At 49.0% G+C, this 142293-nt stretch overlaps 4 protein-coding genes across 6 annotated transcripts; 3 read left to right on the top strand and 1 right to left on the bottom strand.

Moving 5' to 3' along the window:
- The first annotated feature begins 14156 nt into the window (after nt 1–14156).
- XPNPEP2 (X-prolyl aminopeptidase 2) lies at nt 14157–43063 on the top strand. Of its 2 annotated transcripts, XM_047765219.1 has the most exons (22): nt 14157–14295; nt 15251–15482; nt 17994–18064; nt 20021–20131; nt 21293–21356; nt 22731–22835; nt 23046–23132; nt 24512–24658; nt 28321–28422; nt 29085–29166; nt 29442–29637; nt 30399–30488; nt 31678–31787; nt 32470–32547; nt 33845–33916; nt 35838–35898; nt 37182–37251; nt 37765–37869; nt 38291–38350; nt 38870–38946; nt 41093–41182; nt 41695–43063. In XM_047765219.1, the coding sequence occupies exons 2-22, from the start codon at nt 15434–15436 to the stop codon at nt 41887–41889; spliced, it is 2022 nt and encodes a 673-aa protein (XP_047621175.1). In that variant the 5' UTR covers nt 14157–14295; nt 15251–15433; the 3' UTR covers nt 41890–43063. The 2 variants fall into 2 exon arrangements, with proteins under 2 accessions (XP_047621175.1, XP_047621174.1); XM_047765218.1 differs by lacking the exon at nt 14157–14295 and having other exon boundaries at nt 15114–15482.
- An 11960-nt stretch (nt 43064–55023) lies between these two features.
- On the top strand, nt 55024–70331 carry SASH3 (SAM and SH3 domain containing 3). The gene is made up of 8 exons (XM_047764932.1): nt 55024–55261; nt 63543–63638; nt 64089–64235; nt 66308–66449; nt 67610–67758; nt 67866–68075; nt 68214–68364; nt 68881–70331. The coding sequence occupies exons 1-8, from the start codon at nt 55205–55207 to the stop codon at nt 69069–69071; spliced, it is 1143 nt and encodes a 380-aa protein (XP_047620888.1). The 5' UTR covers nt 55024–55204; the 3' UTR covers nt 69072–70331.
- An 11735-nt stretch (nt 70332–82066) lies between these two features.
- Nucleotides 82067–117657, bottom strand: ZDHHC9 (zinc finger DHHC-type palmitoyltransferase 9). Of its 2 annotated transcripts, XM_047765002.1 has the most exons (11): nt 117448–117657; nt 117028–117098; nt 115551–115852; nt 104459–104619; nt 97454–97612; nt 89694–89831; nt 88688–88736; nt 87404–87506; nt 86280–86383; nt 85790–85886; nt 82067–83632 (listed from the first exon to the last, which is right to left on the bottom strand). In XM_047765002.1, exons 3-11 carry the CDS (start codon nt 115715–115717, stop codon nt 83516–83518), a joined length of 1095 nt encoding a protein of 364 aa, XP_047620958.1. In that variant the 5' UTR covers nt 115718–115852; nt 117028–117098; nt 117448–117657; the 3' UTR covers nt 82067–83515. The 2 variants fall into 2 exon arrangements, with proteins under 2 accessions (XP_047620958.1, XP_047620959.1); XM_047765003.1 differs by lacking the exon at nt 117028–117098.
- Nucleotides 117658–139006: 21349 nt separating this feature from the next.
- Nucleotides 139007–139651, top strand: CCDC169 (coiled-coil domain containing 169). The gene has a single exon (XM_047764309.1). The coding sequence runs from the start codon at nt 139007–139009 to the stop codon at nt 139649–139651; it is 645 nt and encodes a 214-aa protein (XP_047620265.1).
- Nucleotides 139652–142293: the final 2642 nt, after the last annotated feature.

The following is a 142293-nucleotide window of genomic DNA, read 5'->3' on the forward strand; positions in this document are numbered from 1 at the left end:
GAAATAAGAAGAGGGAAGGGGGGATAGGGCAGGATGGGCTCGTGGAATCACTTGACTCTGGCCAGATGGTGAAGGAATTTGGACCCCGTTTGGCAGGAAATGGGGAGTCATTGAAAGATTTTTGAGCAGGTTGAGCAGGGGAAGGATGTGACATGTTGAAAGGGATGTTTTCAAAGGTGGAGTCTGTCTGCTGATGTCTGCTCTGTGCAGGCTGGGGTGGGGGTTGGGAGGAGGCAGAGATGGCAGACCAGCTGCAGTGACCAAGGACGGGACAGATGGCAAGAGCTCAAGCTGAGGCAGTGGGGATGGAGAAGACAGGCAATGCCCTGTTCCAGTGAGGGGGCACTTTCTTCCCATCTAGACTCAAAATTCCAGAGTTCCCATCGTGGCTCAGTGGTTAACGAATCCGACTAGGAATCATGAGGTTGCAGGTTCGATCCCTGCCCTTGCTCAGTAGGTTAAGGATCCGGCGTTGCCATGAGCTGTGGGGTAGGTTGCAGACGTGGCTCGGATCCCACGTTGCTGTGGCTCTGGTGTAGGCCGGTGGCTGTAGCTCCGATGAGACCCCTAGCCTGGGAACCTCCATATGCCATGGGAGCGGCCCAAGAAATGGCAAAAAGACAAAAAAAAAAAAAATTCCGTGAAGCAGGACAATCTCATGTTGCTCATCACAGTACCCCCAGGATCTAGCATGGTGTGTGGCCCGTGGTAGGTGCTCAGTAACTGTTGAGTGAATGAATGAATGAATGCATGCATGCATGCATGTCTCCACACAGACAAATAGTGAGTAAGCATAAGAATGTTTGCTTGGGAGTTCCCGTTGTGGCTCAGTGGCTTAAGAATCTTACTCATATCCATGAGGATGCGTGTTCGATCCCTGGCTTTGCTCAGTGGGTTAAGGATCCGGCATTCCTACAAGGTGCAGCACAGGCCAGTAGCTGCAGCTCCCATTCAACCCCTAGCCCAGGTGCTTCTATATGCTGCAGGTAAGGCCCTAAAAAGAAAAAAAAAAAAGAAAGAAAGAAAGAAAAGGGGAAAAAAGAATGTTTGCTTGGCCCACACAAAATGTGTGTTGCCTTGGCACAAGGAAAACAAAATAGATAATCATCCAAAAAATGCCATTGCTTTAACTAAGTTTCTTTCCCTGTTCCTGGACCTACGTTGGCAGTTTGCTAAGAGAAAGCCAGAGCGGGCTGAGAAAGAAGCCATTTAAAGCACAACACGTATAGGCATTAATGCTCCGTAGGAAGCATACCAAATTCACATTCCCCAGACAGTTCACACAATACAGGGACATCACAGAACAGGTAAATTATAGATGAGAGGAGGTTTTTTGTTTTTTTAATGGGGGTATTTACTTTATAAAAGAATTTAACTGAAAATCCACTTAAAGTAGCAAACGGCCTTGTTATTATAATTAATTTAAGACCAGGATTTGACTTACTAAAATTGGATTTCCATTCAAGACAATGCAGAATAATAATATTAAAAAAGAATCCCTGATTTGAAGTCTGGAGACCTAACCCTTGGTCTAGGCAAGTGGTGCAATGAGGTGGCTAATAATAGCACGGATCCTAGAATCAGGCTGCCTGGGTTTACATTCTGGCTGCACCGTGGGCAAGTGCCTTAGCCTTTATGAGCTTCAGTTTCCTGAACCGTAAAACATCGGCTGGCCTCATCAGGCGACGGTGAGGGTTCGGTGAGCTAACAAATGTAATGTAATGTGTTCGGCAGCACCTCTAGGATCTCAGTGAGCTTGGACTTGTACTCTGAATCTTTACTGTATGACCTTAGGCAGGTCACTTCCCCTCTCTGGGCTCTGGTTTCCACGCGAGCCGGAGGCTTCTTCCATCCAAACTTTAGCACTGGTCCCTACCTGTACAACGAATTCATCATCGAACACATGTAAGGGTGTCTTCCCTTTCTAGGGTCCCCCGTTGGTAACTCTGCCCTTTGGAGACTCCAAGAAAAGTGAGAAGGCCCCAAGAGACAGAAGACTAGGAGAGATGCGTTTTCCTTAACACACTTTGTAAACATCCCAACGTCCTCACTTAGGTCCCACCCCTCAATTCTAACCCCTTCAGCCCCTTGCAAGCTGTCCTCCTTCCTTAAGCATCTTCATCCTAAACCCTAAGGGAGAGCGATCCCCAAGGGCACGGCTCTTCTCTGAACAGCTTCCCCAGCCCGCTTGCCTTTGGAATTGCGATCCGAGTTCTTTCTTTAGGTGTCTCTTCCCCACCCCCACTCCAACCCAGGGAACTGCAATAGAATCAACCTCTGCTGCCCTCTGCTGTCTGGCTCCGGACATCAGGCAGGTGAAGTCCGTTTCTCCAGCCTTGAGCTGCCACCCTGACCTCAGGAATGCAATGCTGCTGTCTTCTGCAACATCTGCACTCAATCCTATTCAACACAAATCCACACGTAGCATTTTCTAGTCAGACCCAATGACGTTCCCAGCTGGTGCAGTCCATGAGTGAGCAAAGAAGCTGAGCTGCTCGCACCAGCCATGTTCCCATCTAAGCCTCCTTCCTGAACATTGCACAATCATTTATTGGGCTCAAACATTCGCTGTGTGCAGGACACTCTGCTAAGCATGGTACATGCATTATCTTAATGACTCCTGGCAACAGCCTTGCACGTGGTTAAAATTATGACTAGCTCCATTTTATAGATGAAGAAACTGAGACTCAGAGAAATGAAGGCCTCGCCTAAGGTCCCAGAGCCAGGGAGTGGCAGAGATAGAACGATTGCCACAGACCCTACATGGTTTGTCTCCCTCGACTCTCTTCTCTCCAAAATAGCCTGCACATCACGGCCAGTGGTTGAGGACACAGACGTTGGAGCTGCCCTAAGTCTCACCTTCTTGGCTGAAGGAAACTGCTCCAAACGCATGGACGGCAGCAGCCGTGGCCTGGGCATGTCAGGCCCGAATACGAAAGGCTGTGTGTGTGTTTGTGTTGATTAGGGGAGAGTGCAGATGTTGCAGAAGACAACTACAAGGATCTCGAGATGTATTTATGGGGTGGGTTTGACGAAATGTGATGACCGATTGACTGTGAGGGTATTGGAGACAGAAGGGTCTGAAACGACGGTCAGCATCCTGCCTTGGGCAACTGAATCCTGAGGGATGCCGATCATTAGGGACAGTGGAGATGGCTGGCTGAGGAGCACTTTGGGGCATGAGAGAAACACAGAGACCCATTTTGGAAATGGTAAGTGTGAGATAGCCAGGAGGAGATGGTCAGTGGGCAATTGGTTTTGTACGCCTCGAGCTCAGAAAAGAGGTCCAAGGGAGTTCTCTGATGGCCTAGTGGGTTCAGGCTCTTGCGTTCTCACCGCTATGGCTCTGGTTGCTGCTGTGTGGCGTAGGGTTGATCCCTGGCCCAGGAACTTCCACATATTGCCTGTGTGGTAAGAAAGGAAAAAGAAGACCAAAAAAAAAAAAAAGCCAAGAGAGAACCTGAAATAAACATTGCAACTCTCTCATTTAAAAAAAAAAAAAAAAGAGTAGTTCCTGTCGTGGCTCAGTGGTTAACGAACCCTACTAGTATCCATGAGAACACGGGTTTGATCCCTGGCCTCGCTCAGAGGGTTAAGGATCTGGCATTGCCCTGAGCTGTGGTGTAGGTCGAAGATCTGGCGTTGCTGTGGCTGTGGCTGTGGCCGTGACATAGGCTGGCGGCTACAGCTCCGATTCAACCCCTAGCCTGGGAACCTGCATATGCCGCAGGAGAGGGCCTAAATAGACAAAAATAAAATAAAATAAAAAAATAAACGAGGTCTGGACTGGCATCCACTTGTAGGTAGTTTTGTGAGATTTTCCAGGGAGAGTGAGATACACAAGAACAGGGCGGAACAGAGCATCAGTAAGGAGAAGACTAAAAAGCAGTGGGAGTGGAAGTGGAAGACTAAGGAGCAAACATGGAAAACTAGGAAAAATTGTCAAGAACATCAAAGAAAGGAAATGTTTTGAGGAGGGAACAGTTCTACTAGATCAACTACCACAGAGAGGTCAGTTCCCTTAAAATGGCCTTTTAAATTTGGTCATTAGGAGGCTGTTCTGGTTATGTATTTTTTTTTGTCTTTTTTTGGGGGGGCCACACCCACGGCATATGGAGGTTCCCAGGCTAGGGGTCGAATTGGAGCTGTAGCTGCCAGCCTACACTACAGCCACAGCAACATGGGATCCGAGCTGCATCTGCAGCCTACACCACAGCTCACAGCAACGCCAGATCCCTAACCTCCCTAACCCACTGAGCAAGGCCAGGGATCAAACCTGCATCCTCATGGATGCTAGTCAGATTCATTTCTACTGAGCCACGACAGGAACTCCTGTTCTGGTTATCTATTGCTGTTAAAAAATGTCACTCTGGAGTCCCCGTCGAGGCACAGTGGAAACAAATCCGACTAGGAACCATGAGGTTCCGGGTTCGATGCCTGGCCTCGCTCAGTGGGTTAAGGATCGGGTGTTGCCGTGAGCTATGGTGTAGGTTGCAAATGCAGCTCAGATCTGGCATTGCTGTGGCTGTGGTGAAGGCCAGCAGCAACTGCTCCAATTAGACCCCTAGCCTGGGAACCTACATATGCCGTGATTGTGGCCCTCAAAAGACTAAAAAAAAAAGTCACTCTGAAGTTCCCTTGTGGCACAGCAGGTTAGGGATCCAGCATTGTCACTGCTGTGGCTTGGGTTTGATCCCTGGCCCTGGAACTTCCACATGCCACGGCACTGCCAAAAGAAAAAAAAAGTCACTCTATAACTTAGTGGCTTAAAACAACAAAAATCACTATGTTATCCTATTATCTCTTGTCGTTTCCATAGGTTAGGAATGTGGGGGGCTGAGTAGTCTGGTTCAGGGTCTCTCATACAGTTGCAGTGAGAGAGGGGCTGGAACTGGGTGAGGGAGGCAGTTGAAGCAGCTGGGGCCTAACCAGGCATCACTCTTTCTCAGGGCATCTCCAAACCACCACTCTGCATGGGCTACCTTGAGCTTCCACATAGACTGGAGGCCTCAGGATAGGGGACTGCTGACATGGCAGCTCAAGACCTCAAAAGTGAGAATTTCACTTTTTTTTTTTTTTGTCTTTTCAGGGCCACGCCCACGACATATGGAAGTTCCCAGGCTAGGGGTTGAATCAGAGCTGCTGCTGCTGGCCTACACCACAGCCATAGCAACACCAGATCTGAGCCACATTTTCGACCTATGCCGCAGCTCATGGCAACACCAGATCCTCAACCCAATGAGCAAGGCCAGGGATCAAATCCGCATCCTCATGGATATTAGTCGGGACCTTAACCTGCTGAGTCACGATGGGAACTCCAAGGATTTCAATAAATATGCCAGCAATAAACAATCCCAAAAGAACCTAAGAAAACAATTTCAGTTATAACAGTATGCAAAGGCCTATCAGTAACTATAACCAGAAGTGAACGACCTGTATACTGAAAAGTATAAAACACTGCTTACAGAAATTAAAGAAGATCTAAATAAATGGAAAGGTAGTCTATGTTCATGGATTAAAAGACTGAACATTGTTGAGGAGTTCCCCTCATGGCTCAGTGGCAATGAATCTGACTAGTATCCATGAGGACACAGGTTCAATCCCTGGCCTCGCTCAGTGGGTTAAGGATGTGGCATTGCTGTGAGCTGTGGTGTAGGTTGCAGATGTGGCTTGAATCAGGTGTCGCTGTGGGTAGGGTGTAGGTCAGCGCCTATAGTTCTGATTTGACCCCCTAGGCTGGGAACCTCCTTATGCCACGGGTGTGGCTCTAAAAAACAACAAAAGACTTAACATTGCTAAATAGTGCCATTTGCAGCAACATGGATGGACCTAGAGCTGGTCACACTAAGTGAAGTAGGTTAATCAAAGACAGATATCATATGATATCACCTAAATGTGGAATAAAAAAAAACAGACACAAATGAACTTATTTATAAAACAGAAACAGACTCACAGACATTGCAAACAAACTTATATTTACCAAAGGAGACAGATGGGGGGAGGGAGGGATTAGGGTTTGAGATTGGTATATGCACACTGTGGCATACGGAATGACTGGCCAATGGGGACCTGCTCTATGGTACAGGGAACTCTACCCAATAGTCTGTGATAATCTATATGAGAAAAGAGTCTGAAAGATAATAGCTATGTGTATAACTGAATCACTTTGCTGTTCAGCAGATATTATCATAACATTGTAAATCAACTATACTTCAATAAAACTAAAAAAATGATAAAAATAGACTTAACATTAAGATGACAATTATCACTCAAAGTAATCTAAAGACTCAATGCAATCCCTGTCAAAATTTCAATAGCCTTTTTTTTTTTTTGGCAGAACTGGAAAAGCTGGGTGTCAAATTCATGTGGAATCATAAGTGGCCTCGACAGCCAAAACAAATTTGAAAAAGAATCAAGCTGAAGGACTCACACTTTCCACTTTCAAAACTTACTAGAAAGCCAAAGCAACCAAAACACTGTGATACTGTCATAAAGACACACATATAAGCCAATGGACTAGACTTAAGAGTGCGGAAATAAACCCTTTTATCTGTGGCAAATAGATTTTCTTTTCTTTTTTTTTCTTATTTTTTTTTTGTCTTTGTCTTTTTGCCTTTTCTAGGGCCTCACCCATGGCATATGGAGGTTCCCAGGCTAGGGGTCTAAGCAGAGCTGTAGCCACTGGCCTATGCCACAGCCACAGCAACTCGGGATCCAAGCCGAGTCTGCAACCTACACCACAGCTCGCAGCAACACCAGATCCTTAACCCACTGAGCAAGGCCAGAGATCAAACCTGCAACCTCATGGTTCCTTGTCGGATGCGTTAACCACTGAGCCACGATGGGAAGTCCTCTTTTTTTTTTTAATCACTCGATGAATTTTTTACATTTATAGTTGTACAATGATCATCACAATCCAATTTTATGGGATTTCCACCCCACAACCCCAGCGCATCCCTCCACCCCCTTCCCCTCCCCGAACAGTCTCCTTTGGGAACCATAAGTTTTTCGAAGTCTGTGAGTCAGGATCTGTTCTGCAAAGAAGTTCATTGTGTCCTCTTTTTCAGATTCCACATGTCAGTGGTAGCATTTGATGTTGGTGTCTCATTGTCTGACTGACTTCACTTAGCATGATAATTTCTAGGTCCATCCCTGTTGCTAAAAATGCCAGTATTTCATTCCTTTTAATGGCTGAGTAATATTCCATTGTGTATATGTACTACATCTTCTTTATCCACGCCTCTGTCAATGGACATTTAGGTTGTTTCCATGTCTTGGCTATTGCAAATAGTGCTGCAATGAACATTGGAGTACATGTGTCTTTGTGAGTCATGGTTTTCTCTGGATAGATGCCCAGGAGTGGGCAAATAGATTTTCAGTAAGGGTGCCAAGACCATTGTATAAAAATTAACTCAGGAGTTCCCGTCGTGGCGCAGTGGTTAACGAATCCGACTAGGAACCATGAGGTTGCAGGTTCGATCCCTGGCCTTGCTCAGTGGGTTAAGGATCCGGCGTTGCCTTGAGCTGTGGTGTAGGCTGCAGACGCGGCTTGGATCCCGCATTGCTGTGGCTGTGGTGTAGGCCGGCGGCTGTAGTTCTGATGAGACTCCTAGCCTGGGAACCTCCATATGCTGTGGGAGCGGCCCAAGAAATAGCAAAAAGACAAAAAAAAATGAACTCAAAGTGAATCAATGACCTAAAGATAAGAGAAATAATTATAAAACCCTTAGAAGAAAATGTGGAGGTAAATCTTCATGATCTTTGATTTGGATTCTTAACTATGACACCAAAAGCACAAGGGAAAAAATAGGTAAATTGGGTTTCATCAAAATCTAAAACTTTTGTTCATTAAAGGGCATATCAAGAAAGTGAATGGGAGGAGTTCCCATTGTGGCTTGACAGGTAATGAATCTGACTAGTATCCATGAGGATGCGGGTTCGATCTCTGGCCCTGCTAAGTGGGTTGAGGATCCAGCACTTCTGTGAGCTGTGGTGTAGGCTGCAGATGCAGCTCCGATCTGGTGTGGCTGTGGCTGTGGTGTAGGCCAGGAGCTGCAGCTCCGATTCGACCCCTGGCCTGGGAATTTCCACAGGTCGTGGGTATGGCCCTAAAAGAAAAAGGAAAGAAAGAAAGCGAAAGGGAGATCTCCTACAGAATGGGAGATAATATTTGCAAAGCATGTATCTGATAAGGGCTTAGTGTCCAGAATATATACAGAGCTCTCACAATTCAACAAACAAGCCAATTTTGAAATGAGCAAGGGACTTGAATAGGCATTTCTACAAAGCAGATATACAAATGGCCAATAGGTAATGCTCTGCATTACTACTCATTAGGAAAATGCAAATCAAAATCATGAGGTACCAATTTACACCTATTAGGATGGCAATAATTTTTTAAATGGAAAATAGTAAGTGTTGGCAAGACTGTGGAGAAATCGAAAATCTTGTACATAGTGGGAAAGAATGTAAAATAGTGTCAACTAAAAAGAAAACAACCTGAAAGTTGACAGTTAAGTTTTATTTGGGGTGCAATTGGGACTTAAGCCCTGGCATTTCAGGTAGCCCTGAAAAACCACTCCGAAGAATCAAAGCGCGAGCGCAGGGGGCGGGGGCTAGGATAGCTGAGTTTTTGCAACACAGGGAAGGTAGGAGGAACAAAAGATTTACAGATAACCAGATTTACAGAAGAAGATTTACAGAAAACCCATTTCTATGGGAAGATGGAAAGGTCTGGGCTTACAGGCATCACTTCTTGGATATGCACCTTAGCTGGAGGCCAGTCTTCTCTGTTTCTCCCCTGAGTTCCCTCAGGGCTCACTGACCCACCCTTGGGAGTGGCTGTTCTCACAGATGACCATGACCTCTTTTGTTTTGTCCACTAACTACAGCCCAGGAGGCAGTATTTCTTTTCTTTTTTTTTTTTCCGGTCTTTTTTCCTTTTCTAGGGCCACTCCCGCAGCATATGGAGGTTCCCAGGCTAGGGGTCTCATCGGAGCTGTAGCCGCCGGCCTACACCAGAGCCACAGCAACGCGGGATCCGAGCCGCGTCTGCAACCTACACCACAGCTCACGGCAACGCCGGATCCTTAACCCACTGAGCAAGGCCAGGGATCGAACCCGCAACCTCATGGTTCCTAGTCGGATTCGTTAACCACTGCGCCACGATGGGAACTCCCAGGAGGCAGTATTTCAGAGCTATCCCCCAAAGAGGAAAGGGAGAATATCCAGATAGAAGTCATAATGGGGGAGGGGGAGGTGCATGCAGCCAGGCACACGTTTTGCCGAGGTTTGCTCCTGGTCTCGTGAAGGTCACTGCTAGTCACAGACATTAGTCATCAATGATGGCTTCTAGATATGAGGAGATGCAAGAATGGTGCTCATAACATCTTCTCCTAAAAATATCTGACTATCTGAAGACCAGTTCTTCCAGTTTTCCCAGAGCACAGAGTACTTCCCTCCTGGTCTCCACCCTGAGCTCCACTCAGAGGGCCCTGTGGGTCAAAGACAGCGGCAGTGGCTCAAGTTTTACTCCGTGTAGAGGCTGATGGCAAGTGCCAAACAACAAAAGCCACGTAAAATACATAAAAGCATGCCCAACCTTTACTAGCAAGCAATCAGGTAAGCACAAATAAAAGACTACAAGGCCAATTTTCACCCATCAATTCAACAAAATTTTAAAACATGGATGCCATCCGGTGTTGATGAGGTTGTAGAAAGTGTTATTTTCATAGCCTCCTTGCTAGGAATGTGAACTGCCACCGCTTTTCTTGGAAGGGAATTCAGCAGAACCTACTAAAGTGAAAAACGAACACTTTTATACTTCTAGATATGGTAACAGGAAAGGGAGCTGACCCAGGACAAGTAAAAGGGTTGCCAGGCAGCATCAAGAGGCCTGCCGAAGTGGGACATTTGGAGAGGCTCCAACCGACAGAGCGGTGATATTTTCTCCTGTGGAGAAGTCAGACAGTTCAAATGCCCTGGGGTTCATTCAGTCATCCAACGAATATTTACAGTGCTTACTAAGTGCCAGGCAGCAAGCATTCTGGGCTCTGGGATACAGCAGTGAGCAAAATAAAGAGGATCCCTGCTGTCATGGAGCCTGCATACCAGAGAGAGAGAGAGAACAAATAAACAAATAGATACATAAATAATATGGGTAAATGCTCTGAAGACAAACATAATGAGGGGATAAATGAATGACAGAGGGAGTTCCCACTGTGGCTCAGTGGGTTAAGAACCGACTAGTAGCCATGAGCATGCGGGTTTGATCCCTGGCCTCACTCAGTGGGTTAAGGATCCCATGTCGCTCTAAGTTCCTAGCCTAGGAACTTCCATATGCAGCAGGTTCAGCCCTAGAAAAAAGGGGGCAAAAAGAATGACAGAGATGCCATTTAGATAATGACACGAGGGAAGTCCTCTCTACAAAAGCTGACATTTGAATGGAAGTCTGAAGGAAGTGGAGTGAGCCATGTTGATATCTGGGAAAAGAGCATTCCTGTTAATGGGAAGAGTGTGTGCAAAGGCCCTGGGGCGCAAGCTTTACTTGAGGATGGAGATTGGTGGCGGGGGGGGGGGGATGTAGTGGGAGGACAGAGGGACAGGAGAGTTAAATGTGCTGGTAAAAGGGAGGCTGGAGTGATGGGTTGTGTCATTTGAACCAAAGAGGGAAAAAAGGGAGATCAGGGGGTGCTGATATACGGAGAGGAAAAGCATAGGGCAAGTGACAGGAAGTTTCGGCGAAGTCAAAAAGCAGTTGTAATCCAAGTGATGTAGGGAGGACAAGTGCCAGAAGGATAAGAGGATATGGTCAGGGGAGTTCCCGTCGTGGCGCAGTGGTTAACGGATCCGACTAGGAACCATGAGGTTGCGGGTTCGGTCCCTGCCCTTGCTCAGTGGGTTAACGATCCGGCGTTGCCCTGAGCTGTGGTGTAGGTTGCAGACGCGGCTCGGATCCCGCGTTGCTGTGGCTCTGGCGTAGGCCGGCGGCTACAGCTCCGATTAGACCCCCAGCCTGGATATGGTCAGAAAATGGGAGATTGGAGTTGCTATCAGAGGACGACGATCCCAAGAAACACGGAGACCCAAGATGCTGCTTCTGGTGTGAGAAGTTGAAGAGGGGAGGACAAAGGGCATTGAACTTAAAGAACTAGTACATGAGGTGGGTCACTGACCAGAAGGAACCTTGATGTCACCCATGGTAATGGCAGACATGTAGGCGAGAGGCAGCCGGGAGCTGGTCGCCACCGTCCTCTTTGTGACTAAGGAGGTGTTGGGAGGCAAAGGGTAGGAACAGTGACAACAGCAGCAAGAGGACTAATGGGGGGGGCAGTTCTGATGCCGGAAAGATGTTACCAGAATCCAGATTCTTGTGCACGCAGCCAAAGAATGAACTTCGAGATCCCACAGACTGCAAGCAAGCAAAGTCTTCATTACAGGAAAGCAAATAGCTCCCAGGACAGCTGGGAGTGGGGAGAAGAGGCCCCCCTCTATTGTCCTATAGGGTTTTTTTATCCCTTAAAGATGGGGGTTACCAGTGTGGGGTCCAGAAAGATGTGGTTTTCTCCTATTGGCCTTGCTCAATTATCTATATCAGTCCTTATCCAATAGGGGTCTTAGGTGTGGAAACATCCCGTAAGCCTCATGGTTTCTTTGCCTTTCTCTTCCCATAGACGGAGTCACAGGGGCTTAGGGATTAAGGTCCATTTGGGACCCTACAGTAAACAAGGCCCGTGGGGATGTTACTCCCTGGAGCCCTTAAGCCACAAATGCTCATCAATAGCCACATCCAAGAACACATCGAAGCCACTGACCTGAGTTATTATTCTGCCTCAGTTCAATCTAGCCAGGGGGTCAAGGAAAGCTTCCTAGAAAGTGAGATGAGACCTGAAGGAGGAGTTCACAGGGCAAGAGAAGCAGGCAGAGCAATGGTCCAGGTGTGAGTCCCAGTTCTGCACTGCTCACCAGGCCACTCTCCTTCTCCAGCCTGCCTCCCCTTCTGCAGGGCAGGTGCGCTCTCAGGATGGCTGACCAACCTGATGGAAGGCTAGGAAGCCGCAGACATGATGTGTTCAGCCCACATGGCAAGAGGGGCCGGGCTCTCAGCCTCTGAGGCCACATCGACAGATCCTAGAATTCCTGAGTTGTGTCTCAGCAGAAACGAGCCTGACTAGTATCCATGAAGATGTGGGTTTGATCCCTGGTCTCGATCAGTGGGTTAACGATCCGGCGTTGCTGTGACCTGTGGCGTAGGTCGCAGATGTGGCTTGGATCCCGCATTGTTGTGGCATAGACCAGCAGCTATAGGTCCAATTCAACCCGTAGGCTGGGAATTTCCACATGCCACAGGCGTGGCCCTAAAAAAAAAAAAAAAAAAAAAACCCAGTTAGATCCAAAGTCCCTTCCTGCCTGCAGAACCAAAGGACCTCAGGCCCCCTTTGGAGGTTTCCTCCTCAGTGTCTTGGGACATCCCTAGAGCGGAGTTTCACAATGCTCCCAGCGCCCTTGAGTCTCTGACTTTCCTGCTGCCACAGGCTGCTCCAGGCCATGGTGCCACCTGCCCATGCTCTCTTGGGCTCCTGTTTATGTCATTGCCACCAATCTGCCCCCTGACCTACCCCACTACCTCTACCTGCAGTGCCATTTCTGTGCAGTTCCTGCCCACGTTTGCCCCACTGCTGCTCCCGGAGACTTCCAGCAAGCCCTCTGTGGCTCTGGCCTGCCGGCTCACACCTCGCCTTAATCGTGGTCAGACTGGTGACTCAGGACATCTATTGTCACCAAGTGGGAGAACATGCAAGGTGGCCAGGCACGTTCTGATGAAGCCAGGCTCTCTTGGGTACCCAGTGCGGGCAGAGCTAGGTCAGACGGCAGGGTGGCAAGCCTAAGGTGGGATCAGAGGGGCCAAAAGAGGTGTGGGCAGGAGGGCGCCTGAAGAACAACTTCTCCAACTTTAGGATTCAGCCTTTCGGCTGCCCTTGGAGAGACGAGCTGCCCGGGCAGCCACAGCAAGACTCCAGCGAGCAGTGGTTCTTCCAAACAACTTTGGTGCAAGACCTCTCGGCCATTCACCTTCTCGGCCCTGAATCATTCCTTTCCATGTTGAGACTATTGCCAACCTGGGGTCAGGTCCCCCAGAGTAATAAGTGAAGACATTGGTTCCAAGATAAGAGAGGAGCTGAGCATGAAAGGAGTTCAGGCTATCTTCACCACCAGGGCCAAGACAGGGACCCTGGGGACAGAACCAGAGGGCTGAGTCCTGTGTGCAGCCTTGGTAGTGTCTCAGTCCATCCCTGGGCAGAGTCCAGGGGATGGGGCAAGGAGGGCTGCTCAGGTTATTTTTTCCCAGGGTTGGCGCTTCAGCCCAGCTGATCTTTGCTACAACATTAACTGCCATTTCAGCAGGGTCAGGTGCCAGGGGCAGAAAAAACCAGGTACAGATGAGGATGGTTTTGCACTCTAGTTATACAGTTGACTTAACAAACACTTAGACAGCACTTGACGCCTTGTGGCAAGCACGTTCTGAGAGCTTCACAAACATTAACGCACTTAACCCTCATCGCACCCCTAGGAAGTTCGTCCAACTGTTACCCATTTCACCAGGGAGGAACCTGCGGGCTCAGAGAAGTGACGTCATGTGCCCAAGACCACACAGCTGGTGGGTGAGAGATTGAAGCCCTGCCAGTCTGGCTCCTGGGTCATCACTGGTCAAGGCAGGGCTGTTTGTCCCAGAAAGCTGTCTTCGGTGTCCCTCCCCTAGGTGACTTCAGCGAGTCTATCTGCTTGTCCTTGGGGATGGCTAATACATTGGAGGGAATGGGGCTTTTTTTTTTTGGTCTTTTTAGGGCCGCACCAGCAGCATAGGGAGGTTCCCAGGCTAGGGGTCCAATCGGAGCTGCAGCTGCCAGCCTACACCACAGCCACAGCAATGTGGGACCCCTAACCCACTGAGTGAGGCCAGGGGTCGAACCCGCAACCTCATAGGTACTAGTTGGATTTGTTTCCGCTGTGCCACAGTGGGAACTCCTGGGGGTGGGGCTTGGCGCAGGCATTTCCCCAGTCCTTTGGTCTCCAGGCAGCACTTCATTCCCCCTCCCAGTCTATCCTCAGGCTCTGGGCTCTGCCCTCTGCTTTTACTCCTGGAGGCGGAGTTCCCTGAACCGCTGCACTCATTTATGATATTCAGATGGCTTATTCGAAAGCTGCCTTCAACTCGTTATGGACGTAAGCAGAGTGTAAACACATTAAAAATAAGATCCAGGAGTTCCTGCTGTAGCGTCTCTGCAGTGCCAGAAGGTAGGTTCAATTCCCAGCTCAGCTTGGTGGGTTAAGGATGCAACGTTACTGCAGCTGCAGCAATCCTGGCCTGGAAACTTCCATATGCCGTGGAGGCGGCTGAAAAAAGAGGAAAAAAAGATCCAAAGGAATGGGTGGTTTGCTTCTGAGGTCCTCTAGGCTAGGCTGCACCTGTCCGTTGGGTCTGTTTGTCTCTCGGAAGTAGTGCTTTCTGGTCAAGGGGTGTTGAGGGCACTTAGTAGGCACTGCCCTCTGATGCGGTAGGTGGAGACAGGGCTGGCCTCAGTTTGCCCACTTCCCCCATGGGGAGTCACGCTAGTTGGGAGTGACCCGCACGGCAGAGGATTAAAGACGTGTTCTAGGCAGAAAGGGTAGTCCAGTTAACCAAATTTGTCTTCTGGGAGCCCCCAAACTCCCTTTTCTGGGTCTTCTTCCGTCTCCGGTGTCATCCCCGCATCCCTCCAGATAGTCCTTTGGGGGCCTTCCTTCCTTCGGACGCGAATGGCATTGACACCTGCCTGGGACCCCAGCGTCCCCATCATTCGGAGAGGAGGGCAGTCTCCCCCTCTGCCGGTGGCTCTTAACACTTTCACAGAGGGAACTTTCCTGGTGGGACTCGCCTCTCAGTTTAAAAGAAGTCACAGGCACGGGCTTTTTCTGACACGGGCCAGCTTGGAGGAAGAGGGAGGATAAACATCAATCTCGAAAGCAAAAGTGGGGCTGAAGCCAAAGCCCGGGGTGGAGGAGCTAATGGGAAACAGCTTGCTGGAGGGGAGGGGACAGAATTCAGGAATGACCGGGGCTGGCTGCAAAGGGGGGGCTGGGAGGAGCAGGCTGATGGAGACCAGCTGCTGCTCCTGTCTCCCGAGATCTTTGGACTCTGCCCGGGGAGGCCTCACACCCTATCTGGGCGCCTGGGGGCCAGCAGTCTTCTCCACCCAGACCCACTCTCCAGATCTTCAGAAACGAAAGAGCAGAGAAGGACTCCCATCCACCAGCTGGACGCCTTCCTCCCATCGCCAGCCCCCACAGCCTGGCTGCTCTTGCCCCGGAAAGGCCTGGAGGAAGAGGCCAGGGAAACAGCCCTGCCCACTCTCCCCTGACCCTCCATCCATCCAGCACCGCCGTCTGAAGATCCATGGCCCAGGCGTGCTGGGGCTGCTACCCCTGGCTTGTTCTCATCTGTGGTACGTGCATCCCCAACTTTCGCTTGCACGCTGGGAGGGCAGGTCCAGCTGGAGAGCAGCTCTGGCCTCTCCCCTCTGGGCTCAGAAAGGGTTGCTGTGAAGGCTGGACCCAGGGTGTCTCTCTTTTTTTTTTTTTTTTTTCCTTCTTGGTCCCCCTCTCTGTCTTGAGGAAGAGGAACCCCAGGGCCCAGAGTCTCCTGGGAGGCCTTGAGACTCATCTCGAGTGCAGTTTAGTCCCTTTCCACTCCCACCTGTTAAAGAAAAAAAACTGATTCTAGCCCGAGTAAGGAAGATTTTATTCAAGACTATTGCAATAGGGGCGCTGCCATAGGGGAGTGAGATCAGGCTCAACTCTGAACACTGCAAAATGGCTGAAGACTTCTTGTCAAGGAGCAGAGTGCGAGGGGATCAGTGGATGGAAAACAAGCAAGAGGGGAGACATCAAGGGTGGGGAGATTCTCGCTAAATTGATATAAGAGGATTCTTAATGAGGGCACGTCAAAGTGATAGGAGTCAAGATTGGGAGATAAGGAATTTGACAGATAGCAAGGTTCATGAGATAATAAGGGTGGGGGAATCTCTCTAAACTGACTTGGCAGGATTCCTGCTAAGACTGGCAATGCAGGCCGGGTAAGGAGAGGATGGGTAAGGACAGGGTGGACGAGGAAGTCAATGAATGCCTAATGGAGAAGAGGGCTTGGAGGAGTTAACCAAAGTTCAGTCTTTCTCACCCCTATGGTGTCGTTTGTCCTCTTTGGTCACGGCTAAGTGTCCAGCTCAGTATCCTCCACACCCACTCCCCGCTGGCCTTAGGAGGCCTCCTTTCCCTTTGTTCTGTGGCAGTAAGACCCTGCTGATTCCTTCAGTACCCAGTTCCTGACACCTCCCCAGTGCCAGGCCCCCTGTGCCAAGGACCACAGAGTGGTCCAGCTGCAGAGCCTGCCCTTGGGAGCCACAGCCCTGGCCACAGAGAACACCCGTTGGGCATCTAGAGGGACCTGGGCTGCCTGTGTCTTGCTTCTCATGTCTTGATGCCACCATTTTGCCAGTGATTTCCATCTCCCCCTTGAATTTATGTGACTGAGAGAGACAGGTGGGCGAGGCATTCACAAGGTTAGAACCCAGCTGTACTCCTCCCTTCTGTAGCTCAACTCACTCAGAAAGGAATAATGTCTCCTCAAACTCGGACCCCCATTACCCTCTGGGGAGACTCCCCCCTAAAAGGTGGGGAGGCGCGGAGGGAAGGCCTATCAGAGACCACTGGACTTTCAGGGTGTGACGGCCCAGAGCCTACAGGAGTTAGCCCAGTGCCTGGCACACAGCAGGCGTTTAGGGAAGGTTTGCTCAGTGAATACTGGGCAACTCTCCTTGGGATACGCCAAATCAGGGGCAGAACCTCAATTGGAAACTAAATCTCTCTACTTTTTTTTTTGGTCTTTTTAGGGCTGTACCCTCGGCACATGGAAGTTCCCAGGCTAGGGGTCGAGTCGGAGCTGCAGCTGCCGGCCACAGCCACAGCCACAGCAATGCAGGATCTGAGCCACATCTGCAACCTACACCACAGCTCACAGCAATGCTGCCGGATCTTTAACCCACTGAGCAAGGCCAGGGATTGAACCCAAGTCCTTGTGGACACCAGTTGGGATCGTCACTGCTGAGCTACAATGGGAACTCCTAAATCTCTCTAAATTCTGTCCCTTCTGGGGCACCACCCTCCCATGGTTGGCTTTTTTGTACTCAGATGGCCCAGGGTTCAAATCCCAGCTCCGCCACGAACTTTCCGTGGCAAAAATACATGTATCTCAGCCTGGGCCTCCTGCTCCATAGAAAGCAGACAGTAATTCCCACCTCACAGGGTTGCTGCCAGTATCAAATGAGATACAATTGCTGGGTTCCATATCTGGCACATAGTAGGGGCTCTTTAAATGCTAACCCATCTCTCCCCACCAGGGGACGATGTCAGGCTGGGATTGCCTGATTTAGGTAATCTTGCCTGGAATGAGAGGCAGAGATTTGGATTGTAAGAAATGGTGCAAGTGGGCATTGAAGTTAAGTAAACCCAATATATAGATATATAATTAGATTTATAGGAGGGTAAAACGAAGGTGGGGTGATTATTTAGCAAGATCCTCTGGAGCATTTAAGAGCAAATCTGATTACAAAAATTTAATTTACACACAACTTTTCCAGTTCGGTAGACCCTGAAAAGACCCAATTAGATTAGAAGGAAAAAAAATTGATTTAATGAGCACTAAAACCCATCCAAAAGTGGCAATCACTTGTCGATGAAACGGGTTTCTTTGATTGTGACCCAGGGTGCCATCCAATTCAGCCTGATTTCCTATGAAATGTGATTATTTTTATCCTCAAGTCGAGTTGGACAGCATCTCGAGCTTCAAAGGATGGAGGTCCTATGGGGACGGACGGGGAGGGGGTTCGGGGAAACACAGCCTGTGCTCTCTAGGAGCTATCTGGGATCCGAGCGACCCTGGCTTTTCCTCCCGTTTCTAGCTTGTGCCTGGGGCCACCCAAAGTCACTCAACCAGAGAGAGGATGTGCGGAACTGTTCGACCAGCCCTCCGGTGAGGCCCTGCCTCCGCCCCCGCCCCCGCCCACAGCTCCCACCTTCCCGCCCATCCCCGAAGGGCCCAGCCGCCAGCCTCACCCTCTCTACCAGCCTTTCTCCTGGTTTCTGGACTCTGGGGCCACTGCTTCTGATTAACCTCCCCCGGGGGCAGTCAGCAGTTCTCAGGTATCTGACCTCCGGCCCCATCACTCCCTCCCAGGCATTCCCACGGCAGGTGATCTCCTGCGCCCTGCCTGGGCCTGGGCAGCCCCTGCTGGAGGGAGGTGGGGCGGCCCGGAGGCCCCAAGCCAGCCCTGAGCTGAGGCCTGGAGGAGGATGAGAGGAAAGAAAACAACAATTCTAGAGGAACTGGGAGGAGGGCGGAAGCCAGAGGGCTAGAAGAGCCAGTGGAAAGTCAAGAGAGGGAGGCCTCCGGTGTAAAGAATGGTGACAGGGTCCAGCGTATTGGAGCCGCACGTTGTCAGCTCCCTAGAGAACAGAGGGTTCTTTCCAAAACTAGATTAGAATGGGAAGGAGCTTCCCCAGGCCGGAGCAGGCCAGAAGGTGAGGGCTTGTGGGCCTGCCAGCAGGTGGCTAAAATCTCAGGACAAATGGGATACATCTGTCTGCTGTGCCAGCTTTATGAGACCACTGGGGCGGGCAATCCGCCTTAACTTTTATGTGAAAATAAACATGGGTAAATCATTGCGTAGAAGCCAAAACAAAACAAAACAAAACCCCACGCCTCTTATTTTAAAGAGAAAATAGCCTTTAACAAAAGGTCTGGCTTGGAGAGGATCTTTCTGGACAATGTCCCAAACTGCTGAGGATACCCAGTCACCCTCCTCTGCCCTTTGGGACCAGTGAGTAGAAACTTGCAACAAGTTCTACTTGCAAGATAGGGCTGCCAGGTGAAATGCAGGGCGCCCAGTTACATCTGAATTTCAGATAATGACTAATATTTTGTTTTGTTTTGGCCATGCCCATGGCATGTTGAAGCACCCAGGCTAGGGGCTGAACCCTTACCACGACAGTGACCCAAGCCACTGCAGTGACACCTGTTCCTTAACCCACATCACCAGGGAATGCCATATGATAACATATATATATATGTATATATATATGTGTGTATATATATATGTATATATGTGTGTGTGTGTATATATATATATATATTGCTTTTTAGGGCCATACCTGCAGCATATGGAAGCTCCCAGGCTAGGGGTCAAATGGGAGCTGCAGTTGCCAGCCTACACCACAGCAACACAGCCTACGCCATAGCAACACAGGACCCGAGCCACATCTGCGACCTACACCACAGCTCACTGCAACACCGGATCCTTAACCCACTGAGTGAGACCAGGGCTCGAACCCGCATTCTCATGGATACTAGTCCAGTTTGTAACCTGCCGAGCCACAACAGGAACTCCTAATGAATAATTCTTTAATATAAGTATGCCCCAAATGCTGCATGGGACATACTTAACACTAAAATGTTATTCATTGTTTACCTCAATTCAAATGTGACTGGGTGAGCATCCTGTATTTTCATTTGCTAAACGAGCAACTCTACCCTAAGGTATCCAAAGAAGAACCACCCCCTGGCTCAGCCCAGTGCCAGGGCTCAGACCCCTGCCGTTCTCACCCACCCCCAACCCCTGACTCAGGTCCCATTATTGTCACCAAAAGTGCCTTTCCAAGCTCTTAAACACCTCCATCTCCACCCAGCCCATACACCTTAATCTAAACTAATCCACAACTTCAGCTGCTGCTCCATCCTTCTCCATTCTGGCCCAGCCTTCCCACCCCCAACCCCAGCCTAAGGAGAGGCTGCTGACCCCCCTACCCCACCCCGGCATCATTTTCTCTAAGCAACAGGTATCTCTGTGTGTGTGTGTGTGTGTGTGTGTGTGTGTGTGTGTGTGTGTGTGTGTGTGTGTGTGTGTCTTGGTGTCTTCCTGTCACCTGTCAGTACCTTCCAGTTACTGCGGTCAATACCACAGCACAGCTCACAGCCCTCCGCGAGCAGATGCTCACCCAGAATCTCTCTGCCTACATCATCCCGGACACGGATGCCCACATGGTAAGTGACAGCTCCTCCCCGCACCCGCACCCTCACGAGAACAGGCCACAAACAGGACACTGTTAAGACTCAGAAGATGGAAGACAGAAAAAGGATTTGACCAGCAATGGGAAGGAAGTAGGGCGCTTGGACACGGGCGTTTTAGGGCAACTGAAAGAATGTATTCCTTTACATAGGAGAGAAGACATTGCCAAATCGCCCTGACCTCAGACAATGAGACTATAAACAACTTCTGAAAGATTATGATCTGTTCCTAGAGGGCAGATCCAGAAGGATGGTTTAGGACTCCCCTGCCCTAGGAGGTTAGAAAGTGGGCTGGGAATTGAATTAGAAGAACCCTGAGCTCCCTTCTGGCTCAGCCCTTCCCCATCCCCTGATGGATGGAGCACTGAAATTCCCCAGAGTCCAAAACTCCACGAGTTTGGGGTGTAGGCTGGGAGACGGGGAGCAGACAGGGAAGAAGATGGTCTGAACCAGGACTGCTTTTCCCAAAGCAGCGTCCCTGCCCACTCTTCCCCACCCTGCCTCCGCCTCCACCCCATCCACCTTCCCAGCGCCAGCCCAGTTGGAAGAGAAGGCATTTTCAGTGTGGAGAAGATTGCTTTGAATTAGTTTTCCCACCTGCCGAAAAGGGCTAAGAGGCTTGGGGTAAGTGTCTGAACCTCCCCAAGTTCAAGTGAGCCTCGTTTCCTCTACTGCAAAATGCAAATGATGAGATCTGTCTCCAAGCATTGTGAGGACCAAAATACAAACATATGTAAAGCTCCCTGTGGAAGTTAGTTATGATGTACGCATGATTCTGTGCTAGACTGAGGAGGAAAGAGGGGGGACAGCTGGAGGGGAGAACCCCAAAGAACCAAAAGCCATGACCACAGACTGCGCAGAATTTGCATCCTGGCCAGAGAGACAGGACTTCTTTGCAGAACAGTCCAGTGCTGGACTGTGGGGTTTCGACTCCAAGAAACACAGTTGTTCAAAGGAAGGGAAGATCCTAAGAGCCGGGGCAGTTCCAGAGGGCTTCCTGGAAGAGGCGCCCAGCATGCTTGGGCTTGTAGAACTGGTTAAATGTGACTAGACAGAAAGCTGGGCTGTGGTTGGGGGCCTTCCGCGTGGGGCGTGGCCACATGAAGAAGGCTGATGACGGTGTTGTTGATTTCCTAGAGCGAGTACATCGGTGAATGTGACCAGAGGCGTGCCTGGATTACGGGCTTTATCGGGTCTGCAGGTGACAGCCATTACCCAGCCCTCACTGCTTCTGTTGGGAGACCTCAGAGTGGTCAGCGAGGCCCTGGTGTGGCTACTTCTCAACAGCCAGGACCCCAGGACCTAGTGTCCAGAGGCCCCTCCTCCTCTCTCTGCTTCCCTGCCACCACTCCAAAAAGGGATCACCAGGACACGTGCACCATAGCCTGCCGGCCACACGTCTGCACAAGCCAGAGGGCCCTCCCGATTTCTTTCCTGTGCTCGCTGACTCTGCTGCGGCCAGGCCCAGCCTGGCACTCCCTGGGCTCCACTTCTGGGATAGTTGCTACCTCTGTATCTAGCCACTAGGGGCCCGCTTCTTCCCTTCACACAGTGGTTCCTTTGGAGACAAAGTTTGACTTTGCTGGTCCTTTTATAGACAGCGTCACCTCACATGGCCAAATGAGACACAGAGGCCCATTATGGGGTCTTAGTTTTGGAATGGGCCTCCCACCCTGATCCTGGACCCTTGAATGAAACCTAAGCTTCCCTCGCTGATCCCTTTTTTTTTTTTTTTAATGACCACACCTGCAGTATACGGAAGTTCCCAGGCTAGGGGTCGAATCGGAGCTGTAGCCACCGCCACAGCAACGCAGGATCTAAGTCCTGTCTGTGACCTACATTACAGCTCATGGCAACGCCGGATCCTTAACCCATTGAGCAAGGTCAAGGATCAAACCTGCATCCTCATGGATACTAGTCGGATTCTTAACCTGCTGAACCACAACAGGAACTCCCCCTTGCTGATCCTTAAACACCCCTCCCTGGGTCTTCAGGCTGCCTTACTCACCCATTACAGGCCCTTCTTCTCCTTGCCAGAATCACTGGGTTTGACTTCTCTGCCTGCCCTCAGCTAAGCCCCTGGCTTAGTGTCCCTATCAACCACCTAGTCTTGACAGTGACTGTCACATCATTTTTGCTGAGAGCACCTATATATATGTAGCATGGACTTTTTTGGACCTGGGAGCTCCCCAGTGGCTCAGCAGGTTAAGGATCCGGCATTGTCACTGCTGTGGCTCCAGTGGCTGCTGTGGTGCAGGTTCAATCCCTGGCCTGGGGAACTCCCACATGCTACGGGCATGGCCAAAAAAAAGCAGAACCCACTTGTTCCACTAAATGTTCCCTTAGAAGAAGCCCTCAAGGCAAAGCAGAGATGCCTGACCTGGGACATCCTTCTGGCTACCTCCCCCAACAGTCTCTTAACACCTCCTGCCTCACTTCCTTCCAAGGGAGGAGAGAAACTCTTTCCAGAGGCCCCCTTGTGACATTGTCAGAGCCAACACCACATCGCACATGCGCTAACTAAAGCCACACGCCACACCTTCACCCTCCCCTCCAAGTTTCTCTTCTGCCCCAGGAATCGCGGTGGTGACCGAGAGGAAAGCGGCTCTCTGGACCGACAGCCGCTACTGGACCCAGGCTGAGCGGCAGATGGACTGCAACTGGGAGCTCCACAAGGAAGGTAAGAGGACCGCACGGATTTGTCTCCCCGAGCCACGGAACCCAGACCGGGTTTGGGGAGGCGCAGGTGAGGGTTGCATGCAAGACCCCCTGTGGGAAGCTTAGGAAATTTGAAGCCTCCACTAACCTCTGAGGCGGATGTCAAGGAGGACAGACATGGCTGGACCGTGGCAGACAGAAGCCCGGCTCAAAGTCCCTTCCTGTCTTTCAGTTGGCACCGGTCACATTGTCACCTGGCTTCTCACCGAGATTCCTGTTGGAGGGCGTGTGGGCTTTGACCCCTTCCTCTTCTCCATCGGTATGTTCTTCCCTCTAGTCCACACCATCCAAGGGTGACTCAGGCCCCCAGGACATAAAGAAGCACATCTTGGTAGAAGGAGGGTCAGAATAACTCTGAAGGTAGAGTGTTGGAACTGTCAGTTGCAGAATATTTTGCAACAAGGATGGAGTCCTGGATTGTGTAATGAAAATATATTTAAAAGATAAATATATCTGTATTTTTAAAAGTCAGGAGTGCAGGAGTTCTCGCTGTGGCTCAGTGGGTTAAGAATCCGACTAGTATCCATGATGACTTGGGTTCGATCCCTGGCCCCGCTCAGTGGGTTAAGGATCCAGCGTCGCCACGAGCTGCAGTGTAGATCACAGATGCAGCTAGGATCTGGCATGGCTGTGGGTGTGGCGTAGTCTGACAGCTGCCTCTCCAATGTGACCTCCTAGCCTGGGAACTTCCATATGCCAAAGGTGTGGCTCAAAAAAAAGGCCCCCCCCCAAAAAAGTCAGGAGTGTAGAGAGCCAACCTAGAAGAGTCAGGGAATCATTAAGACCTAGCAGGTGAGGAGTTCCCTGGTAGCTCAGTGGGTTAAGGATCCGGCATTGCCGTGAGCTGTGGTGTAGGTCGCAGACTCGGCTCGGATCCTACATTGCTGTAGCTCTGGCATAGGCCGGCGGCTACAGCTCTGATTAGACCCCTAGTCTGGGAACCTCCATATGCTGCGGGAGCAGCCCTAAAAAAAGCAAAAAGCAAAAAAAAAGGCAAACAAACAAAAAACCTAGCCGACCAGTAGGCCAGGATGTTCTTAAACCCAGAATCATCTTCCATGTCCTGGAACTCTACCAGTTAGCGCACTAGAATCACTTGGTAGCCCTCTGGAAGGCAGCTTGGAAGGGTCGAAGGAGGTGAGAGCGCTTCTGAGTAAAGAAGCACAGTCCCCTCCCTTCCAGGAACATAGCTCCTTGAGCTCCCATGCCCCTGCCAGCTGGCCAGCCTGTCCCCAAACATGGCATCCTCATGACTAGGTACTGAAAGGCTCCCACTTCAGAACTGGCTTCTTTGCCAGCCTTTCCAGGGGCCTGAACCTCACATTCCTTCAGGCTCTGGCACTGAAGCTCAGGTAAACACCCGGAACCATAAAGAGGGCCCCACAGCCACTGGCACTTAAAAAGACGAGCTTAGCCAGTCGGCATTGGGATGGGCTCGGGGCAATTAGGCTTTGAAAGCTAAAGAGGAAGATGAAAAGGCACAGCCTAGGAGGACCAGACTGCTTGGATGGGCTCTGGCAGCTGGGCTGCAGGAGCGGAACGGGAGGCAGAGGGGACAAGCACTAACTTGGCCTGAGTCACAATTTTTTCTGAGGTATTAATGGGCAGGTGACAGGTGATGCCTTCCTGTCTCTGCAGACTCCTGGGAGAGTTATGACGTGGCCCTGCAAGATGCTGACAGAGAGCTGGTGTCCATCACCGTCAACCTTGTGGACCTGGTGTGGGGGTCAGAGAGGCCACACCTGCCAAGTGCGCCCATTTATGCCCTGCAGGAGGCGTTCGCAGGTAATTTCTGATGCCAGTCCTCTTTCCCAACTTGGAGAAACAGAGGTCTCCACTGCTGCCCCTTAGGCTGAAAAATTCATCCTCACCTGTCCCAAAGCAATGGTTTCATGTGCCTCTGAATAGCTGAGGGTGCTTTTTTACTTTTTTTTGTCTTTTTTTTTGTCTTTTTGCTATTTCTTGGGCCGCTCCCGCAGCATATGGAGGTTCCCAGGCTAGGGGTCAAATCGAAGCTGTAGCCACTGGCCTACACCAGAGCCACAGCAACGCGGGATCCAAGCCGCGTCTGCAGCCTACACCACAGCTCACGGCAACGCCGGATCGTTAACCCACTGAGCAAGGGCAGGGACCGAACCCGCAACCTCATGGTTCCTAGTCGGATTCGTTAACCACTGCGCCACGACGGGAACTCCTGAGGGTGCTTTTTTAAAATGCAGGTTTGGGGAGTTCCCTTCTTGGCTCAGGTTAACGAATTTGACTAGGAACCATGAGGATGAAGGTTTGATCCCTGGCCTCGCTCAGCAAGTTAAGGATCCGGCGTTGCCCTGAGTTGTGGTGTAGGTTGCAGACGCGGCTCAGATCCTGCGTTGCTGTGGCTCTGGCGTAGGCCGGGGGCTACAGCTCTGATTAGACCCCTAGCCTGGGAACCTCCATATGCCATGGGTGTGGCCCCAATAAGACAAAAAGATAAATGAATTAATTAAGTAAGTAAGTAAAATAAAATGCAGGTTTTAAGTCCCCTCCCCTCAGAAAGTCTGAATCAGACGGTCCTCAGACCATATTTAGAAAACGCTAGAATAAAGGGTATCAGGAAGAGTTCCTTGGTGGTTCAGTGGGTTAAGGTTCCGATGTTGAACTGCTGTGACTCAGGTTCGATCCCTGGACTGGGAACTTCTGCACGCTGCAGGCGCAAGCAAAAAAAAAAAAAAAAAAATGTCAGGATTTGAAGCAAGAGGAAGTAGGAAGAGAAGAAACGAGGGAGTCAGAGAAAGATGGAAAAAAACCTACTGCTTTGAAAGAGAGAAGGCAAACGTGATATATATGAGTTGCATATAGTAACTGGTAGGGAAAACCGGTTTGTATTGACTAATTCAGACCTTGACTTCTGGCCGTCCTGTGATAATGGCTGGGGTGGACAAAGGAAGTAAAAACTAAGCTCAAGGTCAGTCTGCAGCACAGACTAGGGTTCAGAGTTTTGGCCAGACTACAAAGGAAAGTTAACTGACCCCCTAAAATTCTAACATCAACAATCTTGACCCCTTTGACACCATCTAAATATGTCATAAAAGAACAGTGTGCTCTATAATTCTTATAGGTTTTAACTAAGCTCCTGACTGTGACCAGGCTACTGAGTATGAATCAAAGTTTTGGCCACCACTCCCTCCTACCTTCCTAAGAATTCTGAACAAGCCCATGGACTTGGATTCCTAGAATATTGGGCAATCCAAGAGGCCCCTTTCCCCACACAGGTCTATTTCTTGTTTAGAAAGGAGTCCAAAAATCAGGAGGGAAATTTCACAATAGTGGGTCTGATGAAACAAGTCAAATTGTGTCCAATTGTCTTTATCCATTCTGATGTAACTTACAGAATCTTTCTGCATCTTGACACAGTTTTTAAAGAAACTTGCTATCCAAGAAGGTTCAATCATAACTAAACCCATCCCATTCAGATAAAGAAGGGTGGAGTCATATCAAGAAGAGGAGGGGAGAGAGGGGAAAGCCTTCCAGGGACTGGGAGAGAATTCACATGGGATTTATCACTTCCCACAAGCAAGAGGCAGACGTGCCATCGCAGGCTGCTAGTCTTCAAAAAAAGTCATCTGGAGCCAGAACTGGGCCAGGAAGCCCAAGAACAGAGTCTCTTAAGCTTCCAGCGATGAGAGAGACTTTTCTCTCCAGCCACTCACAGGCTTTAGAGGGGTCAAGAGTGAAGGGCCATGAGAAGAACAGAAAAAGCGACTCAAAGATACCTGTGTACATCAGATCATTTAAGTTGGCTTCCATTTATTGCCTCAAAAATGTATCGCATCTGTGAACTTTGAACACATAACTCAAAAGAAGCCAGCCAAGGCCCCAAATTGTATGATTCCATTTGTGTGAAACACCCGGCGCAGGCAAATCTGTGGAGACAGAAAGCAAGATTAGTGGTTTCCAGGGACTGGAGGGAGAGGGGAATGCGGAGGGACTGCCTAATGGCTACAGGGTTGCCTTTCGGGAGGATGAAAATGTTCTGTAATTAGATAGTGGTGGTGGTTGCACAATCTCGTGAATGTTCTTAAAGGCACTGAATTGGGCACTTTAAAAATGATCAGGAGTTCCCATCGTGGCACAGTGGTTAACGAATCCAACTAGGAACCATGAGGTTGAGGGTTCGATCCCTGGCCTCGGTCAGTGGGTTAACAATCCGGCGTTGCCGTGAGCTGTGGTGAAGGTTGCAGACGCGCTTGGATCCTGTATTGCTGTGGCTCTGGCGTAGGCCAGTGGCTACAGCTCCGATTCGACCCCTAGCCTGGGAACCTCCATATGCCGAGGGAGCGGCCCAAGAAATGGCAAAAAGACACACACACAAAAAAAAATGATCAAAACGAGGAGTTCCCGTCGTGGGGCAGTGAGTGGTTAACAAATCCAACTAGGAACCACGAGGTTGCGGGTTCGATCCCTGCCCTTGCTCTGTGGGTTAACGATCCAGCGTTGCCATGAGCTGCAGTGTACGTCGCAGATGCGGCTCGGATCCCGCATTGCTGTGGCTCTGGTGTAGGCTGGCGGCTACAGCTCCGATTCGACCCCTAGCCTGGGAACCTCCACATGCCGCTGGAGTGGCTCAAGAAGTGGCAAAAAGACAAAAAAAAAAAAAAAAAAAAGAGAAAGCCATAAAAAATAAATAAATAAATAAAATGATCGAAACGAGTTATTTTGTGTGCACAGTCACTGCAGCGGCTCAGGTCACTGCCGTGGCGCGTGTTGGATCCCTGGCCCGGGAATTTCTACATGCTACAGATACTGCCGAAAAAAAGGTTATACCAGACTTACTATACATCAAGACACTGTTTTATGTACGTTACAAACATGACATAATTCGATCCTCAAAACAGCTCTATTGACATAGACACTACTATGAGAATCCATCCCCGTTTTACAGATTGCAAAATAAGACACAGAGGGGTTAAGTAATTTTCCCAAGGTCCTCCAGCAAGTAATGACAGAGCTGGGATTTGAACCCAGACAGTCTGGGTCAAGATCCCATGTTCTTGATGACGACACACCTAAGAGTTTAGTTAAAGGGTTCTACTGGAGTTCCCGTTGTGGCACAGCAGAAACGAATCCAGCTAGTACCCAGGAGGATTCAGTTCAATCCCTGGCCTCGCTCAGTGTGTAGGGGATCCGGCGTTGCTGTGGGCTGTGGCGTAGGTCACAGACATGGCTCAGATCCCCATTTCTGCGGCTGTGGTGTAGCCGGCAGCTGTAGCTCTGCTTGGACCCCTATCCTGGGAACTTCCGTGTACCACAGGTACATCAGGTACAGCCGTAAAAAGCAAAAAGAAAAAGAAAGGGTTCTGCTGCCTTTAAAGGAATAGACAACGATTGCTCTAAGGGAGCCCACTCAGGACAGAGTGCCAGAGAGAGGGTATGTCACCTATGCTTTCTGTGGACTCTTTTGCTTGTAGGGAGCACCTGGCAGGAGAAAGTATCTAACATCCGCAGCCAGATGCAGAAGCATCACGAGAGGCCAACTGCCGTGCTTCTGTCCGCCCTTGATGAGACGGCCTGTGAGTATAGATTTGTGGATACAGGGGGGTGCCTGGATCCCCCCAACCCCCAGGCCTCCTAGGCCCTGCAGTACAAGACTCCTCCCCCAAGGACCATGTACTCGTGGGTTCTGAGAGCTCTGTGGCCATGGCCTGTGGGAATGAAGAAAGGTCAGGGCAGGAGCTCACGTCCCACCAATGAGGAAACCAGGAAGTCCTGTGCAAGCTGGGGCCAGCCCACAGGCCATCAGAAGACGGGGTGACCACGGCAGCAAAGGCTTCTGTCTCATGAAGGGGAGGGGGCCCAGCAAACACCTTGCAGCTGCCTGGCCATTAGCCCCAGGGGGCTCACACTCCCGTGCAACCCTATTCTGTCCCATCGGCTCAGTGATTCTCAGCTGACCCCAGCTCTGGGCTTCAGATATGCTGAGAACCCACCCAAGCTGTGTGTGGACTGCTGGCTGGGTATCTGCCTTCTTTCTGGGAAAAGGGGTTCCTACTGCTCATTCGAGCTTCAAAGACTTCCCCTCCACCCTGCCAAAGGCTGAAGAACTTTCAGAGGTGGATGATGCGGGTGTGCCACTGAGGATCTTTGGGAGCCAAAACAAGCAGGGAAGAGGTGTCACATGTCCCTGACTCAGACAGGTCAGCCTCAAATAGTCCCCATCAATTCTCTTCCCCAGGGCTCTTCAACCTTCGAAGCAGTGACATCCCTTATAACCCCTTCTTCTATTCCTACACGCTGCTCACCGACTCCTCCATCAGGTAGGGCTTGTCCTTGGCTTGCGGTCACTGACTTCTTCCCACTCCTCCCCTCCCCAACATGCAGCCTTCCCAGGAGCGGGGTGCCTGCCCCAGCAGGACCCTCTAGGAAGCCTCCGATCAGCTTTTCCTGACCCCCTTGACGTCTGTTCCCACATCCTCCAAATCTGGTCTGCTCAGCTGCCTGGCGCGGGCCTCTTCTGACCTGCAGGAACAAAGGGCCTCTGGTCTTGTGCATCATCCTTAGAGACTCTCCGGACCCTCCCCTCTCTGCCCAGGTTATTTGCAAATAAGAGTCGCTTTAGCTCCGAGACCCTGCAATACCTGAACTCTGGCTGCAACAGTTCCATGTGTGTGCAACTCGAAGATTACAGCCAAATCCGCAACAGCATCCAGGCTTACACCTCAGGAGACGTGAAGATCTGGATTGGGACCAGTTACACCTCGTATGGACTCTATGAAGTGATACCCAAGGTGGGTTTGCCCGGCCTGGGTTCATGCCCGGCACCGCCCCCACCCCCACGGCCCAACAGCCCTGATAAGTCTCAACCTAACGGGACGGGGCCACAGCCCCTCAGTCACGCTGGCTGTTGGTCAGTCAGCCATGGTGCAACGAGTCCCCTTTGAGGGACGAGACAAAGAAGCAGCAGGATGCCTGTCCACAGAGAGCTCAGAGATTGTCGAGGAGGCTGGGGGAGTACAGGCTGGTAGAGCAGAGGTCGCCCGGCATGAGCCTGAGAACCAGCTGGGCAATGACCTTGGACCAGTGACTTAGCCAGTCTGGGCCTCTGTTTCCTTACCTGTAAAATGGCACTAAGAGTCTCGACCTCAAAAGAGTCGCTCCAAGGAGATTTAAAGGAGACCGTGCCTGGCAGCTGACACGCTGCAGGTGCTCAGTAAATGGTAGCGGTCACGGGTCGAGATGAGCAAGAAACACACTGTCAAAACAGCCTGCGGACAGGCGGGGGTCGGGCTCAGACCCGTCCCAGAGCACTGGTGGGTCCCAGGAACTGGGTGGGGAGTGGGGAGAAGGAAGGGAGGGAGAGAGGGAGGAAGGTGAGGCTGGACAGGGAAGGCTGGAAAGCCCTGTGCCGCCAGAAGGCACACCAGGGAAGGGCACTGCCACTCCAGGAAACGGCGAGTCTCCTCTCAGCCGGGACGTCCTGGCAGTCCTTTTCAAACACCGCCGTGCCCTAGGGATGGCTCCCAGACCGCTTCCTCTCTGCCTGTGACAGGAGAAACTCGTAGAAGACGACTACTCCCCGGTGATGATAACCAAGGCAGTGAAAAACAGCAAGGAGCAGGCCCTCCTCAAGGCCAGCCACGTAAGTCCGTGGGCCGGCAGATGAGCCTCTGCAGAGCCCCCAGTCTGCTGGGTTAGGAAGGAGACCCTGCCAGAGGAGCCGGCCGAAGGCCCCGAATGAAACAGACGCCAAACTCCTAGGCACCCCTTGCTGCTCCACCCACTTGTTCCCTGAATGGCACAGTGGTTTAGAGCCTGGGCCCTGAACTACCGTGTCTGAGTTCAAATCCCCCTTCCTCCACCCACCTCCCGGCTGGGTGACCTTAGGCAAGTCACTTCACTTCTCTGGGCCTCCGTTGCCTCCTCTGTAAAATGAGGATCATAACGGTAACCTCCAGCACAAGGTTGTTGTAAGGATCTGTATTATATCATATAATGTGTGTTTGAATATATTAATAGCAATACCTAATTAATATAAATGTAATATTTATAACATCTAGTATATAACAATCATATAAATATAATTATATTATTATATAAATAATTATATAAATAATTATATAGATATATCTGTATTTATGTAATTACATATATTGCTTTGAACACCACCTGGCACATTCCAAGTCTTTTTTTTTTTTTTTTTTGGCCGCACCTGCGGCATGTGGAAGTTCCCAGGCCAGGGACTGAGCCTGCGCCACAGCAGCAACCCTAGCCGCAGCAGTGACAATGCTGGGTCCTTAACCTCCTGTGGCACCAGGGAACTCAACCTTCCACATCTTAAATAAGTGTTAACTGTAATCATTTCCTCACCCCTTTGGCAGTCCTGTTAAGATGAGAAGACGCTGCCTGCTTTTACAAACTTTTCTTGTGGAAAATTTGAAGCGTGTACAAAAAGTAGAGAAAATAGCATGCTGATTCCCCATCACGCCACTCAGCTTCAACAATCATCAAGTTAGGCCAATCTCGTTTCCTCTCCAACCCCACATTCCTTACCTCCACTCCACACCCTCTGCGGCTGGATGATTTTAAAGCAAATCCCATCTATCACATTGTTTCTTCTATCACCATTTCAGTATTTCTAAAAGACAAGCACTCTTTTCGAAACCACACTTTGATCATATATATAAACATTAATAAGAATCCCTTAATGTCAAAAAGGCAGTGCAACCCCACGTTTTTAAAGTTCAGCTCCAGAGCAGTCACCTCCTCTCCATCCTGGAGCCTCGGCTGAGACCGGTCCTCTTATCGCTTCTCTGCTTGCCCCGCTCCAGGTGCGGGATGCGGTGGCTGTGATCCGCTACTTGGCCTGGCTGGAGAAGAACGTGCCCACAGGCACCGTGGATGAGTTCTCGGGTGCAAAGCGGGTGGAGGAGTTCCGCGGGTGAAGGACCACAGCCATCCTTTTCGGCTGGCTGTCTTCTCGTGTGGGGGCGGGGGCGGGGAGAGGGGAAGGAAGACCCTCCGTGTATTGGAGGGCCTCTCTGCAACAAGGAGTGACGGGTTCCTGGGTGGTCGTGAAGCTGGGCGGGGGTGTTGGATGACATTCCCCAGCTCTGCTGAAAGCGGGACAACTTGAAGGGCCACAACTCAACAGCGCCCCCTAGTGTCTACTTCAGGCACGGCCCGCTCTCTCTGTCGGGGAGGTAGGTGGGACCTTGGACCACTTGAGAATATCGGGTTAGGGTGGGAGGTTCCCTGAGGGCACGATAAGCTCAGGATGCTGCCCTGGGGCTGGGGGAGTTTTCAGACCCAGGGATTTCCGTTTCTTCGCTCTTGCTTTACTAGGAACTCTCTTTGGGACACACGGCCTTGGTTTCCCCATCTGTAAAATGGAGGTAGGGGAGGAATAATTGGGGTCTACAGTCCTCCCTTCTCCGACCTTGAGTGGTTTACAAGTGACAGGTCAAGGCTTGGGAAGATGGAACCAGGAAGCGAGGCTGGGAAAACCAAACGGAGTCTGGCTGAGGTTGAGGCAGCCATGACTCTCACTTGCCCTTGTTAGATGTCCTGAGTCCAGGGTCATCTCCGAGCCTATTTGACCATTCCTGCCTTGTCCTTTCCAGAGAGGAGGAGTTGTTCTCTGGACCCAGTTTTGAAACCATCTCTGCTAGTGGCCTGAATGCTGCCCTGGCCCACTACAGGTACTTCAGGAGAAAGAACGTTCTGGGGCTCTGTGGAGGACCTGAGTCCACATTTAAGCTCTGAGGCCTTTAGCATTGTGGGGGCTGAGGGTGGGGCGTGGAGCCCAGGCGGGTGTTGGGAGTTTCCTGTGAAATAAAAGACCTGAGTAATTCCCCACCCCACCAAGAGGCTAGGACTTGGTGAGCACTGAGGGCAGAGGATCTGGAAGGGAGACAGGGCTGCTGCTGGATGTTTTTTCTTGGCTTCCTGTGAGTTGTTTATGTTACCTAATTCTTAAAGCTCACAAGCACATGGGGAGAGAGGCACATTCACTCAGCCTGAACCAGCCAAAGTGGGTCCAAGATGTAGATTGGCCATATATTTGGTTTCATAGGAAACAAAACACCTGCAGTCCTGCCTGATGAAATTTGAGGGGGTCAAGCTGACCAGATGCCCCTCCCCTGTCACCAGGGCTGGCCTGGCCTATCCCAGAATCCCCTCCCCCAGCACCCCCAAGCCTTCAGCTGCTTGGCCCAGCCCCTTCTCTCCCCTTCCCAACCCTACCAGCCCCTGCTCTCCAGCCCCGCCCTCAGGTATCCTTCCTTCCTTCCCTGGTTCCTTGGGGCCCTTTGCTCCCAGAGGCAGCAGGAAGTTAGAGAAAGCACTGGACTGTGCCTCTGAGTCGGGGCCCAGCTCCCTCATGGCTTCCCCTCGGGGCCTCCCGTGAGCCCCTTCTCTGCAGGCCTGTTTCTCCCGATATAAAAGGAGATGGCTGGGAGTTCCCACTGTGGCTCAGCGGGTTCAGAACCCGACTAGTATCCATGAGGTTGTGGGTTTCATCCCTGGCCTCTCTTAATGGGTTAAGGATCCGGCATTGCCAGGAGCCGTGGTGTAGGTCGCAGACGCGGCTCGGATCCTGTGTTGCTGTGGCTGTGGTGTAGGCCAGCAGCTACAGCTCCCATTCAACTCCTAGCCGGGGAACCTCCACGTGCTGCGGGTGCAGCCCTAAAAAGAAGAAAGGAAAGAAAAAAAGGAGACGACCGACTGGGTGCTGGCTAAGGCGCGCCCATCTCCCACATTTGGGGCTCTTTTCCTTTCTCCCCTCCCTGAGGACCAGGGCCGGGCCTGGGGAGGAGCAGAAGGAAAGGACGTGCCCTGAGGACCTTGGTAGCAGAAGCTCCGTGGTCTCCCAGGGCCCTTTAGGAGATCACAGCTTCCCCAAAGGAGTTAGCTAGAAGGCCAGCCCCCAGCGGGGAAGGAGTTCCCCTCCTTCTCAGCCTTAGGCCGCTCCTTTCTTAGCGCCTCTCCCCTTCCCAGCCCGACCAAGGAGCTGCACCGCAAGCTGAGCCCAGACGAGATGTACCTGCTGGATTCTGGGGGGCAATACTGGTATGTACTCGCCACCCCACCCTGGCCCGGCTGTCTCAGCTCAGACATCCCCCATCTTCGAAAGGAGTGGCCTGGCTTGAATGCGCCTGAGTATCCTTCCCAGTGTCACACCTGGGAGACCCTGTAAGGAGGGCGACAGACAGAGGCCAAAACAGAAGCACTCCCCACAGCCACTAACCTGTGAGAATCAGGAAGAGACACCCCTTGTGCCAGTAAAATGGCTTTTTTTTAAGCTTGCATATTATTACACAGTCCAAACAGCCATGCTCAGCAGACCTGCCTGACTGCACAGACACTGCCGCCTAGATCCTCACACACTCATGCATGCCCCAGACGTGTCCCCGCATGCCACCGGCATGATGCATGTTCCACGGCCCCTACTGCACAGTGAGGTGACCATGTCAGGGACAGTGGGGGCAAGATCAGGCCTCCAAGAGCAGTAGGCAGGTGAGAGACATGACGCTGGGGGACACCTGTGGCACAGCTGGCACAGGGCACACAGGGATGTGTCTGTGAGTAGACATGTGCACATGTTCTTCTGAGTGTGTGCACGACCCGGGGTAGGATTATGCGGGAGGGCACTGTCCCCTGCTCTAGGACTCCACAATCTGTGTATCCATGTGTGTGCTCTCGTTGAAATTAGTTTACATCCCCGCAGTGAACAGCATTCCTTCAGCTGTGTTACCCTTGTACAGTGCACAACCTGCACACCTGGACATGACAGCCATGCAGAATAGGCTAAGCCCATTCCTTCCGAATGTGTGACCCATCGTTTCACCCGGGAGCTGAGCTGAGCGGAAAGATTTTTCTCTTTTCATCTAGGAAGCAGTGAGCTGTGAGGAGCTAAGAGTGGGGGGAAGGAGGGGAGGCTGAACTAATGGAGGAGCAAGGAGTAGTTTCCCATTCTCCGTCCTGTGGTGAAGGCGCTCATGGTGAAGGCTTCTCTTGGTCTTAGCTTGGCTCTGGGAACCATCCTGGCAGGCGCTCAGCCTCGCAGCCTTTACAGCCACTAGCGTGGTACTGTGTGTACTTGAGATGGCCGACGTGCAAAGGGGAAGTGAATTCATGGGGCGTGCTCGAGCAGGGTGAGGCTGGGGAAATGGTCACCTCACTTCCTCTTCTCTCCTTCTGAAGAAGTCGGCCACGCCCTATGACCTGCTCCCTAGGAGGAGTCCCTAGGGCCCTGGGACCATCCCCTCCCTGCCCCCCTCCATGGGGGCATGGCCCCAGGGGCCACTCCTGCAGCCAGTGGTTGGGAGTCAGACTCTGGACTCTGAGCAAACCCCTGGGGCAGATCCATGGTTACAGTGGCAGCGAGAACTGTGCAGAGAGTCGGGGCTGGCACCAGGCCTGGCCTCACTGGGGCTCAGAGAGGGAGATGGCCTCGTGGCCTCAATTGCCTCATCTGTGAAATGGGGATCATGAGGTCGGCTCTGCATCCCTCCCCAGGAAGCTGCAAAGTGTCCTGTAAATGGCAAATAAGTCTATGAACCATATGAGAGCCATACGTGCTCTCTGGACCTCAGTTTCCCTCTCTGTAACAAGGGCACAGTCTCTTCCTGGCTCCCAGGAAGCCTGGAGCAAGCCTTGCTTTTAGAGCAAGCCTGACCCAAGGAAGCCCAGATTTACAACCCGGCCCAAATGGGTGGTGCGGGGGTGGAGGATGTACGGGGGTAATCGGAGTCTCGGACAGCATCGTGATTTTGAAGGTGATAGCTTTGCAGAGTCCCTTTATGCACAGATGCTGAGGGCGGGAACTGCACGCTGGCAGCCGTCTTCTTCCTCTCCCCTCCCCACCCCCACCCCCACCCCCAGCCTTGCCACTCAAACCCCGGGGGACAGTGCACGGGAAGCACGTGGCCGTGATCCCTGCCCCAAGGTGTTCAGCAGAGCTGGACGTGCTGATTGTCCTTCTCCACAGGGACGGAACAACAGACATCACCCGAACAGTCCACTGGGGCACCCCCTCTGCTTTCCAAAAGGTACGCATTGCAGCCAGATTCCCCTACCCCCCCGCTCACCCAAGAGGCACCCAGGCAACCACTCAGACGAAAGCCATGTGACTGTACGGAGGCCCAGGGAGGTTAAGTAGTTTGCCCAAAGTTCCACGGCAAGTTCGTACCAGAAAGCCCAGCGCCCCAACTGCTTCCGCAGAGATATTTCGGACCCTCAGCCCAGGCTTATCATCATCCCGTTTCAGTACATGAAAGGACACATACTTTGATTTAGTGCTGTCTGTATGCCTAGCCCTGTGCACAGCAGAAAGGAGGAAAGGCATTCCCTTGCAGGGGCGAGAAATGGCACCAGGGACGTCTCCGAGGTGGAAAGGCGCTGGCAGGGGCTGGTCCACTTAGGACAGGGTCCATGTGCCTCCAGGGGGCCTCTAGGGAGTGGGGTGGAGAGCAGGGCGCCCCCTTCAGGCGTTCAGCAAGTGACTGTGGTTCAGACCTTGTGTCAGAAACACAGAGACAGAAAACAAAGGCCGGTCAGACTTCAAGGAGCCTACAGTTCAGGGAGGAGATCCATTGCCCCAGGCTGTTGTGCAGTAGACAGCAAGCCTGTGTGTGTGTGTGTGTGTGTGTGTGGTAAAGGGGACTCACCCCATCACCACAAGGAGTGACCAGAAGAGGCCACTGTCAGCCCACCTCCTCCCTCTTTCCCCAAGTTAACAGCCCCGACAGCGCAAGGCCGATCTGCCAGATTAGCGGGTCTCTCCCCAAGCTTAGGGCCTGAAGAAAACTAAAGGAGGATCATGTTAATGGCAGTGAAAGACGCTGCCCTCTAGCAGAGCATTTACTCTGTTGGGGGCATTTTACCTGCGCCAGTCTCCCTACGCCTCGCAGCCACCTTAGGAGCTGGCACTGTGATCGTCCCGCCACAGATGAAGAAACAGAGGCACAGCCCGCACCTCAAGTTGCTTGCCCAAGGCCTGGCTTGCAAGAGGCCACATCAGCATTCCAGCCCAGGGAGTGCCTCCCAAACCCCTAGCGTGGCAGCCTCAGCTCGCCATCACCTATGGGCATCCCTGTGCCCCAGCCAAAGGGACCCACATGGACCAAGCCCCAGCTTCGGGCAGGTCCCCCTCAGCCTCCTCTGGCCACTTTCCAAAACCTGGGTGATCACCCAGGAGCAGGCACCTACCCCCCTCCCCAACATACCCACACCCAGGCCTGAGCCCACACCCTGGCGAGCAGGCAGGCCAACAGCTGGAGACTCCCCGCTTCCTCCTCCTGTGTACCGCTTTCACTTGCCCTCTCCCCATCAGGAGGCATATACTCGCGTCTTGATAGGAAATATCGATCTGTCCAGACTCGTCTTCCCTGCTGCTACGTCAGGTGGGTTTCGGGAATCAGGCTGGACCCAGAGCTTCAGGCCCTGATGTCAGTGGACCCAGACCCTGGGAGGCTAGTGGGGCCGGGATTATATATCCTCATCCCATCCATTGTGTAGCTAAAACCCAGCCCAGAGAGGGAAGGTGACTTGCCCACGGTCACACAGAGGTTACTGGGAGAGCCAGGTCTTGAATCCAGGCCTCCTGTCTCCTAATCTAATTCAGGAGCTGGAGCAGGAGCTCGGAGGTGGGGGCGGTCAGCATGGGCAGCAGCAGTGGTGGGACAATTCCTGGAGGAAGCAGGTATTTTGACAGATGGGGAGACATTGCAAGAGTTCTCAGTCCAGGAGACAGGTGCAACGTAGAATATACTAGAGCTAGGGCGTGGTTACCTGCCCCTCAGGGGCCCTTCACCTCAGGAACCATCCTGGTGGTTAGTCTGGAGAAAGAGAGCAGGAAGGGGCGAGGCCAGTAGTCTGGGGTCCAGCCAACTGGCTGACAGCTGTCTCTCTTCCAGGGCGAGTAGTGGAGGCCTTTGCCCGCAAAGCCTTGTGGGATGTTGGGCTCAATTATGGTCACGGGACAGGCCACGGCATCGGCAACTTCCTATGTGTGCACGAGTGTAGGTATCTCCTCAGCACTCCCCTGGAGGCCCCCCCGCCACCCCCATGAAAGAGGTGATGCCTTTCGCAGGCAGGAAATGGCCCACAGAGGCAAAGTGACTCACCCAAGGTTGCCCAGCCAATGGGACTTGGGGCTCCACAGGATAGGTGGGAAATGCTGGCAGCTGGCCACTCCCGCTGCCTTCTTGGCATTCAGGAGGGCCCCGGAGAGAGGCGTGGCAAGTCAAGGTCACGACTGGCATAGACCTCAGAGAAATCAAAGCCGGAGCCAGTCTGGTCTGTACCAGCCCAAGGTAGACGATGATGCAGCGAACACGTGCTGCTCGGGATCTCCAGCTACCTGCCCTTCCCCGAAGCCTGCTGGTTTCCAAGCTGGTAAGTGCAGGAGAGCTGACACTGTGCCTGCATCTCCCTTTCCAGGGCCAGTGGGATTCCAGTATAGCAACATTCCCATGGCCGAAGGCATGTTCACTTCCATCGGTAAGGCTCTCAGACTGCTCCAGGACTGCAGCCTAGGGCATGCCAGCCTTCAGGGAGCACAGCCCCGCACAGGCCGACCGCGCTCCACTGGGGCACTCCCTCGCCTCCCTACTCCCAGCTCCGAAGGGGTGGTCCCACCATAACCCCAAGCACCTTCATCCCCCTTCAGCCCAGACCCTTGACATTGCCCATGAGAGTTGGTCCCCAGCTGTACATCCAAACTCCAGAGTCTCCAGTCAGGTGCTGGGGTAACAGGACAGTGGCGCACAGGGAGATGGGAGTGCCTCCAGGACCCAAGTGGGCTCTGAAGTTTTCCCCATTGGGTGACAAGAGAGGGCGGGGGTCTGAGGCCTGGTGGGTTGCCTCAACATAGCCAGTGAGCATCTAACAAGTGGCGGGTCTGCCCAAGCCAACAGCCGTGGGGGGGGGGGGCAGCCAGGCTCTCCAGCCACGCCCCAGGAAACCTGGGCTTGGGACCTCCCCCTACTTGACGTCAGCAGCATCTCTTGTGTCTCCCAGAACCTGGTTACTATCAGGATGGAGAATTTGGGATCCGTCTTGAAGATGTGGCCCTTGTGGTAGAAGCAAAGACCAAGGTAAAGCACTACCGAGAGGGGCTGGAGGTGTGGACAGCATGGCAGTGACTTTGGGCTGCATGGGGCGGGGCGGTAAAGAAGGGCAAATGAGAATGTAGTGTGTGGGCATGAATTTCTTTGGAGTCTTCCTCAGCTCCAGAAAAATCCCAGAAATCAGTGTCTCCAACCCGTTTGCCCATGAGAATATTCGCATCATCTGGTCCCACTCCAGACCCAATGAATCCGTATCCCTGCCCTACATCATTGGTGCTCAGTGCACATCCTCATCACCAGGGGAGCTTGTTAGGGATAAAGATGCTGTATAATAGCAACCAACAAGATAAAATACCTAGATACAAACTTTAAAAGGCTTACAGGGAGAAAAATCTCTACTGCGGGACATAAAAAAGATTTAAGTAAGTGGTGCTCTCTGGAAAGAAGCCTCAATATTATGAAGATGTCATGTCTCTCTAAATGAATCTATACATTCAAGACAACCTCAATTTCAGCACTAACCGGCTGCTTTTGGAACTTCACAAAATGATGGGAGAGTTTATTTGTAAAGATAAACATGCAAAAATAGATAGCTAGGTAAGCTAGGATACTTCGGAAAAAAAAGAACAATAAGGGAAACTAGCCCTTGTAGATCTTAGCCCACGCTCACTAAGACAGTAAGACCTCAGAGCTGGGAAAGGCAGGTGGGACTGTGGAACAGAATAGTTAGTCCAGAAATAGATCCTCTAGGAGTTCCCGTGGTGGCGCAGTGGTTAACGAATCCGACTAGGAACCATGAGGTTTCAGGTTTGATCCCTGGCCTTGCTCAGTGGGTTAAGGATACCGCGTTGCTGTGAGCAGTGGTGTAGGTTGCAGACGCGGCTCGGATCCCGCATTGCTGTGGCTCTGGCGTAGGCTGGCAGCTACAGCTGCGATTCGACCCCTAGCCTGGGAACCTCCAATATGCCTCAGGTGCGGCCCTAAAAACCAAAAAAAGAAAGAAAGAAAGAATGAGGAGTTCCCTGGTGGCCTAATGTTTAAGGATTTGGCATTGTTACTGCTGTGGCTCAGGGAGGATGGGGGGAGAATGAGGTAGACCTCCCTGTGCTAATATGGAGCCCTCTCCTAGGTTTACTATGAGGGTGAGGTGTGGAAAAGTGTATAGTAGGATCCATTTTGCATGAATTTTAAAAATACATACATCTATAGACTGTATATGCCCAATGTTTTCAGGGAGGAAACCGGGCAGGGCGGAGACTCCATTTGTATTGGGTATCTTTTTGTAGTTTGAATTTTCTAAGCACATCCATGCATGGGAAATGGGAATTGTGGGCTGTTTCTTTTTTTCTTCTTTTTTTGGCCATGCCTGCAGCATGTGGAAGTTCCTGGGCCAGGGGCTAAACCTGGGCCACGACAGCGACACAACCAGGGAACTCCTATTTCTTCCTGTGTATCTCCGGGATACATCAATTGATAGATACCTAGATGGAGATACAGATTGAGAGATAGAGGTGTGTAGCTAGAGATGGAAATTAGAGAGAAAGGTATAAAAACCAAATATTTACCTTAAATTTTTTTTTTGTCTTTTTGCTATTTCCTTAGGCCGCTATGGAGGTTCCCAGGCTAGGGGTCGAATCGGAGCTGTAGCCACTGGCCTACGCAAGAGCCACAGCAACACGGGATCCGAGCCGCATCTGTGACCTACCCCACAGCTCACGGCAACACAGGATCATTAACCCACTGAGCAGGGGCAGGGACCGAACCCGCAACCTCATGGTTCCTAGTCGGATTCGTTAACCACTGCGCCATGACGGGAACTCCCTTAAAATTATTTTAATGTAGGTTCCCAGCTCTGCTCTAGAGAGCTTCACTCCAGTGGTGGGGTGCGCACCCCAGAATCTGCATATTTAACAAGCTCCTTAGGCGCTCTGCAGACACGTGCTTTGAGAAACACAGGCCTAGGTCTACACTTCGGGAATCATGAGGGTGGCACCAAAGGCGGGTGGCTAAGCGGCAGCATGGGGTAGTCACGGGCACTGTGGGGGTTCAGGCTTGACAAGGGTCAGATCCCGGTGCCCAAGGCTTCTGGGTGGCGTGTTTCCTCCCACCTCCTTCAGCTTAGCTCCTCCCCCTCACTCACTTCCTGCTTTCCTACCTTACCTGTGCCCCCCAGTACCCAGGGACCTACCTGACCTTTGAAGTGGTATCCTTGGTGCCCTATGACCGGAAACTCATCGATGTCAGCTTGTTGTCCCCAGAGCAGGTGAGCGCCCCGCAACACTGTCTACGCTTCTCCCTGGCCCCGCGCCTCTCTGGCTTCTCTACTCCCCTACCCCAGGACCCTCTGCCCCTTCCTCTCCCTCGAGGGTCCACATTGGTGGTGTCTACAGGCACACACTGGGCATCCCTCCCTTGTTCACCAGAGACCCCCGAGCTTCTAGAACTCTCCAGTCAGAGCAGCATGTCCAAGCCCAGACAGTGAACTTCTGGGGAGTTGGAGACTGGGTCTCTGGGCTCTGTCACCTCATACCCTAGAATTATCAGCAGTCCCTTCCCCTCCCAGCCTCAGTCCCCTCTTCTGTGAAATGGGGAGAATAATGTCTGACCTCCTGAGTCTCATTCCTGGGCCTGAAATCCACTCCTGAACTGCCCCCTGAAAAGCCCCATGTCCTGATGAACCTGTGGGGACATGAGCCTGGGTCACACTGGTGGCACCAGGCCCTCACCTCTTGGCAGCTCGGCCTGGGGAGACCGTCACCCTTCCTACCTTTTCAGCTCCAGTACCTGAACCGCTATTACCAGGCCATCCGCGAGAAGGTGGGCCCGGAGCTGCAGCGGCGCGGGCTGCTGGAGGAGCTCTCCTGGCTGCAGCGGCACACGGAGCCCCTGTCCGCCAGGGCTGCACCCACCACCTCCTTGGCCTCTCTGATGACAGTCTCTGCTCTTGCCATCCTCGGCTGGAGTGTCTAGCGGCTCAAGATTCCCCTCCTCACCCTTTTGCTCGCTTAGCTCCCCTACCTTGCACCACCCATGCCCCAAGAGCCCCTCCCAGCCCATTGCCTGGAAACCACGGCCCTCGGCCTCCTTCTCCATGAACAAGCCCCTTGGCCACAGGCAGCGCCCCCTCTGGGCTTGGACATTTCACCATCTGCTCTCATCCCCCAGTGCCAGGATACAAAACCCAGCCGGTCCCTCTTAACGTGGTGGTCTGTTTCCCCTCCCCCAAAAAAGGACCAAAATAAGGCGCCTATCCCCAGGGGCTCCGTGGCCCTGGGAGAGTGTCACCCCATCACCACCTGCGGAGATAGCCAGACCCACACTGGCTCCTGACTTGTTGGTCTTCCCCTACCCTTGAGGCTGCCTCTGACCATCTGCACTCTCCCTGGCCCTACAGTGGCCTCCTGGCTGCAGCCCACAGGCTGAAGGAGCCAGGGCTGCTTCCAGACTCCCTGCTGTGTCTGTAGAGGGAGAGGAAGGGAAGGTGGCTGAATCCTCTGGGCATTACGGCCAGCCCAGGGTCAGGGAGACCAGTCAGGTCACAGACACCAGCGCCCGCCCCCCCATTCACCCATGTGTGAGCCCATCATTTCTAAACCCTGGGAGGGCTCCACGCCAGTTGACAGCCTAGGGAGTTAAGCCATAGGAATTTGGCCATGGGGTAGGAGGGACCACAAGGAGCACTCTGAAATATGTCCCTACCCAAAATGGAAGACAACCTGAGAGGCAGTGCCCAATCACTATCCCAGATGTCTTGGGGGCGCCGTACACGCGGGTAGCCCTTTGAATTTTCCAAAGTTCAACCACAGCGACAATGCTGCTCAATCCTCCAGCATCCTTAGATGACCTTTAACCTGTTTGGGCAGAATCTGGTTTCCCTACTTCACAGGAGAACTGAACTCCAGATGGGATGGGACCTGCCCAAGGTCACACCATGTTTGCTTGGGACCTGTCGGGTGGCCAGTCCAGCTCTTTTGTCCTTTGGCACCATGCGGAGTCCCTTCCCCTACCTCCCAGCCCCTCAGCTGAGCCTGCTGCTGGGGGCAGGGGGACAGGGAGGGGGAGGGAGTTTTCTCTGGCCGGCGGCCCAGCCGTTAGCCACCTGGGCTCACTTCCTGCTAAATGCTTAAAACAGCCTGACAACGAAGCCTGCCTCAGGGTTTTGCATTGTCTGCTGTGCTGCCTGCCGAGCCTGCTGTTACCTGTGGCTTTTGTGGTGGGGCAGGAAGGGGAGGGGGTGAGGTTGGGGGGCAGGGACGTGAGGCTCACAGAAGCTCAGTTGGGGAGCACACGTGCTTGAGGATGTGCAAGTGAGCATGCGTGCACGCGAGTGTATGTGGATTCGCAGGCAGGCCACGCCCAGCCAACCAGCGCCTGCGGTAGCCTTGTGGAAGAGAGGAGGGGAGCCCCATGCGGGGGCCAGCACCAGGGGAGCACATCTGGGGGAGGAGAGAACCAAGTCTGGGGCAGAGTGCTGGGTGAAGGCACCAAGCAGAGGAAGCACCACCCCCCCCCCCCCGGCGGGACCACCAGGCCTAGCTCGCTGAGTGTGAGGGGGACCTGTGACAGTTAACACCACTGATGCTTGCACCCCAAGGCCCCAGCTCTGAGCCATCCTTACTGAGAGCCTGTAGCACCAATGGTGGGCCTCTGTTCGCTGAGTCATTTGCTCCCTCGCAAGGTTGCTCCACAAAGACAACTACTCATAATAAAATTAGCGGCCATCATCGCCACCACCATCATTGTCATCGTCACAGCTACCATCCACTGAGGGTTTACCAGGTACCAGGCACTGTGCTTTACATGCATTCTTTTACGTTTTTAAATTTCATTGTGGTAAGAACATTAAACATGAGATGTAGGAGTTCCCTGGTGGCACAGGGGATGAAGGACCTGGCATTGTCACAGCTGTGGTGTGGGTTCGATCGCTGGCCTGGGAATTTCCACATGTCATGGGCGTGGCCAAAAAAACCCACAAGATCTATCCTCTTAATTTTTTTTTTTTTTTTTACTTTTTATGGCCGCACCCACGGCATACGGAGGTTCCCAGGCTGGGGGTCCAATTGGAGCTACAGCTGCCAGCCTACACCACTGCCGTAACAACATCAGATCCCAGCCGTGTCTGCGACCTACACCACAGCTCACCTCTTGGTTCCTAGTTGGAGTCATTTCCGCTGTGCCACGATGTGACCTCCTATCCTCTTAAATTTTTAAGTGTACAATACACTATCACATTCTCCCATTTCATCCCCACAACCTCTGAGAAGGTACTTTTATCGTGGCCATTTTACAAGTGACAGGAACAGAGCAAGGCTCCTAGAGATTAACCAACTGGCTCAAGGTCACTCTTCAAGAAAGTGAAAAAAAAAAAAAAAAAAAAAAGCAGGATTCAAACCTGACAAATGACTCCAGGACCTACTCTCTCAAAAAAGAGCAAGGGTCAGTGGGTTAAGGATCCGTGTTGCCATGAGCTGTGGTGTAGGTCGCAGACGTGGCTTAGATCCCGAGTTGCTGTGGCTCTGGTGTAGGCCAGCGGCTACAGCTCCGATTAGACTCCTAGCCTGGGAACCTCGATATGCCACGGGAGCGGCCCAAGAAATGGCAAAAAAAAAAAAAAAGCGCAAGGGGTCTGGCTCTCACTATTTTAAAATAGGCTCAGGAGTTCCCGTCGTGGCGCAGTGGTTAACGAATCCGACTGGGAACCATGAGGTTGCGGGTTCGGTCCCTGCCCTTGCTCAGTGGGTTAACGATCCGGCGTTGCCGTGAGCTGTGGTGTAGGTTGCAGACACGGCTCGGATCCCGAGTTGCTGTGGCTCTGGCGTAGGCCGGTGGCTACAGCTCCGATTCAACCCCTAGCCTGGGAACCTCCATGTGCCGCGGGAACAGCCCAAAGAAATAGGAAAAAGACAAAAAAAAAAAAATAGGCTCAAACGAGGATCAAAGGGCTGGTGAGTTGAGATGTAGACTCAGCTCCTGTTCTCTACACCCGCCTGCTTCCCCAAGGCCCACCCACCCAGGCCTTTACCTTTGACCCCTGACACTTGCTCCTGGGGTTCCCAGGCAGCAGGAGGTCCAGGGTACCTGGTCAAAACTCACTCGCAGGCCTTTCAGGCCACGGCAGTTCACCCTCTCCCCTTTCCCCCTGCAGTGCGAGACCCAGAGCTGTGCCTCATCTCCTCCCCACAATTTCAATCCACCTTTTGGGGGGACCAATAACCCCGGTCCCAGCCCAGAAGCCTGGCTGCAGAGGGGGCCACAGCCACCCAGCACCTTTCCTGGGCCTCAGGTGGCCGGCACACATCCTGCTGGAAGGGCTTCCCTCTGGATCAGGCAGGGCAACATTCAGGACACACAGCAGGGCACTTGAGACAGCTTTAGGAATTGAAGATATTAAATAAATGCCCCCCGGGGCTCTGGTCCTTGGTTTTTCTGCTGGAGGATAGAGCTTACCAAAGACCTCCTTGCTGCTGGTTGCTACTGTGGATCAAGCCATGTGGAAAACTCCCTTTTCCTAGGAGTTAGGGTTCTAGGATTCTTGTGCCAGCTGTGTGGCTTCGGTCAAGTCACTGCACCTCTCTGGTCTTCATGTGTAAACTACCTGGACCGCCTTTCTCATGAGGTTCTGGTGAGAGGCCTGTAAGATCCGGATGTGACAGTGCTCTGTAAGCCAGGAAGCCACACAGACAAGACATGAAAATATCTGCCTACCTTTGGAGGGAGACAAGGAAAAGTTTTGGGACCCAAATTTTATGTATAAATTGTCAAAATTTGACAGGTTTTGAGCAAGTATCTGATTTGTATTTTTCTAGCTATGCTCCCCAAAGCCTGAGGCTCCTCAGAAATGCCACAAGGCAGAAACCCACACAACGTTGTCGAGATCAACTGTAATTCACTTAAAATAAACAAACAAGGAGTTCCCGTTGTGGCGCAGTGGTTAACGAATCGACTAGGAACCATGAGGTGGCGGGTTCGGTCCCTGCCCTTGCTCAGTGGGTTGACGATCCGGCGTTGCCGTGAGCTGTGGTGTAGGTCGCAGACGCGGCTCGGATCCCGAGTTGCTGTGGCTCTGGCGTAGGCCGGTGGCTACAGCTGCAATTGGACCCCTAGCCTGGGAACCTCCATATGCCGCAGGAGCGGCCCAAGAAATAGCAAAAAAAAAAGACAAAAAAAAAGAAATAGCAAAAAGACAATAAATAAATAAATAAATAAATAAAAAATAAACAAACAAACAGCTGTATGGGCTTCCCATAAAATTATATTGGAAATAATTACAGAGTCACCGTCTGGATGATTGACCTGTACAGTTGCTCAAGGCCTTGTGTTTAGAAGGGCCCCGCTCTTGGGAGTTCCCGTGATAGCTCCGTGGAAACGAATCTGACTAGCATCCATGAGGATGCAGGTTTGATCCCTGGCGCTCGCTCAGTGGGTTAAGGATCTGGCGTTACTGTGAGCTGTGGTATAGGTCGCAGATGTGGCTCAGATCTGGCATTGTTGTGGCTGTGGCGTCGGCTGGTAGCTGTAGCTCCGATTCAACCCTTAGCCTGGGAACCTCCATAAGCCTTGGGTGTGGCCCTAAAAAGACAAGAAAGAAAAAAAAAAAAAAAAACGAGAAGGGCGCCACTTCTTGATGTGCTGCTCTGCTGACATTGTCTTGAAATCTTGATGAATTTCTTTTAGCAAGGTGTCCCGAACTTTTGTTTTGCAATGGGCCCCACAAATTCCATAGCCAGTCCTGACAGGGAGCTCCATGACCGAATAAGCAAACAGAAAGCAGGTTCAATCCCTTCAGTGTCCAGATGGGGAAACTGCAGCAGCGGCCCAGAAAAAGGAAGGCACTTGCCCACGGTCACACTGCCCTTTGGGGGCCAGAGTGGGCATGAAATCCCCAGCATCCTGACTTGCTCCAGGGTGGCACCCCTCTGTCACTCCCTCACTGGCGCTCATGAGCAAATTTGAGGCCCCAGGAGACCTGCTGGAGGTCACACTGCTGTGACAGCAGTGGTGATGATGGGACAGAACTACTTTTTTTTTTTTGTCTTTTTAGGGCTGCACCCATGGCATAGGGAGGTTCCCAGGCTAGGGGTTTAATTGGAGCTGTTGCTGCCAGCCTACACCACAGCCACAGCAACACCAGATCTGAGCCACATCTTCGACCTACACCACAGCTCACAGCAACGCCGGATCTTTAACCCAAGGAGCGAGGCCAGGGATCAAACCCACCACCCCATGGTTCCTAGTCGGATTCGTGAACCACTGAGCCACGACGGGAACTCCCGAGCTACATTTTTGACATTGTAAATCCTTTAAGGAGTGGGAAAGCCAGACCTGCGCATGTACATGAAGAGTCGAAATGGTTCGTTTTCAATATGATCACTCAGTCTTCTCTCATTTGCCCGCCAGTTGTTCCAACGGTTCATGGGCTGGAACAGAAGGGGCGGGGCTGGCTACTCTTGACCCAGCTAAACCACGTCAGCAGTGAGTTTTACCAACTCACTGGGCACTTCCTCAAATCAGTGGTTGGCCACTCTTGGTGCCAAAAAACAGACATATGAAAGATTCAATAGCGACTGCTTCCTCCTCTCTGTCCATCTCGGTCCAAGCTTCCCTCAGCTGGGAGTGGGCGGAGCTCCCTAGCCCTGGCCCCGCCCAGCCCACACTTGCCCTGAGACCGGCCCATCTCCTTACTTCCTTGTTTCTTTGTGAAACAGGAACTGAGCAAGCAGCTCTTGAGTGAGGTAGGATGCGTGGTTAAGAAAGCCCCAGTGGTCCTCAGTAAGGCTATGAGGCTAAAAAGCTAATTTCCTTCCCAGCGGGCCAAGCAGTCCCAGGCCCTCCTGCTTGTTGCACCCCCTGTGTCTGAGAATAGCTTGGGCTGAGGGACAAGGTGGAGGGGACACACAGGGTATGGGCCACTGAATCAGGCAGAAGAGATTCAGCTGGCACCCGGAGGAGATGTAGAAGCAGGTGCCAAGGCCAGGAGAAACGCCGGGTGGAATCTGGAGTGAACCAAATTTTCCAGGAGCTGGGCGCCAGGCCAAGGGCACGCGCCCTCTCTCTCTGCGTGTCATCTGGGTAACGCTGGTTACACTTAACACCCACAGGCAAACATGCACAAACATCACAGTCCTCCCTCCAGTGCCACCCCTAAACAAGGCCCACATTATCATTGCCACTGCTGGCACTAGAGCTCATTGCCCAAGGTCATGCAGCCAGTAGGTGACGGGTGGCATTATGAGTCCAGTTCTATCTGACTCCATGTCTGGGAGATGTTCTCCTGCTCCTCCTCTCCCCTAGAGACCTAGACAGCTGTCCCCGAGCGAGGATGCCTCAGCGACCTTCGTCCTGTAACCTTGAGACAGAGTCCTGGGAAAGCAGCCTGGTCCCTCCCAGTCTTCCATAGAAAGGCCTTCCGGTGAGTCCTGGGTGTGTTTTTATCTGAGCACCAAAGCCCAGCCTCCTCTTCTGAGGGTAACTGCCACAGCTGTCTGCAGGTGTTGTTTTGTTTTGTTTTGTTTTGTTTTTAAACCAAGACCTTGTCACCTCCCACCAGCCCCTGCTGCCAGAGGCTCCCCAGGGTTCCCAGAGCTACAGGCTCCGTGTGTACGTCTGCGTGCGTGGGAATGGGTGCTTCCTGCCCTGGCCCCTTACTCTCCTCTGCCCTTCTCCCAGGTGCACTTTTGCTCTCCTCACCCCCCAACCCTTGCCTAAAATGACCACCAGGAAATCTGGTAACGGGTCAGGCTACCAAGGTGGACTTCACCTTGGAAATGCCCGGGTGTTTTCAAGGGACTATGTGGTCTCTGTTTGAACATTTCTAGAAACAGGAAGATCCCTGCTTACCAGGGCTGAGCTAGTACCATCTGAATATCAAAAATGTCTTCCTTGCACTATTCACAATAGCCAAGACACGGAAACAACCTAAATGTGCAACAACAGATGAATGGATTAAGAAGAGGTGGTATATATATACACACACACACACACACACACACACAATGGAATACTACTCGGCCATAAAAAAAGAACAAAATACTGCCATTTGCAGCAACATGGAGGGAACTAGAGATTCTCATGCTAAATGAAGTAAGTCAGAAAGAGAAAGACAAATACCATATGCTATCACTTATATGTGGAATCTAAAACATGGCACAGGTGTTCCCATCGTGGCTCAGCAGTAACGAACCTGACTAGCATTCATGAGGATCAATTCCTGGCCTCACTCAGTGGGTTAAGGATCCGGCATTGCCATGAGCTGCAGTGTAGGTCACAGAGGTGGCTCGGATCCTGCATTGCTGTGTCTGTGGTATAGGCCGGCAGCTGCAGCTCTGATTCGACCCCTAGCCTGAGAACTTCCATATGCCGCGGGTGCAGCCCTAAATAAAATAAAATAAAATGTGGCACAAATGAACCTATCTGCAGAACAGAAACAGACTTGCAGACATGGACAGCAGATTTGTGCTTGTCAAGGGGAGAAGGAGGGAATAGGATGGACTGGGAGTTTGGGGTAATAGATGCAAAGCCTTACACTAAGAATGGGGAGTTCCTGTTGTGGCTCAGTGGTTAACGAATCCGACTACGAACCATGAGGTTTCGGGTTCAATCCCTGGCCTTGCCAATGAGTTAAGGATCTGGTGTTGCCATGAGCTGTGGCGTAGGTCGCAGACACGGCTCGGATCTCAAGTTGCTGTGGCTCTGGCATAGGCTGGCAGCTACAGCTCCGATTGGACCCCTAGCCTGGGAACCTCCATATGCCGCAGGAGCGGCCCAAGAAATGGCAAAAAGACACACACACACAATAAAAAAAAGAATGGATAGGCAATATGGTCCTGCTCTAGAGCACAGGGAACTTTGTCCAATCACTTATGATGGAACATGATGAAAGATAATATGAGGAAAAGAATATGACTGGGTCACTTTGCTGTACAGCAGAAATGGACAGAACAATGTAAATCAACCATAATAAAAAAAATTTTTTAGGAGCTCCTTCGTGACTCAGCGGTTAACGAACCTGACTAGGATGCATGAGGAGGAAGGTTACATCCCTGGCCTCGCTCAGTGGGTTAAGGATCTGGCATTGCCATGAGCTGTGGTGTAGATCGAAGACCTGGTTCAGATCTCGAGTTGCTGTGGCTGTGGTGTAGGTCAGTAGCTGTAGCTCCAATTTGACCCCTAGCCTGGGAACCTCCATATTCCGCAGGTGTGGTTCTAAAAAACGCAAAAAAAAAAACTTTTAAATGTCTTCCTCGGAACGAACCCAAACCTCCCATGGGTCTATTCTCCATCACTTCTGGCCACCCAGAATACATGCCCTTCCCCTACATGGCAACTGTTTAAAGTCAACTTGCAGCCCTCTGAGCCAGATATTACAGGCGGTGAGTACCACTCCCCCAAGCTGACAAAGGCTCCCCATAGGTCGCCCCACTGAATCAACCCGAACTCTCCAGCTGTTGTATATATGGTGCCGCTTCCAGATGTCTCCCCATCCTCTTCACTCCCCTCTGCTTCAAGGTGGCCCTGCGCACCCCAGCCAAAGAAGGGGGTCAATTCTCTCACCTCCTCATTCAGGAACTCTGTATCAGAGGCACTTGAGCCTCGTGGTTAATAGCATGGGCCCTGAACCCAGACCAACCCTGTGTTTAAAACTCAGCTCCTGCACTCCTTAGCTGTGTCATCTTACACAGTTTGTTAAACCCCTCTAAGCTTTGGCTTCCTCCCTGGAAAATGAGGCTAATAAGAGTGCCCGCGTCATGGGCTTGTTGTAAAGGCCCTCGCCTGCCACGCTGTTATTATTTTCAACTGAATGCGTGTGGGTGCAAGGAGAGGTGAGAATAAGAATCACTTGGGAAGTTTGCAAAATTTAGTTATCGTTTATCCCAACGCTTACTCTCTCAAAGCAAGATGGTAACCGCTCGAAGAGCAAGGGATGCCTTCATACAGGTCTAGGTCCCATCTGTCCCAAATATCCACCCAGAATCATCTGCCAAATTAGAACCTCTTGCAGGGAGGTGCGGGTGGGGGCTGCCCTGTATGAACGCAGCCTACAATGAACTTTGTATCTTTGGGAGTTCCTGTCGTGGCGCAGTGGTAACACCCCGACTAGCATCCATGAGGACACAGCTTCGATCCCTGGCCCCGCTCAGTGCGTTACAGATCCGGTGTTGCCATGAGTTGTGGTGTAGGTCGCAGACAAAGCTCAGATCTGGCGTAGCTGTGGCTGTGGCGTAGGCCGGGGGGCTACAGTTGCAATTTGACCCCTAGCCTGGGAACCTCCATGTGCCATAGCTGTGACCCTAAAAAGACAAAAAAAACCTCTGTATGTTTGGAAGTCCTGGGTCCACCCACTGAAGGTTCAGATAGATCTCACTATCAGTGGAACCCCCGCCCCCGCCTCATTCCCCTCAACACACACACACACACGTGCATACACATGCTATAATACTGCTGCTAAATCAAGGCTCTCCTGCCCCACTTATACTGAACACATCTTTGCCATAATAATCCCAATTTAATAATCCCAATTTACTTACCTGATGTGAGGGGATAGCAGGTCTATGGTGGAATTAAATAACATTTTTTTCTTTTTAGGGCCACACCTGTGGCATATGGAAGTTCCCAGGCCAGGGGTAGAATCAGAGCTGCAGCTGCCGGCCTTCGCCAGAGCCACAGCAACACTGGATCCGAGCTGCAGCTTGTGGCAACGCGTGATCCTTAACCCGCTGAGTGAGGCCAGGGATTGAACCTACATCCTCATGGATACTAGTCGGGTTCTTAACCCACTGAGCTACAATGGGAACTCCTAAACAACGTTGTTGTTTTTTTCCTGAGGACTCAGCCAGATGAGTTATGCATTGGGGAGCAAAACAGAGGAGGTGATGGCTAGACGCACTGCCTGGGTTCAAATCTTGGTTCCATCACTTGAGCTGTGCCGCTGGTGCTGCACAACTCAGATTGGGACTGGAACCCACTGTTTTTTGTTTTTGTTTTTGTTTTTGTTTTTTGGAATCCACTGTTTTTTAATTCAAATCACACACCTGCCTGAAGTTCAGGTTCTTTATGTCTCAGCACAGAAGTAACTCAGTGAGAAGCAAAGTGATAGGTAAGGAAGGAGTAGATTTACTGAGAGATAGACAAAGTGTGGGCCGTGTCAGAAGGTGAGAGGCCTAAGTAACATTTTTGAAGTGCTTAATGTAGCGCTTGGCCAAGAACAAGTGCTGGGCAGATGCAAGCGGGCTGCCCCACCTAGGACGTGAGCTCCCCGTGCAAGGAGCCTTGACAGCTACTTATCTTACATCTGCTCAGAGTGTCTGGCACAAGCCTCTGCCCAGAACTAGCTCCTAGGTCCTGTCTGCCAGCCCATTATCAAGTTTGAGGTGGCCCTGTTCACTGACTACTGACCCAGATCACTTCTTTAGCTGAGGGCTTCATGTACCTGGAACACAACCTATAAAATTGCAAATATGTTGCCCGGAAGGGAAACCTATTAAACAAGTGTTTAGAGCCCATTAACCAGTTGGGGCCTGACCTAATGGGACTGGAGCCAGAACAATCTTCTAGGAGAGAGAAGTTCCCAGAAGGCGGCAGGGATGAGGGTGCCCAGGACCCCCAGAGCGGAGACTGCTGACCAGAAAGCACGGATGTGAAAAAAAGCCATAAGGGCAGGGCTGAAGACACACGCTCCCTTCGGTCCTGGGGGCGGGTCGCCTCGCTACTTCTCTCGAGGGCCCCTCCCCCCCTCCTCCCCCTTGCCCCCCCCCGCCCTCCTCCCCCGCCCCACCCCCAACCCCGCGGCCTTTTCCCAGGCCTCGGCGAGGCGGTCGCGGCCGCCCTACGCTGGGGTTAGGTGGCTGCCTTTGAAGACTCTGCGGTTAGTGTGTGAGATCGGCTCGCTGCCGGGGCTGAGCAAACAGGAAGCCGACACATCCTGCGCGAGCCCGGGACGCGCCGTCGCGGCGCAGGCCGGGAAGGTTCGGCCAGCGGCTACCTTCCCCGGCCGTCCGATCGCCAGGTGCCCCAAGCCCCCGAGCCGCGTCCCCCGCCACCGCCGATCGCGCCCGCCCCCAAAGGCCCGCCACCTCGCAGCGCAGCCCTTGCAGTTCCCGCGCCCGGGCCCTGGGCGGCCTGGGAGGGGCTTTCAGGCAGGGAAGCGCAGGCCTGGGGATGGGGGCTGGGAAGCGAGCTGGAGCCCCTGATCTTTTCGTGAGTCTGGCTGGCTGAGTAGGGCAGAGCCCAAGTAAAGCTTCCGCTTGGGGGAGAAGGACCTTGTCTTTTCCATCCCGACCGATGGATGGTGGGAGGCGTAGTAGGGCCGGCTGGAGAGCAGCGGGGAAGGAAGTCACAAGAACATCTTGGGAACAGGGGAGGGCCAGCCTCGGATTTCTCAAGTGCCCCAGAAAGGAAAATCTTAAAAGGATGCACAGCCTTTATCCCAGCATTCCCCTTCTGGAAAGCTAGCTATTCCTAAGAAAAAAAAAATCGCGGCTGTGACTACTCACCTTATGGAAGTATAATGAAGAGTAAAAAAAAAAAAAAAAAAAAAACTCAAGCCAAGCGAAGTTCATCTGTAGGGATGTGGTGAAATGACAATCTTGATGCTGTGTTTAGTTTGACAAGCACATACCAAGGCAGTGTGTGAAGTGTGACTTTTTTTAATTAAAAAAATTTAAAATAGCTGCATTTAGATACAACTGAACTACAATAAACTGTACATTTTAAAAGTATACGATTTGAGTTTTGCATATGTGGACACCCGTGAAACCATCACCACAGCCAAAATTGTGAGCTATCCATCGCCCCCAAAAGCGTTCTTGTGCCCCTCCAGATCGCTCCCTCCCCTTGTAATCCCCCAAACCACTGGTCTGCTTTCTGTGCAAATCATACTGCGGGGGGTGTGTGTGTGTAAATACTCAAAAACGGAAAAGGGTATTCACCCAAATACTGTGGAAGATAATTACAGAGAATTTTTGAATTTTCTTCTTTGTCTTTATCCATGTTTTCGAAATTGTACATGATGAATATGAATTGCTTTTGTAATAAGCATAAGTCCTCAAGGTTATCAAAATGTCTGCCACAGATAACCCGCAAAGTGAACCTTCAAAACTTAGTGCAGAGACATCAAGAAATGCCTGCTGAAAGGGACTTGTGCTGGCGGTGTGGAGCTGCTTGCAATGGCCTTTTCCGTCATCGCGATGGCTGTGCTGGTGATAAATTTAAGGGGTGACGGCCAAGGGATGTTGATGCTAGACGTGACTGCTCTGCGAGGGTGGCTGTAGGTGTGCCGGCGGCAGTGGGGATGACCGCTGCAGGGCGAGACCTGAGAGGAGGTGGCTCTAGGAGTTAGGGTTGGAGGGGACGACTGGCTATAGTGATAGCGTCTGTAAGGGTGACAGCTAGGAGATGCCGGCTGAACGGGTGGTAGTGGCAGTGGCAGGTAGAGGAGGATGGCTGAGGGGTGTTGACGGTGGAGGTGGGTGTTCTGGCAATGATGGCTGTGGTAGGGCTAAAGGCAGCGCGATGACTACAGGGATGCGGTGACAGTTGTAAGGATGATAGTCGTAGGGGTAAGAGTGTCGTGGGGGTGACCGGTTGTAATGTCTATAAGGGGAACAGCTGAGAGGATGACGGGTCTAACAGTGATAGCAGCCATAATGATGACTGAGGGTGTAGGCTGTAGGGATGAAGATTGTTCTAGCAATGATGGCTATAGAGGTGACCGTGGCAGTGCAGATGACCTCAGGGGTGACGGCTGTAAGGTGATGGCTATAGCTGGGAGGGCTGGTTATAAGGGTGGTGGTAGAAGTAGCGATGGCAGTGATGACCGTGGTGGTACAAGGTGGCTGGGAGCGTGGGCCCAACTGGCGGCTCGATGGTCCGACTTCTGGCTTCTGGATTCTGGTCAGTGAGGTCAAGGGCTTCAGTAGGCCGCATACGGTCAGGTTGGTTGGCCGAAGGACTGGCAGTTGTTGCCCTGAGATGGCAGGGGCTTTTCTCTGCTTGTTCAACCCAAGAGCTGTCTGCATCAGAATCTCTGGAGACTGAAGCTGGGACTTCCTTCCTCCCCAGGGGCCGGCAGGGGCTGCGATTGCTGTAAGAGCAGGTCACGTGACGGGGCTTCCTGTATGCTGCTGCCGCCGGGTGTCCATGGCCCGCACCCCCAAGCTGCCACTGCAGCAATCAGAGTGGCAGCCAGAGGCTCAGTCCATGCCGGGCCCCCTGGACAGTGCCGGCGAGGCTGAGCAAGAGGCCTCGGCGTCTCGACACCTAGGAAAGCGGACTATCACCAGGGTGGACCATGTTGCGCCGTAAGCCCTCCAACGCCAGCGAGAAGGAGCCCACTCAGAAGAAAAAGGTGAGGAGCATCTTTGTGAACTCACTGCGTCCTTCCCTCTGCTCTCTCAACCCACTTCTCCAGGACTCACAGAAGTGGGAAGAGCCAAAGGCCGTATGTTGAGTCTGCAGGCGAGGCCCAGTCTCCCAAGGGCAATGGGACACGGGCCCACAGGTTGCTAGAGTCACAGAAATACAGAAGGGACTCAACATTCTAGAGAAATGGAGGTACCGAATGCACGCTTAGAAGTTTCTAGAGTGGTAGAAATGCAACCCTTTGGTGATAAGATTGAGACCTAAAATGGGTGGGCTAGAATCCTAGACTAGAACTCGAGAATGATAAAATACAGTTCTCAAGCTGAATCCTAAGACTGTACTTAATTAAGTTTCTCTCCCGCCACCGCTTCTGCCTGAGCCCGCTTCTCAGGAGCCATCTCCTTCAAAGGGCGCCACCGCCGGGGCCACCCAGCCCGGAGCCATGATGCTCCCAGGGCGCCTGCACTTTGCCGGAGCCCAAGATCTGCCCACTTGGTTCAGCTCTGATGTAGCTCCCGGGGCCCACAGGAGAGGAGACCCACCTAGAGATGGGGCCCAACAGGACTTCCAGACTCGGGGAAAGGGCCTCCAGACTTGCAATGGGATGCGGGGGGGGGGGAGGGGCGCAGACAGGTTTTTCCCAGGAGGAGAGAAATTATTCGTGCAGCCTGAGAAATGAAGCTGCTGAGATGGGGAGTAGGCGTGAGGGCCAAGGAGGAAAAAATTGAGGAAAAAAATCTGTGGGGGGATTTTAAAGGCCAGGAAGAAAAGTAGCTGCCACAGGCACCTGAGGTATTCATCTTCCCGGAGCCTTGAGGCCCAGACTAGAAGATTCCTTGACTGGCTGTGCCACAGCTAGTTTTCACTAGTTGGATTTGAGAATTTCTGGATTTAATTCTTTGACTTGATGGTAGGATCCTCCCAGGCAATTAGCAAGTACCTCCCGCTTATCCGGCAGGATCCCAGGACCATCCCCAAGCAGGCCTGAACCAGGTCCAAGAGGCCAGGTGTAGCCACAGGCCAAGGTTCGGGGCCTCCAGGCTCTCAAGGTGCCCTTCTCCCCCTGGAGCCCTGCCCAGGTGCCTCTGGGGGAGCCCCTTTGTCAGGGGAGCAGCTCCCGGGCGGGAACGGAACCAGCTGAGAAGCTGAGCCTCGGAGCACCAGGGTGTACATCCTGCTCATCTCAGGACCTGGGGTGGCTGCCACTTCCGGCCGTACTCTCCCCACCCCAGCTGCTTCTCTGAGGCCGCCGTGGAGGTGGGGGGGGGGGGCGGGGGGGGGCGGGGAGACTTGTGATTCTTCACCCAGGCTGGGTGGGCCCTGTCGGAGCCCTGCCCGGGCCCGCTAGCCCCGGCAGACCCCCCATTGGCCGCCTCTCCTCGGAGAATGGGTCCACTTCCCCTTGCCCTCAGGCTGATGACGGTGGGAAGCAGAGACCGCTCTAGACACGGCTGGGCCCCAAACCACAGGGGAGCTGAGCTGGAAGAAAGAGTCTGAGAAAGAGCTGATGCTCGGACACTGGGACCCTGAGCCGCCTCAGGTGGAGGCGCCCGGAGGCTCACAGAAGCCCGAAGCCCCGTCTTCTTTCCTGCCTCCCATTATCCAGACTCTGTGTTTTGATGGCGGGACCTCTGGGATTTCCCGCAAGCCTCTCCTGGAAGATTCGAGGCCATTGTGGCCCTCTGAGGGCCCTGTCCTCTGGGGGAGCATCATCCAAGCAAGCCCCACGTCACCCCTGCAGAGTCTGGGCCCGCCTCCAGACCCATTCTCCAAACTCCGGCCCTTGAAAGTGCCTTTAGGAAAGCCAACTTTGGAGTTCCCATCATGGCTCAGTGGCTAACGAATCCAACTAGGAGCCATGAGGTTGCGGGTTCGATCCCTGGCCTCACTCACTGGGCTAAGGATCCAGTGTTGCCGTGAGCTGTGGTGTAGCTCACAGACGCGGCTCGGATCCTGCGTTGCTGTGGCTCTGGCATAGGCCGGCGGCTCCAGCTCCGATTAGACCCCTAGCCTGGGAATCTCCATATGCCACGGGTGCAGGCCTGGAAAAGACAAAAGGCAAAAAAAAAAAATTAAAAAATAAAAAAAATAAAAGCCCACTTTCCCGAAGGTGGAGGTCCGGAGGCAGGCACTGTGACATGGGCCTGTCCCTTCCCCTCAGAGCCCCAAGGTGACGTGATAGAAGGGAAAAAGCACAAAGGCCAGAGAGGCCTCCCTCTCCTGCCCCGCCTCTCCTCTCGAGTCTGCTGAGCAGAGGGTGTGCAGGGCAGGGGCAGAAAGCAGAGCCGGAATCCCACCAGGCTCCAGCCGTAGGACCTCAGACAGTTCACTGGACAATCCTCACCTCAGAAAAGGGGGCTAGTTCCTGATCTGCCCACCTCAGGAGGGTGTGTGCCAGGGGCAATAACTGTGAGCACACTCTGTCGCATGTGTGCCTGTGCCCACGAGGGGTGCCCAGTGAGCCTCCATCCCAGCCCTGAAATGGAAAAAACCAGCCCTAGTGTTCATCGGGGCCAGGCGCCGTGCTGTGCCGTCGCCCATCTCTTAGTTCTTCACGACAACCCTGTGAGGTAGGGGCAGCTGTTACCTTTATTTTGTGCCCGAGACTCAGGGACGTCAAGCCACTTACCCAAGGTCACAGAGCTAGTAACCTGCAGAGCAGGGATCCAAGCCAAGATTTGTCAGTGTGCAGAGTCTTAGCCCCTTCTCGCTCAACCCTCTTGTCTCCCTGCTGAGCTCAAAAGCACTGGAAGAGTCTGGCGAGCATCAAAGAATCCACCCAGCCCAGATGGCCGTGGCAGGAGTGACTTTCCAGGCAGCAGAGCAGAGTCTGGAACAGGCCCCCCAGGATGGTGGGGTCAGGATGTGGCACCTACTGTGTGCATCACGAAGGATTGGGGAGACCCTCAGGTTGGGGGCACACCCCTTGGATGCCTTTTGGAGACTTTTGCCTCCATCAAGGTATCTCTCTGCACTCTCTTAGATATGCCAGGGTGTAGGAAGTGGACAGGGGTTTGTCCTGGGACCTGCCTCCACTAGGGATGATCCTACCCACCCCCCTGCCCCCACTTTGCAATACATCCCAAACCACCCAGCAGGGGAAATGGAGGGGAATCAAGTGTCCCATGCCAGCGCTCAACTGTCTCCTGCTGCAGTTTCTCCCTGCCCCCTCTTCCACAATCCCAGCACACTTCTTCCCTGGGCTTCCTTCCTACAGTGCACCTCTGCTTGACACCCTCTCGCTAGCACGCACGTCATATTTCCAGTGACTCCTCATTGGCCGCAGGCTAAAGCCATGGCTGGCAAGGGCCTTCGTGGCCTTTTCTGCCCCTCTGCCCACCCCACGCACTGGCATACCCATCATTTCCGTCACCACGCTTGGAATATCCCTAACTCTCTCTCGATCGAACACTTCCCAGGAGTTCCCGTCATGGCTCAGTGGTTAACGCATCTCACTAGCATCCATGAGGACGCAAGTTCAATCCCTGGCCTTGATTAGTGGGTTAAGGAGCTGGCATTGCCGTGAGCGGTAGTGTAGGTCGCAGATGCGGCTTAGATCCTGTGTGGCTGTGGCTGTGGCATAGGGCAGCAGCTGCAGCTCCGATTCAACCCCTAGCCTGGGAACGTCCATATGCCGTGGGTGTGGCCCCAAAAAGCCAAAAACAAACAAACAAACAAACAAAATGGAAATAAACCCTTCCCAGCTCCACCTAGAGAAACCCTGATCCCCCCTGCACAGCCTAGTTCAAATGTGCCTCCTCCTCCACGAAGCCCTCCAGAGCCCTTTTTCCTCCAGGCTCCCACCTACTCTCCTGGTAGCTTCCTTCAAATACCACCTGCAGTCGCCATTGCCCTCAATCCCCTTCTTCTTCTTTTTTCATGGCAGCACCTACTGCATATGGAAGTTCCCGGGCCAGGGATCGAACCCACACCTCTGCAGCAACCTGAGCCGCTATGATCAGATTCTTAACCCCCTGTGCCACAGCATAAACTCCTCAGTCCCCTTCTATATGAAAGGGTGACTTTGTGAGCTCTGAGCACAGCAAGGAGCACAGGCTTCCAGAGTTATAGACATGGGTTCCAAACCCTGCTCTTCCCTTGGTCAGCTGTGTACCTGCCTAGGATGCTTAATTTCTCCAAGGCTCAGTGTCCCCAGCTGGCATGAGTGGATATAAGACAGGGCTGCAATGAAGCTGAAGTGAGCTGGCATGCACAAAGTGCATGCCGGGCACAGGGAGGTGTTCCACCCCTCATTACTGGATTCCCACGCATGCCCAGGTCAGGGCCTGGAGCCCAGAGGGCGCTCAGTCCGTAACTGGGACACTGAAGGAGCTGAGAGGGTAGCAGCAGAGACAACCTGACAAGCTGAGCTTGCTTAGGAAGCAGGGGAAGAAGATGCCAGTGGGGTCAGTGTGAGGCTCTGAGGAGCCATCAGGGGAGGCTTCCTGCAGGGGGCAGCACCTTTAAAACTGGATTTGAACAATCTTTTAATTGAAGTATAATATCCATACAAAGACGTGCATACATCATAAGCGTAGCACTCAATGAATATCCCTAAAGCGAACATCCCCATGCAGACAGCACCCAGATCAAACAGAGCACTGCCAATAATCCAGAACCTTCCTTCCCTCGTGCCCTCCCCTCACCCGCCAGTCACTACATGTCTCCTTGCCCCAAGAGCAACCACTCTCCTGACTTCGAAGAGCCCGGATTCATTTGGCGGCTTTTGAACTTTCTAGAAGAGGGACCATATCATATACTCTGCTGGCGGGTCCCTTCTGCCCAACGGTGTATCTGCGCACGTCCTCCTTTTGTTGGCGTGAGCAGCATGGAGCTCGATGCCATGTGCCATTCCACAAGTCTTTGGATCCACTCCACAGTTGATGAGCATTTGAGTTATTTCCAGTTACATTGGATTCTGAAGGTGGGGAGAGCCTAAGGTTGACAGAGAGAAGAGAGGAATGTTCCAGGTGGGGACCATGCTAGGTTAGAGCCTGGAGATGGGTCAGAGGAATGCCTCCCTGAGAGAGTGCTGTGTCGGGTGCTCACCCCTTTCACCCTCAGGACAACCCAGTGAGGTGGGTGCTCTTATCTTCATTTCACCCATGAGGAAAAGAAAGCCCAGAGAAGTTGAGGAATTCACCCGGTTTTACACAGCGGGTCAATGGCAGAACCCAGATGTGAACTCTTGTTGGCCCACGCCAAGTAGAGACTGAGGTTTGGGGAGGTGGAATAGGTCATCGGAGGGCACACATGCCAGAGTTGAACTCAGCAACCTCAGATGCCACAACAGGAGTTCTTTCCAAGAGGCCCAAATGCTCCCCTTAGACACGAAATGGGGGCCAACGGTGCTACTACTTCCCGCCCAGGAGCTCCAGGAAGCCCTCAGCCACGAGGGAGGCCGGGCAGAAAATCCAAAAAGGCTCAAGAGTTTCCACGCACACCTGGTGCGAGGTGGGGTTCATTTCAGGCTCATAGAAAGGCATTCAGGATATTTGGGGCAGCTTCTGAATTTAGAGGCGGGTGGGGCCAAAGGCCACCCCGGGCCGGTTCTCACCCTCAGTCACCCAAAGAACGTGTCTGGTCCTTTCCCTGATCTGGGCTGAGGAGCGGCCAGCCAGGCTCGAGACCCAGCACCAGTCCCGTGGACATTTTCAATTGTTTTCTCCCGTTTTGAGCTAAAGCTGGGACAAGCTATGAGGTCCCAGGAGCCAAAGGCGCCCGTCCCAGCCCTCCTGCCTGCAGATTAATGACAGGAAAAGGAAAGAGCTGCAATTAGGGGGCAGCTCGGCAGTGAGTTTACTCTTCCCCAACAAAGCCCACTTCCGGCCCCACGCCTGTCCTCCTGCTGGCTTTCCAGGCTCGCTGGTCCCTGGGGCTTCAGGGGCGACTCTCAGCCTCCTGGTCTCAAGACCAGACTCGGGGTTGGTGGCGGGAAGGCTACAATAGGCCCCATCAGCCTGAAAATAGCAGCCCAGCCTGCCCTCCCTGGGCCCAGGCCAGCCTGGTGCCCACCCTCTCTCTGTTCCCTCTTTTCCAGGCAATAAGAGGAGGAAGTTATCCAGGCAGCTGCATCCTAGCCATACAAGAGCAGGAAATGGATGGAAGGTGGAGGAGAGGAGGGGAAAGCAAGGGAGAAATAGAGGGAAGCATAGTGCGCAGGGAAAAGCAGGGGAGGAGATGCATGGGAACAGGAGTTGTCTCTCCCTGTTTTCCCCTCCCTGCACCCACTCCCCAGCATCGCTGGAAGAGGCTTTCTCCCTGAGGCAGCAGGTGCCTCTCCCGGAGGCCTTCATGGTAGTGGTATCTGCTTGACCTGACCGCTGACCCAGTGTCTGGTCGGCTAGCTGGCTGTGACCTCTGGGAAGGTGTGGCCACTGCCCCTGATTGCTGCCGCCTTGCTTTTGGTCCAGACCCAGCAAGAGAACTAAAGGGCTCCCCTGCGGTCCCCAGGAGCTGGGGCCAAGGACGTGTATGTCGAGGGGGCAAGTGAGATGACTCCTGCCCTGGGGGATTGTCACTGGACCCCCTTCGTAGGAAAGAGGATGTGAAACTTTCAGCTTTGTGCGGGTTTGGGGCTTCAGTTCCTCAAGCCCTTATCGCAGGCGTCTGCAGCCGACCCCCACTCTATCTGTCTGGCCATCTGTGAACCCCGGTTCCTGTGTGTATCTCTGCTCTTGACTGTTGGTCTTGATTCAGGCTCAGCCTCCACTTCTGGTGTCTAAAGTCTGCCCTCCTTACCTGGCCCCAGTTCCTGCTGCTATCTCGCCACGTGCATACATGGACAGTTAAGACAGCTCATTTCCTGAAAGTAGGCTTGTCGGCAATGTCGACTGAAAAAGAAAAATGCGTAACCTAAAAGTTGCGAATTATGTGTTATTCTCGGACCTGCTGAGATCTCTAGGCCCAGGAGGCAGTCTGGATTACAGTTGTGGGTTTTTTTTTTTTTTTTTTTTGTCTTTGGTCTTTTTAGGGCCGCACCCACGGCATGTGGAGGTTCCCAGGTTAGGGGTCGAATCGGAGCTGTAGCTGCCGGCCTACACCAGAGCCACAGCAACGCCAGATCCGAGCCGCATCTGCGACCTACACCACAGCTCAGGGAAACGCTGAGCCAGGTATTGAAATCACGTCCTCATGGTTCCTAGTCGGATTCGTTTCCGCTGCTCCATGACGGGAACTCCTGGATTACTGTTAATGAAAAGAAACCAGACATCTCAAGTAAATGAATTGAGCTGCACTTAGAAAAGTGTAAGGGAAGATGCAAGCGTCTGGGATCTTTGAAATCATTCCTTCAATAGTACCTGAGCTATCCGGGGCCAGTATTCTTTCCCTTCCCAGGTCCCCTCGGGGTGCACCATTGGGGTTGGCTGCAGTGGCTCTCTGCCTCCATCCTGAGTTCCCTCTGGGCTCACCAAAGGGGGCCGGTAGTGGCTGATGGCTTGATGATGGCCTGGCGCAGCATCCTTTGTTTGCTGATATGGCAGCAGCATCTTTCATTCACAGAGCCAACAATAGGTGAGGCCTAAAACTCTGAAGACTGGTACCCATCTGACAGTAGCCAGCTCATCTCGGTAGTGGCCAAGATTAAAAGCAGAGATAAAGAGAAAATGGCAGTTTTCTTTTACTAGACTAGCCCCCATCATTTGTGTCCCACATCTGTGGGCACCTTTTCTGAAGAACCCTCTACTGTGGCTTTCCAGAAAGCCTAATGCCAGGTCTTACTGGGCCCTGGGGGGTGGGCGGGGAGGGGAGGATTGCCTTCCTTTTCTTAGGACACTGAGGCATCAGGCTGGAGGCCCCCGACGTGTTCGTCACCATTACTGTCCCAGGAAATCATGCTTGGGGAAGACTCAGAGCCTGGAGGCCAGGCTGTGGGAGGGCTTGCTCTGTTGTATAGAGGAGACACGGTTGGCGTAGCCTGAAGTTTATCTCTAATAGGAGAGAGGTGTTTGCTCAAACTCTCTTTGTCTTTCACTACAGGGTTTCGAGGCCCAAACTTCAGGTACTGGTGGAAATGTGGGCTTAGTCTAAGGCCTGCCTGGGGTTGAGTCTCCTGAGGTGAGGAGCTAGCTCTGGGGCCAGCATCAGGGGCTGCTCGCAGCTAAAGAACAGGATGAAGCCAGGTAGCTAGAAGGAGGTCTTGCAGCTTGCCCTCCTCCGCCCTGGGCTTTCAGGCTGGGGTGTTGGGAGCGGGAACAGCTCTTGGCTCCTTGCTCGGCCGCCATTTTTTTTAGCACCACTGATGGCAACACCTCTGCTTCTTCCAGCTCTCACTTCAGCGCTCCAGCAGCTTCAAGGATTTTGCCAAATCCAAACCCAGCTCCCCTGTGGTGAGCGAGAAGGAATTTAATCTGGATGATAATGTGAGTGTCAGAGCCTCCTTGGGGGACCTGGCAGCCAGCCCTGGGTGGGGTGCGGTGGGGAGGGCCGGAGGGGTCCCCGGCAGGCAGCCAGCCCTTGGGGGGGGGAGTGGCAGGGAGGGACAGAGGAGAGGAAAGAGCATTTTAGGATTGTTGAGGCAAAGCCTTTTTAAATACAATAGGCCCCTCTCTGCCAGCCCCCAAAATTCTGGGCCCTAGGACCTCACCTGCATTCTTTTCGGTTGCAAATTGTCAATTTAAATACAAATGAACAGAGCGGAGGCCAGGACTTGGGCTGGGGTGGCGCATCTGGGGCTAAGAGGGGACGGGATGGGAAGTTCTCCTTCCCGCGCTTCCAGCCCCGGCCGGGACCCAAAGGCCTCTTCCTGTCCCCAAGTCCTGGACCCAGACATGGTCACCAGGCTTCCTGGATCGCCACCTCTATTGTCACAGATTCCAGAAGATGACTCAGGCGTCCCTACTCCAGAGGATGCTGGGAAGAGTGGCAAAAAGCTGGGGAAGAAGTGGAGGGCCGTGATTTCCCGAACCATGAACAGGAAGATGGGCAAGATGGTGGTGAAGGCCCTGTCGGAGGAGATGGTAAGGCCGGAGACCCAGGGGGCGGAGGGGGCGGTGGGTGGGTGGGTGGGGGGACGAGGAGGACAGGCACTGCCCTGGCAGGGTGAGAGCATGGCCTCTGTGACAGCCACGGCTCAGGTACAATCCCTGAAAGCCTGACCCAACACAAGCAGAAATTTCACCTTCAGCAGGGAGCTCATTCAGCCGAGGACCCAGCAGGAAGCAGTGGGGTCTGAGGAGGGTTAAAAGTCTGGGTAAGAGAAGCTTTGTGGGCAGGCAGGCCTGAGGAGATGAGATCGACAAAGGCAAGTTCACCCACCTCAGAGTTTTGCTTGGAATTAGTCCATAGGTTTGGGAAGGCCTGACTCAGAGAAGCGCTATGAAAGAAAATCCAGAAGGCCGGCTGCGGCCCAGGGAGGGGAGGCACAACGACAGCTGTAGGGCAGGCACATCCAAGTAGCTAAAGTCACACACTGAGTCAGTCTTGGTGTGCTTGTGGCTGGCAGAGGAGGCGCCCTGGCAGCAGTGGGCTGGAGCGGCGCCTGCTGACTGGCTCCTGCCAGCTCAGGACCGCACTTGGTCTAAGTTTCAGGAATTTTGTGAGCCAGCTGTAAGACACAACCATTATTGAGAATAATGTTTCCTGGAGTTCCCTCATGGCCCGGTGGTTACAGGATCCAACGTTGTCACCGCCGTGGCTCGGATCACTACTGTGGCGTGGGTTTAATCCCTGGCCTGGGGACTTGCATGTGCTGCAGGCGCAGCCAAAGGAAAAAAGCGAACTTATTCAAACTTAGAATTAAATCAATTGTATTCAAAATAAAAAGACTATAAAGTCAGCCTTCAAAAGTCTTCATTTCTGGGAGTTCCTGTCATGGTGCAGTGGAAATGAATCCGACTATAGTATCCATGACATTGCGGGTTCGATCCCTGACCTTGCCCATTGGGTTAAGGATCCGGCGTTGCCCTGAGCTGTGGTATAGGTCACAGATGTGGCTTGGATCAGGCGTGGCTGTGGTGTAGGCTGGCAGCTGCAGTTCTCATTCGACCCCTAGCCTGGGAACATCCATATGCCACAGGTGCGGACATAAAAAGCAACAAACAAAAACCTCTTCATTTCCTTTTTTTTTTTGTCTTTTTGCCTTTTCTAGGGCCTTGACCGCTGCATATGGAGGTTACCAGGCTAGGGGTCTAATCGGAGCTACAGCCGCCGGCCTACGACACAGCCACAGCCACAGCAACGCGGCATCCGAGCAGCATCTGCGACCCACACCGCAGCTCATGGCAACGGCGGATCCTTAACCCACTGAGCAAGGGCCGGGATCGAACCTGCAACCTCATGGTTCCTAGTCGGATTTGTTAACCACTGCGCCACGACGGGAACTCCTTCATTTCCTAATTGTTGTACTACCTTTCCCAGTTCTCAGTGCCCTTGAGGTTACTGGCATCTACAGTCTGTGATGCTGCTCTTTCAGTGACGTCACAGAGGTAGTTCACCGTTGACCATGGTGGGGGCGGGGGCAGAGTATTTATTACACAGGCATTGGCAACTACTACAAATCGGGGCTTTTATTCCCAATGAGCTAGTTGTGAAAGAGTTCCCACCGCACGGAGGTGTAGTGAGAGAAAAGCGAGGCTGACTTGGCTGTGGGCTCCCGCCTGGCCCTAGTTCTCATCTGTAAACTTGGGAAAGTCGAGCGCATATCCTCGAGTGAGGATTAAACGAAATCCTTTGCCTGGCACATAGGAATACAGTCCAAATAATGACTCCAGGGCCACGATCTGCCTGACGCAGCCTGGGTAATGGCTCTGAGTCCAAAATGGCACCAAGGCCTTTTCTGAGTGTACATTGGCATTGCAAGCTGATGAAGCACGTTCACAGGGCGCCCCAGTCGAGCCTCATTCCCTGACGAAGGTAGAGCAAGGATGGTCAGTTCCACTTTACAGAAGAGGAAACCAGGGCCCGGAGGGTGCCATGCAGCCCACGAGCTGGCAGAGCTTGAGTCAGGCCCATTTCCTCTGCACGCGGGGCTGCCCCGTGTACACCCCAGACGTGAGGCTGCTCAGGGCTTCCTGCCTCCTCTTGCACGCAGGGAGACACTCTGGAGGAGGGCTCAGCCTCCCCGACGTCTCCAGACTGCAGCCTGGACAGCCCTGGCCCTGAGAAGATGGCGCTGGCCTTTTCCGAGCAGGAGGAGCGGGAGCTCCCAGCACTCAGCCGCCAGGCATCCACGGGTGAGTAGGGGAGGTGGTGGGGGAAACACCTGCTGAGTCTGGAGAAAAGGACCTTTACCGTTTTCCCACTGGGCCCTTTCCCAGCCCTCTTCACGATAAGTTCTCACCACAGTCTCATGGGGCTGATACTATTTTTATTCCCATTTGATTGATGTGAAAATGGAGGCTCGAGGAGGTTAAGTGACTGGCCCAAGGTGACTCAGTCTTGAACTTAGGTCTGTGCCAGAGGAGCCTCCACTTGCTGCAGGGACCCAAGGGCACAGGAAGAAGGCCATGGTCCTCATGAGCCAGCCCACCCCCCACCCTTCCAAGGGGAGCTAGAGGCTGTGGCCCCCTGCGCCTCGGACATCCAGGCCGGGGGGGCGGGGAGAGGGCTTCCCGCTGTGAAGACTCTGCCTCATGGACACCAGCCCTTGGTTTGCTGGGCTCGGGGCCCCACTTGGCATCTTCTAGATGTCCGTGGGGCTGGACAGGAGCTCCCAGCAGCCCTGCCTGCAGGAGAGGCTTTGGGCCCTGAGCTGCAGACCCGCCGAGGCACTGCCTTTCTCTCCCTTCGGGCTAGTTCCAAGTTCTCTGATGTTTCCCTGGCTCCAAAGACATCTCCCTGCCCCGACTGAAAGCCACTTATGCCTGCTGTCACCCTGCCCTGCCCAGACAGAAAGAATCTTAAGTTTCCATGTGATACTAACTAGACGCTGAGTCTTTACTAAGTAGAGAAAGTAAAATAGTGATGCAAAGTGTGGCTTCCCAGGTGAAAGGTGGCTTCCAGGAGCACTGGAGTGGGAGTCAGGAGCCTGGAGTCTCATAGACCCAGTGCTGTGAATAATAAGCTGAGAGGCTTGTCTGGCCTCAGTTTTCCTCATCTGCTGTTCATTGGGGTGTTGGCCCAGTTGGTCTCTGGAGACCCTCCCAATTTGCCCAGTTTCAGCCATGTCTCTTACGGTCAACTATTTTCCTGTCGGGAGCCCAGAGGGGAAGCTGTGCTCCTGAGGGTGGCTGAGGAGTTGCAGTGGGAGACGAACCGAAGCCCAGCTTTCTTCCCCAACACGTATCCTTGGGGTTTTCTAGCCAGAGCCCCCCTCCCCCCAAGGCACCTGCTGGGCATTGCCCCAGCTGTCCTGGGACATAGGTGACCTTTCTCCCCGCACTCTTTCCCGCAGGCAGTGAGCTCTGCAGCCCCAGCCCGGGCTCCGGCAGCTTCGGGGAGGACCCGCCTGCCCCCCAGTACACAGGGCCCTTCTGCGGCCGGGCACGAGTTCACACCGACTTCACTCCCAGCCCCTATGACCACGACTCACTGAAACTGCAGGTAAGGTGGGCACCCAGGCCCCCTGCTGAGCCAAGGCAGGACAGGGCCAGCAGAGGCCAAGGGGCCACCTCCTCACCCCTGCTCCGTTCTGCTCTCTCCCCCCACAGAAAGGGGACGTGATCCAGATCGTTGAAAAGCCGCCCGTGGGGACGTGGCTGGGCCTGCTCAATGGCAGGCTGGGCTCTTTCAAGTTCATCTACGTGGATGTGCTGCCCGAGGAGGCCGCGGGTCCTGCCCGCCCCAGCCGCCGACAGAGCAAGGGCAAGAGGCCCAAGCCCAAGACTCTGCACGAGCTGCTGGAGCGCATCGGCCTCGAGGTTGGAGGCGGGACCTGCGCTGGTGTCTAGGAGCCAAGGGATGGGGGCCAGGGCAAGTCAGCTCCGTGGCGAGAAGAGGGGGTCCTAGGTGGGGGTGGCTTGTAAGTGGCCACGCTGGTGGCCTGTCCCTGCCCACAGGAGCACACGTCCACCCTGCTGCTCAACGGCTACCAGACGCTGGAGGACTTCAAAGAGCTGCGGGAAACACACCTCAATGAGCTGAACATCATGGACCCGCAGCATCGGGCCAAGCTGCTTACGGCCGCTGAGCTGCTGCTGGACTACGACAGTGAGTGGGAGTGGGCTGGGGAGCAGGGAGGCCTGCCCTGGTCCCGGCCCCTGAGCACGCTCTGCCCCGGTGGCCCTCTGCGGTGGGCAGGCGCTTTCCAGACCTGAATTCCAGTCTCTTGGGCAGAGCTAGTGGGCTTGAAGAAGGGGTTTTAGGAATGATGGGGCTCCAGTCCTTCGGGGTTCAAAGGGTAGATTTAGGACCAGAGGATATAAAGCATGGACTTGCGCTCTCAACATTGGGTAGTAACAGAGCCAGGATGCAAGAGCAGGTATCCTGGCTGCTAGCTCAGTGCTGAAGCTTGAGCTCCTGGGTCGAGGAGCTGGCCAGCAAACCTGCCTGCGTCTAAGCCAGAAGGGATGAGAAGGGGCAGGGGTGGTAGTGGGTACCCAGAGGGAGACACGGCCTCCAGTGGCCTTCCCAGGGTCCCTTCACCCACACGGGATCCTCAGGGCTTCTGAAAGCTTCTTCCCAGCGAAGGCCCAAGCCCTCTGCATTCCTCTCCCTCCCTGGCAGCTGGCAGTGAGGAAGCGGAAGAGGGTGCCGAGAGCAGCCAGGAGCCAGTGGCACACACGGTGTCGGAGCCCAAGGTGGACATCCCTCGCGACTCCGGCTGCTTCGAGGGCTCCGAGAGCGGGCGCGACGAGGCGGAGCTGGCGAGCGCCGAAGAGCAGCTGCACAGCCTCTCCCTGGCCGGGGCGCCTTGAGGCCGCAGTGGCTCAGGCCGAGGCCAGGCAGGCATCCTGCGCGGATGGGCCCGGCCTCCCACAGTGTCCCCAGGCCAGAGGACTGTCACTGAGCCGGCTCATTTCCCCCAGGGGTCCCCTGGGCCACAGAGGCCGGCCGGGCCCTATAAGGTGTGGCTGGAGTACACGCTGAGCCACCAAGGCACATCGTCTGCCCGACCACCTCCATCCGCCAGCTACTGACAGCACAGCCCTTCCAGTTGCATCTGCAGCAAGGAGGGGCACCAAAGGGCCACCGGGCCCCTGTCCCTCACCACCAAGGCCTCCAAACCCTCCTCACCTGCACACCACCTTCCCTTCTCACTGCTTCTGAAAAGGGGGCCGAAGTCAGTGGTTCAGGTCAACACCCGAGCAAAGTCTGGCCACTGAAAAGGACTCTTCTCTGAACACGGGGAGAATCCAGATCTTCCTCAATAAGGTTTGAAGAAAGCCACATGTATCTTTTCTACTTACCCTCACCTTAACTTTTTTTTATATAGGTTTAGCCACTAAATCACTCTCACTTGAACACAGAGTGCCTTCCTCAATCTGGGTCGAGGACTGGTCAGGATAAGAATGAATAGTCAGGATAAGAATGGCTGGTTGCTGAGGGCCTTGCCAACTCTGACATTCTGTGACATTAAATGCCTGCTGTCCTGTTACCTGCAGCCCAGGACACCAGTGGGTTTCACTGAGGGGGCTGGAGAGGCCTCGGCTCCTCCTGCTTATCCTCTGCATACCTCTGTGAGTAACTCAGGCCAAGCTGCAACTCCCCCAAGCTTAAAACAATGCCCATACCTCAGACAATGCGCCCCCACCTTCCACTCCCAGCTCCTCAATGACGTTTTCCCCCAAGGCTGGTGGCAGATGGCCAGATGTGGCTTCCAAGGATAGACCGGCCCCTCGGAAGCTGAATGCAGGTCCAGGCCGGGACAGCACAAAGCTTGACGTTGGGGAGTCTACTACTCCGCCTTTGCTCTGCTACAGGTTTTGATGTATCTTGAACTTCAGAAGGGGAGGGAGAGCGTTGGTAGGGGCCTCCCTTGATCCCAGTACCAAGTCTGTACCCTCAATTCCGAGAGTAACCCTTGTGCCCACTTCTTGGATTGGCTGCCTAGTGTGGACACACTTCTGGACCTACTACCAGGAATTCTGGTAGAAGGTATCCTGGGGGAATGTTTGGGGTGTAAATACAACGGGGTGTGGGGAGACAGGTTAGTAGCAATAAACGGTAGAACTAAATGACTGTTGTCTGCTTATTTTTCCTGTGGGGCGGGGGATGGAAGACCAGCTCGGCAAAACGACCTCCACTGCCCTTTCAGGGCCATCCAGCCCTTCCCTGAAGATGCTCCAGTGCCCTTGACACTGCTGACCAATAACCAGCCCTCCTCAGAGCTTAGGCTTCCGGGGCCTAAGCTGGGGTCTGAGAGTGGGGAGTAGCTATTTCCCACTTCCCAGAACTATTCACTTAACCGAGTGCCTTGCCTACCGCCCCAGGGAGGAAAGGGCTGTCCAGAGTCCAAGAGGGGAAGATATGCAGTGAGCAAGGCCTTCCCTCTAAGGCCACCTCACCCTGGGCCCCACTGTGTACCCACTGAAGCCACACCATCTTCTGGGCGGTGGGTGGAGACGAGGGCCCCTGGCTTCCTTTGTTTCTCCGGTATTAACCACATTAGGGAAGGCAAACTGGAGTGCAAGATGCTGGCAGGGTAAAGACAAGGCCACTCTACTTCTAGGCTTTATTCTCAGCTGCCCTCACCCCACTTTCCTTAGGGGCTGCGGGTGTCAGGAAACTGCAGCATTATCCTCACCAAAGAAACAAGGAGGAGCCCAAATGGCTTCACCGCCCTAACGGTACTGAATACTTGCTGTTAAATCCTAAGCACGGAAATGTGCTGGGCCCCATGGGCTTCGCCTGTATCTCCCCTATGATCCCCCTGCTCCCCCGCCCCTCGCCAGGTAGGTCCTGTCATCTTCCCTATTCACAGGGGAAACAGGTTCAGACAGATTGAAGATGTTGAGTGGGAAGCCCGAAAGCTTTCAGCCAGCCACCCCAGAGAGCAATCCATCCCTCTGTGATGTGCCTCTGACACCCTCTGACCCAGCCGTTCCTTTCCTAGGATGCCAGCCACACACATAGTTCCCACTGTGGCTCAGCAGGTTGAAGATCCAACATGGTGTCCGTGAGCATGCAGGTTCGAATCCCTGGCCTCTGGCTCAGTGGGTTAAGGATCCAGCATTGCTGCGAGCTGCAGATGCGGCTCAGATCCGGCGTTGCTATGGCTGTGGCCAGCAGCTGAAGCTCCAATTTAACCCCTAGCCTGGGAATTTCCATATGCCACAGTGCGGCTGTAAAAAGAAAAAAAAAAAAAGCTACATAGATATATGGACAAAGATATTCAGGACAGCTTTGTGTAAGAAATTGGAAACCATGCAAATGGGGAATTAGATACATTATGGTTTATTCACACTATATCATTAAACATGATGTTGCAGAGAAATATTTAATGACACGGGGAAAATCTTTATGACTCTTTATTGTTTAACTTGAAAATTTAAAATTATACAAATAATGTACAAACATTCTTACTATAAAAGAAGTCCATGCTCTGTCATGGGAGAAAAGAGAGTAATAAACTTTATCTATAGGGTGATTCCATTCTTATTTCAGAAAAGGAAAACATACACAATTTCAATTAAAGACCAGGAGTTCCCGTTGTGGCTCAGCGGAAATGAATCTGACTAGCATCCATGAGGACTCAGGTTCCATCCCTGGCCTCACTCAGTGGGTTAAAGATCCAGCGTTGCTGTGAGCTGTGGTGTAGGGCAAAGACATGGCTTGGATCTGATGCTGCTGAGGCTCTGGCGTAGGCCGGCAGCTACAGCTCCGATTGGACCCCTAGCCTGGGAACCTCCATATGCTGCGGGTGCGGCCCTAAAAAAAGACAAAAGACAAAAAAAATTTAAAAAAAAATTAAAGATCAAAAAGATCTGCACCAAATGGTTACCAGTGGTGATCTTGTGTGAGGGGGTGTGTGGGATTGGGGGAGTGAGGGAGAGAAATGTTCATTTAATATGTTCTTATTTGAATTACAAAAGTATTTTGGGGGGCCATGCCCAAGGCATGTAGAAGTTCCTGGTCCAGGGATTGAACCTATGCCACAGCTGCGACCAGAGTCACTGACAAGGCCAGATCCCTAACCCACTGTACCACAAGGGAACTCCAAAAGTATTATTTTTATATCTATGAAAAGGAACACTTAATTTTTGAAAACAATGAAATTAACTAAATAAACAAACAGACCTAAGCCTCCAATTTAAGGTAGCAGCAAAGTCATTATCCTGTTGCCTTTTGATACAGGCTTCTGGAAAGATAGAGAGTGGGGGTAAGTAAGACTCAAAGCGCTTAAAATCCATACACTCCAAGGGGAGCCTATCAGAGGAGACGCCAACATCTTTTAACCCCCAGAGTAATACCTATTAGCTCCAAGCTGGGAAAAGGAAAGTAGAAGAATAAGAGGAATGACTGAGAAAATGATGTTTTGAAATCCTCCCCTGCTCTGGGGAGGGGAACAGGGGACATCTCAGACTTACGGAGCTTCAGTTTGGCCAGTGGGCTGAATACAGGTAGAAAGCAGGTAGTTGTGTAAGGGCTCCAGTGATCACTGGGTTTTGGGAGGGGCTGGTGAGGAAGCGCAATGAGGAAATGTAGACCATAGGCCAGATCCTGAGAGCAAGAGAGGCAGTGTCTCGGCGGGTCTGCAGCTCAGGGCCCAAAGCCCCTCCTGCAGATGCCAAGTGGGGCCCCGAGCCCAGCAAACCAAGGGCTGGTGTCCATGAGGCAGAGTCTTCACAGCGGGAAGCCCTCTCCCCGCCCCCCCCGGCCTGGATGTCCGAGGCGCAGGGGGCCACAGCCTCTAGCTCCCCTTGGAAGGGTGGGGGGTGGGCTGGCTCATGAGGACCATGGCCTTCTTCCTGTGCCCTTGGGTCCCTGCAGCAAGTGGAGGCTCCTTTAGGGCAGATAAGGCCTAGCGGTTAGTAGCTCTGGCCAACATGAGTTCAAGTCTTGGCTCTGTCACCCACTAGCTGGGTCACCTTGGACAAGCCACTTAACCTCCTTGAGCCTCACTGTCCACATCAGTACAGTGGAGCCTCACGGGATTGTTACACAGATGGAATGAACTAGCGTATATATGTAAAAGCGTACTGTCGAGCACAAAATCCATGCTCAATGAGTGATAACGTGTCACTGTCCTGCTACCTCCATTTCACTCCTTTCAAGGCCCATCTCACCTTGAACCCCTAGGTAGTGTAGTGACCCAGAGCAAAGGCTTTGGAGTTAAGCTATAGTGTCTTCCGATCCTGGTTCCACCAATCACTAGTTGCGTAATTTCAGGTAATTATATTCCTGTACACTTCTTTTCTATAAAATAAGAATAATGGTTTATACGGCAATACATAAATATATCAACAATACATCGCATACCTTAAATGTACACAATGTTGTATATTAATTATATCTCGATTTTAAAATAATTTAAGGAGTTCCCGTTGTGGCACAGCAGAAATGAATCCGACTAGGAACCATGAGGTTGCGGGTTCGATCCCTGGCCTCGCTCAGTGGGTTAAGGATCTGGCGTTGCCGTGAGCTGTGGTGTAGGTCGCAGACGTGGCTTAGATTCCACGTTGTTATGGCTGTGGCGTAGGCTGGTAGCTGGAGCTCCGATTCAACCCCTAGCCTGGGAACCTCCATATGCTACAGGTGCAGCCCTAAAATGCAAAATTAATTAATTAATTAATTAAAAATTAAACACCAAGAAAAGAAGAATGAGTTAATAATACCTACCTCTTGGGGTTGTCAGAAAAATTAACGAGATAGTGTATAAAGTTCTCAGCACATAGTAACAATAAATGGTGGGGTTCTTTGACCTTTTCTGTAACCTCCAAGGTGTCGAGCTCAAGAACAGGCACAAAGGCCGCGTTGACATGTGCTTGTCTGCAGACTAACTGCTGTAGCCCAGAGACAAGCTCTATCGAAGCTCCCAGAGGGTGCTGGGATTCAAGGGTATAGGGTGCCAGCTCTGGTGTCCAGAGAGGCTGGTCATGGGGAGAAAGTCCCCCTGAGAAGCCTGGGGCAGCCCTGGCTCTGGCGAGCCCACAGCACGATGGTCAGCCCTGGATAGCAGGCTTATTTTAGGCACCTCCCTTGGACATCTTGGGCTGCGAGAAGGAAGGGGATAAAGGCCAGACACAATAAGAGAGAGTCTAGCCAGCTCCTCAGTAGTTCAGCCCATCAGGGGAAGCAGCTGGGGGTATCAGCACATTCCAGCTAAACCATCTCCCCTCTCACTCGCTGCCTCTGTTTCTCACGACAATACCTTGGACCTCCCCAGGTAGGTCCTGATCAGCTCCCCCACACCCCCACAACAAAGGCTCTCGCCTCCACAAATTCGCTCGCCTGCCACCATCCAAACCCTAGAGCAACGTGGTCTGACACAGGCCCCAGCCACTGCTTCTGACTCTCTCTCTCTCTCTCTCTCTTTTTTTTTTTTTGTCTTTTTCGGGCTGCACCTGTGGCATATGGAAGTTCCCGGGCTAGGGGTTAATCGGAGCTACAGCTGTCAACCTACACCACAGCCACAGCAACGTGGGATCCAAGCTACATCTGTGACCTACACCGCAGCTCATGGCAACGCCAGATCCTTAACCCACTGGGCGAGGCCAGGGATCGAACCCACATCCTCCTGGACACGACGTCAGGTTCTTAACCCACTGAGCCACAACAGGAACTCCCCTGACTCTCTCCTAGAAACCCCGCCCAAGTTTTTCCCAGAAGAGGAAGCCACACTGAGGCCATTAGAGATCAAGAGCATTAAAACAAAAGCTAAAAGAGGTCTGCAAAGGGCAAAAAAGGGCAGTGATCACGGTAGTCTCCTTAGTCTCGGTGAGGTCCAGCACCTTCCTGCCTCCCAAGTCAGGAAATTCAGGATGAGGTATGAAGTTTCCCAGCTGGGGAAAAGAAGTGGCTCCCCCACCACACCTTCACAATAGCAGCTACCTTAGCTTCTCACACAACGCCGCCGGCCACACTAAGTATTATTCAGGCCCCAACACAATCAAGTGGGAAGGAACTGCCTCCCCTCTAGACCCAGCCAACCCTCCTCCTCCAGGAAGGCCCTAAATAAACGGAATTCTATAGCACTTGATATGTAGGCTTCACCTTTTCCTATAATTTCACAGTTACCAATATAGCATTTGTATACTCCTGCCTCTGGGACCTGCCAGGGAGAGCGTCAGAAAGAGCCTGGGGCCACGGCCCTCACAAAGGGACAGGCAATTTGACTGTGGGAACCCAGGGAGGCAACTTCCTGACTTTCTGTGCTGAAGAAACCTCACCATCAGTTCAACCTAAGTGCAGGGGTCTGGAGGGAGACCTAAGAGATTTAAGTTGAAAACACAAACCCAATAACCACCCCCATAGCAGCCTGACCATATATAGTCTGGCTAACATTGAGAGATCATTGAGAAAATGCCTCAAATGGAGAGATCGTTGGCAAAATTCATCCAAAACGGCAAAAAAAAAAAAAAAAAATCCTAGAATCACTGTTGTTTCTCAACTCACAAGAGAATGGGGTCTGCAATGCAATTTCTCCTAAAGTCAATCCTAGTGCATGATCGAGTTTTCTACATATATTCACTGAACGTTAAATAAAGGAAAGGCTCATTTCATCAAGTGACACTTGGAATTATTTAACCCCCATTTTCTGTCTATTCCTGCTTGACTGAGAGGCAATGGGTTATGCCCGAGACCCCTCTGGACTGGGAGTGAGGACATCTGGATTTTGGTCTCAGCTCTACCAGTAGCTGTCCCTGTGACCTTAACTAAGTCACGGTACTTAGTTTTTTTTTTTTTTGGTGAGAGAGAGAGCACGCACAGCAACACAGACCACGTGATTAAAGTTTGCCTTTCAGGGATGTCACTGACAGAGCCCAGGTTGTATTTATTTATTTATTTATTAGAGCCCAGGCACAAAACTATAAGCCACCTAGCCAAGGTGGAACAGTCAGATAGCTGAAGCTGGGCAGTGGCTGGCAGAAAAGGCAGTGGAAGGAGGGCTTGAAGAAAGCGAAGGGAGGCATTCCCATTGTGGCGCAGCATTAAACAATCCAACTAGTATCCATGAGGACACAGGTTCAATCCCTGGCCTCACTCAGTGGGTTAAGGATCCGGCGTTGCCGTGAGCTGTGGTGTAGGTCACAGATGCGGCTCAGATCCTGTGTTGCTGTGGCTGTGGTGTAGGCTGGCAGCAGTAGCTCCGACTCGACCCCTAGTCTGGGAAGCTCCATATGCTGCGGGTGCCACCCTGAAAAACAAAGAAAAAAAAAAAAGAAAGAAAGCGAAGGGACATGGAACGTTGGGGAGGTAATTCTACACCGTGCTCCAGAGTTGTAAAACCACTTTTAAATCAAGGCCCCTCACTTCCTGGCCCATGCTGGATGGTGAGCTCCAGGCTTTCATTTATTGAGTAGAAAACCCTCTAATGCCAGAAGAATGATAAACCAGGGACTTGGCTAGCCAATTCACGGAATACAAATGGCAAGAAACATAAGGCAGCGGGGAGGTGTGGAAAATGTTTAACCTCCTTATTAACAGAAGAAATAGAAATTAAGAAATGAAGACACCAAGATACCGGTTTACAGCTAACCATCACATGACCAAGTGTTTAAATGAGGCTCACTGAGGGAGGTTCTCTGCTACAAAGCTGGTAGAACAAACTGGGTCAGCCTTTCCGTAAAGCAATTGGGCCATATTTATCAAGAGCCTTTAAAAGAGCACTCATTCCCTTTGACTCAGGAATCTATCCTAAGAAATTCCAACGCCAGGAATCTATCCTAAGAAAATAATCACAGATATAACCATACATAAGGAAGTTCATCACAGCAATATTTCTGTTAATGAAAAATTGGAGACGCTCCCCTGTGGCACAGTCGGTTACCAATCCAGTCTCCATGGCATTGCCGGTTCGATACTCAGCCCACTGTGGGTTAAGGATCCAGCATTGCTGCAGCTGTGGCATAGGTCACAGATACAGCTAGGATTCGATCCCTGGCCCAGAAACTTCCATATGCTACACGTGCAGCCGAAAAAAGAAAAACAAAAACAAAAACAAAAACAAAACCCCAAAAGCTGGAGACTTCTAAATGTCTGACAATAGGGGAAAGGTAATGTACATACTAAGGAGTCATTAAGAAGCATTTTCAGGAGTTCCTATGGTGTCTCAGCAGTAACGAACCTGACTAGTATCTACAAGGACTTGGGTTCGACCCCTGGCCTCAATCACTGAGTTAAGGATCCGGCGTCGCCGTGAGCAGTGGTGCAGGTCTCAGATGCAGCTTGGATCTGGCGTTGCTGTGGCTGTGGTATAGGCCAGCAGCTACGACTCTGATTCGATCCCTAGCCTGGGAACTTCCATATGCCACGGGTGTGGCCCTAAAAAAAAGACAAGAAAAAAGAAGCGTTTTCAAATAATTTCTAATGTTAAATAAAAAAGCGGGATTATAAAACCATATTTACAGTTGAATTCTAGTTAGCTTCAAATATATGTATGCACAGAAATACACCAAAACATTAACAGTGATTATTGTATTTGGTGATGAGTTTTTGAGTGTTTTTTTTTTTCCTTTTTGGCCATTCCATGATATATGGAGTGCCCAGGCTAAGAATCAGATCTGCACTGCAGTTGCAACCACAGTGTGAATTCGGATCCTTAACCCACTGTGCCAGGCCAGGATCGAACCTGCATCCCAGTGCTCCAGAGACATCGCAGATCCCATTGTGCCACAGTGATTTTTTTCGATCTTACTTTCCTGTCTTTTCAAAAATTTCAGCATGTGGTACTTTTTTTTTTTTTGGCCGCACCTGCAGCACACAGAAGTTCCCAGCCGTGACAATGCCAAATCCCCAACCACTACCCGGAAACTCCAAAATGTGTTACTTTTAAATTCGTTACTTTCAGAATTTATTTATTTATTTTTGGTCTTTTGTCCTTTTAGGGCCGCACCCATGGAATATGGAGATTCCCAGACTAGGAGTCTAATCTGAGCTGTTGCTGCCAGCCTACCCAAGACCTACAGCAACACAAGATCCAAGCCACGTCTGCAACCTACACGACAGCTCACGGCAACACCGGATCCTTAACCCGCTGAGCTAGGCTGGAGATCGAACCTGCAACCTCATGGTTCCTAGCCGGATTTGTTTCTGCTGCTGCGCCACGACAGGAACTCCTACTTTCAGAATTTAAAAAGCACATTAACAGTGTAGGGGAATGGGGGGATGTTTGTTGATTTTCTGAATTTTCTAAATATTTAGAGGGTAGAAAGGAACCTTTGAGATAATCTAGTCCAACAATTCTCAACCCTGTCAGCCCCACCCCTCTCTTAGTGTATACAATACCTTGTAATGTACCCTTTGCTACCTTGAAATGAATTTCATAGTTAATATAGATATAATTTCCAGAATAGCAATATAATACACTAACTATAGTATAAAGGAAAAATAAAAATGAGTTTCTAATAAGATAATATATATTTCAGGAGTTCCTTGGTGGCTGAGCAGGTTAAGGATCTGGCATTGTTACCGCTGTGGCACGGGTTTGATCCCTGGCCTGGAAACATCTATATGCTGCAGGCATGGCCAAAAACCCCCCAAACCAAAACAAGATAATATATATTCCAGTACGTAATGCCTGTGCAAGATAATACTAAAAGATCTAACAATCAGATGCTTCCACTTGTATATGCAGATTCATTGTGAATGCAACAACTACAAAGGACGACTAAGACAGGTACATCGTATTGGTAACTTAAAAATCCATGAATGGGGAGTTCCCACTGTGGCTCAGCAGGTTAAGAATCCAACTAGTATCCCTGAGGATTCAGGTTCGATCCCTGGCCTCGCTCGGTGAGTTAAAGGATCAGGCATTGCCATGAGCTGTGGTGTAGGTTGCAGACATGGCTCGGACTCTGAATTGCCGTGGCTGTGGTGTAGGCCAGCAACTGCAGCTCCAGTTCGATCCCTAGCCTGGGAACTTTGATATGCTGAGGGTTCAGCCCTAAAATGACCAAAAAAAAAAAAAAAAATCCATGAATGGGATTGCTTTTAGGGCCACACCTGTGCCATATGGACGCTCCCAGGCTAGGGGTCGAATCGGAGCTACAGCTGCTGGTCTACACCACAGCCACAGCAACGTGGGATCCGAGCCATGTCCGCAGCCTACACTGCAGCTCAGGGCAACACCTGAGATCCCCTACCCACTGATCGAGGCCAGGGATGGAACCCACAACCTCATGGATACTGGTCAGATTTGCTTCCACTGCACCACAACAGGGACTCCTGGTGACATGATTTTTAAAAGTCACAACTATTGGTAAAGTTCTGAAGTACCCTCTTCCCTCAATTTACACAATTACTGCGTAACTGGAAATTCAGTGTCTGATATTTAAACTATAAAAGTACGTTTTGAGTTTACTTGGGTAATAATTTGACCCGGATAATCATGCTACATTTTTCTACCTACACTGATGTCCTACAGGGCATTTGATTGTTTACAGAAGCAGATTTCTACTTCCAATTCCTCTTTCATATTTATCCCAAACATGAAAAACACAATGACTCCTCCCTTCTTTGTGAGTTGGGCTTGCTTCCTTTAAAACTAATGATAGTCTCAGTTTTAGCCTTCGATACTATTTCCAGAACCCACTGCCTAAGACAGCAAGCAATTACTAGAATGTATTCTTAAGGCTTTTTGAATTATTGGAAGCACCGGTCTTCTTTAGCAACACGAAGGCACAAGAGCAAATTATCACTTGTTTAAGACCATTTACTATGATCCCTTGGTGATTTTTCCCTAGCCTGGCCCCAGCCTCAGGGGTATAAAATGAACCGAGCTGGAAGAAAAGGACTAACAGGGCCAGGCCACCGGGAGAGGGAGGAGGGCTAGGTTGCTAGGTTACCAGTTGAGCCAATCCAAGTGGTCCCAGAGAGGTACCAGACACAGTAGGGTCCCTCTCTCTGCCCCACTAGGCTGAGAACCCTCTCAAAGGAAGGGGGTCAAAAGGTGGAGGAGGGGTCCGGTCACTCACACTAGGCACAAGTAAAGAAATGAGGCAGAAGCACAAAGAAACAGACATCCCTGTATTTCTAAAACCATTCAAGTCTACTTCATTAATTGGCTTCCCCCCCAAAAAGAAGGATTTCTTTATTACAAAACACCAGAGAGTGAAAACCCACCGAACATACACATTTGCAGACTCACACAAAAGTGCAGAGATTCACATATTAAATTGCATTTAAGTTAGAAAATAGATTTAAAAACAAAATACTTCTTTTTCCCCCAACAAGGTAAAGAGATTTGGTGGGTAGGAAGAGAGGCCTTAGGTGTAAAGGCGGACAAGTCAGGGCAGGAAGAATGAAGTTGAGCTGTTACAGAATTAGAACTCACCGCTGCCGCTAGGGAAAAAAGCAAAGAGGGAGAAGGTGCTCTCTATACTGGGGCAAGGAGGCCCCCAGGGCCAAGTGGACATGGGAAAAAAAAGGCCCCAAAGGAGTTCCCTGGTGGCTTAGCAGTTAGGGATCCAGTGTTGTCACTGCTGTGGCTTGGGTTCGATCCCTGATCCCTGGCTGAGGAACTTCTGCACGCCTCCGTGGCATGCGGCCAAACAAAACAAAAGAAAACAAAACAGGCCCTGAAGAGCCAAATTCCACCAATCCCCAGAGGTTTTGGATTCCTGCCAACCAACCTGGCCTGGGGAAGTGGGGTGCATAGGAAACCTAAGGACTGGCGAGGAAGGGGAGAGGTGGCAAGAGGTCAGCCATTGAAAGAGGGAACAATTTAAGGCCTATTCCCCAGGGAAGAAGCCATTCTTCAATCTCCCCTCTGAGCAGAACTCAGACTAGGAACAGTCCCAGCTGGTATGAATGGGACAGATCTTCAGGCCAAGGTCTTAAATGCAGAAGATTTAGAAAGGAAAAGAACAAGGGCAGAGAGTCGGAAAAAGCAGAAACTTAAAAAGAAAACAATCTTCTCACACCCGTGATCAGGGGTTTCCATTTTGACTCTTCACTTCGGAAAAAGAAAGCTTCTCTAACTGACCCAAGGGTCACCAGAAGAGCGGCTCTCGTGAGCTGGCAGAGGGGAGAGGAGATGGGCTGAGAACTGACTGAAAAGGGGTTCATCTGAGTGGCAGGTTAATTGGAAAAATCTATCTTCTCAACTCTCTGGCTTGGCCTTATTCTGAACTAACTAAAACTTAAGCACAACGACAACACTGAGAGAGCCAGAAAAAGAATGGGAAAGTAGAGGCAGAGAGGAGAGGAATCTCATCAGAGTGCCAGTCTCCCGCTGTCCCTCTTAGGATTGCTACACTCGAATCCTGCTCCAAGGAAAAGAGGGAGGTGGAGAGACAAATCTGGGAGCAGCCAAATTTCATTACTTCTCATTAACTGGGAAGAGGGAGACAGAAATTGGTAAGAAATCTTGATTACAGACCATTTAAAAAGAAATATATACCATCACTTATAAAAGATCACTAACAAAATATGTCCAAGGGGAGGCCCTGATGAGCCTGCTTTAATAACCGAGATTCACTTGCAATTAACAGCATCCATCTGCATAAAAACCATACCCTCATAAAGAACTCGTTCCCTTCATTTAATATAACCCCCTGCCCTCCCAATCTTGCTCACACTGTACATGGCCTTGAGAGCCCTTTTGTCATGGTCCAGGAGAAGGTAAACCTCAACCCAGGATGTCCTATAGATCGATGGAGAGTTTGGGAGCTCTCCAGCCCAAGCGTCCCCCGGAACATGGAAATATGGGCAGTAACAAGCAACCCCTTCAACCCCCCCACCCCCCACAAAGACATTCACGCCCCGCGGTGGTTCTTGAAATGCAAGGGGGGAAGGAGGAGGCAGGCAGTTTGCATTAGACACAGTTTAATCACCTTCCAATAGATTAAAAGTTCTGGTTTACACTCCCTCCCACCCCATAAGTCATCCAGACAGGACCCTGGCTTAGAGAAAAACACAGGTGCTCTAGGAAATATAGCCACATATAATACATAAATCTTCTTCCCTGAAATAGAGCAGGTCCTGAGCAGAGCTGGCTGGGGGCCGCAGCCCACCCCCAGGGGCAAGCGGCTCTGGGACTCTGCCGGTGGAAGTGCTGGAAGAGCGGGGCCCGGAGGAAGCCCCGGGTGTGGTTACCAAGCCCGAGGTGGGCCAAAGCCTTGGAGTGGGTCACCCGGGAGGGCAGCAGTGCGGGCCTTTCCCGCCTCGTGCAGCCGAGGCCTAATGGAAGTACTGGTTATTCTTTTTTTTTTTTTTTTTTTTCCTTTTTTCCTTTTTGAGGGGACATAAGGGGAAGAGGAGAGGAGAGGAGAGCCTCTCTGTGCCTTGGTTTCCCCATTTGTGCATACAGGGCCTCGGCGGGCCGCACACAGGGAGTCTGAGGGGGTAGTGTTTCAGCGAGCACTTGGGCTTCCTCTGAGGAAAAGGAACCACTGAAGTGCAGACTCTTATTACTGCCGTTCCTGCTCCTGACGGGAGCAAGAGTCAGAAGGGAAACAAATGAAAAGGGGCTAATGAGAGAGGAGGAGAGATGAGACAGGGAGTGCGAGGAGCCATGCCGCTGGCATCTCCTAAGTTCTTGCTGAGAATGGCACGGATATTAGGAAGTTTCTGGGTAGTCTACGAGAAATGGCAATTGTTATCTATACTGCAACTACTTACATACATCTCACTGGAAAAGAGTGGGCTCGGGTGTTAGAGAGTGGACAGGTGACACAAGAGAAGCTACATAAGTAATACGAGTGGGAGCTATCTGCCCCATTCCTGAAAGGATGTGCTGGCAATGTTGGCACTTAGTAGCCAGGAGAGCCCTCCCTCCACTGTCCATCCTCCTCTACTCTGAAGGCCTCCAGAATCCAGTTCCAATTCCCCAGCCAGAGCTCTCTGACTGCCTCTGGATTCACGGTGTGCAGCAGCTTGAGAGGACCTGAGCCAGTCTCAAGAACCTTTAACCCCAGCATCGGGCCAGTGACCCCAGGCAGGAGAGCTGGGATCTGGAGGGGAGAGAGGGGAGTGTGAGGAGGCTCCGCGGCTGAGGCCATGGAAAACTAGGGCCAGGGTCCAAGGGACCCGTTTGTCCAGTTACCAGAGGTGACTGACATCTTCTGTGACTGCTTGGAGTCCAGAACTTAAAAAAAGTTTGCAGCAAGAAAATGCCAGTTTACAACTGGGTGAATAAAGACCAAAGGAAAAACAGTAACAGGGACAGCTTACTTGCTCTTTGTCTCGGGTTTATCTTCTCCCCTTAAATCTCTCACAGCCCTAATTGAACACAACAAAAGTCTCTTCCACAGACGGGCTACTTCTCAGCTTCGGTCACCTCCTGCGGGGGCTCTGGGGGCTCTGGGGGCGGCATCTCTTCAGGAGTGCTGGTATCCTCCGGCATCTCGTTCGCGCTCAGATGTTCTGTCGGGGCCTGAGAAGGAAAAGGTATCAAACTCAATAGGAAGCTCTCCCTCAAGAGCCAAATGGAGCTAATCCACTGACACCGAACTCTCCCTCTGAGCCCATCAACTGCACTGATGCTACAGACACGCTGCCACCGACACCACACTCAGAACCAGGACCAGACTATTTCTTCTCAGCAGAATGCAACTGAAGTGTATGTGAGTGCCACCCTTAATCGTCTGTTGTGGACAGACAGCTCCATTATTACTCACGATCATAATAAAAGGGCCCACAAATAACTACACAGACCGCCTTCCCTCCTTCACAGCAGAATGGCTATAACATACCTGTCTAAGAAGGCCTGACACGGCGGTTCTCAATCTCCTCTCCGTCCTAACAGAGAGCTGATCCTTACATTCATAGAGAGATCCAAGGGGGCACAGCCAAAACAACTGAATAAAAAATAGATTTGGGGGGGTTCCCTTCGTGGCTCAGCAGTTAACGAACCTGACTAGGATGCATGAGGAAGGGGGTTCGATCCCTGGCCTCGCTCAGTGGGTTAAGAATCCAGCGTTGCCGTGAACTGCGGCGTAGGTCGCAGACATGGCTCAGATCCAGTGCTGCTGTGGCTGTGGCGTAGGCCTGCAGCTGTAGCTCCGATATGAAGCCTGGGAACGTCCATATGCCATGGGTGCAGCCTGGGAACTTCCATATGCCGTGGGTGCGGCCCTTAAAAGCTAAATAAATAAATAAATAAATAAATAAATAAATAAATAAATAAATTTGGAGGACTCACACTTCCTAATTTCACAACTTACTACAAGGCCATAGTGACCCAGACAGTGTAATTCTGGCATAAGAATAAACATATTGATCAATGAAATAAGACTGAGAGTCCAGAAACAAACTCTCACATTTATAGTCAATTGATTTTTGACAAGGGTGCCAAGACAATTCAAAGGAATCTTCAACAAACAGTGCTGAGACAACTGGATACCCACATGCAAAAGAAATAATTTGAGTCCCCTACCTCACACAATATAGAAAAACTAATCCAAAATGAATCAAAGACTTAAATGTAAGAGCTAAAATTATCAAACTCTAGAAGAAAAGAGAGGCATAAATCTTCATGATATTGGGTTAGGCAATGACAACAAAAGCACGGGCAACAAAGAAAAAAAAGATAAATTACAGTACATCAAAATTGAAATTTTTTGTGCTTCAAAGGAGACCATCAAGAAAGTGAAAAAATACACAGAATGGGAGAATATTTGCAAATCATTTCTCCGATAAGGGACTTGTATACAGAATAAAGAATTCTTTTGGCTGAACAATAAAAAATCCTACACAAATCAATTTAAAAATGGACAGGAGTTCCGGGTGTGGCTCAGAAGTAATGAACTCGACTGATATCCATGAGGATGTGGATTTGAGCCCTGGTCTTGCTCAGTGGGTTAAGGATCTGGCGTTGCCATGAGCTGCAGGTTGCAGACACGGCTTGGATCTAGCGTGGCTGTGGCTGTGGCTGTGGCTGTGGCAGTGGCAGTGGCATAGGCCGGCAGCTGTAGCTCTGATTAGACCCCTAGCCTGGGAACTTCCATATGCCACGGGTGTGGCCCTGGAAAGACAAAAGACAAACAAATAAAAATAAAAATTAAAAAAGAAAGTTCAACTAATAACTTTTTAGGAATACACTTTATAAAGCATATCTGAGCAGGACAGCTGGGAGAGTTTCCACTACATCTGCATAGTCCAGTGAGGAAGCCCCCTTCCAGCAAGGCAACCGCATCACTAACTCCAACCCACTCCCCCGCCCCCTATCATTGCTCCTACAGCGTTTATGCTTCCTCAGGGCACTTTTCACAGCATCGACTAATAGCCTGTTTTCTCTTCTCTCGTCCTCACTACACAATGACCTCCTTAAGAGCAGGGGCATCGTGTGCTTTGTTCTCTGGTGTATCCCTAGCACGAGCAGAATATTGAAAAAATGACTCGATCGTAACCTATGTCAAGGGCACAAAGATCTTAAGGCAATGTTAGGGCAGAATCAGAGACAGGGAAGTCGGAGTGACTGGACACAGAACTGCCTAATTATACCTCTAAGGTGTAAATTTAGCCTGCATCCTCTATCACCGGCTCAGTCTTAAAGTCTAAATAAACCTTTGAAAAAATCAGGAACACTTACTGGGCTCTGAGGCAAGAGGCTGGTGCTAGCCTCTTGAGTACTGGGAGGCCGACTTCCACTTTCCTCCAGTGGCAAAATACCCCTTCGATCCAGCACGCTGAAGGAGACGGGAGAGTTAACAAAGCCTCCACCTCCCCATGCACCCGGCCCCCTGAACCTCCCTGTGTGTGCTGGAAAACAGAAACCTGCCCTAGGGCAGTCCAGCCTGATCTTAGCACGCGTCTCCTGCCTTCCATTCACTTTTTCTTTCACAAACCAGGGAAGACCACGTTACCAAGGGAACAAATAGATGAAATAAGAATGAAAAAAAAAGGTCAGCCCTTCAAAACAACCAGCCCAGGGTCTACAGTCCATGTAGATCTGGCACCGAGGACAATCCCTGGCAAGACCTCTCTGACACCAAGAGGCCATGTTCAGAAGGCATCACGTGACAGGATCAGCTCAAGTTGCTCGTCCCCAGAGTTCCAGGACCTTCTAGTCCTCCAAGTACCTGGGGGGCAAGGGGCCACACAACACTTCACAGCAGTTCTTCACAATGTTGCCATGGCTGTAGGGATTCTGAACACGATTCTTCCCTGTCCATGAGCCTTTGATCTGTAAGATAAAAGCCAAGGCTTACATTAAACATTATGTTGAAGAAATACACGCTGCATGAGAAGATGAAAAAGTGCTGGAGATGGATGGTGGTAATAGTTGCACAATGTGAATATAGGAATGCCATAGAACTGCACGCTTAAAAATGGTTAAGACGATACATTTTACATTATGTGTCTTTTACCACAATAGGAAAAAAAAAACAAAAACATGCACAGCCGTGGAAAAATATTCACGAGTGAAAAAAGCAGAGTGCTATGTATTATTTCTATTTAAAGATACATAATATGTTCACACAGACAAACATGGGAGTAAGTCTAGACAAGTCTAGAAGACTACAGCTCATACCATTAATAACGGTGATGTCTAGGAGGTAAAATTACGGGACTTATTTGCTATTTTTGGCTCATTTGTATTTTCTGATTTTCTACAATGAATATGGATTGGTTGGGTAACTTTTTTTTTAGTTTTTAATTTTTATTTTTTTTTTTTTTGCTTTTTTGGGCTGCACCCACGGCATATGGAGGTTCCCAGGCTAGGGGTCCAATCAGAGCTACAGCTGCCAGCCTACACCACAGCTCACGGCAACGCCAGATCCTTAACCCACTGAGCGAGGCCAGGGATCGAACCTGCGTCCTCATGGATGCTAGTCGGATTTGTTTCCGCTGCACCACAACGGGAACTCCATGGTCGGGTAACTTTTTAAAAGCAAGGATTTTTCAATGCAACCGTCTGTCTCCGTTCCAACTCCAGAGGCAGCAGTTAGCCTTTAAGGGCCTATGAAATGCCGAAGACCTTGTGCCCAGCCAACCATTCAATCTCTTCTTCCTAATTCCCTACAGGCATTCCACTTAACAAGCCAGTCTGCTTTCTCCTGCACACATCTGAGTTCACAGCCTCCATACCTGGCCTCTGCCTGCCTCAACCTCCCGGGCCCTGGAGACTTAGTTCTCTAGCAGGTAATTAGTGAATAGGCTTTTGGCGGAAGAATATGTGATGAGGAGAGAAAAGCTGACTCACATCTTCATTGGTTGTCTGGTTGAGAGCCACAAGGAAAGTGTGGAATCCAGTCAGTCCCACGACGGACCAGAGTGTGAAGAAGCAAATGAGTACTTCTAGAACAGTGAGGTGAGGTTAAGGAATGTTGAAGAAGCCAACACCAGGGGACCTGATGCCTCAGCCCATACTCCTGGCACCAGTCACACCATCTTTACTGCTCGGAATGCAGATCACAAATATATATCCATATGTAACAACAGATGAAATCTAAATGAACGGGCTATAGCCCTTATGAAAGGTAAAGGACTCCTCTTTATTCACTACAAGTAACTCTCTGACATCTCTAGTGTATTTAAGTATTTGTTTATTCAAATCAGCTCTTCAAAAGGGACATTTAGGAGGGATTCCGAGCTAAACAATGTTGCCATCAGTGCCAATGGAAAACACATCAAAAAATAAACTTTATGAGTTCCCTGGTGGTTCGCTGGGTTACGGATCCAGCATGGTCACTGCTGTGGCTGGGGTTGCTGGTGGGGCGTGGGTTGGATCTCTGGCCCCGGAACTTTTGCAAGCCTCAGGCGCAATCAAAACAAAAACAAACCAACAGAAACATTCATAAATGAAACAACAGGTGAAATTTGGAAAAAACTTTAAAGATTGGGGAAAAAAAACCAGAATGTGATTTACAGAAATCCCATCTGAATCTCCTTTTCAAAAACGTAACTGCTGTACAAAATAAAAATAAGCCTTAGCTGTAACAGGAAGGAGGGACTTCTAGTAAGTGACACAAGTACAGCCCACTAGAGAAGGCAGGGCTGAGCCTGAGATCAGAAGGACTTGGGAGGGATGCAGTGAAGGAAAGACCTCCCTTTAAGCCCTGGCCATCTTTTGTTCTGGGTGTTACCACTAAGACTACTTTTTTTTTTGTCTTTTCAGGGCTGCACCTGCGCGGCATATGGAAGTTCCCAGGCTAGGGGTCAAATTGGAGCTACAGCTGCTGGCCTACACCATAGCCACAGACACACCAGATCCAGCTGCATCTGCAACCTACGCTGAAGCTTGAGGCAATTCCGGATCCTTAACCCACTGATTGAGGCCAGGGATCGAACCTGCATCTTTACAGAGATGTTAGGTCCATAACCCGCTGAACCACAACAGGAACTCCTAAGACCACATTTAAACAATCTTAGATGCTGGCACTCTCTGACGTCTAAAAACATGAGATGGCGGAGAAGTGTGGAGAGAAAGCATGCTGAAAAGCAGTTTAAGAGGGCTTCACAGGGACATGGTGCCAGGGGAGGATATGTTCCAGGAGTTTCTTTCAATGTCTCCAGGAAGCCAATTTTCAAGGATTCTGTGAAATTGGGAGGAAGAGGAGAAAGACAGGTTAGTAACTTTAGTAAAACAAACAAAAAACCCACACACGCACTCACCCTAGTGCCTACTCACTTTCTTCCCTCCCTAGTTACCGGCTGGCAAGAGATAAGCCCTGGTTCAGGCAAGGGGTCACACCTCTCTTGACTGAAGGGTTTACCTTTGCAATGCAGGGCCCAACACTGGACTAGAGTCGGGCACAAGCCAAGCACCTGGCTCCCCTGCCCTTCCCTAGCTTCCAGCTATGGGCGTGGGGGAGGATATCCATTCTTGGATGCAAAAAATCAAAAATATCCAAGAGAAATCCTCTCTCTTCACCAATCCGTATCTCTCCATTGTTCAAAATGCAGCTCAGAACTCTCTTACCAGGAAGCTGCCTTGATTAAGACCACTCCTTTCACTCCACATCCCATCTGCCTTTGGGCTGTTTTTTGTGTGTGTGTGTGTGTGTGTGTGTGTGTGTGTGTGTGTGTGTGCGCGCGCGCGCATGCGCGCGTGCATGTGCATACACATAGGTGCATATTTTCTATCTTCCAAAGTAGACCATGAGCTACCAAAAGACACTTATTTGGTATAACCCGTGACACAAGGCAGGTCTTACAAAGTAGAAGAGAGGACACATACAGCTAAAAATACATCCCCAACCTTTGCGATCACCTCATAAATGCCCAAAACTCTAGGCACAGAGCAGTAATTACGGTCCCGGTCCCCAGCAGAGGGCCACTGAGAAGGCCAGCACACTCAGTAAACACTGACGGGTGCGAGCTGAGGGTTGGAGCCCTGCTCAAGAGCAAAGGGGAGTGCTCGCTTTTAACTGGTCCTAGGTGCCTTGCCCATGGTAAAATCCCAGCGCAAATACACAACCACTTCCTGGCTGTCCTCAAGGCTTCTCTCACCACCCGCCCCTCCAACAACAGACAGTGCCCTGCATACTCACTGAGGGCCACATAGACGATGTTGAAGGCGAAGACGTAGATGGTGAGGAGGGAGAGAGAAAGGATGAAGAGGTAGAAGTAGCGGTAGTTCCTCTTTCCAACACAATTACCCACCCAGGGGCAGTGATGGTCGAAGCGCTCTGTGAGAGAGAGAGAGATTCCAGGGCCAAAGCCTCCAAAATCGAGCACAACCTCGCCATCCACTTAATAGCTCATTCAAAGACCTTCGCCCCATCCCTGCCTATTTCAACTGTAAAAAAACACTGGGTTTCATTTTTTGCTTTTCCACAATGTTTTCATAGCCATCTACTCTGATGCCCACAATCATACTGGAAGTTGGGCCAAAGAAGATACTCTTTTCTCCACTTTACAGATGAGGAAACTGAGGCACTGAGGGGTAAAGTGCTCTGCCTCACAGCCAGCTAACAGCAGAGACTTTGCTTTTCCAAAGAAAAGCCTTAGTAGGTGCTTCTACTAAGTACAGGAAAAATAAATAGGTGTAAACAGCCAAGGAACTTTTGAAAAATGAGTAGTGTGGTTTTTCTTAACCTCCAGTGAGTAAAAAATTATAAACCTACAATACCTTAAGTGGCGTGGCATAGCTCAAATGGAATGGAAAGCACCCAGAAATAGACTCTAGAATTTGTAAAAATGTACTGTCTGAGAATGGCAGCAGTGTAAAACCTGGGGTGAAAGGAAGTATTATTCCATTGACAACTCAGAGTTAATTGGCTCCTTGGTTGAAATGAAGGTTAGATCTTTTCCCCTCACACTACATATCAAAATTAATTCCAGATGAATTAAACAGTTAAATGTAACAACAGGAAGTTGCTGCTGTGGCACAGCAGGTTAAGGATTCAGTGTTGTCTCTGTGGTGGCTTGGGTTGCTGCTGAGGCATGGGTTCGATCCCTGGCCTGGTGCAGTGGGTTAAGGACCCAGCATTGCCACAGCTGGGGTGTAGGTCACAGCTGCAGCTCAGTTTTGATCCACGGCCCAGGAATTTCCACATGCCGTGGGTGCAGCAAAAAAAAAAAAAAAGTGAAATCTTAACATAATCATAAAAATAACAGAACACAAATGACAATGAAAAATAGATTTGACTCTATACACACAAAAATTCATATATGTTAAAAATACTATAAAGAAAATTAGGAGTTCCCGTCGTGGCGCAGTGGTTAACGAATCTGACTAGGAACCATGAGGTTGCGGGTTCAGTCCCTGCCCTTGCTCAGTGGGTTAATGATCCGGCGTTGCCGTGAGCTGTGGTGTAGGTTGCAGACGCGGCTCGGATCCCGCGTTGCTGTGGCTCTGGTGTAGGCTGGTGGTTACAGCTCTGATTCAACCCCTAGCCTGGGAACCTCCATATGCCGCGGGAGCGGCCCAAGAAATAGCAACAACAACAACAAAAAGACAAAAAAAAAAAGAAAAAATTAAAGAAGAAAAAAGCCCAACAGGAATGTATGTAAATTTTGTAATTTAGTCTACAAAAAGTCCTTACAAATCAATAACAACATACACATACTCCTTCAAGAAAATAATCAAAAGGCAAACCAGTTACTAAATACCACACAAACATATATTTAAGTATTTCCAGATTCACTGATAACTCAGTGCAATACTAATACAAGAAGACACATTTTGCCTATCAAAATAAGAATATGAAAAACAATATCCACTGCTAGTGAGAACAAGGTAAACCATACACTCTAATAAACTGTTTGTGGGAGTACAAATTGAGAGAACCTTTTTGGAAAGCAATTTCATCATATGTATCAAGAGCCTTAATAATGCTCACATCCCTTTGACAGAATAAATCCATTTTCAGTAATTTCTCATAAAGAAATAGAGATGGGCACCGAAATCTAAGTGAAAAATCTAATTTTTTTTCCCCTTTTTAGGGCCACACCTGCGGCATATGGAGGTTCCCAGGCTAGGGGTCCAATCGGAGCTACAGTTGCCAGCCTACGCCACAGCCACAGCAACGCAGGATCTGAGCCCTGTCTTCAACCTACGCTACAGCTCACAGGAATACCACACCCTTTAACCCACTGAGTGAGGCCAGAGATCGAACCCACAACTTCATGGTTCTTAGTCAGATTTGTTTTCTCTGTGCCACGATGGGAACCTCTAAATTCAATAATTTTAATTAAATTTTTATTGTGGTAAAATATTTAAAACATACAATTTGGCATCTTAACCAATTTTAACTGCAAAATTCAGTGGCATTAATTACATTCACAACATGTGCAACCATCAGCACTACCTATTTCCAAAAATGTTTACAACCCCCAAAAAAATGCTGAACCCCTTAAACAGTAACTCTCCATTTTCTCCTTCTTCCAGCCCCTGGTAACCTTTAATCTTCTTTCTATCTCTATGAATTTGCCTATTCTAAAAATTTGATTTAAGAATTACATAAGGAGTTTCCGTCGTGGCTCAGCAGTTAAAGAACCCGACTAGCATCCAATGAGGACATGGGTTCGATCCCTCGTCTTGGTCAGTGGGTTAAGGATCTGGTGTTGCTGTGAGCTGTGGTGTAGGTCACAGATGCAGCTCAGATCCCAAGTTGCTGTGGCTGTGGTGTAGGCTGGCAGCTGCAGCTCTGATTGGACCCCTAGCTGGGAACCTCCATATGCCACAGTTGCGGCCCTAAAAAGACACACACACACACAAAAGAATTAAATAAGAATTAATTAAATTAATTAAGAATTAAATTTAAGAATTAATTAAATATTAGGTGGAATCATACAATATATGGCCTTTTGTATCGGGCTTCTTTCATTTTAGCATGCTCTGTTTGTTTATTTTTAGGGCCGAACCTGTGGCACATGGAAGTTCCCAGGCTAGGGGTCAAATCGGAGCTACAGCTTCCTGTCTACACAATTACCACAGCAACACAGGATCCAGGTCTCATCTGTGACCTATACCGAAGCTCACGACAACGCCAGATTCTTTAACCCACTGAGCAAGGCCAGGGATCGAACGCATATGCTCATGGATACCCATATCCCTATCCTAACCGGCTGAGTCACAATGGGAACTCTTCATTTAGCATGTTTTTAAGACTCATCCATGTTATAGCATGTATCAGTACTTCATTCCTCCTTAGGATTAAATAATATTCCGTTGTGTGGCTATACTACACTTTTTAATCCACTGGTCTGTTGGACGCTTGGATTGTTTCCATCTATTGGCTATTGTGAATAATGCTGCTATGAACACTGATGTACAAGCGTGTTTGAGTTCCTGTTTTCAATTCTTTTTGGTATTGTTATGGACAATTGTGTCCTCCCCCAAAATTCATATGTTGAAGCAATCCTTAACTCCCAATGTGACTGTATTTGGAGATAGGGCCTCTAAGGAGGTAACTAAAGTTAAATGAGGTCATAAGGGTAGGGCCCTAATCCAATATGACTGACATCACAACTTATAAGGAGAAAAGGAAGAGACACCAGAAGTGCATGAGCACAGAGAAAAGGCCATGTAAGGGTATAGCAAGAAGGCAGCCACCTGCAAGTCAGAGAGAGGGGCCTCACCAGAAATCAACTCAGCTGGCACCTTGATCTTGGACTCCTAACCTCCAGCACTATGAGAAAATAAATTTTTTTTAATTTAAGCTACCCAGTTTGTGATATTTTGTTATGGGAGCCTGAGCACACTAAATCCCGGTATATATCCAAGAGTGGAATTGCTGAGTCGTATAATTCTTTTTTTTTTTTTTTCCTTTTTCCTGCAGTACATGGGAGTTCCCAGGCTAGGGGTCAGATTGGAGCTGCAGCTGCTGGTCTATGCCACAGCCACAGCGATGCCAGATGCAAGCCCCATCTGCAACCTCCGCCATAGCCTGTGGCAATCCCAGATCCTTAACCATAGAGCAGGGCCAGGATCGAACCTGCATCCTCATGGACACTATGTTGTGCTCTTAAACTGCTGAGCCACAACGGGAAATCCTCTTATAATTCTATGTTCAACTTTTAGAGGAACTGCTAAACCGTTCTTCACGGTGGCTGCACCATTTTACATTCCCACCAGAAATGAAGGCTCCAATTTCATCACATCCTTAAATGTAATTTTTTTTTTGTCTTCTTAGGGCTGCACTCGCAGCACAAGGGGGTTCCCAGGCTAGAGGTCGAATCGGAGTTATAGACGCTGACCTACACCACAGCCACAGCAACAGAGGATCTGAGCCTCGTTTACAACCTACACCACAGCTCATGGCAACACCAGATCCTTAACCCACTGAGCAAGGCCAGGGATCGAATCCGCATCCTCATGGATACTAGTTGGGTTCGTTAACCACTGAATCACAATGGGAACTCTAAATTTAATAATTTTGATTGCAGTGTCATAATAATAAAATGAGATCATGATAATGTCTATTGATAGGCCTAAATAAACTAGAATATAGACATATGATTGATTATGTAGTCATTAAAATAATATATTTTTTAAACATGTAAGATGTAGAAAATGCTCAGCATATAATGTTAAGTGACAAAGGCAGGACTAAAAACTATCATGTGTGATCCAATTTCATAAACAAGGGAGAGACTAGAGGCAAATATAGCAAAATGGAGAGTGAGTTTGGGATTAAGTTTGGAATTTTTTTTTTTGTCTTTTTCCTTTTTGGCTGCACCTGCGATATGTGAAAATTCCCAGGCCAGGGACTGAATCTGAGCCGCGGTTGCTGCCCTCCACCACAGCTGTGGCAATGCCAGATCCTTAACCCGCCATTCCGGGCCAGGGGTTGAACCTGCGCCATCACAGAGACAACGCCGAATCCTTAATCTGCTGCACCACAGCAGGAACTCTGGGATTAGGTTTTATTTACATCTGTTACTTCCCATATTTCCTACAATGAACCAAAAAAGCACAAAGAATAAAATACATCTTTTTTTTTTTTGTCTTTTTGCCATTTCTTGGCCGCTCCCGCGGCATATGGAGGTTCCCAGGCTAGGGGTCCAATCGGAGCTGTAGCTGCCAGCCTACGCCAGAGCCACAGCAACGCGGGATCCAAGCCGCATCTGCGACCTACACCACAGCTCACGGCAACGCCAGATCGTTAACCCACTGAGCAAGAGCAGGGATCGAACCTGCAACCTCATGGTTCCTAGTCGGATTCGTTAACCACTGCGCCACTATGGGAACTCCTAAAATACATCATTTTTAAGGCACAATGAGTTGTGTACCAGTCAAAAAATAAGCTTGTAAGAATGGTGCATCTCCTGGCTAAAGGGCTGCAATATATCTTTTCTGAAAAGGGAGGGAAGATGGCCTTACTTTAGGCAAACATGCCATATAAATCTACATATCTGCAGCTTTATACAGATGTATTTTTACTATATTATAAATCACACCTCTATCTGATAATATAAGTAATATATGTTGACTGTAAAAAAAAGTGAAAGTAATTCTTTTCTAAGGAAGGAAACAAAATCCTTTATTAACCCCACAATCTATAGATAACAAACAATAAGCATTCTAGAATACTTCCTTGCATAATTCTTTATACATATTTATATCTTTTAAATGTGTAACTGAGATCACACGATAAACGTAGCCTATCTTCTCTTTTATTTCATTTAGCTTTCTTAGCATAAGCTTTTCCCCAGAGAAGTGTACTCTATGAGTGTCCCACAATTTATTTGGCCATTTGCCTACTGGAGGAAAACCAGGTTCTTTCCAATTTTTCATTATTACAATAATCTGCAGATAAATACGTACATACCTAAATCTTTTACCACATTCCTAATTTTCTTGGGATAGAGCCCTAGAAAGTGAGTCACTGGCTTCAAAGGGTATATGTATTTTAAGGCTTTTATAACTTTTACTAGGTTGCCTTCCAAAAAGTTTGTTCCAGTTTACACTCCTATTGGTGTAGGACTAGGCATTATCAGGTTTTCCTTGCTAATTTTCTAGATGAAAAAAGATCTTATTTTAATTTTTATTTCTTTGATTTTAAGTAGAGATGAACATTTTTTTCCTGTTAACTACTTAATTGTAATTGTTTTATCTGCTATCCATATTTCTACTAAAACATTAAAGATTCTTTTTGAAAAAAAATGAGTTATGTTTAAGAATATTAATAAGAAGGAATTATTTTTGAAAACCTTTATATCAGACTTTCTTGAAATATCAAGTTTCCTGGCTCACTTAAAATGAGTTTCAGAGTTCCCATTGTGGCGCAGTGGAAACGAATCTGACTAGTAACCATGAGGTTGCGGGTTAGATCCCCGGCCTCCCTCAGTGGTTTAAGGACCTGGCGTTGCCATGAGCTATGGTGTAGGTCGCAGACTCGGCTTGGATCCTGTGTGGCTGTGGCTATGGGTCCGATTTGACCCCTAGCCTAGGAACCTCCATATGCCGCAGGTGCAGCCCAAAAAAAAAACCAAAAAAAAAATGAGTTTCAACTACAAAAGTCCTATCTACATACAGCTTTTTACCATACAAAGTAAGATACATCTTCCTAACCTTAGCCTAAAATGAACTGGCTAATAAGAGGAAAGCAGTGCACTCAGGCATGCTCTATGGCATATACAAAGAATGCTGGAAGTTCTCTTGTGGCACAGAGGGTTAAGGATCTGGCACTGTCACTGGGGTTGCTGGGGTGGCATGGGTTCAATCCCTGGCCTGGGAACTTCCACATGTCATGAGCGTGGCCAAAAAAAAAAGCTGGAAATATGCCTATTGATAATATAAGGAAATGCACATATCTGCTTATCAACAGACATTTACTGCCTGTTTTTTTATTTTTCCCAGGGTTCAGCAGTGATTACAGTGATTACAACTACGTCACATATATGCAGATAGAAGCACAGACCCCTGTAATATGCACACATATACCCACCCTTGCAGAAACAAAGAAAGAATAAATGAGGGTGTTGGAATCAGACCTGTTCCAGCTTCAGCTCATACTTATTTTATATGAAGCTACGCAAAGGTGCTTCACCTGTTTCCTCATCTATAAAATGGGGATAATACCTATCTTACGGGGTTCTTACGAGTCTTTTTTTTTTTTGTCTTTTTGTCTTTTTAGGGCCGCGCCCATGGCATATGGAGGTTCCCAGGCTAGGGGTCTAATCAGAGCTGTAGCCGCTGGCCTACGCTACAGTCACAGCAACGCAGGATCTGAGCTGCGTCTGCGACCTACACCACGGCTCACTGCAACACCAGATCCTTAACCCACTGAGTGAGGCCAGGGATCGAACCCGCAACCTCATGGTTCCTAGTCGGATTCGTTTCTGCTGCACCATGACGGGCACTCCCAAGAGTCTTAAATGAGAGAAAGGAAAAGCACTTAGCATAGTGTCCGGTATTTACTAGGAATTCAATAAATGCTGGCAACTTTCCTCTTCTTGGGAACACGACTTCTTATTCAGCCCTTCCCTCCCCGATGCTGCCCTCCAGTGGACTGGGACTCTCCTCCCCTTATATAGGGTAGTTTCCCCTTGACACAGATCCAGTAGAGGACAATTCAGATTTGAAAAACAGGTGAAGTTTATTTTCTCATTTACCAAAGAGTTTTTTTTTTTTAATTTCAGACTGAAGGATATTTAAATTATGATTTGATCTACAGAAGTATAGTTGATTTATAATTGTTCAGAAGCTTGTTCCCTAGCTAAAGTTTCCTAATTACATCTAGCTTGTTTCCTATCTAAAATCTATCCTCCCACCCCCACTGATTTTTCCTGATTTTTCCCTGACCCTCCTCTTCAACTCAGGCTTCCCCCCCTCAGGCAAGGTCCCTTTGGTTTTACTCACCCACGCAGTTGTCACAGATGCTGCAGTGAGAGGCCCGGGGAGGCCGGAAGATCTTGCATGTGTAACAGTACTTCAGCTTCACGATCTGGTTGTTTATCTGGAAATTCTTGATGCGAGGGGGTGGTCGCTGGCCTTGGGGGACCGCACCATTGGTAGCTTCTGTAGATCAGTAAAGACAGTGAACAGCCCTGCTAGCTGTTATTTGAGCCCCAAAGTCTCACCACCTCTCCAAGAGCAATGGGAGGAATCAAAGCTTCCCTAGGCCCACAGGCTCCAGGCTGGCATTTCCAGACTATGAGTGCCACATAATCATTTTGTGTACATATATAAAACTGTTTCTTGGAGTTCTCTTGTGGCACAGCGGGTTAAGGATCTGGTGTCACTGCAGTGGCTTGGGTCACTGCTATGGCCCAGGTTTGATCACTGGCTTCGGAACTTCAGCATGCTGCCAGTGTAGCCACCCCCCCAAAAAAAAACCACCAGTGTTGGCGAGGATGGGGAGAAGGTATTTTTTTTTTTTTTTACATTACTAGTAAGCAATATGGCACCGACTACCAATATTTTATTATTTTATTTTATTTTATTTTATTTTAGCGCCGCACCTATGGCATATGGAGGTTCCCGGGCTAGAGGTTGAATCTCTGATGGCCTACACCACAGCCACAGCAAGATCAGGCCCAAGCCACATCTGTGATCTACTCTGAAGCTTGTGGCAACACCATATCCTTAACCCACTGAGCGAGGGCAGGGATCAAACCCACATCCTCATGGATACTAGTCAGTTTCTTTTTTTATTTTATTTTATTTAAAAAAAAATTTTTAATAATGACTTTTTTATTTTTTCCATTATAGCTGGTTTACAGTGTTCTGTTAATTTTCTACTGTACAGTAAGGTGACCCAGTCACACATACATATATACATTCTTTTTTCTCACATTATCATGCTCCATCACAAGTGACCAGATATAGCTCCCAGTGCTATACAGCAGGATCTCATTGTTTATCCATTCCAAAGGCAATAGTTTGCATCTATTAACCCCAAATTCCCAGTCCATCCCACTCTCTCCCCCTCCTCCTTGGCAACCACAAGTCTGTTCTCCATGTCCGTGATTTTCTTTTCTGTGGAAAGGTTCATGTGTGCCATATATTAGATCCAGATATAAGTGATATCATATGGTATTTGTCTTTCTCTTTCTGACTTACTTCACTCAGTATGAGATTCTCTAGTTCCATCCATGTTGCTGCAAATGGCATTATTTTGTCCTCTTTATGGCTGAGTAGTATTCCATTGTGTGTGTGTGTGGGGGGGGGGGGGTTGGCTGCACTGGCAGCATGCTGAAATTCCGAAGTCAGTGATCAAACCCGGGCCATCTTCTTAACCCAGTCATCTGTTGATGGACATTTAGGTTGTTTCCACGTCTTGACTATTGTGAATAATGCTGCAATGAACATGTGGGTGCCTGTGTCTTTTTCCAGGAAAGTTTTGTCCAGATATATGCCCAAGAGTGGGATTGCTGGGTCATATGGTAATTCTATATATAGTTTTCTAAGGTACCTCCATACTGTTTTCCATAGTGATTGTACCAACTAGTCAGTTTCTTGGCCCACTGAGCCACAATGGGAACTCCCGCCTACCAAAATTTTAAATGTGTATAATCTTGACCCAGGAATTCTACTTCTAGGAACCTACCAAAATTACAAAGTGGTAGAGAGTTCCCTCGTAGCTCAGCAGGTTAAGGACCAGGCTTTGTCACTGCTGTGGCTCTGGTTACAGCTGTGGCACAAGTTCCATTCCTGGAACGGGAACTTCCACATGCCCCAGGCATGATCAAAAAAAAAAAAAAACCACAGAGGTGTACGAAAGATGTTAACACAAGATATTTGTCAGAGTCCCTTTTAATAGTGAAAGACTGAAAATAACCTCAATATCAAAATATTGATATTGATATAAATTAATTAACCAATATTAAGTTGGTTAATTAATTTATGATACACGCATGGATTGAATATTATGCAGCCATTTAAAATGAGTACATCATTTTAAATGATGACACAGGGAAATGTTAAACACTATGTTGAAAAATGAAAGTGTACTAAATATATAACCACTGTATGATCCAGCAATCCCACTCCTGGGCATCTATCAGGAACAAACCATAATTCAAAAAGATACATGCAACTCAGTGTTCACTGCAGCACAATTTACAATAGCCAAGACACGGAAGAAACCTAAATGTCCACTGACAGAGAATTAGATATACATATATACAATGGAATATTACTCAGCCATAAAAAGAATGAAATGCCATTTGCAGCAACATGGATGGACCTAGAGATTATCATACTAAGGAAGTGAAGTCAGACAGAGAAAGACAAATATCATAAGAGATCACTAATATGTGGACTCCAATAAAAATGATACAAAAGAACTTACAAAACAGAAACAGACTCAAAGATTTTGAAGCCAAGAGTTCCCATGTTGGCTCAATGGGTTAAGCATCTGAATAGTATCCATGAGGATGCAGGTTGATCCCTGGCCTCGATCAGTGGGTAAAAGGATCCAGTGTTGCTGCAAGCTGCAGTGGAGGTCACAGATGTGGCTCAGATCTGTGGCTATGGCATAGGCTGGCAGCTGCAGCTCAGATTCAACCCCTAGCTTGGGAACTTCCATATGCCATGGGTGCAGCCCCAAAAAGGGGGAAAATAAAATATTTTGAAACCAAACTTAGAGTTACCAAAGGGGACATGGGTGGGGGGATAAATTAGGGGGTTGGGATTGACACATACACACTACTACATATAAAATACAGGAGTAATAAGGACCCACTGTATAGCACAGGGAAATTCACTCAATACTGTGTAATAATCTATATGGGAAAAGAATCTGAAAAGGAATGGATATATGTATATGTATAACTGATTTAATTTACTGTATGCCTGAAATTAACACAACTTTGTAAGTCAACTATATTCCAATAGAATTTAAAAAAAATAGTTTAAAAAAAGATAAAGTGTACACAAAACAGAAGCATGTACTAGAGTTCTTGCTGTGGAGCAATGGGGTCCTGGCATTCTTGCAGCACCAGGATGCGGGTTCCATCACCAGCCTGGCACAGTGGATTAAAGGATCCAGTGTTGCCACGGCTGCAGCATAGGTCACACGCAGCTGCGGCTAGGATCGGATCCCTGGCCCCGGAACTCCATATGCCACGGGGTGGTCAAAAAACAGAAACAAAACAAAACAAAATTCCTGATTTTTTAAGATTTGAGATTATATTATAAACACAACTTTATACCCTATATTTTTCACTTAACATTACATGGTGAGCATTTTTCACGGTTAATTTTTTTCTGAAAACATCGTTACTGGCAATACAATTTTCCATCATATGCATGTAGTGTAATTTATTTAACCACTCCATATTATTATTTAAGTTGCCTCTGGTATTTTGCTATTTAAATGATGCTGCATGCAAAAACTTTAAACATTACAGATAAAGCTTAAGCCCCCTTGATCTCCGGCCCAATCCCAATGCCCTCCTCCCTTCCTCAAGAATATGTTCATGTGTTAAAATTAATTTCTAAAACTTAAAGAAAAAAAAGAAACGTATGTTAAAGTCTGGGCAGTAATATATAACGTTGCTGGCACTAAAACAGCTAGGAATGGAATTCCTGTGTGGCTCAGTGGGTTAAGGATCCATTGTTATCACTGCAGTGGCTCAGGTCACTGCTGTGGTGTGGGTTCAATCCCTTCCGTGTGCCTAGAGTGCTACTAAAAAAAAAAAAAAATAGCTAGGAGAAAGAAAAAACGATGCATTAAAAACCCTTCTACAATTGCTTGTGTAAATCTCTCTCTGATTATTTCCTTTAGCTAACCTGGAGACATGTGAAATTACTGGGTCAAAGGGTATGAACCCTTAAAGCCCATATTACTTATTGCCAAACTGCTGGGCAGACAGATTGTATCAATTTGCACACCCACCCATGGGCAGCATATGAGAGTGCCTGCCTCATTGCACCCTCGCTGTGCAGGATAATTCTAAAAACAGAATATTTTTTCAATTCACATTGATTTTAAAAATATCTGCCATATGGAACTTTCTTCCTTTTTTTCCGGAGCAGGGTGGATGCTGAATGCTGTGAAATCAAACAATAACAGTGTGTCATAGGATGGGGATAACTATTCATTAGAGGATGATATAAGTACCAGCATGCCACCTTAACATTCTTCAGTATGTGCTCTACCTGAGGACACCTGGGACAAAGGAGAGCTATAATGCATGCCTTCTCTGCCCAGCCCAACCCCTACCCACAGCATACCCAGTACAGGGTTGAATGTAAGTTGACAAAAACTTGCTAACCTACACATATGTATGAGCTCAAGAACGCACTCTTCTACTGAAAGAAACATGCTAAGTGCAGAGGTAATAACCTGACAGCTCGAGCCTGGGCCCCCCGGGCCTCACAATTTAGCAAAACAGACCTAACCTTGCTCACAGCCTCCTTGCTGTAAGATGCACGTCAAGGCACTGCCTTGACCTTCAGTTTCTCCACATGTGAATGGAAAGGGGATGATAAAAGAATAACCCAGATAGAGAAAAGATGGCACTCACAATTGTCCCTTCCTATCGTGCTCCTAACTAGCCCAGGTCTCCCCCAATTCCAGCTGTGCCGACACACCTCGCTTCTGTTTCTTTCCCACAATTCCCACCCTCGCCTCCATCCAAAGTAGTCTGAGCTCGAATATGCACAAACCTGTCCTTCAGTGCACCTAAAAAAGGCTGAAATTTTCCAAAAAGAAATCCATTAATAAGCTAGATAAACACAGATAAATAAATGAATGAAATACAAAAGCTGGAAGCTTTCAGAGCACCCTGAAAGAATATCAAATCAACACGTTGTACACCACAGACTTACATAATGTCGTGTGCCAATTATATCTCAATAAAACTATGGGAAAAAAAGAAATCAACCAGAACTGGGAGAAAATATTTTTTTAACAACAGCATGCATATAATCATTAGGAATAAACTCAATATGAGAAGAAACCAGATAAAGAAAACTATAAAAATCTTATTAAAGGGCATAAAATTCAGTCTGAAAATACAGAAAGACGTATTCTTTTCCTGGATAGGCACATAATTATAAAAATGTAAATCCCTTCAAAAATAATATGTAAATGTAACGTAATACCTATTAGAACCCCAATACATTTGTGTCTTTTTTTTTTTTTCCCCACCCATGGCATATGGAAGTTTCTGGGCCAGAGACTGAATCCCAGCCACAGCTGCAACCTACACCACAGTTGTGGCAACGCCAGATCCTTTAACCCAGTGCGGGGGATGGGGATCGAACCTGTACCTTCACAGCAACCTGAGCTGCTGCACTCGGATTCTTTTTTTTTTTTTTTGTCTTTTTGCCATTTCTTGGGCCGCTCTCGAGGCATATGGAGATTCCCAGGCTAGGGGTCTAATCGGAGCCGTAGCCACCAGCCTACGCCAGATCCACAGCAACTCGGGATCTGAGCCGCGTCTGCAACCTACACCACGGCTCACGGCAACGCCGGATCTTTAACCCACTAAGCAACGGCAGGGATCGAACCCTCAGCCTCATGGTTCCTAGTCGGATTCGTTAACCACTGCGCCACCACGGGAACTCCCATTTGTGTCATTTTAATTAAATAAAATACTAAAATCCAACAAACAAACAATAACAAAGCACCTAAAAGAATAAAGGCGAGCTACAGATTGGCACTCCACAGGCACAGCTTTTAGTCTTAGAAGTCCTAGAGCCCTTTCTTCTACTGCATGTGGCTTGGTTGCTAACTCTAGCTACTTGGGCACCAGATATAAGAACAACTTAGGCAGGCACGGCTCTTGGATCTGGTGGGCTCTCACTCCCTGCAAGTACTGGCATCAGAGCCTTCTGTCCCAGTGTGAGCTCCCAGGATATTCCTTCCTTGAGCCCTGGGATGTTCTGCTTCAATTCATGAAAGCAGCTTGGCCCCTGGGTAGTGCAGCACTTGATCTCTGTCCCCAAGGGCCCCACCTTGAGCCGCAGACTACACCGTAATGAGCCTATAACTACTTCTTTTACCATTCCCAGAATTCTCAATGGTTTCTTTTCCCTCCTATCTTGTGTGTTCCACTAAAGCAATAAGAAGTCTTAGTTAGAAATCCACATATGTGCTTCAAAAAGATCTCTGAGTCCCTGAAATTATATCCAAAATTGTATGTATGTGATACATATAGAAATATTTTTGTTTGTTGGCTGTGCCCACAGCATGTGGAAGTTCCCAGGCCGGGGATCAAACCTTCACCACAGCATCAATCCGAGCTGCTGCAATGACAATGCCAGATCCTTAACCTGCTGTGCCACGAGGGAACTCCCTAGGAATATTTTTACAAAGAGAAGGTTTATAGCTTTCATCAAAAAAAAAAATCCAATGAATTGATGATCCCAAAAAAGTTTTAAAAATAATCCTCTTGGGAACAGTGCAGCAGAACCCTGGTAATAAAACTCCTGAAATGCGACCCAACACAGGGAAGAATGAAGTTCACATTCTTTATAGGGCAGTCAAGATCTCACATTCAGGATCTCAGACGGAAAAGGCTAGAAGTGATTGTTTTTTTTGTTTTGTTTTGTTTTGTTTTTTGTCTTTTTGCTATTTCGTGGGCCGCTCTCTCGGCATATGGAAGTTCCCAGGCTAGGGGTCGAATCGGAGCTGTAGCTGCCAGCCTACGCCAGAGCCACAGCAACGCAGGATCCGAGCCGCATCTGCGACCTACACCACAGCTCACGGCAATGCCGGATCGTTAACCCACTGAGCAAGGCCAGGGATTGAACCCGCAACCTCATGGTTCCTAGTCGGATTCGTTAACCACTGCGCCACGACGGGAACTCCTAGAAGTGACTGTTAATCTGCAACTACAATTATGATTCCATTCCCTTGCCAATCAAAGCCACCCACTGCACAGCATCTTGCCAGCCACTTAGAAAACTCACCTATCTCCATTTCTATGAAAGCTGCTTCATCTGGTAGGGCCCGAGGAATCACTCCAGGGTCACTGAAGCTGGTCCTCAACAGTGTAGCCATGGAGAAAAGGAAGAGCATGGCAGCGAACACAGGGATGGCAGGAGACAGCTGGACAGCCAGGTAGCGGCACCTAAAGAAAGTAGGCAATTGAACAGCTAGTTATTCCAACCTATACGACCTATACTGACCTCGCATTGTTACCAGTAAGTTTATCAATCTGGTCTCCACAGCAAAATGGCAGTACATCAAGGGCAAGGACCACGTTTTTTACTTCTCTCAAATTACCTAAAACTCCTAACAGAGGTTTTGTACATACTAGGGACTCAACAAATAACTGACGCCGCCTATAACAAACAAAAACAGTCTAAGGGACCTTTGCTACCTACCGAGCCCAGTCCCTCCTGTCAGCCTGATGGGAGCTCCATGTCCTCTGTACCTCAGCAAAGGCTCAGGGATGCAACTGAGCCTGGACTGTAGGCACGGCAGGTTGCTCTCACTCTGGGAATGTCTAGAGCTTTTCATACCCACTCATCTGGCGTTAAGCCTGAGCTCGAAGAAGAGATGAGGGCCAGTCGGGAAGCAGAGTCCCAGTAGCAGACAGAGGGTGTGGCCAGCGTGCTTCAAGACCAGTGAAAAGTTTCAGGGCTGCTGACTGACTCTGCAATGGCCACTCACTTCTCTTCCTCCTCAATTACCTCAGCCAGTGGTGGCCACAGCAAGGGAATGAGAAAACTGTATCTCCTTAGCACCCCTTCCCAACATCATGTTTGTTCCCCTCTTTCCTCATAATTCACCTGGAAGGCCATTCCTCTTTCTCTCTGGATATCCCAGCTCTACTCATCTTTCAGGTCCAGAGCCATCAATGCCATCATTGTCATCATCACGACCACAATTTATTGAGCACACATCATATGCACTAAGCTCTTTCCTTTTTTTTTTTTTTTTTTTGGCACGTCCAAGTTTCCAAGCCAGGGATCGAACCCACGCCACGGCAGTGACAACGCCAGACCTTTAACCTACTGAGCCACCAGGGAACTCCCACTAAGCTCTTTAGATGTATTATTTCATCCATTTATTACACTACGTCTATGAGGTAGAGTCTATTATACCCATTCTAGCTGAAGGATCTGGGATTTAGTGAGGTCTTGCTTCTTCCAAGACGCCTACCCTAAACTGTACCATTTCCACTACGTTGACTTCATCGCCCCCAGCTGAGCTTCATAAGAGAAAGAACGTTTTGTCCTTTTGTTTGTTTGTTTGTGTTGCTTTTTAGGGCCACACCCGAGGCATTTGGAAGTTCCCAGGCTAGGGATCAAATTGGACCTGCAGCTGCCGGCCTGCACCATAGCCACAGCAATACCAAATCTGAGCTGTGTCTTCAACCTGTACCGAAGCTCGCAGCAGCGCTGGATCCTTAACCCACTGAGCAAGGCCAAGGCTCGAACCCCCCTCCTCATGAATACTAGTTGGGTTCTTAACCTGCTGAGCCACATCAGGGACTCCCAAGAACTTTTGTCTTTTTGGAGTGGGAATGCCTGGGTTTGAATTCTGACTCTACCAGCTCCTAGTTGGTTAACTTAGTTAACTTCAGTCTCCTTATCTGTGAAATGAGAAGGATAATAATAGCATTTTATAGGGTCGTTGTGCGGCCCAAGTGCATGACTATAAATAAAGTGCTTAGAACTGCCCTTGACACATAGTAGACGCTAAGTAAATGTCAGCTATTAACATTATCATCATGAAAAAAAAAAAATAAAAGTATGCTTCAAAGCCAAAAAAAAAAAATTATCATCATGATTCTGTATCTCCCAGAGCCTAATAAAAGGATGGGAACAAAGAAGATATCAACAAATACTTGTGGAGTTGAACTGGATATCAAACCAAATAAATGGGAATATGTGATGGGAGTTTTCACTGACCTATTTTTATTCTCCTCCTCCAGAGGCACATTTCCTCCTTCAACACAGAGATCTTTTCTTGGAGGCAGAGTGTAAGCGGACGGGCAAGGACCAGAGGAGAGAGTAAGCTCGGGAGAAAGGCTGACCTCATCGGCACGGGGACTAAGCAAGCTGCTGTCCACTCAGAGCAAAAGTTTAACCCCGGGTTGTACTTTCGCTGCAGGTTTGGAACCATCTCCGTGAGACCCACCCCCTGCCTCCCTGCTGCACACATGACCCCATGGGGGTGCAAACCAATTGTACTACGAGGCTGAGTAGTTTGCCATGAAGGTGAACATATGGAGTGAACTTGCAAAGTGGTTTTTGTGGCTTTTCGTTTGCTTGCCTGCTCGTTTTGTTTTTTAAGATTTCGGTTTTTGGGGTTTTGTTTTTGACAAAGTCCTTGGCCTTAGCTTGCTTTTGTACAATTGCCTTCCTTCTCCTAAAAGCCACGAGTAGGATCTGGAGAACTGAGTTCAGGATAACGAAGGTCCTTGCATATCACTAGCTTGTGGATTAGCCTCTTTCCTTGTTTCCCCTTCACTGGTATGGGTAACCGAGAAGTGAATTCAGAAACGAAAGTCACCTCCACTTATCAGGGACCCAAAGGACACAGGAGAAACACCAGGCTCTGAGTTACGAAAAGCCAAGTGGAATTACCACACTGACAGAAAACAGCCATCGTTCTTGTCACTGTAAAATCACTCTTGATAACAAAGAAGTGATTTCTCCGAGTTCCCGTCATCGCGCAGTGGTTAACGAATCCGACTAGGAACCATGAGGTTGCGGGTTCGGTCCCTGCCCTTGCTCAGTGGGTTAACCATCCGGCGTTGCCCTGAGCTGTGATGTAGGTTGCAGACGCGGCTCGGATCCCGCGTTGCTGTGGCTCTGGCGTAGGCCAGTGGCTGCAGCACTAATCAGACCCCTAGCCTGGGAACCTCCATATGCCGTGGGAGCGGCCCAAGAAATAGCAAAAAGACAAAAAAAAAAAAAAGTGTTTTCTCCAGGATTCAAACTGCCCTGGGTGTACAGACTCCAATGCAAAGCCTTAGACAAATCAGAGCCATCTGACTGGCCACCAAAGGGAGTTTAAATTGTTTTATTACAGGGAAAAGATACAGAGAGAGTAGAACACACACACACACACACACACACACACACACTAATGTTGCTCCCATGTACAGAAGGACCGAGCTTAACTAAGTTCCATTCCAACATCTGCTTGTGGAGCAGACAAAGGACAACTTAGATCTGAACTACACTACGCCATCAAGGATAAAGGTCTCTGTAATCTCCACACAGACTATCTTCTGCACCTGCTGAAACAATCCACTCTGTATGTCAACAAGTACACAACAGAACCATTGTATTGTTCTCTAGAGATGAGGCCACTGGCAGCCAGTTGTCACTAGTGAGTGGGTGTGGCTGGGAAGGCAGATGTGGGACCAGCAGGCCTTTCTACCCCGAGCAAGAGGAAACTTAGAGAGCCAGCGGCTAAGACTGCTGTGAACTACAACCCATGTGTCTGTCTTTACCAGCCCCCGAGGCTAGTCCCATCATTGCAGCAAGCTAGAGATCTGTCTTGGATAGGAGTAAGCTATGTGAAGAGTTGGTGGTAATTCCCAATATCGACCTCCAAAGTCAGGAGGATCCTCAAACATCACTAATGTGTTCCAGCGAAAGCCTGGATCTGTCATCCACAAATATGAGAGCCGCTTTTGAAACCCCGCAGTACTGTCCATCTATATCAATATGAATAATGTTATTCGTACATTTCTTGAAACAGAACTCCTCTTCAGAGTACCAGGGGGCTAGAAGTTGCTTTTCTCCCTCATGAATGTAATAAGTTTAACTATAGCCCCACGAAGTGTTCATTTCTTCTACCTGAAGAGACATCCTCATTTTAAGCCATCTTCTACCAACCCCTCGACTGGCCTCAGGCTTCCGTATCTGGACTAGATGATGGGACTCCCACATGCCTTGTGGACCACATGGTGGTACGGATCAGCAGTAACCAGCAGTGCCAGGCTGGGCTGGTATGTCATGTCCCATCCCCCATCCTTAGCACACTAGTTCACTGGAGGGACAATGATAATGACACAGACTTCAGTTCACCCGAAAAGACGCAAAGAGATTCATGAGTGGGGCTGGTAAGAAGCCAGACAGCTTCGGTGGCAGGGCTGCCTCACAGACCTGTGTAGACTGTTCTTCTATACTGTTTCTAGGTCTCCCTAATAGCTTTCTTGCTATGCTCTTTTTTCGCTGTTGTTCTTTTATCAGTGCAATCAATCAGCCAACAAGTATTTATGGGTCTAACAAATGAAGAATGAGAGAAATGGGAGTTAATTTTGTTGGGGAAAACATAACTAACATATGAAACAGCTAAATAAGACCAATAAGCAAATGTTCGGGGTGGTGAGTCAGACTCTAAGGACTGTAAGTGGTCAGAGATGAGCTCTCTTGGGAAGCTGGTGGCTGCTTGAAACAGTTCCCAGAGCAGCCATGAAGGGTGGCTTTAAGGAAGAGCTGTGTTCGGAATTGCAGGAAGGGCCCAAGGATTAGAGCCCCACAATGGCCCTTGATCCCACATAGCAGAAATAAGCCTTTGTTATAGGTCCTCCCCGCTGAGGATGACGGTCTGTCCTTTTACATACGACCTACCTCTAGAGCACAGTCAACATGTAGAACCACCCATAAGACTGGTTCAACATTCTTCTGATGACACTTAAAGAGTCTGCTAAGAAGGGAAAAGTTTCCTCGGACACTAAAAACATAATTGGAGTTCCCTGGTAGCCTCAGGGATCTGGTATTGTCACTGCTGTGGTGCGGGCTGATCCCTGGCCCAAGAACTTCCGCATGCCACAGGTGTGGCCACCCCCGTCCCTAAAACACCCCATAATTAAAAATCAGCTTCTGGATTTACAACTATGTGAAGGTCAGAGGGAAAATGCATAACCCTGTTTTGCTCCAGTAACAATGGGGAAAATTAAGCAAGCGGGGACATTTTCCATTCTGAGGCAATGAGCCATCCTCTCACTGAGGAAGGCCAAAATCTCTATTCAGGCAATCTGCTGAGTAGCTGCCAAATTTCAGTTAAAATAATAAATTTCACATTTAAATTATAACAAATTTCAAATATAACAAATAACCAATTTCAATTACAGTATCCTCCTGCTCTAGGACTTAGAACAATTCCGGACTTAGAACAACTCCGGTTAAGGAGTTAAGCCCCCCAACTCTTCAGGTCAGCATTCTGAGGCCCTTCATTAACTGTCCTTATCTAATCATCATCGTAAGGTTCTTGCCTTCTCCTTGCTTCATTCCAGACACATGCCCCTCATTACCTGGAATTCACTAGCTTCTCAAAATAGCAAGAGGCATAAGGTGTCTCTTTTGTTCTTAAACCCAATACCAGCTCTGGCATCACTGAGGAGGAAGACTTAGCACTCCTCTCCCTCAAGAAACACCTCAACTGATGTTGGCATCCTAGGGGACATCCCTGTTCTTTGTGCTCACTTTTCCCAAAAGAGATGATCACTATGCTCAATTAAGACTCATTCTCAAGGAGTTCCCGTCGTGGCGCAGTGGTTAACGAATCCGACTAGGAACCATGAGGTTGTGGGTTCGGTCCCTGGCCTTACTCAGTGGGTTAAAGATCCGGCGTTGCTGTGAGCTGTGGTGTAGGTTGCAGATGCGGCTCGGATCCCGCGTTGCTGTGGCTCTGGCATAGGCCGGTGGCTACAGCTCCAATTAGACCCCTAGCCCGGGAACCTTCATATGCCGCAGGAGCAGCCCTAGAAAAGGCAAAAAGACAAAAAAAAGAAAAAAAAAGACTCATTCTCAAAAGATGGGCGATGCATTCAGTGGAGAATGACCATGTGAAACTCACAAAAGGTAATAGAGGCTGAAAATATACAGATGAATTCTGAATGACAGAACCTTAAAGAATCATTAAAAGAAAGCACACTGCTCGGGAGACATAACCCAATCCTTCTCTAGGGGACCCGCTTTATCAGGAAGCTGAGCTTAGCCAAGTACTGTAACAGATTGATATCAAAGAGGCAACTATGCCTTTCGAAAACTGTTGTTTGGTTGGCCAAGTCAGACAGAATCTTGGGCTAGATAAGCAAGAGACTGAACTTCCACAGAGCAATTCTCCAGAGAGTATTACCTTCGTTAGAGGTCACTTTCTTCTCTTCCTAATCCCTCCTAAGGAATCCAGGAACCCGGACTCTGTCACTAGAGGCACACATATCCTGCCATGTCAGAGTCTGGCTTTGGTCTACCTAGCCCTGTGTCTCCCCAAACCTGGGAACTCTGTTATCAGATTCTTCTCTCCCACCTGTCCATGGGGACATGGTGTCCCTTTCATCACCAGCATCCACAGAGTAGCAGTGAAGAGAGCACACATTGCTTAATTTTTCCCTGAGCTGTCCGCATCCTGGCAGCAGGGGCTAGGAGTGGCCACAGAGGTGATGATCCTCTGCCACTCAGAAAGCTTACTTTCTTTTTCTTTTTTCTTTTTTCTTTTTCTTTTTTTTTTTTTTTTTTGCTATTTCTTTGGGCCGCTCCCACGGCATATGGAGGTTCCCAGGCTAGGGGTCGAATTGGAGCTGTAGCCACCGGCCTACACCAGAGCCACAGCAACGCGGGATCCGAGCCGCGTCTGCAACCTACACCACAGCTCACGGCAACTCCGGATCATTAACCCACTGAGCAAGGGCAGGGACCGAACCCGCAACCTCATGGTTCCTAGTCGGATTCGTTAACCACTGCGCCATGACGGGAACTCCAGAAAGCCTACTTTCTAAGTTCACACTTAAGATGGGCTTCCTTGTTAACTGCAAGTCTACCAGAATGCCATCAGTTTCCCAGGAAGAAGTCTTCGTTTTCTAGGAGCATGAGCTAGGGAGGCCCAAACCACCTGGGGTCCACTAGGTAACACAAACATGCCAATCCCCTGCTCGGCACTATGCTGGGTAATCGGCATGTCTTCAGGACTCCGTATTCAAAGGTAACAAGAGATGAGAGTGGGGTCCTAGAGAGGCACTGGCTGGCCAATTGATCTTGATGAAATAACCCTGTTTCTGTAGACCTGGTTTCGTCACCTGCAAAAGGATGGGGGGATAGTCTCTAAGGCCCCCCTCTGGCTCTATCCTTCTATGATTTTCTAAGTCAAGACTATTCCATTCGAAGTGCATCCAGAATGTATCAATTCCACAACATTCATTGCTCACCTGCTCTATGTAAGGCCTGGCAGAGGGCACTGTGGGGGCCACAGAGGCACAGAAGATAGTCCCTGACATTGAAAGAGCTCAAAGGGTAATAACCATAGACTTCAGAAATACAAGAAATATCACCTAATTATGTGTTAAATGACTAGTACGTACAATTAGTCCTACAAAGGCAGAAATTACTAGAAAAAATTTCATGGAGGAGGACTCAAGAAGGGGCTTGAAAAAGAGGTAGAAGTTGAATAGGCTAGAAGTGGGACAATTACTAAGCAGTGCTACAAAGATTGTTTCAGTTCATCCAATTCAATGACTCCTCTGTACATCAGAAGCATCCACGAGGGTCAGTGCAGCAGAGTTTGATAGTCACTTGATATGATTTCCTCTACAGACAGCACAGGGAGGCATAAGCATTGATCACAGCAGCAAACTACTACTTCAGGGGTCAAGCGTCACATAGTGCTTCTTGCCACAAAACAAGTCTCAGGACCTTGACCCCACTAGTGATCTGGTCACAAAGCTGAAAGAGACAGCCCAGAAGACAGTGCATTTGGCCCTTTCCCCCAAGCTTTATCAGCAAGTTGAATGTGACTAAATACCCCAACAGCCTTTCAGTAGCTGGACAGCTCACAGGTCATCAGTGTCATTCTGCTATAGTGTCCCGACATTCCCGGCCAAGCTGTTGGCTACGTGTTCATCACACAAGCTGCACAGGGTTTGGGCAGAAAGGACTGAGAAACGGTGCAAGGGCTCAAAGCTGAAACTGGCATATACACTCACATTTCCTAAATGCCTCACCCTAAGAATACATTAGGAAATTCTTCGTTTTTTCAAAGCACTGTAGAAATGACACTCTGCTTCTAAATCCAAGCACATTTACTATAGATACAATTACATTTAAGACACAGCTACCTACTGGTCATCTTCTATCTTCTCCTTTTCTGCGTCTGTGTTTGAATCTTCCAGATGGATGGAAGAGTTATATAGAATTTCAGACTCTCAGAGTTGCAGGAGGCTCAGTAATAACTCTAGCCCAATTTCCCATCCTGTGCAGGGATCCGCTCTGTGACAACAGCCCTGAGAGATGGCTACCCAGCTTCTTCGGAAACAGTTCTAACCATACAGGCCATTTTCCATCTTATGTAGTCAATCTATTGTCTGTCCACTGAAAATTACAGGTCCCTCCTTTGAGAAGTCTAAATGCGTAAAGGCAAAATCCAAAAATAAAAAGATGTCCACTGGCACCACTAACACTGCATGTTTTGCATCAAGGGGCGCCCACACGCCTGACCAGATTTCTCAAGCCATCTGGCCGACCCAGGGCTGTGCCACGGGCAGCTATAAATCACCTCGCACTCATTCCTATGCACCTGCCGCAAGCCGGACCCTGTTACTAAAATGCAGCTCCAGATGTGCCTCGAGATCTGGACGTTCTTCCCCAAGGCCAAAAACGCGGCAGCCAGACAAAGCGCAGTCTATGCTCCTGGACAATTTAAAGATGAAGATAGACAGCCCTTTGTCACTGGCGGTTCAGACACTCTCAACTGCCTGAAGGTAGGGGTCTAGATGAGCAGATTTCCTGACGTCTCCTTTTCTCACACTAAAGAAGAAGCCCATATTCTGACCTGAAGCCCTATCCCCCCACCATGTGGTGGGTAGTAAATGACAGACCCCCAAAGGAAAAGGCCGACCAGAAAGCGATGTGATTCCTCAGAGCCATGCTGGTATCCTCTGCACAGCCTGTCACCGGCTAGGCGCAAGGCAGCCGCCACCTAGAGTGTCTGTGTGTCTGCATAGGACAGACGGGCGCTCACCCACAAACACACACACTCATGCTCACAAACACAGATTCCAGCATTCTCAGTAAAAAGGATTCATGGCCAGGGACCTCTTCCCTTTGGTTAAATGCAGACTTCCCCATTCCACTCCCCAGCTAACACTTCCTCCAGCCCTCCCCCTTTCCTACTCGCCCCCTCCCCAGCCCTCCCCTCCAAAATATTTACTCTATCACACAGACACAGCTGGAACTCAGGGCAGTTTCAAACAACCTCACCCTTCACATCTGAGGGCAAAGCGCAAGAAATAACTTGGGGAAAAAAAGAAAAAAATCTTGGTAGAAAACCCAACCTGCCCCTGTCAAACAGTAACTGGCTAATTATAAGCTTCACCCCCACAGGCCGTTTTCTTCAGAGGCCTTCAGGGCCGAAGTGGAACAGATCCAAATCCGACTCTGCCTGGCTCCCAGATACAAAAGGGCTGGATGCCAGCAGCTCCAAATTTCAAGTTCTTTTGGCCAGTCAAACCAGAGGTTTCCTGGGCCCAGAATTACCAGCTCACTCCGGGCCTAGAAACAAATCTCATCTCTGTTTTGAATGGTTCCAACCACAAAAATTTAATCCTGGAGGGGGGTGTAGTAGCAAAAAGAGCTAGTGATGGAGCAGGCGAAGGAGGGAGAATGACGGAGAACAGGGTTGAGCTCTGCGCTTCCAAAAAGCCGCAAAGCGGGGATAAAGCAAAGCAAACTTGGAGAGAAGGGTGAGGAGTGGGGAAACATTTTTTAATGTTAGGCATATGCCTGCCTGCACACACTCACTTATACCACCCACAAGTACACACACACACACACAGAGTCATGAAACTCAGACTGGAAAGCAACTAAAAAACCATCATCAACCTGCTTGACTTTACCAAATACTTCACAAAGTCAGCAGCAGCAACAGAAGTACCTTTGACCATGAGGTCCTCTGACCTTCCTTTCCCAGCCCTGTTATCAACTAGATCCCCCTCTCCACCTGCTGTTACTCAAGCCAGCTGCAACCATCAAAAAGTCCAGCAAAGCAGCTGGGAAAAAATCACTCTTGATGCACTAGGTAAGCCTGAAGCCCTCACAGGACCCAAATGAGTCCCAAGAGACCACAGCTCATTTTAATCACCCACGAAGGCTGGCCAAGAAGCCCCTTCCTCCACCCCATGCCATGCCCCAGTATGGGAGCTCCATTTCCAAGTCGCCCGAGTACATGTATGGTAGCAGGCTCATCGTAGGTGTGGCTTACAGTCTAGAAACACACCTCTTGGCTCCTCAAAGCCTTCCTCATAATAATCCCAAACCAATTAGCATTGCTCCCATCCCTGGAGTGTACAGCATTCTCAGCATACCCAGGAGTCATGCCACAATAGCCTAGAATCCAACTGGCCATGTCCCTAGAGGGCTGACCCACACAGACTTCAAACAGTGGCTCTAGTACCAGCTATTACATCACAGAAAAAATACCTCCCAGGCTGGTATCAGGCACACACAGAAGAGAGAGTTGTTTATGTTGAGCAATTTTGACTGAAAGAAAGAGCAACTCACATTTAATAAGCACATATGTGCCACACATGCAGCTAGACTGTGGCACAGCTGAGGCTGGAACCAATCTGCAGGTTCCCAATTCAGTTGGCTTTTCGATTTTAACAGCTAGCTAAGAGCTGAGCCCTAAGGAAATAGGACCCAGAATAACAGAATGGGTGAGTATTATAAGTATCATGGGCCACGAGAAGTGCCCCTAGACTCTAGGCTCAGGAGGGGTGGGGAAGAGGCAGGCACTAAGCATCTAAGGAGACCACTGATAAGGGGAGGTGAGTGATAAAGACAAACTCCTTTACTTCCCCAGTGTTCCAGGGGTGGCCCCAAATCAGTGCGGTAAAATTGGTATCAGAGGTCTTGGGCTTTTGAGGAAGCACATACTCTGTTATGAGCGCAAAGCGATGAATTCAGTTGGCACAATCTATAGGCACCGCTCAAGAGGCCCAGGGCCCATCCCAGGACTCCTGACAAACTCCCCAGAAAGACGGTTCTTTCCCTGGACCCAAGGTTAACTATAATCAGGCCATGCCACTCAACGGAAACTCACTCGAATGCGAAGAAGAGTGTACACGTCCCCAGGATGAGGAAGAGGGTCAAGTAGAAGATGCCCTTTTGCCGGGCCATCATGACTCGGCCATCACAGCAGAAGGTGTTCCTGCCTGGGAGCTTCTCCCATTTCCGTGTCACCTTCTTTCTCACCACCATCACAGACATGATTGGAATTCCTGGTCCAAAATGGGCTTTATGATTACAAGCGGGAAGAAACAGAAGTTGAGCCCAGCTTTGAAATCACGTTGCCTGCTATTGTTGCCGCCGGGTCAAACATCATCAAAAGTCCAATTTCCAGCCCTAAGAAAAAACACAAGAAGACAGAAAAAAATGAGGCAGGAACAAGAAAATGCAGTTCAATCTTCCTTCCCAGAGGCAGAAAGAGGAGCAACGCCTGAAGGGGTGTTGGGTGAAGAAATGGGGAAGTTTATTTCTAATCTGTTTTCGTCCCCTAGCAGAAGAAAAAGTTAAAGGCGCTCAAAAAGAGAAGGGGGCGAGTATATCTTCTTAAATATACTCCGTTACTTCCACTGTAATATTATGATGTGATTCCCAGAGAACTTTGGAACTAGAAGGGATTTTTATAGGTGTTAGTCCGGATTACTTTGTTTTGGAAATGAGTAAAGTGAAGACCAAAGAGGGGAAATTACTTATCTAGGGTCACAAGGCCACAAGGCTAAGCCAAGAAAACAAACAAGTCTGTTGACTTTCAGGCCAGGGCACTTTCCACTCTACCATATTGTTTTATAATCATCATGAAGAGGACTCTGAAAATAATAGTAAGAATCTCCATTCTTAAGGAACCATTCCCTCCGCTTCTCCACTTCTTCACTTTCTTTCTTCAATTAGCCGGTCAAATATGAATCACACCAGCGAACAAGTCATCCTCTGGCAGAGCTAGGAGGTTTTGGACATTCTGTACACAAACCCAGGTTGTATTTACTCAAAACAGATTACCCCTAATCAAACCCTCCTAACTTCCTGAGTCTGGGAAATGAACCAATCTTGCTGGTCTAGCCTAACATTTGTGGGAATCTTAATGAAACCACATCACAAACCTGTAGGTGAAAGGCTGCCTGAGCAGGAGAGGTTCTGATAGGGCTGGAGGGCGGGGGAGGGATACCAGCAGTTAAGAAAAGTCATAAGGGTGCTTTCTGGGACATTTCGGAAGTACCATCTCCACTTAGCATCCTGAATCCCCAGACCTTTCTCTGCCAAGGCCACCCTTCTCTCAGGTGTGGTGCTGTGGCCTCTATTTACTGATACCACATGCCCAGTGCTGGCAAGAATGAGGTGGAAGCCTGCAGCCCGACTGACTGATGAGAAACAACCAACTTGAAATCATTCCCGGGCTGGAGAGGGCAAGGGTCCAAAGAGAACCTAGGAGCTGAGCAGGGAAAGGAGAGGGTGGAAGGCTTGGGAAAAGGGAGGGGGCACCAGAGGTGCAGTTAACACTTCCTTTGTGTAAAACTAACCTGGAAAACAATCTCCTCCTGATAAACCAGACCAGCGGGAGCAGAGAGACCAGGAAGGAGGAGAGCTGGGCCTGGCAGAACAAAGATCAAAATCCGTCGAGAACCAGGGACCGGCCCAGCGGCCCGAGATCCGAGGCCAGAGTTCGAGGCGGACCGGCGGCGGGCGCGGCCTCGGGAGGCCCGCCCTGCCTCGGCCACGCCGCCGACCACCGCCCCGGGCAGGTTGGGACGCGCGCCACCTCCGCACGCTCGTATACACTCACACACGCCCCGCCACGTGTAGTCACCCCCAGCCACGGGCTCGGCAGGCGCGGAGCCCGAGAAGGGCAGGGCCAGGTCCGCGCGTCCCGGTGCAGCGGAGGGGGCGGCAGCCCACCACGCGGCCGAGCTCCGGAGACCCCCACCCCCACCCCTTGTTACCTGAACCCCGGAGAGCGAACTCAGCGGGGAAACGAGGCCAGGAAGTGCACTGTCCCAGGGGACCGCGTCGGCCGCCCGAGGTGGCAGCGACTACTCCCCAGCCCGAAGGCTGCCTCCTCCTGACAAGGGGCCCCAATGGTCCGGGCCCTAAACCAGCTGTGGCAGCCGCCCACCGCTGGCCGAATGGAACGCTCCTCACGTCACCAGGTCGTTCCAGTAGTTGCTTGCCCTCCATTGGCTGATCGGCCTCGGCGCCTCCGCCCCTGCCACCCCAGCTCCGAACTGCTATTGGCTGACTCAAACGCCACTCGACGATGTCTCCGCCCCACTCCCCCACCCATCTCCCGGCTTCGTGCCCACCTGCCAAGCCACTGGCAGCCTCCCTCTGGCGTCTGAGCGGCAGTGTGTGGAGTGTCGCTTTCTAATAATACAGTTCCGCAGAGACTGGGGTGAAGGTTAGTGCCGATGGGACCAGGAGAGACCGGGGGCCAGCCTCCCCCGACACGCACGGTGAGACGCTGAAGCAACACGGGCTCGCAGATCCGGGTGCTCACCCCAAACTAGGTCCGCCCTGGGCCTCTCCAGCCCTATTTGCATGAAATCAACCGCGACTCGGAATTTTACTCCTTACCGGCGTAAAAACGAGCCCTCTGCTTCCCAAGTCCCATTCATTAATTAGGGACCCCACCTCTTGTTCTAGTCACCCTGGCCTGCAACTCTAAGGCTTTCGGAACAAAACAAACGAAAAAAGGAGCATGAAGGGGATAACTGTGCCCAAGAACGTCAAATCTCTTTGCAATATCGTAAACAAAAAAAATTGACAGTGACGGGGTTAGAGAAACTCTACTGACAGGAAGTACATTCATCCAGGTAGATAATGAAGTAGCTTGCCAAAAAGCTTGTAAATTACTACTAGCTTTGAAGAGTAATTCAAGATAATGGGGCGGGGGAGCGGGTATCCAAGGCAGAATCTCCACCCACCAACCACATTCATTCTTTCCTTCAACAACCTGCCCCCGCAGTTATTGCCACAGCGAGCCGCTGCTACTGATCTGAGTGCGCCTCATCCTTTAGACGGTCAAGGTTGGAGTGGGGAAAACAATGGAGTACCACCGAACCAATATTATACAGCAGACTTTAAAAGATACAACGTGGGGAGTTCCCGTTGTGGCTCAGTGGTTAAGGAACCCGACTAGTATCCATGAGGACGCGGGTTTGATCCCTAACCTTGCTCAGTGGGTTAGGGATCCCAAGTTGCCCTGAGCTGTGGTGTAGGTCGCAGACGGGCTCGGATCCTGCGTTGCTGTGGCTGTGGCTGTGGCATAGGCCGGCAGCTACAGCTCTGATGAGACCCCCTAGCTTGGGAACCTCCATATGCTGCCGGTGCGGCCCTAAAAAGATAAAAATAAAAGACACAAGGTCTGTTTCCACTAGTATGGCTCTTGGTTTCCAAATATAAGAGGAAATATGAGAAAGGGCTGAAGGTGGCCTTTCCTTACCTGTCACACTGTTGGAGAGACTGTCCAGTTGTCAGCTATTTTCCTGAGTTTGAATAAAGTTTCTCTAGGGCGAAGGCATTTGCAATTAATAAAAAAAAAGAGAGAGAGAGAGAGAGGGGGAGAGACTGTCAAAGCAGTTTTTTGTGTTAGGTGAAGGACCAGGTACATGGCCAAGAGTTATTCCTCCTTTTACAGGATTTGGGTCCCACAGTGATATGAAGCAAAATGCTACCTAATGATAATTACACTTGATACTTTCATGGCACCCTTCAATCAAAAATTTTAAAGGATTAAAAAAATCACTAGGTAATTCTCTCATGAGAGAGATGTGTTCTAATTAATTTGTAGGGGAAAGCATGTCTTTATAAAGCTTCTGTTGTTCCTCAGTACTCATGCTGACTACAATCATCGGTTTAGTCCTTATAAACCATATGATCAGTATCATTGCCTCCAGTTCTCCCCTTTGAATCCAGGAGGGTGCTGGGATTGCACACACTTGGTATGGAAGGGAGAGGAACATCCCTCAGCCCCATCAGGCCCCTGAATCCCCAAGCCTGTGTACACCAGATGCCCTTAGGAATGAATGGCACAGTCACCCCAACTGCCATCCTCCTGACTGGGGAGCAGACAAAAATAAACCTCTGCAACACCCAAACATACTTTATTCACATCTCAGGCACAGGTGAAGTCCAGGGAGTTCTGGAATCGATGTGTCACAGCAACACATTCCTGAGATCTGCCCCTCCCTGCTCCAGGTCACATTCCCTCTGGGATTAAGTGGCTGTGTAGGTCAGGCATGTTGTTTTTACAATCTCTTATTGTTGGTGCTCACCTCTAAAAGAAAAATAAGGAAAATTGATATAGACCCACATTCTATACCAAGTCCTTCTATGTCATTCCATCATTTTATATAATCCCGAAAGTCTGGATATACACACCCGACTGCAATGACTATAAACTAAGATTGTTTCTTGTTTTTCTTTTCTTTTTTTCTGTTCTCTTTTCCACAAACCTCTAGACTTTATGCATTCAAATTAGTGTTGGCTCCTTTGAAGGGGAAGGTACGGTCACATGGTGAGCACTTGAAACACCACGGAATAAAGGTATAGGCTTCCATTGTGTGGCCACACACTTTCTGGTGTGCTTGTTTAAAAATACCTGTCTTCCTATTTATGGTTCCTGTGTGAGTGTGGGTTTGTGGTGTGTAGGTGTAAAGTGCTGTTTGAACAGCCTCTGATCCTGAGTGCCACCACTGGGTTGCAGCTTGCCTGTAAAGCGTTGTTCCAGACATCTACCCTGTAGACACCCAGAGACCCATTCAGTACTGTATCCAAGAACACACCCTAAAACTTAGTCCCCATCCTGCATTCAAGCGCTCACTCTCTCTTTCTCTCTCTCTCTCTCTCTCTCTTTTTTTTTTTTTTTGGCTGCACCCACAGCATGTGGAAGTTTCGGGGCCAGGGATCAAACTCGCACCTCAGCATTGACCCAAGCTGCTGCAGAGATAGTGCCTGATCCTTAACCAGCTGTGCCACAGTGGGAACTCCCAAGCTCTTGATGGCCCTTTTTAAAAATTTTTATTTACTTTTATTTTTTTAATTATTAAAAATAATTTTTTTAGAGCCACACCTGAGGCATATGAAAGTTCCCAGGCTAGGGGTCGAATTGGAACTGCACCCGCCGGCTTACACCACAGCCACAGCAATGCCAGATCCTTAAGCCAATGAGCAGAGCCAGAGCTCGAACTCGCATCCTCATGAATACTAGTCAGGTTCGTCACCAAGGAGCCACAACAGGAACTTCAGCCCCTTTTTTTTTCTATTTACTTTAGCCTCAATTCTTACATGTCCCCTTGCTCTCTTTCCCACCTGTGTCCCTTCCCACCTGACCTACTTGGCCTGCTCTCCTTACTTTCTGCTATAAATAGACGTATATTTGTAGAATGAATTGATGAGCAAAGAACCACAGGACACTCTGTCCACATGTGACTAACCAGTGCTCTTAAGCAATAGTTGTTTTCCTGAGGTCTGGGCTGCTATCCCTGACTCAGGAGAGGCAGGATGTTATACATAGTAGAAAGCTCAAAAGCTTTATAGCCAGACAGATCTAGGTTCAAATCCTGCCTCTGCTACTTGGTAGCCTGTGTAAACTTTGGCAAGTAATTTCTCCTTTCCAAGCAAATTTCCTCATCTATAAAATAGAGCTAATGCCTACTTCACAGGATTATAAAAGGGATTGGAGAGGATGTGTGTTACACGCCTGGCATGTGGGAGGATCACAAGCAATGTTGTCATTTTTTGGCCACGCCCACAGCACATGGACGTTCCCAGGTCAGGGACTGAACCTGCACCACAGCAGCAACCCAAGCCCCTGTCTGTGGAGACAATGCCAGATCCTTCACCCGCTGTACCACAAGGGACCTCCCAGTGGTGTATGTTATAATGACGTCTGTAGGTACCTGTCCTTTCCCACCTCCTTCCTTTATCTGCGCTGCTGACTGGGGGTAGAAAGGTAAGAAGGAGACCCATTCTTAACTTTGTTGAACCCATTTCATCCATGTGCTGCGTGTTTACACAGCCTCTAAATTTGTCCTGGAAAGTAATCCTTATCTCCCGTGGTTTCCCGGTCCCCAGGGAACCCCACTCCTGATTGGAAATCTTGTTCTAGTTGGAGGGCTGCTCGCTAGCCACCACCAGCCCAAGTGAATCCTCAACATCGCCTCCACATTTGTCCGTTTCCACAGATGAGCGAGCTCAATGGCATCGCTTTCATTACACACCTTCTGTGTTCATGTCACTGTGCTGGGATTGTGGGCTCCTGTTAGAGACTGCGAATCACCTTTAAGATGCCACCATGTGAAAGCCATACATCCAAAACCCCCGATAAAAACTGTCTGGGTGGGAGTTCCCTTCGTGGCTCAGCAGTTAACAAGCTCGACTAGGATCCACGAGGATGCAGGTTCAATCCCTGGCCTCGCTCAGTGGGTTAAGGATCTGGCATTGCTGTGAGCTGTGTGGTGTAGATTGCATACGTGGCTTTGGATTCTGTGTTGCTATGGCTCTGGTGTGGTCCGGTGGCCACAGCTTCAATTCGACCCCTAGTCTGGGAACCTCCATATGTCATGGGTGCCCCTAAAAAAAGTGGAAAGAAAAAAACCTGCCTGGGGTGCCAGGAAAGGTGATATCACAGGGCAACTGAACTGCTCAAAACTCTGCTTCCACCTCTGAGGCCTGTCTGCCTCCGCTGGTCCTGCATTTTGTTTCATCTCTAGACTCGGAGTTTCTTACTCCACTCAGAATGATCTTAGATGTTGTGCCTGAGCCCTCGACACTAATCCTAAGATTACTCTCATTGGAGTTCCCTGGTGGTTCAGCAGATTAAGGATCTGGTGTTGTCACCGCTATGGCTCTGGTCACTGCTGAGCGCAGTTTCTTTGGCTCAAAAAATTTTAAATTAGAAGTTCCCGTGTGGCTCAGTGGAAACGAATCTGACTAGCATCCATGGAGATGTAGGTTCCATCCCTGGCCTTGCTCAGTGAGTTAAGGATCCTGTGTTGCCATGAGCTGAGGTATAGGTCGCAGATTCAGCTCAGATCCTGCGTCGCTGTGGCTGTGGTGTAGGCCAGCGGCTACAGCTCTGATTCAGTCCCTAGCTTGGCAACCTCCATAGGCTGCGGCGTGACCCTAAACAGACAAAAAAAAAATTTAATTAAAAGTACGGATGACTTACAATGTTCTTTCAGTTTCTGCTGTACAGCAAAGTGACCCAGTCATACATACATTCCCTTTCTTATATTGTCTTCCATCATGTTCTATCCCAAGAGACTGGATATGGTTCCCTGTGTTGTACGGTAGGACTTCATGGCTTATCCATTCTAAATGTACTAGTTTGCATCTACCAACCCCAAACTCCCCGTCCATCCCCCCCACCCCTCGGCAACCACAAGTCTGTTCTCCATGTCTGTGAGTCTGTTTCTGTTCTGTAGATAAGTTCATTTGTGTGGGTGCAGTTTCGATCCCTGGCCTCTGAACTTCCTCATGCCTGGGGCGCAGCCAAACAAAATAAAAACAACAAAAAATTACCCTCGCACTGAACAAGAGTCATAATAACATCAATAGAGACCATTTATTAAGGAGCTCCTCTGAGTCAGGGATTGTGCTAAGTGCTCACAGTTTAGGTTCCTAGATTACGGCCTAAAACTTGAAGTCTAAGTGAGAGCATATGATACTGACCCAGCAGCACAGCCCTAGTCTCAGACTCTGCCCAGTCCTCTCATTCCAGGAGCTGACCTCAAGGGATAGTGTAGCCCAGAACTATAAACTCATTTATTGGTCAATCATTAAGTATGTTTCGAGCACCCACAGTTTGCCTGGCCTGTACTAGGCGCGGTGGGAGATACCAAAGAAGTAAATGACATGATCACAGCCTATAAGGAGCTGAAAATATTCTAAAGGAGAAAAGACCAGCTCATGTGAAGTCATTAAAGATAAACATGAAACTGGGCAGAGTCCAGTTTTCAACCATGCACAGCAAAGTCTCCAATCTTTTAAGGAGAGCTTGCCTCAGAAGGGTGTATCCTCTCAAATACTGTTTAGGGAAGAGTAAATTGGAAAACTCTTTCAGTACTGCTGTTCAGCAGTATCTCAATATTTTGACTTTACATAACCATTGACTCGACAATCCTGCTTCTATTGAAAAGTACTAGCAAAAATGTTCAAAGGTATTTGTACAAATACGTTCACTATAACATTGCTTGTCATTGCACAAGTTAGCAAACAAAAAGTTGTTGAACCATATACACAGGAAAGAGCAGACTATTGCTTTTCTGTATATATGTGTCAGTAAAGATTTTGCATTAAAAATTAAGTATCTATCTGCTGACATGCAAATATGCCCAATATATATTTACATTTAAAAACCAAGTATCTAAAAAAAAAGTATCTAAACTTTTATAAAATTCAAACTTTATTTTAAAAAAACTCATTTTGTGTGTATGTGTATGATTTTATATATGTATATTTTATTTTTAAAGTCTGGAAGGATGTTTCCTTGAACCTTGGTTACCTTTGGGGAGTCAGAGTAGTAAGCAAACTTTTAAGTTTTACTTTATACACTTCTTTAATGTCTGAATTAGTTACAAGGAGCAAAAGTTTTAGGACTTTTTTAAAAAAGAAAGACTTTAAAAGCTATCATAAGACTGTGTACCTCTCATTCAATGTGTCAGAATGACCACATGCAGGAGTTCTCATTGTGGCTCAGCAGTTAACAAACCTGACTAACTTCCATGAGGACTCGGGTCTGATCCCCGGCTTCGCTCAGTGGGTTAAGGATCCAGTGTTGCCCTGAGCTGTGGTGTAGGTCGAAGACACAGCTCAGATCCTGTGTTGCTATGGCTGTGGTGTAGGCCAGCGGCTACGGCTCTGATTGGACCCCTAGCCTGGGAACCTCCATATGCCACAGGTGGGGCCCTAAAAAGACAAAAAAAAAAAAAAAAAAAGACAAAAAAAGAAAAAGAATGACCACATGCATTCATATCTACTCTCTCCTGAGACACTATTAGAATTATAGCAAAGGAACTAAAAAGGTATAAGCCCATTACAAGAGAAGAGGGGCATCAGATGACACTATATTTCACAAGTGTCTGGAAGCTAGAAATTAGAGGAAAGAGTATGGACTGAACACACAAAAACTAAGGCTGATTTTGGAACTGACCGGCCCCTCAAAAATGCTGTAGAGAATGTAAAAGGAGGCATCCAGGAAAAAGGGAAGTAGATGAAAGAGATGTTATCGTTAAGAGCCAAAAAAAAAAAAAAAAAAAATGGAGAAGAAAAAGAGGAAGAAGAAGTTCCTTGGTGGCTCAGTGGGTTAAGGATCTGGTGTTGTCACTGTTGTGGTGTGGGGTTTGATCACTGGCCTAGGAATTTTCACATGCCATGGGCATAGCCAAAAAGAAAGAAGAGCTGGAAAAATTGAGGATATAATAAAGGCACAGAATGCAAGAAACAATCCAAAAAAGAGACAATGAAGAAATACCAAGAAAAATAAAATCCGTACAAGAAGTTCGTGGATCAAATGTGAATAATCAGATAGAATTAACACAGGAAGTGGGCTTCTAGATGAATGGAATTTATTTTGAGCACTAGACAAAATGAGAAAGAAGCTGGAAAATAGCAGAGGTATGGTAAAGACAGCGTATGTTTAATCAGCCCCAAACCAAAAAAAAAAAAAAAAGGCAATCAAAAATTCAAGGAAAATACAAAACTATTTAAAAATGCCATTTCTCAATAAAGAAAAAAACTACTACATGGGCTGATATAGAATAATTGATGGAAGTTGTAACATGAAAATATAATTGAGGGCCATTTCTTGGCTTTACACCGAAAAGTATACAATCATAATAATACAAACACTGTCTTTATTGATTTTCAGCCTTTGGAATCCAAGCTAGATACAAATCGGAAGAAACTTAATTATGATTACAGAATATAAAGTCATGTCAACAACAATGTAAAAGCATAAGGAACACAAATTGGAAAGTAGGCAAAGTTAGGGGAGGTGGAGGGATGTGTAGAGGCACTAATATTTTAATTTTAGAAAGTGTAGAATCAAGAGATCCTATCTACAGATGATGAAACAAGAAATAGAGATATATGTGTCATATAAAGGCACAAAGATAACTAAAACGACATGCAAACAAAAAGATACACATTAAAATGACTGTCTGTTGGGAGGGGTACTAAATAGAGGAACTAAAGGAGCAAGGTATTAGGAGGAAGAGAGGGGTGGTTGCTGCAGTGTAAGTGAGTTAAGTCCCCATTTATTAGTGCAGGAAGCCACTATATGGACGATGTCTAGAGCTGGTCATTTAAGGAAGGGCATATCATTTAGACAAAAGGGATTATTATAACACTCCCCTTACTAGCCTCCCTGCTTCTACCCTTACCCTCTTTTGGTCTATTATTAACGCACCAGCTAGAGATTTCTCTCTCTCTCTCTCTCTCTCTCTCTCTCTCTCTCTCTCTCTCTCTCTCTCTCTGTGTGTGTGTGTGTGTGTGTGTGTGTATTTTTAGGGCCACACCTGCAGCATATAGAGGTTCCCAGGCTAGAGGTCGAATTGAAGCTGTAGCCCCCGGCCTACACCACAGCCACAAGCAATGCAGGATCTGAGCCGTGTCTGCGACCTACACCACAGCTCATGGCAACACCGGATCCTTTAACCCACTGAGCAAGGCCAGGGATCGAACCTGCATCCTCATGGATGCTAGTCAGATTCATTTACCGCTAAGCCATGATGGGGACTCCAAGAAATTCTTTTAAAAGTTAATTTAGACCTTGCCATCCACAGTTTGTCCAATGGCTTCCCATCTGTGAAATAAGAGAAAAAAAATTTAATCAGTCTCTGTCCCCAGTTCCTGACACAGAGATCCTAAAACCCCTGTACATTCCTGAGTGGTAAGAGCACTAGGAACACCTTTTGTTCTAATATTTGTTTTCACACCCCAGTTCCTGACACAGAGCTCCTGAAACCCTTATAATTTCCTGGGTGATAGGTGTGTATTTTGTTCTAATAAGTGGGCTCCTGGATGGCTCCTGGATGAACCCTGGTCACCAGAAAGACAAGCCATGATCAGCAGCTTGGAATGTTCAGCCCCATCCCCGTTCTCTTGGAAAAGGAGAAGGGCTGGAAATGGAGTTAAGAATCAATCATTCCTACTTGATGAAGCCTCCGTGAAGTTCCCAAAAGTTTGGGGTTCAGAGAGCTTTCAGGTTGATGAACACATCCATTTGCTGGGAGGGTGATGCACTCCAACTCCGCAGGGAAAGACGCTCCTGCACTCAGGACCCTCCCAGACCCCATCCTATGTATCTCTTCACCTGCCTGTTCACCTGTATCCTTTATCATATCCTTTTATAATAAACCAATAAATGTAAGTGTTCCCCTGACTTCCATGAGCTGCTCTGGCAAATTAATTGAACCCAAGGAGGGGGTCATTGGAACCTCAGATGTATAGCCCATCAGTCAGAAGTACAGGTGACATCTGAGGTTGGGGGGGAGGTGGCAGGGAGGGCAGGCTTGTGGAACTGACCCTTTAACCTGCAAGATTTGATGCTACGTCCTGGTAGATAGTGTAGAGGATTGAGTTAAAGTGTAGGATTCCCAGCTGGTGGCGCACAGAATTGCTTGCTGTAGGGAAACACCCGCATGCATCTGGTGTTAGAAGTGTGCGCCTGGCAGCAGTGTGAGAGTAAAGGAGAAACACAGGGGAAAACGAACTCACCATCTCACTCAGAATGAAAGCCAAAGTCATTACAGTGGCTTATTAGACCTGGCATAATCCTCTGCCTCAGCATCCCCCAATCCCTGCATCTTCTGCTCCTCCCCTTGCTCATTCGGCATCAGCGCCAGTGGCTTCCTTGCTGTTCCTTGAGCAAACTGGACACGTTCCACCGCAGGACCATTTTGCACTGACTCTTCTTTGTATCTAGAATGATCTTTCCCCCAGATATTTGCATGGCTTGCACTACCTTATCTTACAGGTTATTATCCAAATACCCTTTTCTCAGAGAGGTTTCCCCTGGCTACGCTATTTGAAATTGTAGGCTCCTGCCCCCAAGAACTCCCTATCTCCTTTTTCTGCTTTATTTTTCGCTGTTGTGCTTTCTTTCAACATACTATTTTAATTATTTATCTTGTTTATTGTTGCTCTCCCCCCACCAGAATGTAAGCTCAATGAGAGCAGGGATTTTTGTGTTTTGTTCACTGCTCTATCCCCAGTGCTGAGAACAGTGAGGGGCACACAGCAGGTGCTTGTTATGGGCTGAACTGGATGCTCTCAAAGTTTATATGTTATGGAGTTCCCATCGTGGCTCAGTGGTTAATGAACCCAACTAGTATCCATGAGGATGCAGGTTCGATTCCTGGCCTCACTCAGTGGGTCACCCATCCAGTGTTGCCGTGAGCTGTGGTGTAGATGGCTGACGTGGCTCGGATCCCACGTTGCTGTGGCTGTGGTGCAGGTTGGCTGCTACAGCTCCGACTTGACCCCTAGCCTGGGAACCTCCATATGCCACAGGTGCCGTCATAAAAAGACAAAAGACAAAAAAAAATTACATGTTGAAGTCCCAACCTGCAGATCTTCAGAATGTGACCATATTTGGAGATCAGGCCTTTAAATAGGTGATTAAATTAAAATGAAGCCTTTGGGGAGGGGTCATGATCCAGTATGACTGATGCCCTTCTGAGAAGAGGAAGAGACAACCGGAGTGCACATATGCAGAGAGACCATCACGGGAAGAGGCAGCAAGAGGGTGGCCATTTGCAAGCCAAGAAAAGAGGCCTGGAACAGATCCTCCAGATTTGATTCCCAAATGGCCCTCAGAGGAAACCAAGCTTCCTAGAACTTTGATCTTGGACCTCCAGGCTCCAGAACTGTGAGAGGATAAGATTCTGCTATTTAAGCCTCCCAGTCTGTGGTATTTTGTTATGGCAGCCCTAGCAAACCAACACAGTGCTCTAAATACAAGGATGGAATGAATGAATAAACAGGTAGATGGATATGACAGGAACATTAGAATAACCCAAACCAGAAATAGTTAGAAGTGGTAGTAGCCCTCAGGAAATGCGACTACAGGTGGGGAGGAGTGGGGCAGAAGATTTTTGCTTTTTATTATAAGGCAGTCCTTTGGCTTTATTTATTTATTTATTTATTTGCTCTTCAGGGCGGCACCCACGGCATATAGAGGTTCCCGGGTTAGGGGTCGAATCAGAGCTAGAGCCACTGGCCTATACCACAGCCACAGCAACGTCAGATCCGAGCCACATCTACAATCTACACCACAGCTCACGGCAACGCCAGAGCCTTAACCCACTGAGAGAGGTCAGGAACCAAACCTGTGTCCTCATGGATGCTAGTCGGATTCATTTCCACTGAGCCATGATGGGAACTCCACTATTTAATGTTTATCCACATGAATGTATCACTTTGGTAAACATTTATGAATGCTAATTTTTAAAAAGTTATGTTACAGAACCACCACCAAAAAAAAAAAACCACCCCTAAATTCATGAGACTTTATACTAGCAGTTCTCAATTGGGGACGATTTTGCCCCAGGGGACATTTGGCAATGCCTAGAGAATATGTTTTGTCCCAATTGGGCATGCAGTGCTACTGACATCAAGCGGTCTGAGGCCTGGGACACTGCTAAACATCTTACAATGCACAGGACACTGCCCCACAAAAGAATTATTTAACCCAGAATGTCAAGAGTGGTAAGACTGAGAAACCAGCTTTTTTTGTTTGGTTTGGTTTTGGTTTTGGTTTCTTTTTCTTTATGGCCACACTCATGGCACATGGAAATTCCAGGGCCAGAGACAGAATCTGAGCCACAGCTGCTACCCCAGCCACTGCAGTCTGACTCTCAATCCACTGCACTTCGGCGGGAACTCTGAGAGACTGTTTTACATAAGTGTGCGGATGATAGATCCATAACAAGTTATTAAGGAAAAGTTATGGCTGTTTAGTAAATAGAATTAACCTCTGAAAAGCCTACAACCCATTCTGGTGCCTCTGTTAGAGAAAAATTCTGGACGGAACGATTGATAGAACGTGGGAGGCATAGTAAATACAGAGGGGCTGACTGACCTCTGTCCATAGATCCTTACACAAAACTTCACACAAATGCATGTGGCCATTCATCCTGTGTCACCTCACTCTCACCACTCTGCCTGCTCCTGACAGTCCAATTCATCCCCTCTGTTCTTCATAAGTCAACATTCAACACTCCCTTCTTTCTTTTATCCCAGACTCCAATTGCAAAATTTCCCCCAGACCACAACTCCTGCTGGAATGCCTTTTCTGCTCAGTGGGTTAAGGATCCAGCATTGCAGTAAGCTGCAGTGTAGGTCTCAGATGTGGCTCAGATCCCGAGTTGCTGTGGCTGTGGTATAGGCCCACAGCTGCAGCTCCCATTCAACCCCTAGCCTGGGAACTTCCATATGATGCAGGGAGTTCCCGTTGTGGCTCAGCTGGCTATGAACCCAACTAGGATCCATGAGGATGCAGGTTTGATTCCTGGCCTCGCTCAGTGGGCTAGGGATCTGGCATTGCTGTGAGCTGTGGTGTAGGTCGCACATGAGGCTCAGACCCTGAGTTGCTGTGGCTGTGGTGTATGTAGGCTGGCAGCTGGAGCTCTGATTTGAACCCTAGCCTGGGAACCTCCATATGCCACAGGTGCAGCCCTAAAAAGAAAAAAAATATATATGCTGCAGGTGTGGCCCCAAAAAGAAAAAGAAGAAGAAGAAAAAAAGAAGCGGTTTAGACAAACATCTTGCTTTGGGTATGTGGTTTCCAAGGAGGGGTGGGAGAAGGAGCAAGGGCAGTCACTGTTCCATACTGCTGCTTATAACATGAGTTTTCGCCTCAAAGGGCAGCATTTTCATGCTGCCAGGTACCAAGCCCCTGCTGGGAAAGGGGAAAGATCTTGTACCACAATCAATGCACCGTGGAATACCTGTAGAAGGAAACACAAGAGTCTAGTAACAGTGCTTGCCTTTAGGGTGGGATCTGGAGAACCTGGATATAAGGGAAAGAGAGAAGCCTAATTTTCCATGTACATTCTTTTAGAACTTTGGGATTTAGCTTCAGGTGCATATATTAGCTATACGGTTTTTGTTTGTTTGTTTGTTTTGCTTTTTAGGGCCACGCCCTCGGCATATGGAAGTTCCCAGGCTAGGGGTCAAATCGGAGCTGCAGGTGCCGGCGTATGCCACAGCCACAGCAACACCAGTTCCTAGCCATGTCTGCTGCTTACTCCATAGCTCACGGCAATGCCAGATCCGTAGCCCATTGGGCGAGGCCAGGGATGCAACCTGCATCCTCACAGATCCTAGTTGGGATTGTTAACCACTGAGCCACGAAGGGAACTCCCCAGAATTTTTTTTTTTAATGGCCACACCCAAGACATATGGAGGTTCCAGGGCCAGGAATTGAATCCGAGCTGCAGCTGCCCCCTTCACCACAGCTGTGGCAAAGGCAGATCCTTTACCCCACTGGGCCGGACCTGGGATGGAATCCACAGTTCTGCAGTGACCCAAGCCACTGCAGTTGGATTCTTAACCCACTGTGCCACAGCGGGAGCTCCTACAGAAATTTAAATTAATTTTTATATCAATATACTGTACAACATTACAGTATTTGGATCTCAAACCGAACCTCTACCCAGCTACAAATGAGTACAAAATGATCTTCTTTCTTATATTCAAAACTGAAGTATTAAATATATATTCAGGGAGTTCCCACTGTGGCTCAGTGGGTTAAGAACCTAACTGGTATCCTTGAGGATGCGGGTTGGATCCCTGGCCTCACTCAGTGGGTTAAGGATCTGGCGTTGCCATGAGCTGTGCTGTAGGTCACAGATGCAGCTTGGATCCCAAGTTGCTGCAGCTGTGGTGTAGGCCGGCGGCTGCAGCTCCAATTAGATCCCTAGCCTGGGAACCTCCCTATGCCATGGGTGCAGCCCTAAAAAGACAATAAAATAAAATAAAATTTAAAAAATAAGTAAATATATATTCAATCTGTTAGACTGAATCCCATACTGAGAAAAAAAGGAAATTAATGTCTGCGAAGATATGTTTGTTCCTTGTTGATACGATTTTCTTTTAATTGCACTAGAGTAGGCAGAAGAAAATGGTCTATAGTAAACTATGATGTCTATCTAACTCACTAAACCACCCAGTTTAAGAATATCTAGAGGTCTGAAAAAATGCAGTGACAAAATTTTAATCATATTTTAATATGATATATAATTGATTGACCAGGAGTTTTAACACTCTGTGTTACAGATAACGAGAGAAGACTAGTCCTTCTAGGAGTAAATACTTCTCTGCCTTGTTTTAATTTGGATATAATAATGATAGAGACCAAATCCCTTGGGATGGGAGAATGCTTTATTGAGAACTTCAGTTCCTGAAAATGTCCGCATTACCCCAGGGACTGTAACACAGACTGTCACAAGTTAAAAACAAAACAGGAGTTCCCATTGTGGCTCTGTGGGTTAAGAACCTTAGTATCCATGAGGATGCGGGTTTGATCCTTTTCTTCCCTCAATGGGTCAAGGATCCAGTGTTGAAGCGCAGCATAGGTCACAGATGTGGCTCCGATCTGGCTTGGCTGTGGCTGTGGTGTGGACTGGCAGCTGTGGCTCCAATTCAACCCCTAGCCTGGGAACTTCCATATGCCATGGGTGCGGCCCTAAAAAGAAAAACATGGAAATGTCCCTTGTCCAGGCTGAGCCTCTAGTGTGAAGATACACTCCTTTTTTATCTAAGGCCCTTTCTGAACTTGAGAATGTCTGCCAGACCTCTGGCCATCCAAGGTAAATAGTCACTCTTCTGATATACCTCCCCCTGGCAACTCCAGGAAATTAACTTTAATGCCCATTGAAGAATCTCACCCTACTGGCACCTCCTATCACCTCTTGCTTCTGAACTCTGAATTCATTTGCATAGAAGGTAAACTGAAGACTAATTTTCAAAAGGTGATACATTAAAAAAAAAATACTGTGCTTCTTAATCTCTCTACTAAATGGGGAAGGAATCAGGCTAAGCTGAATCAGCTAAACCAAGCTATCTAACAACCTGGGGCTAGTCAGTATACCTATGAACCTCTATTTCTGTGTTTCTGTTCTGGGTTGAATAATATTCCATTTGTTATTTTATATATATATATATTTTAACAGATTTTTTAAAAAATTTTTTTAAAAATTTTAGGGCTCCACCCACAACATGTGGAAATTCCCAGGCTAGGGGTTGAATTGGAGCTGCAGCTGCTGACATACCCCACAGCCACAGCAACGCCAGATCCGAAACTCATCTGCAACCTACACCACAGCTCACAGCAATGCCAGATCCCTGACCCATTGAGCGAGATCAGGGATCAAACCTATGTCCTCATGGATACTAGTCAAGTTTGTTACTGCTGAACCACAAATGGGACCCCAGTTATTATATTTATCTGTAGAAATTTTTTTTGCCTTTTTAGGGCTGCACCTTCGGCATTTGGAAGTGCCCGGGTTAGGGGTTGAATCAGAGCTGCGACTGCAGACCTATAGCACAGCCATGGCAACACTGGATCCAAGCCGTGTGTGGGACCTATGCTGCAGCTCGAGGCAATGCAAGACCCTTAACTCACTGAGCAAGGCCAGGGATCAAATCCGTGTCCTCATGGATACTAGTCAGGTTCTTAACCCACTGAGCCACAACAAGAACTCTATCTGTAGAAATTTGATCTCTGTTATTCTAAAATAAAAATGGAACCTCTTTAGTCTTACAAAGTTTCTTCCTATCTGATAACAGCTTAATTGGTTGTGCATGTACTCTGATATGTTCGTCTGCTCGGTCTGCCAGAACAAAATACATGGACGTGGTCGTTTAAACACAGAAATCCATTTTCTCACAATTCTAGAGGCTAGAAGTCCCAAATCAAGGTGCCAGCTTGATTAGATTCCTGGTGAGAAGTCACTTCCTGATTTGCAGATGGCTGTCTTCTTGGTGTGTCCTTATATGACCTTTCCTCTCTGGTGTACAGAAAGAGAACAGGAGTTCCCCTTGTGGCTCAGTGGGTTAAGAACACGACATAGTCTCCATGAGGATTTAGGTTCCATCCCTGGCCTCAATCCGTGGTTTAAGGATCTGGCATTGCCGTGAGCTGTGGTGTAGGTCACAGATGCGGCTCGGATCCAGTGTTGCTGTGGCTGTGGTGTAGGCCGGCGGCTACAGCTCCAATTCAACTCCTAGCCTGGGAACCTCCATATGCCATGGGAGTGGCCCTAGAAGAGGCAAAAAGACAAAAAAGAGAGAGAGAGAGAGAGAGAGAAAGGGAGAGAGAGACCTGGTCTCTCTTCCTTTTCTTTTTGTATTTTTTTGTTGTTGTTTTGGCTTTGCCCATGGCATGTAGAAGTTCCCAGGCCAGAGACTGAATTTTTTTTTTTTTGTCTTTTTAGGGCTGCCTCCTCGGCATACGGGGGTTCCCAGGCTAGGTGTCCAATCGGAGCTGTAGCTGCTGGCCTACACCACAGCCACAGCAACGCCAGATCTGAGCCTCATCTGCAACCTACACCACAGCTCATGCCAACGCCAGATCCTTAACCCACTGAGTGACGCCAGGGATCGAACCTGGGTCCTCGTGGATGCTAGTCAGATTCATTTCCACTGAGCCACAACGGGAACTCCCAGAGACCAAATTCTTGCCACAGCAGTAACCAGAGCCACAGCAGTGACAACACTAGGTCCTTAACCCATAGAGCCACTGGGGAACTCCCATCTCTTCCTCTTATAAGGACACCAGTCCTATTAGTTTAGGGCCCCACCCTTCATCACTTAACGTTTATTACCTCCTTGGAGGCCCCATCTCCAAATACAATGACACTGGGGGGTAGGGCGTCAACATATGAATTGGTGGGGGAAGGACACAATTCAGTCTGTAACAACTGGTTTAACACTAAAACAAATTGTTTCATATTTTAGTAAATAATTAGTTTATTGGAGATATTTAAGGAGCACGTGTCTACCTACATATATACAAATATTGAGACCATTAGACACGGCCAAGAGGCGCAGTGAACACTGCTTTGGAATTGGTTGAGATGGTGCATAGAATGCACTTGGGGAAGGAAGAATAAGGATATTAGTGGGAGGAATGGGAAAAAAATCCGCCAGTGGAATAAGAAAGGAGGAGCAGCAGCAACCTATACTGGCAGCCTTTAACCAGGGGAGTGTCGAGTTGCTAGCAAAGTCTTGCAGCAAGGTAAACAAATTACACAGGATTGAATAAATGCTGCTTTGAATCCTCACTCCTCTCAATATTCACCGGGGCAAAGCTCTGTCTGGCAGGTTGGACTATGAACATTGGCCTAACCTGTCCCATCCTGATTGCAGGCTCACAAGAGAATGGCAGCTATGTCCTTTTAACTCACTCTCTACAGTATTATTGGGCAAAAAAAGGCATTTAAATGCTTTCGATGGTGATGATTATAGGGAAAAATGGAATATAAATGGCTACTGACATGTTTCATTGTAACAACTTTTATAACCCCATTATTAAAGAGATGAATATCTTCATATTCCTAAATAAGAGGTAATCACATGTCTAAAGCCTCTTCACCCCTCACTTATTTTGTTAAAATGCTATTCTCATTTATTTTCCATCTTTTCCCCCTGGGTGTGCATTAGTTACTATGGAAACATTGGGAGACCACATAGTTTGAGCACATCAACACTCCCAAGTTCTATTAGAGTATGAAGCCAATTTATATCAAGGTTATCGGGAGAGAGAGTTGTTACCGAGGGTTATAAATGAATGCAAGACAAAATGAAATGTATGGCACTGCCAGACACACACAAGCCTCACTTAGACAGCATCACAGGCTCATCTTATCTGCCCACTCTGTTTACAGAATCCTGACTGTAGTTATCAGTGAGGTCCTCTTAGTCCATTGGCATTGCTATAACAAAATACCATAAACCCAGGGGCTTGTAAACAGCACTTATTTCCCACGGTTCCAGAGGCTGAGAAGTCCAGGATAGGGGACCAGCCTATCCAGTGTCTGGTGAGAAACTGCTTCCTAGACAGCTGACATCTTTTCCCTGTGTTCTCGCATGGTGGAAGGGGCAAGGGAGCTCTATAGGGTGTCCTACATAAGGGCATTAATCCTACTTTTTTAACTCAGTGAATTTTATTACATTTATAGTTGTACAATGATCGTCACAACCCAATTTTATAGCAGTTCCATCCCAAACCCCCCAGCCCATCCCCTCACCCCCCCAACCTGTCTCCTTTGGAAACCATACGTTTTTCAAAGTCTATGAGTCAGTATCTGTTCTGCAAAGAAGTTTATTGTATTCTTTTTTTTTTAGATTCCACGGGTAAGTGATAGCATATGATATTGGTGTCTCACTGTCTGACTAATTTCACTTAGCATGGTAATTTCTAGGTCCATCCATGTTGCTGCAAATGCCATTATTTCATTCTTTTTATGGTTGAGCAATAGTCCATTGTGTATATGTACCACATCTTCTTTATCCACTCCTCTGTCGATGGACATTTAGATGCTCCCAAGTCTCGGCTATTGTACATAGAGCTGCCATGAATATGGGGTTACATGTATCATTTCCAGTCATGGTTCTCTCTGGATAGATGCCACTAATCCTGTTCATGAGAGCTCCACCCTGATGACTTAAGCACCTCTCTAAGGCCCCAGATCCTATTGTCATCACATTGAGGGTTAGGTTTCAACATATGCATTTGTGGGCACAAACATTCAGTCTATAGCAGAGATCTACCATGCAAAGATATTTATCTATAACAATAGTAGCATGGGTTCTTTTCTTTTTTTACTTTTCATGTATTTATAAATAATCTGTAATTTGTTTCATTTCTACTTTAACCAAAGCATTTTTAGACCAGTCATTTTTTTTTTTTTTTTTTGCTATTTCTTGGGCCGCTCCCTCAGCATATGGAGGTTCCCAGGCTAGGGGTTGAATCGGAGCTGTAGCCCCCGGCCTACGCCAGAGCCACAGCAACATGGGATCCGAGCCACGTCTGCAACCTACACCACGGCTCACGGCAACGCCGGATCGTTAACGCACTGAGCAAGGGCAGGGACCGAACCCGCAACCTCATGGTTCCTAGTTGGATTCGTTAACCACCGCGCCACGACGGGAACTCCTAGACCAGTCATTTTAAATTTCCAAGAGGCCAGATTTTTTTTTTCTGCTATGGTTTCATTGTAAATACCTCTTTTTTAATTTTACTGTGCTAAGAACCTTTGCTCTTGTGTGTGTATATGTACCTACTATACGTTCTCAACTGCAATGCACCATGTTTAACTAAAACTGGGTCTATCGTTTTCTTTCTTCAACTAGATCTCTTCCATTTTCTTTACCTCGGTTGTAATGCCACATGCATCCCATCACTCAAGCTAGAAATCTGCAAATCATCTCTCCCTTATTCACTAAATTAAATCAACCACCAAGCCCTGCAAATTTTACCTCATAAAAATTCTTCAAATTTGTCCCTTCCTCTATATTTCTTCTTTGACATTACCTATTAAATAATACCATGAGAGATGAAGATTAAGCTCACTTCTACCACTCCCATCTCCCATGTATCCCTTCAAATATAATTTTAACATTATTGATATTTCCTGTTTGACCAACCATAGGTATTTTCTCCTAACTGCCCACTTTGTAAGATGAAGACATTAGTGTCCTGTATTCCCCCCCACCTCTTCTCACCTATATCCATTTCCTTACACCTCTCTTTTCACACTTGTCCAAGCCATCATCTTATTTTTTAATTATAGTTGATTTACAATGTTCTGTCCATTTCTGCTCTACAGCAAAGTGGCCCAGTTATACATACATACACATTCTTTTTCTCACGTCATCCTCCACCATGTTCCATCACAAGTGATTAGATATAGTTCCCCTGTGCTGTACAGCAGGATCTCTTTGCTTATCCATTCCACAAGCCATCGTCTTATCAAGCCTCCTACCTGGTTTCCCTATCTCCAGTCCTGCCTCCTGTTAACTTTCCACACAACAGCCAGAGTGATCTTTTGTGAGACTAAATCAATTTCTGTTTCTGTCAGTGGGAGACTAACTTGTTTCAGACTGGCCATCCCATTGAAGACAACTATAAGGAGTTCCCTGGTCGATCAGCAGGCTGGGGTCCAGTGTTGTCACTACTGTGGTGTGGATCACTGCAGTGGCATGGGTTTGATCCCTGGCCCAGAAACTTCTGCATGGGGTGGGTGTGGCCAAAAAAAAAAAACAACAACAAAAAAAAACCCAGCTTGTATAAATTGTCTCTGGGAGGGCCTAGGTGAGAGACTTAGTGCATAAAGACTTCCAATAAATTAGTATAAATATGTTCAAAGAACTAAAAGAAACCATGTTTGAAGAATTAAAGGAATGTATGATGACAACAACTCATCACATAGAGACTATTCATAAAACAACACACATTGTAAAAAAGGAATCAATGAAAATTTTGCCACGAAAAGGTACAACAAATGAAATGAAAAAATTCACTCAAAGGGTTCGACAGCAGATTTGAGCTGATAATAGAATGGATCAGAAAACTCAAAGGTAGGTCAAGAGAGATTATCCCATTTAAGGGCCAGAACAGAAAAAGAACAAAGAAAACTGAAGATGGCACAACATTGTAAGTCAACGATACTTTAAATTAAAAAAGAAAAAGAGGGAGTTCCCGTCATGGCGCACTGGTTAACGAATCCGACTAGGAACCATGAGGTTGCGGGTTCGGTCCCTGCCCTTGCTCAGTGGGTCAAGGATCCGGCGTTGCCGTGAGCTGTGGTATAGGTTGCAGACACGGCTTGGATCCCGCGTTGCTGTGGCTCTGGCGTAGGCCGGAGACTACAGCTCCAATTCGACCCCTAGCCTGGGAACCTCCATATGCCGGGGGAGCAGCCCAAGAAATAACTAAAAAGACCAAAAAAAAAAAAAAAAGAAAACTGAAGAACCTCTAAGGCCTGTGATACACCATCAAAGAGGTCTCATATGCATAATGGGCATTCCAGAAGAACAGTGGAGAAAAAAGGGACATTAAAAAGTACTTGAAGAAATAATGGGTGGAAATTCTCAATTTTGATTAAAAAAAAAAAACATTAATCTACATATCCAAGAAGCTCAGTGAATTCCAAGTAGCACAAACTCAAAGATAGTCACAGCTAGAGAGATCATAGTCAAACTGTTGAAAGTCAAATCCAAAGAGAGAAACTTGAAAATAGCTAGAAAAAAAGTATATGTCCTATACAAAGGAATGAGATTAATAGCTGATTTCTCATCAGAAACGAGAAGGCAGTCTTATGACATACTCAAAGTGCTGGGGGAAACTCAATCAAGAATTCTAAGAGTCAGTTCACCATGGCAACAGCTGATGACAACAATTTCTTCTCCCCAGCTTCTGGGTGTCCCTTCAGGTCTTCTGCTCTAAGCTGTGCCAGGGGGAAGGGTGTAGGTGGTCTCTGACGTGACACTATGGGAGATGCAAGACATGACGACCTGAAAGGTATGAGCACAGACCGCCTTAAACTGGAATTATTGGAAGAAATCCATATGAAAGACTTAGTACAAATCTCAATACTTGAAATGAGACAAAAGATAGTGGAACTGGAAGCCAAACTCAAAAATGACAATGAAAGCAATGAATGGAGAATCCGTTATGAGACCCAACTTGAACTGAATGAAGAACTAGAAAAGCAAGTTGTTACTCTCAGAGAGAAACTGGAAAAAATCCGTGGAAATCCTTCAGACAGACTATCTTCTATTCGTGTCTATGAGCAGATGCCAGTGGAATCCTTAAGTGCATTACTTAAACAGCTAGAAAAAGAAAAAAGGAGCCTTGAAAGTGAAGTGAAAGACTATGCACTTAGACTGGAACGAGAATTGAAGGCTCACCACCAGACCAATGAGGAACGCCGTATAATCCTAGCTAAAATGACCCAGGTCTCTGGCTCATACCAAGTCTCTAAAAAACAACCAGTGAATCACCTGCAGAGACCGAAAGAGAATCCAGCAAAAGCAGGAAGATATAATCCACCCAATCAAAAGATCGTAAATGCCAAGAGAGAACCAGCAAAAAAGACTACAAGATCAACTCATCTTCCAAAACTCAATCCATGATTCCAGAACCGGGTGGATTTCTATTTCTTCCCTTTTTTCATTTGTAATATTCAAATTGTGAAGTTACCATTCAACACGTTTTTCAGGGGATGAAATAGATGAGAAAGAGCTATTAAATAGCTTTAGCTCCTCTTCCAGAAGTATATGTTCTTTTGTCTATCTGAAAGTAATTTGCTTAGCAATTTAATCTGGTTTCAAGAATTATTTTAGAAAGTAATTTTAGTGACCCTAAAGTTTATAGCAGCAGTGTTTGTGATTCTTAAAATATCCTAAAAGGAGTTCCTGCTGAGGCACACTGGGTTAAGAATCCAACTGCAGCAGCTCAGGTTGCTGCTGGGTTTGATCCCCAGTCCAGCCCAGTGGGGTAAAGGATCCAGAGTGGCTGCAGCTGCGGCTTGGATTCAGTCCCTGGCCCTGGAACTTCCATATGCCATGGGTGTGGCCATAAATTTTTTTTAATCCTAGGAAACCTGAAGATTGTCGTCATTACACTTGCTTTTAATAATATATCCATTATTTACTCTGATATTAACATTGCTATAATATTTGGTTACTAGTTGGCTGTTAACTAAAAATGTGAGTTCCTCAAAACTTCTTGCTATTTTACACTATATCATGCTCATTTTTTTTTTTTTGGTCTTTTTTTGCCTTTTCTAGGGCCGCTCCCGCGACATATGGAGGTTCCCAGGCTAGGGGTCGAATCGGAGCTGTAGCCGCCGGCCTACACCACAGCCACAGCAACTCGGGATCCAAGCCACATCTGTAACCTACACCACAGCTCATGTCAACACCGGATCCTTAACCCACTGAGCAAGGCCAGGGATCGAACCCACAACCTCATGGTTCCTAGTCGGATTCGTTAACCACTGAGCCACGACAGGAACTCCTATCATGCTCATTTTAAAAAAACTCGAGGTTTATTTATTTATTTGTCTTTTTGCCTTTTTCTTGGGCTGCTCCCACGGCATATGGAGGTTCCCAGGCTAGGGGTTGAATCAGAGCTGTAGCCACCTGCCTATGCCACAGCCACAGCAACGTGGGATCCAAGCCACATCTATAACCTACACCACAGCTCATGGCAACACCAGATCCTTAACCCACTGAGCAAGGCCAGGGATCGAACCCGCAACCTCATGGTTCCTAGTCAGGTTCGTTAACCACTGAGCCACGATGGGAACTCCTATCATGCTCATTTTTTAAAAACTCAAGGTTTATTTCTCTCTCTCTCTCTCTTTTTTTTTTTTTCCTTTTTAGGGCCGCAGGTGTGGCATATAGAATTTCCAGGACCAGAGGTCAAATTGGAACCGCAGCCGCCAGCCTACACCACAGCCACAGCAACGCCAGATCCGAGGTGCAACTTTGACCTACACTGCAGCTTGCAGCAACCCTGGATCTTTAACCTATGGAACCAGGCCAGGAAATGAACCCACATCTTCATGGATTCTATTCTTAACCTGCTGATGCAAAACAGGAACTCCAAAAAACTCAAGGTTTAAACAAAGCCGCAAACCATATACGTTTTAAAATTTGATTTGGAACATCATAGTATTGTGGAAATAGCCTCTAATCACAAATCAGTTTAGTTATAGTCCTTCCTCAGCAATGAACTTATGAGATCTTGGGACAATCCCTTCACCTCATCTATATTCCCCATAACTGTAAAATGAATGAGGCAAATGATGTGACTTCTAAGGCTTCTTACCATTGTAGAAAACCAATACGTATCCAACCACTCCAAGAACCTGCCACTTGGTACATGGAAATTGAAGTCATTTTGTGATTCTATTAATTCATAATGATGGCCAAGTTTTTTGGAGCTAACTTTGCAAGTACCCACAATACTCAAGTCTAGAAATGGAGACTGAATGAGGATAGAAGGGTTCATTTAGGCATATAAAAATGTATTGACTTATTCACGTTTAGTCTGTTTTTGCAACTGTCATGTAAGTCTGCAACATAAATATATTATCTCAACTTAGTGAAACTATTAGACTTTAAATTTCCAGAAATTAATGGAATGTAAGTGTAGTTTTTAGCCAATGGTGTTCTCACCTTATAGCCTAAAACCTAAATTCTTTCTATTCAGAATCACCAGTAATGGGAGTTCTCATCGTGGCTCAGTGGTAATGAACCCAACTAGTATCCATGAGGACGCAGGTTTGATCCCTCGCCTCACTCAGTGGGTTAAGGATCCAGTGTTGCCGTGAGCTGTGGTGTAGGTCACAGACACAGCTCGGATCTTCCATTGCTGTGGCTGTGGTGTAGGCTAGCAGCTACAGCTCTGATTCGACCCCTAGCCTGGGAACTTCCATATGCCATGGGTGTGGCCCTAAAAAGGGGAAAAAAAAAAAACCCAGAAAATAAAAGTTTAAAAGTTTTACAAGAATTTAAGTCTAAGAAAAACTCTAGCTTTAAGCTTTTAGCAGCCAGTACAAAAAAAAGGAATGAATTACACAGATCTCAGTTTTTTGTAAAAGGAATATACAAACAGAAAAAAAGTTTTACCTATTTCTAAGCTCTGAAGATAATTTGTCATGTGAGGTTTTGAAAGAAAAATGGTGGAGTTCCCATCGTGGCTCAGTGGAAACAAATCTGAGTAGCATCCATGAGGACACAGGTTCAATCCCTGGCCTCACTCAGTG

Source organism: Phacochoerus africanus, chromosome X (assembly GCF_016906955.1).
Source record: "Phacochoerus africanus isolate WHEZ1 chromosome X, ROS_Pafr_v1, whole genome shotgun sequence".
Taxonomy (NCBI): Eukaryota; Metazoa; Chordata; class Mammalia; order Artiodactyla; family Suidae; genus Phacochoerus; species Phacochoerus africanus.

Coding starts and splice junctions, on each gene's coding strand:
- XPNPEP2 (XM_047765219.1), top strand. CDS start 15,434: ATGGCCCAGGCGTGCTGGGGCTGCTACCCCTGGCTTGTTCTCATCTGT. Junction 18,065..20,020: donor ACTGTTCGACCAGCCCTCCG/GTGAGGCCCTGC, acceptor GTCACCTGTCAG/TACCTTCCAGTTACTGCGGT. Junction 38,351..38,869: donor AGGCATGTTCACTTCCATCG/GTAAGGCTCTCA, acceptor TGTGTCTCCCAG/AACCTGGTTACTATCAGGAT.
- CCDC169 (XM_047764309.1), top strand. CDS start 139,007: ATGGGAGATGCAAGACATGACGACCTGAAAGGTATGAGCACAGACCGC.
- SASH3 (XM_047764932.1), top strand. CDS start 55,205: ATGTTGCGCCGTAAGCCCTCCAACGCCAGCGAGAAGGAGCCCACTCAG. Junction 63,639..64,088: donor AATTTAATCTGGATGATAAT/GTGAGTGTCAGA, acceptor CTATTGTCACAG/ATTCCAGAAGATGACTCAGG. Junction 68,365..68,880: donor GCTGCTGCTGGACTACGACA/GTGAGTGGGAGT, acceptor CCTCCCTGGCAG/CTGGCAGTGAGGAAGCGGAA.
- ZDHHC9 (XM_047765003.1), bottom strand. CDS start 115,717: ATGTCTGTGATGGTGGTGAGAAAGAAGGTGACACGGAAATGGGAGAAG. Junction 88,737..89,693: donor CATCGTCTATGTGGCCCTCA/GTGAGTATGCAG, acceptor CCAATTTCACAG/AATCCTTGAAAATTGGCTTC. Junction 86,384..87,403: donor ACCAGACAACCAATGAAGAT/GTGAGTCAGCTT, acceptor TTTATCTTACAG/ATCAAAGGCTCATGGACAGG.